At 31.7% G+C, this 144,179-nt stretch overlaps 5 protein-coding genes, 2 long non-coding RNA genes, 2 other non-coding genes and 1 pseudogene across 9 annotated transcripts; 6 read left to right on the top strand and 4 right to left on the bottom strand.

Moving 5' to 3' along the window:
• Positions 1 to 5,098: 5,098 nt before the first annotated feature.
• On the bottom strand, positions 5,099 to 5,179 carry TRNAS-GCU (transfer RNA serine (anticodon GCU)). The gene has a single exon. It is a non-coding gene; the product is annotated as a tRNA-Ser (tRNA).
• Positions 5,180 to 7,177: 1,998 nt separating this feature from the next.
• Positions 7,178 to 7,259, bottom strand: TRNAS-GCU (transfer RNA serine (anticodon GCU)). The gene has a single exon. It is a non-coding gene; the product is annotated as a tRNA-Ser (tRNA).
• A 53,222-nt stretch (positions 7,260 to 60,481) lies between these two features.
• On the top strand, positions 60,482 to 66,911 carry LOC120091909 (P-loop nucleoside triphosphate hydrolases superfamily protein with CH (Calponin Homology) domain-containing protein). Its single transcript, XM_090307548.1, has 19 exons — positions 60,482 to 60,953; positions 61,393 to 61,559; positions 61,651 to 61,794; positions 61,891 to 62,130; positions 62,241 to 62,309; positions 62,609 to 62,674; positions 62,746 to 62,829; positions 62,918 to 63,049; positions 63,133 to 63,214; positions 63,313 to 63,408; positions 63,492 to 63,665; positions 63,744 to 63,850; positions 63,947 to 64,127; positions 64,386 to 64,545; positions 64,636 to 64,889; positions 64,981 to 65,144; positions 65,243 to 65,437; positions 65,899 to 66,389; positions 66,494 to 66,911. Exons 1-19 carry the CDS (start codon positions 60,830 to 60,832, stop codon positions 66,627 to 66,629), a joined length of 3,066 nt encoding a protein of 1,021 aa, XP_090163674.1. The 5' UTR covers positions 60,482 to 60,829; the 3' UTR covers positions 66,630 to 66,911.
• Positions 66,912 to 68,736: 1,825 nt separating this feature from the next.
• FUM1 (fumarase 1) lies at positions 68,737 to 74,335 on the top strand. The gene is made up of 17 exons (XM_039047039.2): positions 68,737 to 69,134; positions 69,266 to 69,383; positions 69,517 to 69,666; positions 70,143 to 70,253; positions 70,469 to 70,552; positions 70,898 to 70,996; positions 71,117 to 71,167; positions 71,255 to 71,304; positions 71,418 to 71,499; positions 71,602 to 71,696; positions 71,784 to 71,850; positions 71,940 to 71,990; positions 72,206 to 72,301; positions 72,438 to 72,536; positions 72,651 to 72,680; positions 72,768 to 72,833; positions 74,017 to 74,335. Exons 1-17 carry the CDS (start codon positions 68,986 to 68,988, stop codon positions 74,101 to 74,103), a joined length of 1,485 nt encoding a protein of 494 aa, XP_038902967.1. The 5' UTR covers positions 68,737 to 68,985; the 3' UTR covers positions 74,104 to 74,335.
• Positions 74,336 to 76,818: 2,483 nt separating this feature from the next.
• Positions 76,819 to 79,150, top strand: LOC150032658 (uncharacterized; annotated as a pseudogene).
• Positions 79,151 to 81,891: 2,741 nt separating this feature from the next.
• LOC120092188 (large ribosomal subunit protein eL19z) lies at positions 81,892 to 83,981 on the bottom strand. The gene is made up of 5 exons (XM_039050424.2): positions 83,833 to 83,981; positions 83,341 to 83,463; positions 82,389 to 82,702; positions 82,174 to 82,226; positions 81,892 to 82,092 (listed from the first exon to the last, which is right to left on the bottom strand). Exons 1-5 carry the CDS (start codon positions 83,942 to 83,944, stop codon positions 82,068 to 82,070), a joined length of 627 nt encoding a protein of 208 aa, XP_038906352.1. The 5' UTR covers positions 83,945 to 83,981; the 3' UTR covers positions 81,892 to 82,067.
• Positions 83,982 to 91,531: 7,550 nt separating this feature from the next.
• LOC150032657 (uncharacterized) lies at positions 91,532 to 100,874 on the top strand. Its single transcript, XR_016524851.1, has 3 exons — positions 91,532 to 91,807; positions 92,082 to 92,171; positions 100,381 to 100,874. It is a non-coding gene; the product is annotated as an uncharacterized LOC150032657 (long non-coding RNA).
• Positions 93,411 to 94,042, top strand: LOC120090240 (uncharacterized). Its single transcript, XR_016524852.1, has 3 exons — positions 93,411 to 93,549; positions 93,660 to 93,709; positions 93,909 to 94,042. It is a non-coding gene; the product is annotated as an uncharacterized LOC120090240 (long non-coding RNA).
• Positions 100,875 to 103,682: 2,808 nt separating the features above from the next.
• LOC120090115 (ethylene-responsive transcription factor ERF071) lies at positions 103,683 to 105,154 on the bottom strand. Its single transcript, XM_039047626.2, has 2 exons — positions 104,764 to 105,154; positions 103,683 to 104,682 (listed from the first exon to the last, which is right to left on the bottom strand). Exons 1-2 carry the CDS (start codon positions 104,924 to 104,926, stop codon positions 103,970 to 103,972), a joined length of 876 nt encoding a protein of 291 aa, XP_038903554.1. The 5' UTR covers positions 104,927 to 105,154; the 3' UTR covers positions 103,683 to 103,969.
• A 26,503-nt stretch (positions 105,155 to 131,657) lies between these two features.
• LOC150032656 (uncharacterized) lies at positions 131,658 to 137,494 on the top strand. Its single transcript, XM_090306970.1, is given in 8 exon segments — positions 131,658 to 132,157; positions 132,218 to 132,494; positions 132,558 to 132,883; positions 132,885 to 133,727; positions 133,797 to 135,123; positions 135,126 to 136,288; positions 136,477 to 136,562; positions 137,359 to 137,494. Coding segments are annotated over 8 exon segments (4,641 nt in total). The 5' UTR covers positions 131,658 to 131,674.
• The last annotated feature ends 6,685 nt before the right edge of the window (positions 137,495 to 144,179 follow it).

The following is a 144,179-nucleotide window of genomic DNA, read 5'->3' as shown; positions in this document are numbered from 1 at the left end:
GTATTACGTGTTCATCTTAATCAATCAACAATGCGATAACCCTTCATAGATCGCTCATAAATACAGACGGCCAATAATCGTTATGCCCTTGTAGTTACATCTAACTCCTTAAGTACCACTGATCCCTCTAATGAACATAAGTCATAGTTCTACTATGTCTGAGTCTTTTCTTCCAAAGAGAAGTTGTGGCCACTATGTTCAAGCCCCAAAAACAGCCTTTAAGAGAGCAATCTATCTACTTACCCCTGCTTCGGGGAAGGAGTGAATTCCATCTTGTATAAGGTCCGATCTTATACAAACTTTTTGTATAGGACACCTCCACTCGCATGTCTCCACATGAATGGCTAGGATCTACCATCTGTAGTGGTTTACAACACTTACAAAGCAGGTTGTATCCGTAGTGTCACTAGGATCAGGAATTCCTCCTTAATCCTTATACTACATACCTATTTAGGTTATCACTTAAGGCATGATCCACTTGTATATCTCATATACAGGCTTAAGTTTACATACGATAACCATGGAGCTTTGTTTATTAGATATGAGTAAATGCCATAATGAAATAATACTTATTTTATTCATAAACAATGTGTATAATTACAACAAACGAGACTCTGGGAGAATTAGGACACCAATCCCAACAAGTCATGCTTCCCGAGAGGACTTATTTGGTTAGTTTCGTTTCTAGTAGATGCTAAAGCATCAGAATAAAAGTATGACCCTTTAACCACTGAAGCTTCTAGCTATTTTCCTTTCTGATCCTTCTATTTTTTTCTGATTTTTTTTATTTTTCCATTTTAAGTTGTAACAATCCCTCATTAAGAGTCCTTTTTTTCTTGCAGTTATTACATTTCAGTTTGGTTTTTGGTTTATGCTTTTCACCAAACTGATTTTTAGTCCCTTTAGAATGATTCTACTTGTTTTTGCCCTTGACAAATAACCTTTCTACACTAGGCTATTCCTTTTTTTACTGAATGAAGCTCTAACTCTCTAGTTCTTAATGTTGAAATAATGGCATCAGTGGTAACTGACTCTCTGCCATATTTCAAGGCATTTTTTACCTCCTTATAGATTTCAGATAGAGAGTTCAACAAAACAAAGGCTTCATTCTCATCGCCAATCTTTTCGCCAAGGCTTTTAAACTCAAACACTATCTTTTTAAACTCATCCAGATTGTCTGATAGTGGTTTAGCAGAATTCATCTTAAAAGTGAGGAACTTTTTCCTTAAGAACATCTTGTTGGGGAGATCCTTATGTTGGGTTTTATGTCATAAAACTTGTGGTTGTAAACAATGAAACTGATTCTGAAAATTCAATAAGTTGTTATTGAATATATGAATTGCTTATTTCGTTTTAGAAATAAATTCAATAAATTAAAAGATCCATGACTATTACATGAGTACTTGAACTTTATGTAGAAACATAAAAATGGATCGGGTTCAAGTAAATAGTCAAAATAGTCTATAGTATATGAATAAGATTGGGTGCCTTATTTTGGTAACATTATCGACCCACTCTATAGTTGTTACAAGGAGTTGTAAAGTGCTACAGATGAAGTTATCCTAATTCGTACATGTTATGACATGAGGAGTGGATGCGTCCTGTGCAATAGGTTTGTACAAGATCAAACACGAAATAAGTTACTCTTACTTTATAACTCTGTTTACTATTTAAGACTAACTATTTCAAAGCGATGACCTTGGTAACTTGACCTTAATCCTAAGCTAACTATGAACTTCTGTTTGTTTGGGATTATCCTTAGATTTGTATAGGTGAGGGTTGACTCAACAGCACCGGCTCAATAAACCTCCATTTCAGGGATAAGACCGGGTAGATAGCTGGAGATATAGGGTGCGAGACGGAATTCACTTCTACCCACTTTCAGGGATAGTAGAGAGGTTGTTCCTTTAAGTGTTGACTTCGAGTCTTGAACAAGGGGCCCTACCCTCTCATTGGCCCGAGAGGTACTCGGTTTGTAGATCGGATCACAAACCAATTGTTCATTAAAGGATCATTGGGACTTAAGGAACAAGAGGTAATCTTGGGGGTAAAATAGTCATTTGACCCCGCTGTTATTACGAACAACCTGTGAATGGTTAACTTACTAATCATGGTTATATCGAGTGGACATAATATATCTACAGTGAGGGGAGTGCAACTCTGGGCTTTAGTGGAATGACCCAGTAGTTAACTAATGGGGGTTAATTCGGTGTAAAAAGTTTAGCCAATTAATTTCGGATCATTGGAGCCCATGATCTATAAGTCCAAGAGATCCCCCTACTAGCTCATAAATGGATTAGCCTTAGAGTAGCGTGTTATGTTAATTTGAAACGTTCAAATTAAACTTAAGAAAATTAGTAATTATATGTGATATAATTGCGCGTTTAAATTGAAATTAAACAAAATTGGAGAATCAATTAATATTTAAATATTAAATTCACGAATAGGGATTCATGATGGTGGAATTAGTGTTGAATTAATTTAATATTTGATATTGAATTAATTAGAATTAATTAAAAATTTTAATTATTTATTTATTATTAATTTTATTATAAAATTAATTGTTGAATTAATTTTGTAAAATTAATAAAAAATTCATTTTTGAAAACAAAATTTTATTTTAGAATTCATTTACAAATTCAAAAATTGAAAAAAGATTGAAAATGGAAAAAGTGGGAATTCTCCACTTTCCATTCCAAGTAGCTCACACATTCTCCACCATCTTCATTGATTCAATCTTCCAAGCATGAGGTGCATTTCATGTAGCAATCCTCTTTGCATGATAGTCTTGCAATAAATAGTTGAAGTGGAAATCGAGCATGCAATTGATGCAATATATGAGTTTTTGCTGACAAACTTAAGGTTGAAGAAGGTCTTCTTCCATGGTGTAGCAGTGATCTTCTCCAAACTTCCTTAATCCAAGCTTATTTTGAGTCCTACAACTCAATCTAAGGCACCAAGAGGATAATAGTGAAGGCCTTGAGGTGGTTCTCAAGCAGATTTGGAGGAGATTTGCAGTTGGAATCGAGATTCATGTGGTTCTACAAAGGTATGTTATGAAACCCTCTTATTAGTTTATGAGCATGCTTAATTTAAAGCCAAAATTAATGAATTAGAATGCTTAATGGTTTGTTTAACTTTGCTGCGTGTTTTTTTATTCTAACACCTTAGTTGCGTAGAGACCTTCTAGCTTGACTCACATATTATAGGCCGTGTCTTGATCGATCACCTGTCTCAAGATGCTATCACTGAGATTAAGAACTAAAGTTCCATAGGCAGTGAGTTCCATATCTTTCCTTTCTTGCGTTGTTAACGTAGGTGGCAGAGTTGATGGGTCTAAAAGGGCTTTATGAGCTCTCTGTTGTCCCATAATAGCTTTGATTTTGGCCTTCCACAGACCAAAATCACCCTGTCCATCGAACCTTTCTATCTCAAATCTAGCAACAGCCATCACTAACCTGAAAGAATATTGAGAACGGTTTCCTTTAGTATCTTGATGCTTCAAGAATGCTGGTCTTGATGATCTTCAAATGCTATGATACCAGAAATTATTAGGTTATTCAATCCTTTCTAGGCCTAATTACTCAAGATCAACACTGAGATGATGAAGAAATGGCTGAGAAAGGATCTATTAAATCCTTGATGCTAGATACTTGATATTCGATAAGTTTATGCTCGATACTAGATGAAAATTTCCTTCTATCCTCAACGAGTTTCTGTTCTTTGCTTGATGGAACACGATGAGTGCTGATCGATACTCGATTCTACTCAATGAGTCTTTATCTTTACTCGAAGCAACTCGAAGATGAAAACTCCTGACTCGATGCTACTCAATAGAAGAAAATTGATACGTGATTCAACTCGATACTCTATAATCGATACAATTTGATAACAAGATTGTATTTTCTTAATTTGCAAAAAGATTGATGTCGATCAAAAGAAGAAGATAAAGAGAAGAATAAGAAACACACAGGAATATGTGGTTCGACTAATATGCCTACGTCCATCGGAAGATTCACGTTCTTTCTCACTTGAAAATTGCGTACAGCTTGTTTTATTTACAGAAAATAGAAATTATGTAAAAACTCTTCTTTGTTTTCTGATCAATGGTATTTATAACACATACCAATAGACCGTTACAAGATAAAGTTAGTTATAAACCAAACTAGCTGAATAGGTATTTGAGTCACAATTTCTTCATAAACCACTACAAAATAACATTTTGAATCACAATAAAATTAAACAATTTCGGTTAAGGTGTTTGAAGAAGAGAAGAAGCACGTTCTTCCAATACCTTAAACACAAGGGAGTATGCAAACATATTATGTCAATGCCTCACATGGGAGAAGAAACATCGATTATCTCAAGTGCAACTACCACCACATTCTCAATAAAAGAATAGACTTGCATAAGATTCAACGAGACGATATTAATCAAATTCACCACATTTAGACAATCAGACTGGGCCATGATATGGTGAACATTGAGTAAAGTAAGACTACAGAGGCCAACACAAATTGCCCGCTTCTAGAACTTTTAACACATTGCATCCTGGTCTTGAATATATGACCAGCCAGACAAACACGACCTTAGACTTAAAATATGGTTTATGAACTAAGTAGATATAATTTGGAAAGTTGTCAAAGTAGGCATAACTCAATTGGCATAAAGAGTGTTATTGATCATGAGACCTATGATTCGAATTCTATCCCTCCAACTTTACTAAAAAAAACTACGTTGGAAGCTAGGTCTAGGGACTAATATGTAATTTAATTAACATTTTTAATTAAATAATATTAATTTTTTTTAACCTTTTGATATTTTTAATCATATTTAGCTTTTAATTATCAAATCCATACTATGTAACATTTGAATATTTAAAGGGTATTTTTTAATTAAAAAAATATTAAGTTTGAGTGTATAATATAATAGGTGTTCAAAAATAGAGTAGAGAAAAGAAATGTAACTAAAAATATCATGGTTTAAAGGCTGTTTCTTAGGTGTAGGTGGGGTTTTCAAAAAGGTGTGTCTTCAGAAAATATATATATATATAATAGTAAATATAAATATATGGAAATGAGAGGGGAAAAAGTGAAATCGTCGTCTAAGAGATTTGAACTTTTACGGGGAAACCCCATGTACTTAGCAAGCACACGCCTTACCACTCGGCCAAAGCGACAATTGTTAATAATTGTAAAAATAAATATACGGAAACGAGAGGAGATAAATTTAGTTATAAACTAAACTAGTTGAATAGGTATTTGAGTCACGGTTTCTTCATAAACCACTACAAAATAACATTTTGAATCACAATAAAATTAAACAATTTCGGATAAGATGTTTGAAGAAGAGAAGAATCACGTTCTTCTAATACGTTAAACACAAGGGAGTGTGCAAACATAGTATGTCAATGCCTCACATGGGAAAAGAAACATCGATTATCTCAAGTACAACTACCACCACCTTCTCAATGAAAGAAGAGACTTGCATAAGATCCAATGAGATGATATTAATCAAATTCGCCACCTTTAGACATTCGGACTTGGCCATGATATGGTGAACATTGAGTGAAGTAAGACTATAGAGGCCAACACAAATTGCCCGCACCAAGAACTTTTAACACATTGCATCTTGGTCTTGAATGTATAACTAGCCAGACGAACACAACCTTGGACTTAAAAACATGGTTTATGAACTAAGTAGATATAATTTTGAAAGTTGTCAAAGTAGACATAACTCAATTGACATACAAGAGTGTTATTGATCATGAGACTTGTGGTTCGAATCCTCTCCTTCTAACTTTGCTAAAAAAAACTACATTGGAAGCTAGGTCTAAGGACTAACATGTAATTTAATTAACATTTTTAATTAAACAATATTAATTTTTTTAATTCTTTTGATATTTTTAATCATATTTAGTTTTTAACTATCAAATCCGTACTATGTAATGTTTGACTATTTAGAGGGTTTTTTTAGTAAAAAAATATTAAGTTTGAGTGTACAATGTAATAACCTTTCAAAAATAGAGTGGGAAAAGAACAGGTGTTGATAGGATTTTTAAAAAGACGTGTCGTTAGAATATATATATATATATATATATAATAGTAAATATAAATATATGGAAATGAGAGAGGAAAAAATTAAATCATCACCAAAGAGATTCAAACTCTCGCGGAGAAACTCCACATACTTAGTAGGCACATGCTTTAACCACTCGGTCAAAGCAACTATTGTTAATAATAATAAATATAAATATACGGAAATAAGAGAAGATAAAGTTAGTAATAAACTAAACTAGTTGAATAGGTATTTGAGTCACTGTTTCTTCACAAACCACTACAAAATAACATTTTGAATCACAATAAAATTAAACAATTTCGGTTAAGGTGTTTAAAGAAGAGAAGAAGCACGTTCTTCCAATACCTTAAACACAAGGGAATGTACAAACATAGTATGTCAATACCTTATATGGGAGAAGAAACGTCGATTATTTCAAGTGCAACTACTGCCACCTTCTCAATGAAAGAAGATACTTGCATAAGATCCAACAAGATGATATTAATCAAATTCACCACCTTTAGATAGTCGGACTTGGCCTTGATATGGTGAACATTGATTAAAGTAAAACTAGAGAAGCCAACATAAATTGTTCGCTTCTAAAACTTTTAACACATTGCATCTTTAAATGTGTTCGTGGGGCTGGTTTAAAACCAACTTAAACTTTAAAATATGGTTTATGAACTAAGTAGATTAGTTGTGAAAGTTATCGAAGTAGACATAACTCAATTAGTATACAAGAGTGTTATTGATCATGAGACCTGTGGTTCGAATTCTCTCCCTCTAACTTTGCTAAAAAAAACTACTTTGGAAACTAGGTCTAAAGACTAACATGTAATCTAATTAACATTTGATTAAACAATATTAATTTTTTTTTAACCTTTTGATATTTTAAATCATATTTAGTTTTTATTTATTAAATCCATACTATGTAATGTTTGAATATTTAGAGGGTTTTTTAGTCGGAAATTATTGTGGAGTGTAGAATATAATAGGCTTTCAAAAATAGAGTAGGGAAAAGAACAGGTGTAGATGGGGTTTTAAAAATGAGTGTCTTCAGAAAAAATATATATAAATAGTAAATATAAATTACGGAAATGATAGGGAAAAAAATTGAAACCGTCGCCTGAGAGATTCGAACTCTCGCGGGGAAACCCCATGTACTTAGCAGGCACACGCCTTAACCACTCGGCCAAAGCGACTGTTGTTGACTACAAAACAATTGATTAAATTATATCAGTATTAGTTGAATATTGGGCTATATCTTTTGGTCTTGGGTTGGGCTTAGCTTATCAACTTCTATAATTAAGATCCTTATTCTTTTGGATCATAATTCTCTCTCTTTTTTCTTTCATTTTTTTTTGTATTTTTGTGAGTTTTATCGAGAAGCCTAGCCATTTTCTTTTGGTGGTTTCCTCGTCGAGACAATGTTGTTTTCGTATTTTTATAATAATATGACCGTATTTATTTTGAGTTTAGTTCAACGATAATTGACACAACCTTTTTCTCTGACGGACGAAGGTTCAATCCTCCATCCTACTGTTGTTGTACTAAAATTGTTCTCACTTCCAATCAATGTGATATCATATTTGAATCTCCAACATTTTGAAATAGCTCTATTATTATTTCTATTTTGTATAAATATAGGACATGTTTTGGAATAAATAGGAAATCATTCCAAATAGGTTCATGTTATCACTAGGAAGCTTTGACACTGTTAAAGATTAAACTACACAATATGAAGTTGGTTGAAATTAGAAAATAATACATATAACAAAAGAAACGAAAATAATAGAAAGAATATCAAAATTACAAATTCATCATGAAAAAGTTTGACACGACGATAGGATGTGATGACCACAAATATACATTCTTCTTTAAAAAAAAAATTCTACTATATTGACAAAAGGTCCGTTTTTCTAATTTAAAATAGTCACGTGTATACTTTATAATAAGAATCATGTATAGTTTAAAGTTTATTGTTGATCTTATTAGTGTTTCTAATGTTATGTAGCCTTGGAAAAGCCAGGCACAACATTAAATTTGGGAGAAACAGACATAGCTTAGATTATTATCAACATTGTTGAAAATAAAATCCAAACTGCCAAACCATATAAAAGATAGTATTAATTCAATGGATATACAACAAAATAGACAAACTTAGAATTGATCCAAATTGCATTATCTCAGTTTGAGGAAGTTGAGTGGTCAGAATCAAAAGACTTCAAATCTTAATTAATTAAGAGCTGAGAATTCAGATGAAGAATTCAAAGAACTTAAAACAAAACATTTCTTTTTCTTTGTTAGGAAAAAAGAAATCAAATAATAATTATTAATGTCTAAAAGCCAAAATATTATTTAATTTAGTGAGATGGGGTGTCATCTCCCCAGAATGAAATTGTTTGCCCCCTGAAATAAAGACATTACACAGAATAAAATGGAATCAATTAAAATTATGGATATTTAAAAAAATATATATCAATTTATGCCTATAAATCTCGAAGCTTACGTCAATTAAAACTACTAACTAATAATGATATTAATTTAAACTGAACTTTTCTAAATATATCCATTTATATAATTCTTGAAATTTTGTTATAAGTCTCACTTGATATTTATCCAAATAAAACATAATGGAGTATATAAATTACTACAAAATGTTAAACTTTAATTATTTTTTTTTTTATCATTATTAGTTCGAAATTTTGACACAACTTTCAAAATTTAGAGTTTTAATTCGATATTACCTAAAGAAAAGAACAAAAAGAAAGAAAAACTTTTATTTTTGTTAGTACAATTGGAGACAAAAGATTCAAACCATAGATATCGTGGTTACTAACACATTCGTATACTAATTGAATTATGCTCGGTTTGACAAGAAAATCATCTCTTTCATAACCAAATGGGTGAATCTCAAATTTAGTAAAAAAAATAATTGTATAAAGGTCACTTTATAGAAGCCCAAATGAAAAGTAACTCTAAAATCAAGAGTGAACGGAATTTAGCCTTCTACTGATGTAATCACCATGTAAAATTACTATTTTAACCATTCTTCCTTCTTCCTTCTTCCTTCTTCTTCTTCCTTTTGAAGATTTTTTCTTTTCTTTTTTTCTTCCCCTTTTTTCATTTTTTAGGTGTTTCTTCTTCTTCCTTTTTCCTTCTTTTTTTGAGTTTCTTCTTATTTCTTTGTACTGTATTTTTTCTTCATTCTTCTTATTCTTTCAATTTTGGTTGACTCTTATTTGTTTGTGCTTGTCTTCATCTTCGCTTCTACGTACGTTCGTCTTCGTTTGTGTCTGTGTCTGCATTCGCCTTCTTCTTTCATTGCTACGAGGAGCGAAAGCACGAATCGGAGAGCGCGATGGAGAGCAAGAGCGCGAATTGGGGAGCATGATGGAGAGCGAGAGCGAGAATCAATGAGCGAGAGCGAAAATCAACGAGCGTGAGCGAGAATCAAGGAGCATGATGGAGAATCAAAACAAGAATCAACAAGTGAGAGCGAGAATCGAAGACCGCGATGGAGAGCAAGAGCGAGAATCGGGAAACGCGATAGGGAGCGAGAGTGAGAATCGAGAGCAAGAATGATTTCGAGTGGCAGACCCATACGTGCATTTGGGGTTAATTTGATAATGTAATACCGTAATAAGATAAATAAAAGGTCATTTCTCACTTTTTTTTTTTTTTTAATCTTGGGCCATTCTTCATTTGGATACCTCAAATAAGGTCATCCATCCTTAGGATCCAATTTAGTAAGTGCATTAATGTCCACAAAATGACAACTCATTTGACAAATTTAAAGAGAATAAAAATTTGTGTTGTGCTTTTATCCTTTCAGGTTGGAAGAATAAAGAAGATTTGGTAGAAAAAGGCACATTCTTCAGGGAATATGTGCCAAAAATTTTGAGGAATATTGTTCCACTTTGACATCTAGTAATTGCTTGTGATTGGGTTTTGCATAACTTTTAGAAAAACAAGGGCTACATTAGCAATTTGGTTTATATAGTTTGAATTTCATTTTAATTTGGTTCTTTATGAAAATAGATGCTCTAGACAATCCTTTTAGTTTGGACTTTATTTCAATTTAGCTCAATAGTTTCATAGTAAATCTTACAAATCGTCAACGACATTACAAGTTATTATCATGTTGAAAGTATGCACAATTTTCTATTAACATGTTGACAATCAATATTTCTTATTTTAATTTGTTGATTGTGTTAGATGACTTTAGTAAAAATTTGAGGTTGAAAAAAAAAATTATAGATTTATAGGTGGAAAAAACCAGTTTAAAATAGTTTATCAAGTTTAACAAGTCTTTGGAGCAAAAATATAGAGACTAATATTAATTTACATAAAAATAATTTACCTAAACTTTATATTTGGCAGATTTATTTCTCATAGCTTCAACGTATTCTTGGACTATATGGTATAATTTGTAAGTAATTGTATCACTTGATCATTAGGAATAAATATTCTGTTTTCCAATTTATTATTCTTAAATTTATAAAATTTTAACTTAGTCCCTCTAACATAACAATTTAATTCAAAAGATGATCTTTGAACCTACCACCTTCGAAAAGAAGATTCAGTTTATATAGATAAAATTATAAAAAGAAAAAAAAAAAAAAGAAATTTACCTCTTATAAATTAAATGTTCTATTTAGGAAATTCTAGCTTAAATATATATTTTAGTTATTATGTTTAGGTGTTTTTCAACTATTGTTTAAAATTTTTTACGTTTTAGTCCGTTAAATTTAATAATTCTCAATCTCTTTTGTCAATAAATGTTAATTTGATTAACCATATCGTTATGTATTAATTATTTTTTATGAGACCATATTGTGATTTGATGCTTAATAAATGGGTAGAAATTTGTAGGAAATACAAAGCCACTTAATTTTTTTTAAAAAAATAATAATAAATCCTAGTTTCTCTTCTAATTTTTTTAATAACATTTTTTTCTCTTTTGAAGTGACACATAAATTTTAGCCATAGCACTAAGTATCATATCATCTTTAGGGCCTTTTTAATTTGAAACATTTGGTTATAAAATCTAAATATTTTTAGAATTTTTCCATTTATAAACATTTTCCAAATGCTATCAACAACTAATTTTAACATTTTTACCCATCAATAGAAGAGACTAAATTCATAACTATTAGACAATAGGAACAAAATCGAAAAACTATATACAATTAACAAAAATATTTATTTAATCTCTAATAAGTACGATACTTCAAAAAAATAGAATCTTACTATTTAAGTGTTCATTTCATTTATTAAAATATCTTGAATCTATTATCTCTTTTTGCCTATAGATGTAGTTAACTCACTATTAATGAATTACGTAAATTTTCATGTCGATTTTTCTTTCATCTCTATGTCCTCACACGTGAGGGATACGAGGATGTAAAAAAGGAGATCCTATATGTTTATATTTTTTACTCTTCTTCGATTGTCGATTTTATAACAATAATACAATACAGTAGGTATACTAAATATGCAAAAGATAATTTCACAAAAAAAGAAATTCATAAAAAGGAGAAGGCATAATTAGAGGAGCAAAAGGAGAAGGGGTGTCTTTTTATTTATATAGTTTTTATTTTCATTCCTCTCATGATGTGTTAAAGGAGTGGGATGCTTTCATCATTCCTTGTAAATGCAGGTTGCCCCCACCCCCCACCAATATTCATTTTCTTATTTCTCATCATCTTTTCTCCACTTTTCTCCTCTTCCTCTCCTTTCTTCTCTTTTCTTTCTTTCTTTTTTTTTTTCTCCATTAAGTTCTAAATCAAATTTATTTAATTTCTTTATTAATTAACAATTTATTTTTTCTCAATAAAGAAAGAAACTAACCATTCTTCCGTTTTTTTCATTTTTTTTTTCTTATCCACAACTTTTCTTTTTAAAAAATGAAAATTCTAAATTTTATGGATACAATATACATATATTATTAACGTACCAATGAAGTAAATAAAATTTATTTTAAAAAATATGCATTTCTTTTTTTTTTAGATAATTAATAAGAGAAAAAAATTTGAAGATACAATATATGGCAACTCTAATTATACTTAGTTAACAACTTTGTTGTTTGTTGCATAAGAATAAGAGAAGTTTAATATATTAGTTCTTGATTGGTAACCATTTGGTTTTGAAAATTAAACTATTTCATCCACATTTATTATAAGGATTTACATTTTTCTGAAGTATAATGGTTGAATTCTTAGCCAAATTTCAAAATAAAAACTATTTTTTTTTACTTTTCTATTTATTTAGTTTTTTAAACCATTTGTGAAAAGTAGATAACAAAGAGACATTTAGATATAGAAATGGTATTCATAAACTTAATTTTCAAAATAAAAATAAAAAATAAAATGGCTACTAAATAGGATGTTAATTTTTCTATTTATAAATTATATCTACCCAAATAGTATGTTTTAGATTTGGTTATATTGATTTAAAAAAAAAAAAAAAATTAATTATGTGGTTTAGGTTAGAGAGGAGTAGCTGGAGGAGTGAGTTAGCTTTCCAGATTAGATTAGACCTTCTAATTTCAATATTTTTCTCTAAGTGCCTTTGTTTATTTATTTATTTATTTATTTTTAATTTTCTCTTTGCCAGCAAAAACTTAGAATGATTATAATGATGGGATTGCTTTAACTTTGTCAATTTCAAAATGAAATTGGTGGATTTTTTTTTTAATTGGGAATCCTTAATTTGCAAGGCTAAAGTTAACCTCCAAAAGTTGAATTGATTATCAGATTGATATTATTAAAGATAAGGGTTTGGTAATCTTTTTTTATGTTTGTGGGATCTCTATTTAGCTTTGGCTGAGGAGACATTTCCTTTATCCATGAGGTTGGAAAAAATAGGGGAATCCTATAACAAGTAATTACAAATGGTTTAAGTTGTAGGTTAAATTGCACAAGTATCTCTAGTTTTTTTTTCCTCTTTTACTTCAAAACTATATTTATATTTTTTAAAAATTGTAATATCATCTTTAACCTTTCATAAATATTTTCAAAACTATCTTTTAGATAGAAATATGTTTCGATTTTAGATAAAAATTAGGTCCAAGTACTCATGTATGATCGCAAATTACGTGGTAACTATCGTTCTAGCTCGATAGTAAGAACACGGGGCTCAAGATATCTAAAGAAGGTATGGACCCCTCCCATCATATGGCACGATACAATTGAAAACGTAAGCCCAACCTATACAAACCAACCGAGGGTTTACGTTTTCTTGTTTTTCTTTGTTAAAACCTCTGTAGTCTATCCTCTTTCGAGATATCCCAATTCTAACATTCATTAAGAAGTAGAGATAGGATTTATTATAATATTTATGTGAAAATGATAGAAGGTGCTATAAAAGGAAGAAGCACATCTTACATCTTCACTTAGGAAGTGCTATGAGATAACCTAAAACAAAAATTAATTGGATTCAAACACCACTATACATTTCTAATTCACTTCACATTCTCAATTTCTAACAATTTTCTAAATTTCAAGAATTTTTTTAATAATATATGAAAGATCAAGTGCCATATTTGCAATTTTCTTTAAAAAAAAAAAAAAAGATGAGTAATTTTTTAAAACCAACAATAAATTTTAAGGATATTTTTCTAGTATCTCAAATCTCAAATTTTCATGTTTGCTTTCCTTAAAATTTACATCAAGAATTATCTTTCAATTATCATGGGCATTAATGTTGACATTAAATAATTTAGTTAAAACTAGATGTACCTAACAAGTTTATTTGTTAAGAACATGTATAGTTCAAAATTAAACACATTTAGTATTTTCTATAATAAATGTCAAATTAAAATTAAACTGTAATGTGATTAATAGTTTTGTATTAAACTCCCCACACACGCAAAAACAACATTTAGTTATGTATTAAACTTCAAATTAAAATCTAGATCAGATTTGTCCTAACATGATTAATGAAAAATTAAACTGTAATGTGATTAATAGTTTTATGTGCAAAACTAAAATTATAAAATGAGGACAAAAATTAAATATTCAAAATTATTAGGAAAAAAAAGAATATCTACTAAAGCTATAATAAAAGAAAAGTTACACAAATCTTTCTTGGATTACACTAATTATATGTATTGAGTTCTTGGTCAAATTAAATCGGTCGACATATTTGAGAAGAAATTGAATTATAAAAAAAATTATGGTATGATGTCAACTGCAAAATAATTATATTATTTTATATGGGTGTGGGACGTTTATTACTTTACTATTTGCTAATAGTAATTATCATATCTCAAGAATATTTAAGATTAATACTTTAAAGCAGGAAAAAGAATATTAATACTAATCATATTGTAAAAAGCAACTAGCTGTCCTATTTAATATTTCTTAACAATCTAGTAGTCAATAATTAATCCTCACCAAAAGTTCGATTTATTCCTAATTTTGACCGTAATATTCTTTTAAATATCGAGTTCAACATCTTTTGTGGGTTAATTTTTTTAATCCAACTTTTATTATATAATCAACATGTTAGACATTTTCGTCGATAATTTTATATTTTCATGAGTTGAAATCAAGATAAGAGATGAATAAATCAAGGTAATTATAAAAAATAAACAATAGAAGGTTACAAATCTGAATGTAGAATAAAAAAAGGTATTCTAACTTGTTTTAAAAATCATCAATTTAAATATTTTATTACTTTTTCAGGAATATCATTATGATATTGTATTAATATTTCTATAACATTTTCATAAAATTAAAAGTTTGAAATTTTTGTTGATATCAACATTTTTAACTTGGTGTTGAAAGTGATATACTTTAACAAACATTTCATTAGTTATATATGTAAATGAATACTACAAGAAAATTGACGTAAAGACATATAAATATCGCTAAAAGTTTAACTAAACTAACTAACTGCAACAATATTATTTTAAATCACTTATTGACCCAAAAGACTTAAACTGTTGAATGAAGACAAATTTAATAGGTTTAAGCTTATTATAGTCTCGAAACTTTGAAACTTGTTTTATTTTGACCTCTTAAACTTTTAAAAACGTTTGTTCTAATCTCTAAACTTTTAAAAAGTCTTTATTTTAGCATCTCTTATTAAAATTATATTAATTCTTCAGCAGAAATGAATTTTGAACTAAAATGTATTTTAAATTCTCCCACTTTGCCACCATATTTTAAATTGAAACTATAGATTTTTTAACGTAGCTAACTTATTACATAGCCTAATCATCTAAAAATATAAAACACTTTGCTATTTTGTTAAAAAATTAACAAAATCTTGATATATCAAAGATCAAAATAAACATTTTTTAAAAAATTTATGACTACAACGAACATTTTTAAAAATATAGGAATAAAAAATGTAACATTATTCAAAATTTATGACCAAAATAAGATTTAAATCAATTTAATATCATACAACTAAATTAAAAATCAATTCAAAGTATAATATCAAAGTTGTAATATAATTTAATCATAAAATTTCCCCACAATTTTGCATCTTGATGATATCTCACCATCAATAATCACATGCAAGAAATAAGTGAAATGAAGGAGGCAATATAAAATTCTTGTACCTAGATTTTTTTTTTCTTTTTTCTTTTTTCTTTTTTATGAAATTGATGGTTCCAATGTGATGATGACGCGTGTGATTTTTATTTTTTATTTTTTTATTTTTTCTCTTGATGCTGAAAATGAAGTGGGCTCAACAAAGTGATGAGTTTGCATTGTTCATTTCATGAAGCATAAAGTTAATATAAAGTTTTGAAAATTTAATACAATCATATATTACATATAGATATAGTTATATGAACAGTACAATGCACCACTTCCCTTGGCCTCCCTTCCCATGTGAAGCTTATCTAAAGTTTTTCAAAAACAAAGAAATATCTATTTCATCCACTCATTTCAATTATTACTTTTCTCTCTTTTAGTTTTAATCTTCCTTTAATTAGTATTTCTTAATCATAATACAACTGATTACTCATTAATTCTTTCTTTCTTTAATTTCTCTATCATTTTTTCATTCATTTTATATTTTTTTTTTCTTGGGTCATCTCCACTGACTTTGGATCTATTATTATAGAGAGATCATTTTCACTTTTTTTTTCTTTTTTACTTAAATAGGTATTCATGAATTTGATTTAATTTTTAATTTTTTCCCCCTATTTTTAAGCATGGATGTAAAGGAAAGGTATAAAACCATTCAATATCCAACAATACATGTTGGTTTGACCCCTTTTTAAGGAGTCAAATGTGTTTTTCACGGCGACAATTTGTGATGGCGTATAAATTATTCATTTAAAAAATACTCTTAAAAATTTTAAAAATATTTTCTAATGATATCATCTTTCAATTAACATAAATTTGTATTATCAACTTCAAGGTCAATGGTTCAAATTTCCACCCCATATATATGTATAGACATTTTAGCCTTGCTTATGAATTTTGTAGACATTTGAAAACATTGTTGTCTATATTTTGAATTTTGTAGACATTATGGTATTTCTTGTGAATTTTGGAGACTTGTTTTGTTATAATAGATTTTGGATATCGTTCTTGTGGATTGTGGAATCTTATGTGTTTTTTTATTACTGATTCCAAGCTTTTTTTTAAGGGAACCGATGGAACCGAACCAACACAACCCATTTTTTATGGGTTGGTTTGTTTCGGGTTCATAATTTAACAAGAGTTAGGTTAGGTTAGAAAAATACACAAACCAAACCATAGAGTTGGGTCTAAAATATCCCTAAACCCAATCCAACCCACGAACACCCTTAGTTTAAGGAGCCACCTTTTCCTTTTATTCGTAGATATAGCACAATACAAAATAATTTGCAAATATAGCAAAATTTAAATCTAGCTATTAGTCTATCAGTGATAGCCCACGCTAATAGGAGTCTATCACTTATAGATTTTACTATATTTGTAATTTTTTTAAAAAATATTGATATACAGTTAATTATTATTTCTAAAAAAAAAACTATCATTACGATTACTCTTAATTAAAAGAAAACAAAACGAAACCATTATTTTATAATGTTTAAATGTTGAATTTCTTTAAATATTACTCAATATATTATTATATTTAGTTTTTTTTTAAAAAATCGTAACTTACCATTATACTACGAACATTAAATTTACTCTTGAACATTATATAATATTATGAAAATAAATTATTTAACATTATTAGAAGGGCAGACAGGGCAACCGTAAAAATTAAAAACGAAATACAATTAAGTTTTCTTTATATCGAAGCCAGGGAGGGGAAAACTAAGGCGCGTAGCCACACGTGCTTCAGGTGAAAGTGGTTTATGAAAGCCGGGGCCCATTCGCGTTGATGGGGCCCAAGAAATTAGCTGACAGGCATGGGATTCTGCTTGATCAAGCCAATAAACCAAACACGTAAGCAGTTTGAAGGATGCGTTACCAGTTGTCAGGCTATGATTGGTCTTTCACCAAATAATTTTATACATCGCGGTTACAAAAGTACGTCTCGGAGTTAAATAAATAAATAAATAAGTGAAGCGTGACATGGGCCCACGTAAGACGCTCCATGTGGGGTCCACGGAATCCGAAGCTAGTTAGCTTTAACAACGAACCAAACATTTGAATTTTTTTGGACGTTGAACGGTAACCTCTCTTTCAGCTCAATTGACAATTGTAACCTCCAAATCCCGCTATTTCTTTTTTTCTTATTATTTTTCTTCTTATTTTTTTAATGTAATTTTAGATTGAGTTCATCTTTTTGCCGTTTTAAGTATATATTTTAATTTGAAAAAATTTAATATATGTAGATCAATTAATGTGTGGCATTCATGAATGAACTACAATTATTTCACAATAACTTTTTGTGCATTATTTTTACTTTGAAATTTTCTATTTAATACAATCAAAGAGTTCAAAAGTTATGGAAGTTTAATTGGCTTAGAGATAATATTGATTTGGTATTAAATTTTTAATGAAGAAGTGGTATAATTGGCTCTACACTTTATAATTGCATTAAAAATTTCTCGTATTAATGTAGGTGTTGAAATATCGGTACCTTGCTGAAGAATTATAAAGCTCGATAAAAAGTGTAACTTGTTTTATTTAGTATCCACATATATAGGTGTTGAAATATCGGTACCTCGCTGAAGAATTATAAAGCTCGATAAAAGAGTGTAACTTGTTTTATTCAGTATCCACGTTATTATGATATGAATATGAGTTGACATTGTTAAAGTGAACATGGTTCATTTGACATATAAATATGTTAACAACATATATATATATAGATATAAGAAAAATATTTTAAAATGAGTAAATATTTTTTTTTCATTTTTCATTTTTTTAATCGGAGATTAGCTCAATCTTGTGAGGATGCTTGTTATCTCTGTGAAAAGTTGAGTTGGAAGATCATAAGATGAATAGAAGGTTGTTAACTAAGATGATTAAATTAAGCGTATTCACAATACTCTATGTTGAATACCAACTAAAGTACTTGGATTAAATATTTATCTCATATCTCACCTCGACTTTAGTGAGAAAAAAATATCCCGTAAGATATTATATCAATTATATTATAGGGCATTTGCAACTGTATCGATAGATAGAGAAAGAAGATGGACAAAACTAGAAATATTATAAATTGGAGATGGAATTAGGAAAAGATAATTATAACTTATAAACCATATTATATATACATAAATAATGAAATAATGAAATAATGAAATTCTATAAGATTGATGAGTGAACTATACCACACTTATTTTACAATAATGTTAATGCATTAAATGTTCACTTTCAAACTTATCATTTAATAAAAGAAGTTCAAAACCTATTGGAGTTTGATTTAGAGATAATAAAATTACCTTTCAATAATATAGAAAATTTTAATTAAGAAAAAGTACCATCATCACAGCATTTAATAAAACAGTGAAATTTTGACCTAGACGTTGGAAACTCAAGCTAAATAGAAAATCTATTAGTCAAAAAAGAAAAAAGAAAAAAAAAAATACAGCTTGTTTGAATGTATAATGATGTCATCATGAAATTGGTCTGCGCAAATGTTAGAATTTTTTTTAGAAAAAAAAATCTAAAATTGATTATTTAACAATTAGTCGAAAGTATTATAAATATCACAAATTATGTGTAAAATAGACACTCATTCTTATTGTCAAAAAGTTAAATGTCATTTCTTTTACACTCCATATATATATATAGTCATGTGTCTTATAAATATTCATTCTTAATGTGCATATAATTCATTTCCTACTTGTCAAATTGCGTTATAGTGGCATTTGGTAGATTTGGAAGACACATAATGGGCAATATCCATGAAAATTAGAGAAAGTGGAGATTTTAGATAAATTTTTTATTTCATATTTTATTATTTTATTTATTTATATATTATGTTTAAGTTATTTTAATATTTATTTATTTTATTATGAAAAATTATTACAAATGGTAAAACTGTTGAAAATATTTACAAAATATAAAAAAAATTTAGACCATTGATAGACACTGATCGAAGTCTATCAGTGTCTATCATTGATAGTTCTAACATTTTGTTATATTTTATAAATATTTTGGTTCATTTTTCTATATTTGTAAACAACCCTTTTATTATTATATTATATTATATTATATTGGTATCCTTGTTCCTATTGTGCTCCTCAAGTTCATAATACGTTATCAACACGAGCTCTTATTGTTTTTCCCGCTAAAGGTAGATCATGAAGGTATGTTGGTTTTTCCCTCTTCGATATAATTAATAAATCTAATGTTATTTTGCATATTTAATATCTATTAAATTTCTAATATAAATACGATATTTTATGATAATGCTGTCATGAAAAATCTCACAAAATTAGAACTTGTCGCCCTTGATCTTAACGGTAATAATTATTTGTCATGGGTATTTGATACTGAAATCCACCAAGATACTATGAATCTTGAAGAGACTATTAAAAAAGGAAATACGACATCTAGTCAGGACAAAACAAAAGCTATAGTTTTCTTTTGTCATCATCTCTACAAGGGATTGAAAATGGAGTATCTTACCGTAAAAGATCTCCATATATTGTGGAAAAAATTGAAAGAGATGCATGATCATCAAAAAACAGTTATTCTTTTTAAAGCTCATTATGAGTGGATGAACTTGAGGCTACAAGATTTCAAATTAGTAAGTGATTAACAATTTCGCATGATTTAAAATCAGTTTGAAATTGTTGTTATGTGGTGAGAAAATTACCGATGCTATGTTAGAGAAGACATTTTCTACATTTCATGTCTCGAATATGCTCTTTCAGCAGAAATATCGAGAGAGAGATTTTAAACAATATTCTGAACTAATTTTATGTCTTCTTGTGACCCAACAAAATAACGAATTATCGATGAAAAATCATGAATCTCTACCAATCGGAACAATACCACTCCTTAAAGTGAATGTCGTGAATTTTAATAACAATCATGGCCATGGTCAAGGTTGTGACTATGACAGAGGAAAAAATATATTATTTTCATGGTGGTCATTCTAATCATCCAAATTTTAAAAGAACAACATAAAATAATGATCATAAAGGAAAAGCTCTACAAGATAAAAGTTTAAAAAGTGTTGAAAATAAATGCTTCCAATGTTGAATGACTGGGCATTGGTCATGTATCTGTCGTACATCAAAACACTTAGTTGGTCTCTATCAAGCATCCCTGAAGGAAAAAGAAAAAATGTGGAAGCAAATTTTACATACGAGGATATGACATATTTAACTCATCCCATATGTCAAATTTGGATGATGTGGCGGACTTCTTTGAATCTCCTGAAAAGAAAATCGACAGAATTGATGGAACATCAAGAATATCCTTTGACTTTGAAAATACCTAGATTTAATGTTTTTTTTGTTCATCTCCATGTTTTTTTCTCTCTTAGTAGATATTAACCTTTGTATATTCCAAATGTTATTTTTCTTATTGTAATTATTTTCTTTGAATGAAGAAACCTAGATCATTTTCATATGTTTGGTGAATAAAAAATGAGTAAAGAAGATTTATGTCTGGCAAACAGTATAACTACGCATACAATACTTACAAGTAGAAGATATTTATCTAAATTGACAATGCTGGAAGCAAAAGTCAATACAATATCAGGTTATGCAAACCTAACTAAAGAATTTGAGAAAGAAAATATTATTTTGTCTAGAGGAACAAAATTTACAATTAACAATACATTGTTCTCTGGTCAATCAAAGAGAATTCTACTTAGTTTTAAAATATACGTTGCAATGGTTCTCATATTGAAACTGATAGAAAGAATAATCTGAAGTATCTTTATATCATATCTACTATCTCATATGAAAAACTTATATTGGAAGAGTTGTCTGTTTTATCGTCTGGATCATATTATACTCATATACGAGTAATTGAAACATATTCAAGAATGAACCTGAAGTTCATGAATCCAAACATATTTACAATTTGGTACAACATATTAGGTCATCCATGGTCTATAATGATGAGAAGAATTATTGTGAATTCAAATGGACATCCATTGAAGAGCCAAAAGATTCTTCAATCTAATGAATTATTATGTGATGCTTACTCTCAAGGAAAATTGATAATTAGACTATCACTAGCTAAAGTGGGATTGAATCGCCTGCATTTTTAGAACGAATTCATGGTAATATATGTGGACCTATTAATCCACCAAATAAACCATTTAGATATTTTATAGTATTAATAGACACATCCAGCAAATGCTCACATGTTTGCTTATTATCAAGTCAAAATCTTGCATTTGCAAGATTACTTACTCAAATAATTAATTTAAGAGCACAATTTCCTATTTATACAATTCAGACCATTTGCTTTGATAATGTTAGTGAATTTACATCCCAAGCTTTTGATAATTATTGTGTGTCAATTGAGATAAGTGTTGAATATCCTGTAGCTCATGTTCATACGCAAGATGGCTTAGCAAAATCATTCATAAAACGTTTGTAGTTAATTGCTAAACCATTGCTTATGAGAGCTAAGCTTCCTACACTGTACGCATTAGACCAGTAGTTTATCATAAGTACTCGCGATTACAATTAGCTTATGGTCATGAGCCATTTATTTCCCATATGAGAATTTTTTAATGTGCAATATATGTTCCAATTGCTCTACCACAACTAAAATGAGTCTTTAAAGGAGGTTAGGAATATATATTGGATATGATTTCTCCATCAACTATTAAATATTTGAACCCCCGACGGATGATGTATTTATTGCACAATTTGCTGATTGTCATTTTAATGAAACAAATTTTCCAACATTATGGGGAAGAATTAAAAAGTTGGAAAAAGAAATTAAATGAAATGCATCGTTATTGTCTCATTTAGATCCCCGTACAGATCAATGTGAATTTGAAGTTCAAAAGATACTTCATTTATAAAATATAGTAAATCGGTTATCAAATACATTTATAGATGCAAAGAAAGTAACTAAATCACATATATCAGTTGCAAATGTTTCATAAAAAATTGATATCCTAATACAATAAGTTATCACTAATGAGTCTGGAACACGCCAGAAGTGTGGTAGACCAGTGGGTTCCAAAGATAAAAATCCTCGAAAAAGAAAAATAATAAATAGTTAAAAAGATTTGGTTGAGGATATAAATACCCATGAAGAAATCCTTGACATGACTAATAAGGAAGGTGAAATACTTAAAGATAATAATGAGATTTCAATAAACTATGTCATGACAGGAAAAAGAAGGAATCAGACTCGTGTAGTTATTGACATCATTTTTGCGTATAATGTTGCCCATAATATTATATCTGAAAATAAGTATTCTAAATCAATTTTTTTTGAAGAATTTCGACATAAAAAAGAGACGTATTCTTCGATGATAGATACAATTACATTAAGATATTTAATTAGTCTAATTGTCTATAAAAATCTGGACATGCATCTTATGGTTGTAGACAAATATTTATATGGATCTCTTGAAAATGATATTTATATGAGAATCATAGAATAATTTAAGATACCTGAAACATATAAATCAAATTCCCAGGAATTGTATTCAATAAAATTACAGAGCTCACTATATGGATTGAAATAATTAAGAAAAATGTGGTACAATCACTTGAGTGGATATTTGTTGAAAGAAGAATATCAAAACAATCAAATATGTCCATGTGTTTTTATGAAAAAACCACAGTCAGGATTTTTTATTATAACTGTATGTGTTGATGACTTAAATATAATTGAGTCTTCTGAAGAGCTTTCAAAGGCAATAGAATACCTTAAGAAAGAATTTGAGATGAAAGATCTCGAAAGAACAAAATTTTATCTTAGCTTGCAAATTAAGCATTTAGCAGATGAGATATTTGTTCGTCGGTCAACTTATATAGGAAAAGTTTTGAAAAGGTTTGATATGGACAAAGCACATCCATTGAACATTCCAATGGAAGTTCTTTCACTAGATGCGAAGAAAGATATATTTCGACCTCAAAATGATAATGAAGAACTTCTTAGTTCTGAAGTACCATATCTTAGTGCAATTGGCGCACTTATGTATCTTGTTAATAATACAAGACTAGATATTACATTTTCGGTAAATTTATTAGTGAGATATAGTTCTTCTCCAACAAAAAGGTATTGGAACGAAATTAAGCATATACTCTGTTATCTCTGAGAAACGATTGATATGAGTTTGTTCTATTCGAATAAATCAAATTTTGATTTGGTTGATTATGTAGATTTTGGATATTTATCTGATCCGTACAAAGCTAGATCTCAAACAGGTTATCTATTCACATGTGGAGGAACTGTTGTATCATGGTGGTCCGTGAAACAGACTATAACGGATACTTCCTCAAATCATGCTAAAATTCTTGTAATTTACGAAGCTAGTCGAGAATGTGTATGGCTAAGATCAATAACTCAGTACATTCGTGGAACATGTGGTTTGTCTTCTAGTAAAAATCTTCCAACAATATTATACGAAGACAACACAACATGCATATCCCAAATCAAAGGAGGATATACTAAAGAAAATAGAACAATGTATATTTCACTAAAGCTTTTCTACAACTCATTATCTTGAAGAAAATTATGACATCACTAAACAATAAATTTGTTCAAAGGATAACCTAGCAGACTTATTTACAAAATCATTACCAACCGCAACCTTTGAGAAATTGGTGCACAATATTGGAATGTGGCGACAGAGATCTCAAGTGATGTTTCCATGAGAGGGAGTAAATACACTGTATTCTTTTTAAGAGTATTAGATTATATGAAATATATATCCTTTTTCCTTCATTAGGATTTTTTTCCAATGGTTTTTTTTTTTTCTAGTAAGTCTTTAATGAAGCATATTTCATATATATAATGAGTATCTAAAGGGGAGTATTATAAATATCACAAATTATGTGTAAAATAGATACCCATTCTTAGTGGCAAAAAGTCAAATGTCACTCCCTCTACACTCCATATATACATCCACGTGTCTTGTAAATACTCATTCTTAGTGTTCATGTAATCTATCTTCTACTTACCAAATTGTAAATAGTGGCATTTGGCGGGTTTTGAAAGACACACATTGAGCAAAATCCATGAAAATTGGAGAAAGTGGAGATTTTAGAGAAATTTCTAATTTCTTATTTTGTTAATTTATTTTAATTAGTTTATTTATAAATCATATTTAATTTATTTTAATATTTATTTATTTTATTATTATATTATATTATATTTATTTTAATATTTTATTTTATTAATATCCATGTTCCTGTTGTGATCCTTAAGTTCATAAGAGAGAGTTTATTGTTGGTGGAGTGATTCACAAAAATCACACATTCAAAATTTGTTTTCATTTGACTCATTTATTAGAATTGGTATCAAATTTACCATATATTTAAGAATAATTTTGTTGCCCTAGGTCATTTGTCTCTCTCTCATGAAGGCGCAACCCTAAAGTTTATCGTTATGTCATTTTTTTAGTAATATGGTAATTTAAAATCATTTTTAAAAGTTTGAAATCAAACATCAATATGATAGTATGAAAATTAACTTTATAAAATCAATTATACTAAATCCCTTTTAAAAAAAAGTTACTACTTCAACACCATATTACTTTAAAAATGCACCGACGTTACATAGTGAAGCAAATTCCTACCCAAGATTGTGTTGCACGAAGCTGTTAACAAATAAAATGTATCAATTAGTTATGGCATGTTTGGTTGGAAATTTAGATTTTGTTTTATGTTTTTCAAATTCATTGAGTCCAATAAATATGTGTTTAGCAGAAACCCTAGATTCTATTTCTGAAAACTATTTCTAATTTCTAAATCTACTACTAAACATATCTAAAAGGATGAAACACAACTCTATTTTTATTGAATTTTCAAATCTTTATTTTCAGATTTCCTACAAAACAAGCCCTTAGCTTTTAGAATATATTTGGGTTGCAACAAACTTTATAACAGAGATTCTTTTCTCTTTCATGTATATGAAAGGACAAAACAAGAAATATAGATGATCATCATGATAAATTTAATTGAAGAGTTGTTTAGGGCGTTGGATTGAGTTTTGAAGTATGAAGTTCATATATTTGTGTAATTTATATGTCTGTAGAGTTTATATATTTGTGATTGAGGTGCAAAGTTATTTTTTCTAAGTTAGGAAGTCTGTGTTTAGGGTGTTGAGTTGAGTTTTGATGTCAGGGATAATTAGTGCAACTTTTTCCGACCTAAAGAATCTTTTTATTTTTTTTGTGACTGTTTCTTTTTTAAAATATTTTTATTCAATGATTCTACACATCTTTTTTTTTCCCTTAATTTTTTGTTTAATCCTTCAGTTGCACAAACAACAAAATTATGATATACTTTCATATGAGTGGAATGTATGAGTGTAATATATACAAAAAAGGCAAGTCATCAAGGGTTTAAGGCTTTTTGTGGCATCTTATGTCAAATTTTAGGTTACGGTATATTATGTGTTGGGATTTGTGCCCTAAAACCTCGTAATTAATTAGTTATTTAATTTAATTATTAAATATGTAATACTAAATTATCCTTTATAGCAAAAACCAGGGTTATTAGATGTAATCTTGAACAGTATGTGATTGATATATAAGTGGATCATGTTTAAATAATAACCTAAAGGGTTTATCATATATGGATAATGCTATGTGTCTCATCTCACACTATGGATACAATCCACTTTGTAATTATTACAAACGCTTTGATCCAAATCGTTCTTGTAGAGACATGTGAATGGAGATATTTTATGCAAATAGTTTGTAAATTAGTTAATTAAAGAGACTAATATTTCACAAGATGATCATATGGGACTTTAATAGTGGAGTCCCACCATCTCACTCACCTAAGAGGGACTTGGTTTATGATCGAACCATAAAAAAATTGAAAGAGGAAGAGTGTTAGAGGGTGGGGCCAATGAGAGGATGAGGCCTCGTTGTTAAAATCTCGAAGTCAATATTTAAGTGAACTACTCATGTACTTTCCCTATATGGGAAGAAGCGAATTTCATCTTGTAAAATTACATTTTCAGCTCTCTATTTGATCAATCCCCAAAATGTTAACCATATTGAGTCAATGACTTGGGCCACTCTCAACCATGCAAATCAAAGAAATGAACTCTCACAAGCAAGAGTTCATAACTTACTCAAGATTAAGATCAAGTTACATATGATCATCCTATGAAATATTAATCTCTTTAATTAACGGGTTTACAAAGGGAGAATAAATATTTCACAGTCTAGTCTTATACAAACTCTTTGTATAGGATAGCTCTACTCACATGTCTCCATATGAACGATTTGAATAAAACCATTTGTAACAATTACAAAGTGGCACGAAGCTCTTTAATGCATCTTCAACTCCAAAATGGAGGAAGACACCTTTGTTCGTGAACATGTGTTTAATATGGTGGTCCACTTTAACGTGATGGAGATGAATAGATCATAGATCGATGAGGGCAACCAGGTTAGCATAATCCTGCACTCGTTGCGGATAGCTTCCTACACTTTGTCAATAATGTGATTCTGAACAAAGTGGACTATACCCTTATAACTCTCCTCAACAAGTTGTAGACATTTCAATCTTTGCTGAAAAGTAAGGAGAAGAAGGTTTGTGAGGCAAATTTTTCCTCGTCATCAAAGAAGTTCTATAAGAGTTCGACCTCAAGAACTAAGTCTGCACCTTCTACTTCTAACACTTCCAAGTGGAAGAAAAATAAAGGTGGTAAAGGGAAGGGGAAGTCAACTAATTATTGGGGATGATGCCCTAAACTCTCGTTGGGTTCTGTAGTTTGTAAACACTATATTGAACAAATGCTTGTGATGTAATAATATATGATATTTTCTTCACCGCTGTCTATGAAACATGGGATTTTTTAATTGCTTTACCACAAACCAATAAACTAAGATCTTTGGTTGTCGTTGTAACTTAAGCATGTATGTGGAGACATACAGGTGGATCATGCCTTAAGTGATAACCAAAATGGTCTGTAGTATATGGATATAGGAGGGAAACCTTATCCTAGTGACATTACGAATGCGGCCCGCTTTGTAGATTTTTACAAGTGTTGTGACATGCTACAGATGGTCTAATTCTGATCATTCCTGTGGAAAGCGTCCTATACAAAGGGGTTTGTATAAGACTAGACCACGAAGTGTTTTAGTCTCGTTATATAACGCAGTTCATGACAGAGACTTCACTTCATTAGAATGACTATAGGTAACATGACCTTAATCCTGAGTGAATTGAGAACTTCTGCCTTTGAGGGCGGTCCTTTGATTTGCATGGGTAGCCAAATTGTCGACTTAAACCTACCACTTTGAGAATTCATCTGGAGAGCTGGGAACTCAGCTACACAAGATAGAATTTACTCCTTCCCCGAAGTAGGGGTAAGTAGATAGATTGCTCCCTTAAGGGCTGATTCAAGGGCTTGAACGATGTGGCGCCACACACCTTCTCATGGCCCGAGAGGTGTCCACACATAGTAGGACTATGTTGTATTGTTCATTAGAGAGATCGGTGGTACTTAAGGAGTGAGATGTAACTACAGGGGCAAAACGGTAAATTGGCCCAGCTGACTTACGAGCATCTGTGATGGATTATCGTATTGTTGACTGGCTATATCCAATGGACACAGAAATATATTTGTGGTGAGAAGAATGCAGCTATCGATCTTTAGTGGAGTGTCTGACAGTTAACGGATGGTGGATCTCGTGGCTAAAGAGTTTAGTCAGCTATTCACGTACCGTTGGAGCTTCAAGCCACAGATCCATAAGGTCCCCTTGGTAGCTCAATGGATTCAAGTTGAGAATCAGTTTTTGGGTTAGTTTGAAGTGTTCAGATTAACAAAAGGGAATTTGATTATATATGATATGATTAAACTGGTCAATTATATATGATATAGTTGACATGATGTATGAGATACATTAATTGGAGGAAAATGATATAAATATGATTTATATCTAGTAGAGGAGAAAACGACTATGGTTTAAATGTTTCATATGATGTGATATTAAAACTATAGGTTATAAATATAATATGATAAGTTATTTATTATATTATTTATAATTAAACAATTATGAGATAATTGTCGATAGTTTTTTTCATAACCGTGCGTGAAAGTGGGAGGTTGCATTCAGTTTTCATAACTGAAAGGATAAAATGAAAATTGTTTTCATTTTGTAAATGATCGGATAATCGCTTCACTAAGTTGTATACTGCCCATCATATAGCTAACGAGAGCCTACACGACAGCTCAAGTTTTCCTAAACGATCGTGTACACATGCAGCCTACCTAAATGATCATATAACTTCTACTAAACGATCGCACGCAAGAGCGAGATTACCTAAATGTTCGTCTAAACGATCATACCCGATTATCTAAACGATCATGCACCTTTTTCTAAACGATCAAGCATCCGTCTATATGATAGACACAAAATCTCCCCCACTTGCTTGGTCGTTGAATACGATCGTAGTTTCCTCCTCCCCTCTAACAAATCTAACAGAGCCTACACCTCTTGGATTCTCACTTCGAGAATACCAAGGTCACTGAGTGGTGGTGTCTAAGTTGCTTCTTATTCGTGTAGAAGCTATTCATTTACTGAGTGATGGTGAGTTTTGGTAGACGATTGGCTTGGTGTTGCAGCGACAGCAAGAGGTGTTGTTATGGACGGGAGCGAGAGATAAACAGAAGAAAGGTTCTTCAAAGGTGAGTCTTTCGTTCATTTGTAATTATTTGTTAAAAAGCATGTCGTAATTTGTTAGTAGATGCATAATTTGTTGTATGTTTGTGAATGCTTGTTTTTCTGTCACAAAGAATTTGAAATGATCTTGCTTCCGCTCATAGGTACTCTTTTATAAGAGTTTCTTCAAATGTCATAAGGATACGACACCTAACCTTATCCATATACTATAGACCTTTTAAGTTATTGCTTGAACATCATCCACTTATATGTCAACCATATACTGTTCAAAATTACATATAATAACATTCGATTTTCAACATTATTAGATTTTGTTATGCAAAACAAAATAACAACTTATTTTTGTAAATATCAATAAATGATTTATTACAAAACTACGAGCTTTAAGGCATAAAACCCAACAGTGGGGACATGTTGCTGGTGTTGATTGTTGTCAGAGTTTGTCATCAATAGTAGTCGGTGAGTGGAGTTATTTGAAACATTGAAGGGAGAGAGAGAAAAAGGTGAAGATGAAGTTTTTCAATAACTATGCAAACTTCAATAGTGAACACTGTAAAAGTCGGTAGAGTTGAGTTATTTTGTACCAACTTCACAAATTGGTGGGTCAAACATTGAGTTGAGTTTTTAATGCCTTAAACACCCACTAATGTAGTTGAGAGAGGAGGAGTATTAAAACACTTACTTAGGTTGTATTGTTTCCTTTGTATCACTGATTAATGGAAACCTTGGGGATCTTCACAGGGATGTAAGCTAATAGCCAAACAACTATAATCTTATGCGTTTTTTTCATCTTCTTCCTTTCTTTCATGTCTAATTGCTTTATCGGAAGAGCTTAAGGCTTTGAAGGTGAAATTCTTTTAGTTTCTCAACTTTTTCTCTTAGTTTGCTTGCATGGTTTTTGTGTGAAGTTTGTTAGTTTTTCAACAATTAAGCTATATAATTACACAAATTATATCGCATATAGTTAATCTTTTTTCCCTAAACCGAATTTGAACATTTAAAATTCTCTCATCACCCTAAAGTTTAGTCTAATATGAGCTAGCAGTGGGACTAATGGTCCTACAAATCATGAGTTCCAACGATTTGAGATTAACCAACTAAACTCTTTAACCTAATTAACCAACGTTCGTTAACTACCAGAACACTCTACTAAAATCGAGTAGCTGCACTCTCTTCATTGTAGATATATTTCTGTCCACTTGCTTTAACCATAATTAGTAATTCGATCCTTCACAGATTGTTCATAATTATATCTGGGTTAAAATTACTGTTTTACACCTGTAATTACATCTTGCTCCTTAGTCCCATTAATCCTCTAATGAACAATTAGTTTGTGGTCCAATTACCAAACCGAGTCTCTTTTAGGCCAATGAGAGGGTGAGGTCCCTTGTTCAAGACTCAGAGTCAACACTTAAGAGAATAACTTATCCACTATCCCTAGAATCAAGTAGGAGTGAATTTCATCTTACAGGACTATGTTCCTAACTATCTACCCGATATTACCCTTAAAATGGAAGGCTTATTGAGTTGGCGATGTTGAGCCACTCTTACCCATGCGGATGAAAGGATAATCCCAAATAAACATGAGTTCATGGTTAGCTCATGAGTAAGATCGAGTTATCTAGGTCATCGAATTGAAATCGTCAGTCTTAACAATAAACAGCAATATAAAGTAAAAGTGACTATTTCGTGATCCAGTCTTATGCAAACTCATTGCATAAGATACCCCCGCTCGCATGTCTCTACATGAACGATTCAAGATCACACCGTTTGTACAAAGTGGGTCGCATCTATAGTGTCCTAAGTTAAGGTACCCAACTTATCCCTAACTATAGACCGTTTTGGCTATATACTCGAACTTGATCCACTTTTATGTCTCCACATATAGTTCAAGTATTCATGTTATAGCCAAGGGTTCTTAGTTTATTGGATTTAGGGTTAAAAAGGTTCAATTCACATATTCAATAACAATTTTACTGAATAACCTCAATTAGAACTTTATTTAAAATAGAATATGTTTAATATTTACAAACCACAAGTTTTAGGTTTATGGTTATTTGAAGAAATATTAATTAATTATGTATTAAATATATAGACCTAAAATTTGGTATAAATACCTAGTATTTCTTTCTCTCAACTCACAATATAACACACCAACAATATTCAACATATCTTTCTCTCTTACTTTTTCTTATTAGCTCTTCAGAGCAATTGGCCAAAAGAAGGGTATTTTAGTTGTAAAGCTTTGTGCTCAACCTTTCAGTGTAGAGTGGTTTGAGCTATACAACATTTCAGTTGGATTATTGTATCCTGAAGGAGATAGGCCAGAGAATATTTGTTGTACTGGTGGAGTCTACCATTGAAAAAAAATGAAAAAGTCGGAGATCTCAACAAGCCATTTCGATTTAAGGGAGCAGACTTTAATAGATGGAAAAGAAAAGCGTTGTTCTACCTTAATCTTCTCAAAGTGGTCTATGTCCGCATAGAAAAATAAATAATAAAAAAAATAAAAAAAACCAAAGAAAATTGATAATTAAAGCATGGACCTTGAAGAGTTCATGGGACACAAAGAGAAAATTGATAAGTATGAGAAAGCCAAGTATAAATGTCGTATTATCTTTTAAATTGTCTTACTAATCATTTATGATTATTGCAATACTGCATTCATATTTGCCAAGAAAATATGTAAAGCTCTGCAGAGTAAATATGATACTGAAGAAGCAGGCATGGAAAAATATGCTGCAAGTCACTTATTTCGCTTTCAGATGGTGGATGGAAGGTCAAACGTGGAGCAAACACAAGACTTTAGATGATAGTGGTTGAAGTAGCATATGAAAGGATTAGGATTGGAGACAATCTTATTGTTGCCAGCATAACTAATACCACCATCATGGAGGGAATTTCAAAACAATATGCTTCATAAGTAAAAGAAAATCTCTCTAGAAGTATTAATTACTCGCATTCGTGTAGAGGAAGAAGTAAGAAGGCAAGATGTTTTGATTCAATAAGACAATGAAAATCTCACATGGGCAAACTTAATCTCTTCTAATGATAATTTATCTAATGGTTATATTCCTAAAAATAGTCCTTTAAAGCCAAAGAAGAATCATATGAAAAAGAATAATAAATTTCACATTTCTAATAAGAGAAATCCAAGTCAAGTGAACAAGAACCGAACACATCCTCAACATACCAAACTAATTTTTTTTGTTATTGGCGAAAGTTGGAATATTGCTCGAGTTTGCAGACTTCGAAAACAAGGATCAGTGCCACAGGCCAATGTTATCGAAGATTTGTGGCTATGATAAGCGATATATGTATGGTTCAAAGTGTTGAAGGATGGTGGGTTGACTCTGAAGCCAATAGACATGTCTGTTATGACAAAAATTGGTTCAAAGTTTATACTCCTTTCGAGAGTCTAAAATAATAATGCATGATGATTCTCATACTACCCAAATTTTGGGAAGTGGTGAGGTTGAATTAAAATTCACCTCTGGAAGAGTTTTAACTTTGAAAGATGTACTTTGTACACCCTCAAGAGGAATAATTTAATGTCGAGTTATCTTCTTAATAAAGTTGGCTTTAAATAGACTATAGTATCTGATGAGTATGTGCTAACAAAAAAAAGAAACTTTTGTTAGAAAATGTTATGTCTGTGATGGAATGTTCAAATTGAACATTGAGAATAAATAGAGCATCTACCAATTCAATTTATTTGGTCTCTTATTTAAAGTTTTGACATTCTCATTTATGTCATATAAATAGTAAATATGTGGGGATAGTGAGTAGTCTTGGATTAATTTCAAGCTTAAAAAATAATTTTAAGAAATGTGAAACATGCAATAAAGTTAAGATCACAAAAGAACTTCATAAAAGTGCTGAAAGAAATATTAAATTACTAGACTTAATTCACACGTGAATTTGAAGGAATTTTAACTAAAGGAAGAAATAGATACTTTATTACTTTTATTGATGATTTCTCAAAATATACTATGTTTATTTATTGAAAAATAAAAGTTATGCTTTTGAGAATTTTAAGAAATGTCTCCTCGAAGTTGAAAATCAATTTGATAGAAAAATTAAAAGAATTAGAAGTGATAAAGGTCGAGTATGAATCATTCGAACTCAATTCATATGTTGAATCATGAGAAATAATTCATGAGATTACTCCCCTATATTTACCTACTTCTACTGGAGTAGCAAAGAGAAAAAAATAGAACCTTAATTGGTTTGACGAATGCTATGCTGCTAGAATCAAGTGCATCTTTAATCTTTGGAGTGAAGCGGTTTTGATTGCTTGTTGTGTGTTAAATAGAGTGTCACATAAAAAGACAATGATTACATCTTTTCAATGATGGAAATGGTATAAACCAAATTTGGGATATATAAGAGTTTGGGGATGTTTAGCTTTTGTAAGACTAACAAATCCTAAAAGACCAAAATTAGTATCTAAAGCTACCACTTCTATTTTTCTTGGATATGCAATTAGTAGTACAACATATAGATTTCTTGATATTGAATATAATGCGATTTTTGAATCAAATAATGCCATTTTTCATGAAGAAAATTTTCCTTTCTAGTCAAGAAATAGTGGGAGTCAAAGCAGTGAACAAAATTCTAAGATTGGTTCCTCGACTCCTTGTGATAATAATGACAACAATTCTCCAGTTGAATCAAGGAGGAGTAAGAGAGCTAGAATTGTGGAAGATTTTGGTCCTAATTTTTATGTTTATAATGTTCAAGAAACACCAATTTTTTTGCAAGAAACTTTAACATCTCCATATGCAATTTTCTAGAAAAAATACTGTAAATGATGAGACAGAATCATTAATTTCTAGTAAAACTTGGAAATTAGTTGATTTACCATCAGATTGTAAAACTATTAAGTGTAAATGGGTTTTAAGAAAAAAATTGAAACCAAGTGGTAGTATAGACAAGTATAAAGCTAAACTTGTCGCAAAAATTTAAACAAAAGGAAGATTTAGACTTCTTTGATATCTTTTCTCCAGTTACAAGAACCACATCCATTAGATTGTTAATTGCAATTGTTGCAAATTTTTATATGAATATTCATCAATGTGAAAACATCTTTTCTAAATGGTGATTTAGAAGAAGAAATTTATATGGATCAACTTGAAGGTTTTATAGAGCCTAGGCAAGAGAACAAAGTGTGTAGGCTTACGAAATCCCTATATGGCTTAAAGCAAGCTCCAAAGCAGTGACATATAAATCAAATGAATGTGACAAGTGTATCTATAAATCATAGAAAGATTCTCATGTTATTCTTAACATATATATTGATGATTTACTGCTTTTTGGCTCAAATAATTTTGTTATAAATGAAACAAAAAAGTTATTGAGCAGTAAAAAATTTCAATATGAAAGATCTCGACGAGGCTAATTTTATTCTAGGTATAAAAATAATGAAAAATCCATTAGAGTCACATTATATCAAGGAAATACTCATAAAATATAATTATTTTGATTGTAAACATGTGTTTACTCCATTTTATTCAAGTGTTCACTTATTTCCCATTGAAAATGAAGTGATGTAATTAATCAAAAGGAGTATGCTAGTGTGATTAGTAGACTACGATATGCAACTAATTGTACTAGACCTGATATTGCATATATTGTAGGAGTTCTTAGCAGATTTACAAGTAAGCCAGGTAAAGAGCATTGGCATGCCATCGATCGTGTTATGAAATATTTATTGGGAATGAAAGATCATAACTTACTTTATAAAAAAAAAATATCCTGTTGTTATTGAAGGATTTTCTGATATTGACTAGAATACATTGTCAGGTGATTCTCCATCTACTACAGGCTATATTTTTACCTTAGGGGGTTATGCTATTTATTGAAAGCTTAAAAAACAAACCATTATTGCACACTCTACTATGGAAGCAGAACTTATTGCTTTAGCTTCTGCTAATGAGGAAGAAAGTTGATTAAGAGATTTATTATATGAAATTTCTATTGTGTTTTATGTCCTAAAACTCGTGGTTTGTAAACATTAAAACTAATTCTGAAAATTCAATAAGTTTTTATTGAATATATGAATTGCTTATTTTGTTTTAGAAATAAATCCAATAAACTAAAAAGATACATGACTATTACATGAGTACTTGAACTTTATGTGGAGACATAAAAGTGGATCAAGTTCGGGTAAATAGTCAAAATGATCTATAGTATATGAATAAGGTTGGGTGCCTTATTTTGGTAACACTATCGAATGTAGTCCACTCTGTAGTTGTTACAAGGAGTTATAACGTGCTACAGACAAAGTAATCCTAATTCATACATGTTATGACATGAGGAGTGGGGGCGTCATGTGCAATGAGTTTGTACAAGATCGGACCACGAAATAAGTCACTCTTACTTTATAACATTATTTACTGTTTAAGACTGACTATTTCAAAGCGATGACCTAGGTAACTTGACCTTAATTCTGAGCTAACTATGAACTCCTGTTTATTCAGGACTATCCTTATATTTGCATAGGTAAAGGTTGGCTGAATAGCACCGACTCAATAAACCTCCATTTCAAGGGTAAGACTGGGTAGATAGCTAGGGACATAGGTTACAAGATGCATTCACTCCTACCCGCTTTCAGGGATAGTAGAGAGATTGTTCCCCTAAGTGCTGACTTTGGGTTTTGAACAAGAGGCCCCACCCTCTCACTAGCCTGAGAGGGACTCGATTTATTAATCGGATCACAAACCAATTGTTCATTAGAGGATCAGTGGGACTTAAGAAACAAGAGGTAATCTCGTGGGTAAAACAGCCATTTGACCCAGCCATTATTACGAACAACCTGTGCAGGGTTAACTTACTAGTCATGGTTATATCGAGTGGACATAATATATCTACAGTGAAAAGAGTGCAACTCTGGGCTTTTATGGAGTGACCTAGTAGTTAATGAATGAGGATTAATTCAGTGTAAAGAGTTTAGCCAATTAATCTTGGATTGTTGGAGCCTATGATCTGTAGGTTCACGAGGTCCCCCTACTAGCTCATAAATGGATTAGCCTTAGAGTAGCGTAATAAGTTAATTTGAAATGTTTGAATTGGAATTATATGTGATATAATTACGCGTTTAATTTCCGTAATTAAACGAAATTAGACAATTAATTGATATTTAAATATGATTTAGATATTAAATTCATGAATAGGGATTCATGATGGTGGAATTAGTGTTAAATTAATTTAATATTTAATACTGAATTAATTAGAATTAATTAAATTATTTAATTAATTATTTATTATTAATTTTATTAGAAAATTAATTAATGAATTAATTTTGTAAAATTAATAAAAATTTTAATTTTGAAAATAAAATTGATTTTGGAAATCAATTAGTAAATTAAAAAATTGAAAATGTTTGAAAATGGAAAATCCCAAAAGTGGGATATCTCCACTTTCAAAACCAAGATGCTCACACATATTTCCACCATTGTTTTGAGTCAAATTTCCAAGCATGAGGTGCAATTCATGCAGCAAAGTTTTTTGCATGATAGTCCTGCAATAAATAGAGAAGATTGAAGGGGAAATCGGGCATGCAACTGATGCAACATATAAGTTTTTGCTGAAAAACTTGAAGGTTGAAGAAGGTCTTCTTCCATGGTGCAACAGTGATCTTCTTCTCCAAATTCCCTTTATTCAAGCTTATTTATAGTCCCACAACTCAATCTAAGGCACCAAGAGAATAGTAGGAAAGACCTTTAGGTGGTTCACAAGCAGATTTGGAAGAGATTTACAGCTGGAATTGAGATTCAAGTAGTTTTACAAAGGTATGTTATGAAACCCTCTTATTAGTTTATGGGTATGCTTAATTTAAAGCCAAAATTAATTAATTAGAATGCTTATTGATTCGTTTAACTTCTGTTGCGCATTTTCTGACTCTAACAATTCCAACATGGGAGAAACCAATACCTCTTATCTTGATAAATTGTGATAGCACTGCCACAATTGGTAGAGTAAAAAATCATTTTTATAACGGTAAATTCAAACCTATAAGAAGAAAACACAGTATTGTGACATCTTATTTGAGTAATGGAATCATTACTATGAATTACATTAAATCTAGTGATAATCTTGTATATCCATTAACAAAGGTTTTAACTAGAGAAAAGATATGAAACACATCGAAAGGGATGGGGTTGAAGTCCTTATAATTGTCATGAGACGTATATAAGGATACCCACCTAGTGATCAGAGATCCTGAAAATTAGGTTCAAAGGGAAAAATGAATTATAAGGTGGCCAAGAAATGCACTATCTTTATGTTTTGATCCATCCCTATGATGTAAGTGTATTATCCTATAACGATATGGGGGGTTGAGTTTTTTCAGTAAACTCTTAATAAAATTTGTAGCTCTTATGAGTAGGGTGTGTAATGTTATATGAGCACCTTTGACAAATTTTACCTATACGGGTGTGAGAGTGAGACCACTCTTTATGAGAATATAAGGCCTATTCTCAAATACACTTATGAAATACTAGGATCAGCACAAGGCCTTAAAGTGCTAACCAATAAAGCTCATGTCAACATTTGGATAATTATGTGTGGATAATAAGTTTTATGTTTCCCCTTTAACGTTATAGTTCAAGTCAGAGACGATTATTAATGTTGGAATAGAGATTATTAATTCACTAGTAAAAGTTCAATGCAGAGTCATATCTTTATAATGCATAATTATCTTTCTTTTGGCTAATTCTGTTTTGATACTTATTTTAAATATTAAAATAATGAATGGCGGATTGTTGTTACATTTTTAATATTTTTAATGAGTTTTAAGTTATACTTGAGAAAGTTAGAAAGTTAAAAGTCTATTAGAGATGAAGCTTTAGAATATATTGAGGTGTTTACTGCAATAAATAAAAAAAAGCCATGGAGAATGAAACTGAAGAGGAGGACCGAATCTTGGACTCATGGTATAACTACCAAATGAATTCCAAGAAAAATTGGTTTGTTAAATACAAATCAGAGGAAGGAGATTCAGTTTTCATGGACAATAATCACAATTGTGAGATTATTAGAATAGACTCAGTATTATTGAAGCTTTTAAACTACAAGGAAGTTCCTCTTAGAGGACTAAAACATGTTCTAAAACCAAAGAGAAATTTTATCTCTATGGGGATGCTAGATGATCAAGGTTGTTCTCTTTATAGTGAGAAGAGATGTTTGAGAATAGAAAAATGTGGCAGAATAATACTTAATCGAAAGAAGACAGATAGTTTGTATATTATAAAGAGTGTATGCTTTTTTTTATCCAGAACAGAAATGAACAGGGAATTGAAATTGTGACACCGTAGATTTAGTTCTGAATGAATTACTAAAATAAAAACAAATTCAAGCTTGTGGCACTATAAGACTTAGTTTTTGTGAACATTACATCTATGGAAAGTTCAAGAGGCTTAAATTCTCTAATCGAGGATATACTTCAAGAGCTATTCTTGATTATATGCATGGAGATCCTTTTGGGATCATAAAGAAATCCATCATATGGAGGACTTAAATATTTCTTATCCCTAATAGATGACTAATCAAGAAAAGTCTGGATGTATCTCTTAAAATCTAAAGATCAAACTTTTGAATGCTTTAAAATCTGAAAAATTGAAGTCGAAACTAAAATTGAAAGAGAATTAAGTACCTTAAGGACAAGTAATGGCTTATAATTCCTAGGTAATATTTTTGAATCTCCTTGTGATGAGTTTGGCATAATAGGGCACAAAACAGTGACCTATAATCTCCAACAAAATGGGGTTGCTGAGAGAATGAATAGAACCTTGATAGAAAGAGTAAGATGCATAATCTCAAAGGCTAAAATCTCAAAGAATTTTTGGGTAGAAGCACTAGCTACAACTACCTATACAGTTAATAGAAGTTAATGTGTTTCAATAGACATGAATACTCTTGAAGAAAAATGGTATGGCGTACCTCCTTAATCCCTCAAACTTGAGAACTTTTGGCTACAGTCCCTATGTTCATACAAAGCAAAGTAAAGTGAAGCCGAGAACTTTCAAATGTATGTTCATAGGTTATCCTAAAGGAGAAAAGGTATAAGTTTTGGGATTTTAAAACAAACCGAAGCATCATCAATAGTGATGTTATTTTCCTATGAAGCACAGATACTTCATGTGAGGCAAAGAATTAGTATCAGACACGTATCGGATACCGATACTTCCAGATACTTCTTAGATACGTATCTGACACGCGATTTGACTTATCTATATTTTCAAATACTTTCCAGATACGTATCTGATACGCGATTTGACGTATCTATTTTTATGCGTATTTTTTTAAAGAAAAAAGACAAGTAACTCATCTAATCTTTCTCAATCTAAAATTAGGCAACCTATTTAAAAAGCTCACTACTCGAGTCCAAAACTAAAAGAAAAAATAAATAAATAATGGACCAAACCTTAGACTAGAATCATATATTTTTCATTATCACATTTGAGTTCCCACAAAGTCCACCAAAATATAAACCATTTGGATATCTTCAACAATTCAATGAAGTAGTTATTCGTTTATCTTCATACTTCTCCCTCTAATCTTCTTCTTCTTCTTTGTAATATGAGTCACTTTTTTATTGCATTTTATTAACTATTGTACTTCAACATCTTAGATATTGCTTTTTTTTTTTTGTATTATATTTCAGTGTTTGTATTCTATTTTGTGTTATTGTTATTAACTTGTATGCTAAATTTATCTATATCCTATATTTTTTTGAAGAAAAAATTTATCTTCAATGTATCAGTATCCTTTTTAGAAATATATATATTTAAAAAATGACGTATCCTTAGACGTATCTGTATCTTAATTTTTTAGAAATTGACGAATCGCCATATTCGATCGTATCCGTATCGTGTAATCGTATCTGTGTCAGTGCTTCATAATTGTTTTCAAATAAAATGAACTTTAAATGGAATAAATAAAAAAAAAGATGAAGTAACCTATTGAACAAGAGTTAAATGGATCTTCTAGTAGCTCTGAAATAGAAATCCATTCAAGGTACAAGAATCTAGACAACATTAATGATCATTCCCAAGCTGAATTAGTATCATAGCTCTTATATGAAAGAATAAGAAAGTCAAACAGAGAATGTAATTGAATACTACTTAACTAGAGATAGATAGAGAAATAAGAACTGTAACATCTCCCCCTAAATTTACAAGAGTGAACTGTATTTCTAGTTCATCTATGGACTTCTTTGATGAAAAACATAATAGGTTTGTGAATTTTTAAAAATTATGAATAATTCAACAACATTTTAGTTATGAAACATAAACTCAAAAATTTATTTGATACAAAATCACAAGTCCTAGAGATTATTACACTTTTTTAAAATTTAAAAATCTATTAGACACAAAATTGAAAGTTCAAAGAAATATTATAAACTTTTTAAAGCTCATAGACCTATCTAATACAACTTGAAAGTTTAGGTCTTTTTTTATAACAATTTGGTTTTTGGTTTTTGAAACTTGTGATTGTTTCCTTTTAAGTTTTTTTAAATGTTTTTATCTTTCCTAAGTAAAAAAATTGAATTCTTAGCCAATTTTAAAAGACAAAAACATATTTTTAAAAATGACTTTTCTAGTTTTCAAAACTAGCCTTGATTTTTGAAAACATTGTAGAAAGAGATAAAAAAGCAAGGAAACCTAGAGGTGGAAAGAGTGTTTATAGACTTATAGTATGTTTGGTTTAACTTTTCAAGTGTTTTATTTTGAAAATAAGTCAATTTGAAAAAAACTGAAGTATTTGACAACTACTCAAAATAACTTTTGAAACACTTCTTAAGTGTATTCTAAATCGTTTTTATCAAAAGAATTCAAAATAAACATGTTTTTTTAAAATATATATTTTTTTTAATCAATCCAAACAGACGCTTAATTTTCAAAAATCAAATGATTCTAAAGACTAATACTTATAATTTAACGTAAGCTTAATTTATAACGTTGGTATCATTCCCTGAGTTGAAATAAATTATATATAAAATATTATTAGATTTATTGTCAGCATCACAAATATATAACCTACTCCAAATAACACTTACACCACCACCTGCATGTAAGTTTGAAATACCTTCTCATTTTAATACTTTTAAAATATATGTTTTCTTAATACAATATATATATATATATATATATATATATATATATATATATTTATATATAATATATAATTATATCTTATATTTTTATTTTTATTTTTATATTTTTTTTAGAAAATGACAAAAATATATATAATTACATCTTATATTTGTATTTTTATATTTTTTATAATTGACATTCTATTTCTCAAGTGTTTCTTCAAGATTTTTAAATTAATTCAAAATTTTGAACCACTTCTTATTTATTAAGATTTTTTAAATCACTTTCATCCTCTAAAACATTTAGTAGGTTGTGTGGTACAATTTAGACTCTGTATAGAAATTTCTCATAGAAAAAAAAGAAGGCATTTTTGGAAAAGCCTCTTATAGACAAGGTTCGAAATCTTGTGCCTCGTAGAAAAAACGAAAATTTTCTATATTGAAATTTTGAAGCCATCAAAATCTCAAAATTTCGATCAAATTTTTTACCATATGTATGTTATTGTTCTAATATCTTTTAAATTCACTCCCACTTTGAGTCCAAAGGTAAATAAATATACGCAACTTCCAATCTCATTCTTCCTTTTTCTAAATTAAATTATCCTAAATAAAGGGTCTACCTTAATTTGCAAAGGTATAATGACAAGCTACCTAATATTTACTATAATTAATTCGCTTTCTTCTGGTCCCATTTAAGTTTAGGTGATATATTGATTCAATTAAAGAAAAAGAAAAATCATATTATACGATAGAACTCATTTTTAATATACTTCACTATGTTAGTCGGACAAAGTTCAATTAATGTTTAAAAGCGGGTTTAAAAAATTCTTTAAACTCTTATGTAAGTATCTAAATGTTAGTTTTATAATAATTTAAGTCTTGTTTTATAATTATTTGATTTTTCGTCTTTAATTTTTTTGAAAATTAAACTTAAAAGTACTCATTTCCATCTCTAAAATTCTTATTCGATTATCTTCTTTTTACCAATATTTTAAAAGATAAAGTCAAATTTAGAAAACTTGTTTTTGTTTTTGGAATTTGGCCAAGAAATCAACTCTGGCACTTAAGAAATAGGTAAATTATTATAAGTAATGAAAAAAAAATGGATTTAATTTATCAAATACTAAAAATCAAAAAGAGAAATGGTTACCAAACGTCGTAGTTTTTAAGTTCGGTTGTACAACAATTTAATACTCGGTCACCTATACTTTAAAACTTGCAATAATTTAATCTCAAATCTTAAAAAAGTCTTAATTTTTATTATGTAACAAATTATTTGTAGTTTATAATTATGTTTGATTTATATTTAGTTTATCGAACTAAGATTTTCATTAAATATTAACCATATGTTTTATGATGGACACTAAATTGTTCTATATATATGGAAATTACGAACATAATTGTTAATTGACTAAATCGTTAGCCAATAAATTTCAATGATTAAATTTTTTTTTTCTTTTTTGATATTATGATTAAATTGTTGCTTCCATCAAAATTCAGAATGAAAAATTAGTTTTCTTAACTTACAAGTACATTGAAAGTACTCTTTGTTTGATATTTTTAGAATGCTATATATCAGTATAATAGGTCATATTTGATCAACCAGAATAAAAAAAATACTAATAATACTACATTCACCAAACAAATAAAATTTCCAAACCCTTCAATTAACTCAATCGAATGAGACAACTCCATGCCACAACAACAAATAACTTTGCTTAAAAAAACTAAAATAAAATAAAATATATACCATACAAAGTAACAAGTTTCAACGACCTACCACTACTTTAGTAACATCTAAATTTAGGTTATTTTTCTGCATCAATCATGCGTTTATAGAAAGAAAAAATTATAATAAATTACAAGTAGCGTGCTTAAGTTTTAAAAATTATACCTAATAGATTTTTGAACTTCAAAAGATGTTATTTAAGGAAACATTTGACGTGCAAGTTTGAAACCGTAAGCTTTAAGGTTTATTTGAGAAGGTTTTGTAGTTTGGACAATCAAACGCTTGTGGTTTAAGTGCAGTATATTGAGTTTTTGACAAAATATTATGACAGTTTATCCCAAATCGGTTAAATTAAATAATGGGGATGGACTCCAAGCCTATGAAAAGAGTCCATGCTTTTAGTTTCAACAAGTTGTCCCAGTTAGAAACACTTTAAGCTTAGTGTGTTAACTCTAATTAAATTTATTTTGTATTATCTATTTTGAGAGTGAGAAAAAATATGTGAGTAATCAAAAGTTATGAGAGAGTGCTATTATAATTAGAAGTGGTAGAAGAATTATTCTGTGTGATTATAGCAACTTTTCACCCAATGATTTTTTAAAGGTGTGGAAGATTTTTCCCAACAATTGGTATCAGAGCATTAGATTCGTAGTTTCTTGATTTTTTAAATGTGTTGTATAGTTATAACGTTGTTTGACTTACCACTTCAGAAAAGAATTCTTGAAATGGGCTACAATATTGTGAATAGTGTGGATTAGTTTACTATTTGTTGTTTTGCTAGGAAGAAAATAGGAGATGTCAAATGAGTTCAGTAAAGTTTGATGTCAGAAAATTTGATGGAAGGATCAACTTCAGGTTGTGACAAGTGCAAGTCAAGGATGTGCTGATACAAGCTGGGTTACACAAGGCCTTAAAGAGAAGACCAAATAGTAATACTCTAAAGAGTTAAATGGTGATGGTGGTCCAAAAAAGTCCAGTGGTGATTCCAATAAAGGTTATAAGAAGTCCAGCATGAGTGATGAAGATTAGGAGGAAATTGATTTGAGAATTGCTGGTGCAATCAAACTAAATTTGGCTAAAAATGTTCTTGCAAATGTGCATGGAATTTCAACAGCTAAAGAACTTGGGGAGAAACTTGAAGCAATATATCAGACAAAGAGCATCTCAAATCGATTGTACCTAAAGGAGCAGTTTCACACGTTGCAAATGGTGGAAGGTATAAAAATCGTAGATCATCTAGGTATTCTCAGTGACATTATTTCTAAGCTAGAGGTGATCATAGTGAAGATAGATGATGAAGATAAGACACTCGGACTCATCTAGTTACTTCCTCTTTCTTATGAGCACATGAAGTCATTCTTGATGTACGGAAAGGAAACTTTAGATTTTACGGAGGTTACTAGTAAACTTCTATCAGAGGAAAAAAGACTGAATAGTGAGAGGCAAACATTACAGGATGATTCAGTACTGGTAGTTAGCAACTGGAAGAAGAAGAAAGAGTTCGTGCAAAAAAAAAGGTTTGCTGGGAATTTGGACAGTCTAGACACATGAAAAAGAATTATCCTAATAGAGTTGGTTCGTCAAAAAGCTCTGAGCTGGATGTTAACGTTGTCTTCGTCTTCATGGAAGATGGAAATCTCTTCCTTTGAAGTAAGGCAATATTCATCCTCGTGGTATGTCCGTTTTACCATGAATGTAATGTTAGCAGTTCCACAAGTTTGCACATAGGTATAGACTTGACGGTTATACATGGTGTGTGGTGGTAGTTATATCAATGGCTGAAGGACTTCTAGGTAAGTAAAGTAGGTGGGAGTTGCACCATAAATATCAATAAGGTTTATTGGCATGTGATGAAAAAGTAAAATCTTGGGAGGTGGTATTCCAAGTGGTCTACATTTCATGGTAGAGTAAATTATAGTTCTCTAACTTGAGAATTATGATTGTCAGTGAAGATAATGGATGTAGCAGAAGTTGTAGATTCTTAAAATATCTTGTCCAAGTAGAATTTGTTAAGTTTTTGGTAAAATATTAGAAGTGTAGTTTTTCCTACATCAATTAACGTGAAGAATTGAGATGACTCCAAGCATATAAAAGGAATCAATGTTCTTGGTATCAAGTTGTCCCAATTAGAAACACTTTAAATTTAGCATGCTAACTTTAATTAAATTCCTTTTGTATTCTCTAATTTGAGAGTGGGAAAAAGGTGAAGGAAGTCAAAAGCTTTGAAATAGTGCTATTGTAATTGGGATTTGGAGCAATTTTTCAGACAATGGTTTTTCTAGTCTATGGTTAACTCTAATTAAATTTCTTTTGTATTCTCTAGTTTGAGAGTGGGAAAAAAGGTGTAAGAAGTCAAAAGCTTTGAAATAATGTCATTGTAATTGGGATTGGGAGAGAGAATTATTCTATATGATAATTGAAGCAATTTTTCAGATAATGGTTTTTCTAGTCTATGGTTTTTCTCCGAGTTGGTAGTTTTCCATGTAAATTCATATGTTCTCAATTTTTATTGTTTTCTTTTAATTTCTCAGTTATTTTTCTTTTTTTTTTTTTTTCCATCAATAGAAGTGAAAGGTTTTTCCCAACACGAAGTGAAAGGTTATTCCCAACACAAAATTGGGAAGCCTGAGTTTTTTAAGCCTTTTTCTGGAATGCATATTTTAATACCTAGAGTTTGAAAAAACAGTGAATTCTACAGCGAAAGCGGGGATCGTTCCCAATTTTTAATTTTATACAAAATTGAAATTTACAGAACCAAATTATGCATCAACATAGTTTTACAGCATACTAAGAAGAAGGAGAAAAAGGGTTAGGGTTTCAAGAAAGTTTACCCTTGAAGAACCTTTCTTCATGTAATTCCTCTCCAAAAAGGTCACGAACATCCAATGAATTTCTATCTCCAAAAAAACACAAAAAACCAAAGGAACACCACCAAGCGAAGCCTTCTGTATTTTCTTCAGGGGTTGAGAATCACATGAGGTGTGGACTCTGTATTCTTTTGGGAAGAGGAAAAAAGATTTTAGAGGAGAGAAAAAAAACTTTTTCAAGAAGAGCTTACAGAACAGAGACACATAGAGCCTCTCTATGAAGAAGACGATGAAGATGAATCCCTTCTCAAAACTGCCTCCACTAACCACATTTAACTGAGAGATAATTAAAGGGAGGGAAGTTACCCTCCCTTTAATTTCAAAAAACTAATTTAAATTAAAAGATAATTTAATTTAAATAACGATTATATATATATATAACCTATCGTTTTTATATTGTATCAAATACAATATATTTTATAGTTTTAATTCTCTCAATCATTTGTGGTATTTAATATAAACCACATTTATACTAAATTTAATTATATGAATCCAATTCACATAATTAATATTTGAATCAATTCAAATATTTATTTCCTTTCAAATAAACTTTATATTATAATATATCAAATAAATTATATTAATAATATCACATATAATTAATATAATTAATTACATCACATATAATTAATTATATCACATATAATTAATTCCCTCAATTAATTTAAACAATTCAAATTAATCCAAAATTAATTCTCAATAAACCTATTGAGCTATAAAAGAGACCTTATGGACCTGTAGATTGAAGCTCCAATGATACTTGAATAATTAATTAAATTATTCAATATTCATTAATTGTCGGTCACTCCAGTAAAGACCGACAACTGAACTCTTTGCACTACATATATATATTTATGTGTCCATTGGATATAACCAGTCAATAGTGCGATGACCCTTCACAAATTGCTCATTACAGCTTGACTAAAATTACTGTTTTTTCCCTGTAGTTACATCTAATTCTTTAAGTACCACTGATTCCTCTAATGAACAATAAATCATAGTCCAACTATGACCAAACCCCTCTTGGGTCAAGAGAGGATGTAGCGCCACATTGTTCAAACCTTGCAATCAGCACTTAAGGGAGCAATTTACCTACTTACCCTGACTTTAGGGAATAAGTGAATTCTGTCTTGTATAGTTGTGTTCCTAGCTCTCCAATCAGACGAATCTCCAAAATAGTAGGCTTATTGAGTCAGCGATCTCGCCACTCTCACCCATACGAATTAAGGACCGCCTTCATAGGCAGGATTCACAACTCACTCAGGATTCAAGTCATGTCACCTATGGTCATCCTAGTGAAATGTAAGTCTCTATTATCAACAGTGATATATAATGAAACTAATCATTTCGTGGTTCGGTCTTATACAAACCCCTTTGTATAGAACATCCCCGCTCATATATCTCTATTTGAATGTTCAATATCAGATCATTTATAACATTTTACAACAATTGTAACATCTACAAAGTGAGTCGTATTCGTAGTGTCACCAGGATAAGGTACCCAACCTTATCTATCTACTGCAGACCATTTAAATTATCACTTAAACATGATTCACCTGTATGTCTCTACATACATGTTTAAACTACAGAAGATAACCTTGGATGTTAGTTTATTGGTTTGTGGGTTAGTGCTACTAAATATCGAATAAAACATCTCATATTTTATTAAATAAATAAAATTATTGTACATTATAATACAAACTACAGGACCTATGAGATTTAGGACACCAACCCCAACAGAGTTTAGATAATTGTTTTAGTAACTGTTTTGTGTATATGCTGATTTGGTATATTATGAATAAATTTTTTAAGAGGGTTTTTTTAGTGTGTTTTAAGTTTAAACTTGTATATACCATCATGGCTAAATTGTCACATTCCCTCCCAAATTTCCCTCTTAACCTAAGAAGGGATGTGAAGACAGCAGTTGACAACCTTTTTATGACAATTATTGTCCAATCTGTACTACTAAACCAGTATTCCTAGCATCCTATTCGTAGGTCATTTATGGCATGCAGGAAGGGCTCTCAAAGGTAGGGCATTTCCCATTTTTATGGAAGATGGACAATCAAATATCTGTGACTAATCCCCTTCCCCTTCTTTTTTTTAGAGTTTTTATTGACCTGACCTAATAGAAGTTAAAAATCTTATAGTAATTACATACGTAATCTCATCTATCACTTAACTACATAGGTGCCACCATTTAGAAAATTCATAGTCACGTATTCCCATTTCCATTCAGGTACTGGAAGTAGGTTTAGCAAACCTACAGGCCTCTGACATTTTGGTTTAACTTGCTGACAGACCAAGCATTTGTCTACATAACCTGCTATATCTTTCTTTATTCTAGGCCACCAATAATATTTTTTCAAAGTTCTATACATTTTGATACTACCTGAGTGCATAACATACGTTGAGTTATGAGCCTGTTCTAAAATTTTGTTCTTCAACGCCTCGTCATTAGAAACACACAACCTGTGCTCCTTCATTAAAGTTCCATCATGTCTTATAACATAATTTGTTCTCTGCTGTTTACTCAATTCTTCGACTAACTTCTTGAGGTTGGGGTCTTCTGACTGAGCTCTGATAATATCATCTAGCAAGGTAAGCCTTACCTGAAAATGTACTAATAGCTCAGCTAAGTGGCCTACTGTCAATGTTGCATTAGCACCCCTGAATTCCTGTAATAACCTTCCCCTCAGAGAACCAAGTACATCTCTAAGGTAACTTGGTTTTTTTGCTCAATGCATCGGCTACCATATTTGCTTTATCTGGGTGGTAGTTAATGATGCAATCTTAATCTTAATCTTTAATCAAATCTATCCATCTCCTTTCAAAAAAAAAAAAAAAAAAAAAAAAAACTCTATCCATCTTTTCTATATCACAACTATTGGTACATTCAAATTTTTCAACCTTCTTGGTTATACTAGTCAAGGGGAAAGTTGTCTTTGAATCGCCCTCTACAAACCTCCTGTAGTAGCATGCCAAACCAAGGAAACTACATACCTCTATTACTGAGGTAGGTTATTCCCACTTAACTATAGCTTCTGTCTTTTGGGGATCAACACTAACACCTGCTGCCGACTACGAGCCCCAAGAATACTACCTGGTCAAGCTATAACTCGCATTTACTGAATTTGACATATAACTATTTTTCTTGTATTGTCTGCAATACTATTCTCAAGTGCTCTGCATGTTTTTTCCTGCTATCTGAGTAAATTAGAAAATCATCTATAAAGACAATTACAAACTGGTCTAAATATAGATGAAATGTCCTATTCATCAAATCCATAAACACTAATGGGGCATTCGTTAAACCAAATACATAACCAGAAATTCATAATGCCCATACCTGGTTTTAAAGGTCGTCTTATGAACATGGATGCTCTTTTTAGCTAGTCAAACAGGTAATCAATATGAGATAACAAATATTTATTTTGTATCGTCACTTTATTCAACTGTCTATAATCAATGCACAACCTAAATGTGCCATCTATCTTTTTCACAAATAAGATTGGTGCTCCACAAGGTAATACGCTAGGCCTGATATAACCCTTATCAACTAATTCTTGCAATTGAGTTTTCAACTTCTTCAACTCGACTAGGATCTTCCTATAAGGTGCTTGAGAAATAGGTGTTGTCCTCGAAATTAAGCCTATGGTAAACTCCACCTCTCTATCAAGTGGTAATTCTGATAACTCCTCAGGAAATACATCAATAAACTCTTACACCACAGGGATATCCTCTAGTCCGGTCTTCTTCATCTATAAAATTGTTGTGTGGGTCAAGTACACTGTATAACATTTACTCAACAGCTTCTTGGCCTTTACTGTTGAAATTATACAAGTAGGAAATTTTTTTCTTTCTCCTGCAAACCATACCTTCCCTTTGCTTGGTAATCTGAATGTCACTTCCTTCTTATGACAATCAACAGATGCATGGTATTTAAACAAGAAATCCATTCCTAGAATAGCATCAAACTCTAGCAATTCTAAAAGAATCAAATCAATCACCATGCTCTATCCCTCTATTAAAATCACACAATTTCTATAATAATCATTTACTATCAGTACATCACCAATAGGGGTGGAAAATAACTAACTCTTCAGGCATAGTTTCTAACATCCTAACAATATGCACTGCAAACATGCTGAAAATAAATGAATGGGTTGCCCCTAGATCAAATAATACATGAGCAGATCTATCATGAATAAATACTATACCAGTCACTACATCTAATGCATCTTCGGCCTCCTGCTATGTCATAGCATATACCTTGCCCTACTGACGAGGTCATCCTGTTACACTCTCCTGTTTGGCACCACTAGTGCTCTCATCTCTAACTACATCAACCTAGGGCTGACTCACTATCTATGATCATATCCTCTACTCAATTTGTGCTCTTGAAACTAAATTAGGACACTGTAATGCCTACGTTGTTCACACTGATAGCTGACATTTTACCCCTCATAACACGGTTTTGAATGATGTTTGCCACATCTAGCACACTGAGGTTCTTACTTGTACTGGTGACGGACTCTCCTATCTATCCTGATCTAGACCCTCTAATTGTCTGGCTAGATCTCTGCTTCTTCTCTGTTGACTTCCCATTGTACTGCCCTGAGAAGTTGTTTGCCCACTGAAACAGGGTTTAAAATCTCTTATACCAGACACTCCTGGAATAAATCTCTGCTTATTTCCTCGAGAAACTTCTCTGTCTTGCCTGTCCTTTGTCAAGATCTTCTCTACTCTTATTGCAGTCTCTACTAACTAGGAAAAATTCATCCAGTTATCTGTAGTAGTCACAAGAGTCTGTATCTCCTTTCTTAATCCACTTTTAAAACGTCTATATCTATCTTTCTCATTAGCTATAATCATGGAAGTATACCTGAATAGTTGTGTATACTTCTGTTCATACTCAGCAACTATCATATTACCTTGAACCAGTTTCAGAAACTTGTTCCTTTTTGCCTCACAGTAAGAAATAGGACAGTATTTATCTTTAAATATCCTCTTAAACTCATCCTAGGCCATCATCTTTGACCTGTTTCTTCTAGAGTTTATCACTCTCCACCACTGCTCTACTCTTTTCTGTAGTAGGAATACCGTCAATTTGACCTTACAGTCCTCAGGACATTCTGTTACCTGAAAACATTTCTCTATTTGAATTAACCATGCTTCTACATCTGCTGGGTCAGTGTACCCTCAAATGCAGTGGCACCTAGTGCTTTTATCCTCTCAATGTCATACCTCTTCTCAGGATTTGTCTGTAAATATCCTACACTAGCTATCGGCTTCTGGGCAATCCTGTCAAAGACTCTGTCCTTCATCTGAGGATCAACTCTAACCTGAGAAGTACTAGACTCTCCCTCAGATGTAGCTTCCTGTACTATTGGTTCTCTAATTGGATCTTAATCCCATAATACCATGGGATCATGATCCTCCCGAGCTTACTTTTTAAACCTAACAGAAGGTGTGAGGACGGTAGATGCCACCCTTTTGTGGTACCTACTGCCCATCTCTACTGAACTAACTTTAACTCATCTTAGTCGAAAATAAACTTAACTTCAAGCTCCCATTTAACAGAAATTAAGATTCATACAGTTTAATAGGTTTTTACAAGACACTTGCCCAACCCTAACTTCCTCTCTTGGTGGTACATAGTTCAACCCAAATTTCACTCAACTCTTAACCTAGCAATACCAAACCAAATACGACGAGTAGTGTCTCTTCAAGCTCACAGCATAACTTCTAATGCTCACAACATAACTCCTCATAGCATAGTCTCTCATGTTCACAACATAGTCTCTTCTTTCTCATAGCATAGCTTCCAACATCCTCCATGCATCCAAAATTATCCAAAGTCATCCATATGATGCACCTACTATGCGTCTAACTTGCGATGCTATCAACTATGCTATGACTTTTTACCTATGCTATGACCTACTTCCTCAACTACACTATGAGTCGAACTTAGTCAAGATTCTCTATTTTCTCCTATGCTATGAATCTAATTCTTATTCTCGTAGCATAGTTTGAACACTTAGATAAAATTTTGACTCCAAACCACTATGCCTTCAACAATAAGAAACTTTTCTTCCTCCAAAGCATATCTCTTCCAAGGCTTGAATATAAGTTCTTCTCTCCACCCAAGGAATCCTGTGAAGGCTCGAGTGTTACAAATCCATCCCCCTTAAAAAATTTGTCCTCGAAATTAGATTAAGTTGTTAAAGAACATTTTATTTATTCATAACTAGATATTTACAGGTGATATCTTTAGCTATTTACATTTTGATGTGTGTAAGCATTAACAAAGTATTCACATCTGAGGTGCATTGAGTGTGTCGTAGAGTGGATGCTCATCACATAGGCTAAGAGGGATGTTTCAGTGCCTACATGAGCACCGTGAGAGAAGGCTGCCATTTTCCAGCCAAGTTATAAGGTAAAATGACTAGGTGTAGTTGATGTGATGAGATGGGTTAGGATATGATGAACTTGGTCACAATGCGATGAAATTACTAGTATGTGATGAAGTTAAGTTTATGCGTTAAGCTCAAGAGGGAGCTACTTATACTGGCCAAGGGACCTTTCCTTATTTTAAGACAAACGTAGATAGAAGAGGCTTACAAACTTTTGGATAAATAGCTTAAGACAGTGAGTGACAAGTTTTGATAAATATTTTCTAATGATCAGTTTTGCATATAATTTCCAATGCATAATCGATTCAACATGTAGTTTTAAAACCATGATTTCTATGACGCATGTTTTACTCATCTGTTGGACGCATGACCTATGTTTTCAAATAAATGAAATTTCATATATGAGTTTAGCATGCGATTTCAATAAGTTTATGCCTATGATTTATGCTTAATATTTACAAGGTACTATGTGGTAACATGAAATTTGTGAAGTATGGTTAACTCACATGAGTATTTTGTTATTACATTTTTAATACATTTTAAATGTTTAAATGTCTTGTATAAATCCTACTCCAATGTTGGTATCGAAGGCATGGTAAGGTACTCAAATTTCAGCTACACTATGAGTCCTCGACACTGAAGGTATGGTAAGGTGGTCAAGACCCTATCCAGCTCTACGTGTACGTATGATTCATATTATCGACGTTGATGAGATCAAGTAAAAGGGCTCTCTCTTAGCTAAGGTTATTAGGGATTGAGCAAAAGAGCTCTCCCATATGTTCAGACGTAGGAGTAAAGGTGTTTTACAAGAATAATAATGAGCTTCAATTTAGGGTTTAATATATGATATGCTTTCATGTCTCGAGTTTTAATTCTAAACCCTGAAGTAATCATGTAAATGTTTTATGAGAAGACATGTCGATGTTATTTATGTTAAAGCGTGTTTTATTTTAAATAGTCACTCATTGGGCATTTTAAGGTCATACTTTTAAATGCTTTCTCTCCCCAGGTAGCAGTCGATGTTCCGAAGCTGAGTAGATCTGTCAGTCAATCACTATCAGAATTTTTCAGTAATTTAAAGTTTATGTGGTCCACTTGTCATGTTTTAAACCCTAATTTTGTCTGTACACGTCTTGAGTTTCGGGGGTAGAATTTTAGAGTCAAAAGTTGTACTTATAAATGTTTGATATCTAGATGACTGTAATATAATGGATGTGAATTTTTTGAAGGGTAGCACCTGTGTAGTTAAGTGATAGATGAGAGTATATATGTAATTACTCTAAGATTTTTAACTGTTATTAGGTCAACAGGTGCTAGGAATACAAGTTCAGTAGTATAAGTTGGACAGAAGTTGCTATAAGAGGGTGGTTGTCAACTGCTATCTTCATATCCCTTCTTAGGTTAAGAGGGCAATATGGGAGGAGGTGTGACATAACTACTTAAGAGTCGTCATGGTTTATTGATCTTGTTGTGAAGGACAATTGTTCAAATCTTGCTCATGCAGCGTTATAATGAAAAAATAAATTCTCGAAAAAAAAATAAAAGTTATATATTGTAAAATTCTAACCAGTTTCAAATGTAGTAAAAATAAAAATTCAAAATTAAAATAATATATAAATATACATATTGCAAAATTTAAATTCAAATTTCAAAATTCAAAAGAATTTAAATATACATATTGAAAATCTTAAAATTGAAAATTAAAATAATATAAATCTAAATATTAAAAATTTTAAATTTTAAAATTAAACTAATCTATAAATATTGAAAAATTAGTAAAGAAAATAAATAAATATAAAAGAAATATAACAAAGTTAATATAGAAAAAGAAATGAAAATAAAAGGAATAAAAAAAGTGATTTAACTTACCAAGAATCAAACTCACATCTAAGAAGAAGGAAGAGTAGTTTCTCAAATTTGATTAATTTATGAAACTGTTTTCTATAAAACAGAAATGTAACCACGAGAAATTCTTTTGGGTAGTTTCTCAAATTTGATCTCATTTTTAAAAATTTAGAAACAAGAAACGAAAATGATTATCAAAGTAGTCAGTTTCTTAAAATTTGAGAAAGAAAAATAGAAAATAAAAAATGATAACGTTATCAAACAGACTTTTAAGACTAACTTGTGTTGTTCGTAGACCAAACATGAGTTGGATTAATAAGTCGACTTAACTCAACTCAATCCAACCCAATGCCTCAAGCACGTCCTAGAAATTTTCTATCAACCAACCAAAATGTTAGCTTAGCTTCAAAAGATCAAATGTATAACATGAAATGAAATGAAAGATGATAATTAAGATCTTGTTAAGTAACCATTTTGTTTTGAAAAATTAAGTTTATTTCATCTACATTTCTTACAATGATTTGCATCTTTCTCAGATAGAATGGTTGAATTATTAGCCAAATTCCAAAAACAATTTTTTGAAAACTACTCTTTTTAATTCTCAAATTTTGACTTGATTTTTTAAACTATCGATGAAAAGTAAATAACAAATAAAGAAATTTGGAAGAAAAAGTAATATCCATAAACTTAATTCTTTAAAATAAAAATTAAAAGCAAAATGGTTAGTAAAGAGGATAACTTAATTTGGTTCTTAATTATTTTTTAGTTATTTTACTTTCGTTGGAAATTGTTTTCAACAACCATTTTCTAATTATGTGCGAGTGAGACCCATGGCCAACCGTTTGCTATTCTTCTTCTCTCTTTTTTTCCTTTTTTTTTTTTCCTAAAGTTACTTTTCTAGTATTCTTTTTTTTTTTTTAAAAAAAAAAGGAAATTACCTTTTTAACCTTTTTTTCATTTGAAGTGAACTAAAGTAACGGTCCTCATTCCTTCGCCACTCCCAAGAGTTTACCGTTTATTTCAAGTTTTGTATATAATATATTTTGTTTGTTTATTTTTAAATTGTTTTTTTCATTTACAAATTGAGGAACGTTGTAGATCAACTCAAGTTGAAATATTATTTTATTTGGGGATAAATTATTTATTAATAATTAGTAGTAGAGGGATTGAAAGAGATGTGAACAATTTTGAATCATATTACGAGGGAATGGAATATATTTGTATTTATCTAATTTTAGTTAATAAAACAAAACAAAATGCTTCATGGTTCTATTCACGATCCTCCATTTCTATAATTATTTTATCTAGAAAAAAAGTTTAAAAGTCCAAAAATTAAACTTGTAATTTAATTTTATATATCAAGTTTGTTTCCATATTATAGATAAATAGTATTGAATTATATAGTATGTTGATATTGATTCTTCAAATCTTCTCCTATGCCATTCAATTATTATCGTCTCACAATACTTTGTTGTAGTTATAGGAAATTTATTGGATTTTAACATCGGTAGTTGGTTTAAATGACAAAATTATTGAAAATATTTTTAAATACAACAAAATATCACTATCTATTAATGATAGACATGAACAAACATCTATCATTGTCTGTGAGAAACATCTAGACAGTAAAATTTTGTTATATTTGTAAATAAGTTGACCAATTTTTCTATATTCGAAAACAACCCTTTTAATATCATAATCACAGTTTCTTTATATATATATATATATATATATATATATATATATATATGAACAAGCGAACTATTTTGCATACACTTCGACTAATCTCATGAAATAACTCAATCTATTATTTAACATTTGGGTGTCAAAAAAATTTATAAAATATTAAATTTTAAGTATGTGACCATCATAGATCGACCTTGTTCCTTTTAAATTCTTAATTACACTTAAGTCCTTTATTGATTATTGGGTCAATCATAGTAATAAAAGTAAAAATAAATTAAAATATCTAGATAGATGACCATTATCATAAATTTTGATAATTGATCCCTCCAAACTATTGACTTTTATTTGTTTTTACATTTACTCCCACAAAGCATTAGGTCAGCTCATTATAATTTCATCGTTACAAATAAATTATAGGGAGATATCGAAGGAAACATGAAAATATATAGAACAAAAGGTATAGGATTTTTATAATTTGTAAATGAAATTGAAAAATTAATCAGATGTTACATTTGGAAAAATAAAAGGAACCATTATTTGATTCAACACATTTCTAGATACATGTCAAATCAATCGGTCAAACATTCATCCATCTTAAATTCAATTTCTCTTAGTTTTGTTTTGTTTTTTTTTTTCAATTTCAAATTTTGAAGTTTTATTTTTACTTATTTATTTATTAATACAAGTTTCCAACATGCTGAGGGCCTCTTTTTTAACTTCTTCAATAATTTCCAATCAGAAAATGCGACATTTGTTTATAATTAAAAAGCGCAGACTAATGGACAAAAAACCTACCCAACCTTTGAAATTCCAAATTTATATATGTATATATATATTTTTCTTTCCTTTTTTTTAAATAATATTTTTAAACTGTCGTGGCGGGAATTTCTTATTCAAATGGTATACCTTAATTTATTTAAATTTCAATTTAGATATTTAATTTGACTCTGTTACCACGTTGTGTGTGAGTTTTAACTTTATGCTCAAATATTCGAAAAAATATGCCATAAAATCTATGTCACATTAGGGGGAAAAAAATTTAAACAGGTTGAGTAATCATTTTATTTTTTGTTTTTTTTAAAAAATTAATTCTATTTATTATCTACTTTTAATATCATTTAATATATTGATAAAAGCTAATTATTAAGAATCAATAATAATTTTAATTATAAATATTTGAAAATTGAATAATTTATAATTAAAATTAACCGATTAATGTATTTAATAAACTTCATATTAATTATAATCTAATACTTAATCGGTTTATAATTTTAATTAAACAACATAAGGAAACATATTTTAATAAACAATGTATTATATAAAAAAGATAAAAATATGATATGTTAATAAAAAATACTAAAAAAGTTTTATAAACATGATATATTAAAAATGAATGGAGTAATAAAAATTAATTACAATTAATAGTTAAAAATTATAAATAATCAATAATGATTATATGTCTAGGAATATCACATTAAAATTAATCTCATATATAATTAAATTTTTATACTAACTAAATTTAATTAATCATAGTTTATTAATTAAATATATTTAAGATATTTTTAGTTAATTAATTAATTAGCATTAATTTAATAATTTTTTATTGTAAAAATAAGTTAAGTAAATATTTTAATAGGTTATTATTGATTTATCAAAATAAATTTGTACATTAATTTTGTTAAATTAATATTAATTAATTAGTTACCTATATACCTAATAAAATAATATATAAAATGAAAAAATAAATGGGGAAGGGAAAAGGGGAAAAACCATAATTTTGAAAGGGAATAGAAAATCCTTGTTTGTAAGTATCGAAAACTATGAAACATAAGTTTTGTATGTCTATGTTAATTTTCATGCAGAAAACTCTCCAACCAAACGACCCTTATTCTTTTAAATGACATACTTTCTCATTCTCTCAAGTGGCATACTCTCTCATACGCTTGTCCGACATATCTATCTTGAGAATTGACATTTACAATCTAGTCTAAAAAAAGCTTTTTGGTACAATAAATTCTCAATTGTTGCCAAAATGAACATAGCTCAACTGACATAGTATTTGTATTATCAACCTCGAAATCAAAATTTGGATTTCCCACCGCACATATTGAAGAGAAACATCTCAATTGTTGACCATATCAATTTGAGCATAATTCAATGGATAAAGATATCAATTACCATTTTAAAAGTCGATGGTTCAATCTTTCACCTAATAATTGTTGAATTTTAATAAATAAAATTGTTAAAAAGCTACCAAATCTTGAACATATCTCTAATAGTTAGGTCTGGGATTCAAAATTTCACCTCACATAGTTAGAAAAAAAAATAATAATATTCAACAAATTTACTTAAGTCGTTATATACTAAGCTAGTGATGAATTTGGGTGGTTAATCAATTATGTTGTTGGTGTGGACGAATAGTACATAATCCTAAACATTAATTTAAATCCTTTTTCAAACTATTGAAAATGAAATATTGTATTAATAAAATACATGTTTTCCAAATATCCATATGATATTTCGTGTTTTATATGGATATCGATGGAAACATATAAATAGGCTAGGAATATATGTAGTAAAATTATTATCACTATCATCATTAATGTTGACATTGTGCCTCCAAAGTTGCATACAACGAATAAAACATTTGATAAATATAGATTTGTTTGAAAGAGAAAATGATGTTTCGAGTAATACAACTTTATTTCTTTTTCTCAGAGATAATAAGGGTGAGAAAATATGAATTTTAAAAGAAACTTTAAACTAATTGGTTAATTTTGTTTCTTTTTCTTTTTTTTTTTTCATTTAATATATCTCAAATATATTCTAAAGATATACTATTAAAAACATGTGTATTCAGATATCAACAAATTTTTAAACGTTTAAAATATCTTAAAGAAATATTGAATTTTCAATTTATGAAGATATCGATAAACATGCTACTATATCCACACAAAAAAAAAAAAAAAAATCGATAAATAATAATTTAATTATGTAGGTAGATGCTCAAATTACAATCAATCTTCTAATTGAATACTTTCCATTTAAGCATATACCATACATAAAGACTTCCCATTCATTTTTCCCCCTCTAAGCTAGACCTTTGTTAATATAAATGTCATTATCCAAAAGAAGTAAAAAAAAGGAAAAAAAGAATTTGTAGAGTACAGGTCATGTTCTCACCATTTTTTCTCATTATTAATTAGTTTATTAAGCAAACAACTCAAAGGACATTAAAAGTATCCATTTTGCATATTTAGTAGTTTAGTTTAATTACTTCTATGTATATATATATATATATATATATATGTATGGGGTTCAACGTATTTATATATGAACAAATGTCTAGATGTCAATTTTTGAGTAAAATTCACGAGATAACACATTATAATTATCATCTTTAAAATCAATGAGTTTGATCCCTACTATTTTTTGTTACTAAACTAAAAAAACTAAAATCTTGATATATAAAATATATTGTAATCTATTGTCTCCAATATAAGACGGTTTCTAATGTAACATTCAAACTTACAACTTTAAATAAACTATTTTGATATTCTTGAAAAAATAAAAAATAAAATGATTTTTTTTTAAGTTAAAAAGTGTTTCATCATCCCTTCAAAAATGCGATTGAATATTTCAATAATAAGGTTTAAGAACTATTATTATCTATTAATAATATTTTTTAAAAAACTACACAATTACTTAAAAAAATCCAAACATATGTAGAGAGAAATAATTTTAATGTTCTAATTTAATTTTTCATAAGGTTTTGATATCATACGATGAAAAAATATATTAAAATCGGTTAAATTATAGAAATATATGATTGAACTTTCAAAAATTTCATCAATATATTAAAGTTTTTTTTTTCTTTTGAGAAATCCTTTCTTAATAATCTTAAACTTTAAAACACCAAAATTATCCTTAACAACAGTACCTCGTTATTAAAATTCAACCTTATTTTTTAGTTTTAATTTCTAAGATCATGTTTGTAATTTTTTTTTTGTTTTTTTTTTTAAATTAAATCTATAAATACCACTTTCACCTCTAAACTTCTTTATCTGTTATCTATTTTTCATTCATGATTTAAAAAATCAAGTCAAATTTAAAAAAAAAAAAATTATTTTTAGAATTTGACTAAAAATTCAATTATTATACTTTAAAAAAATTATAATTATTATAAAAATGAAGAACAAATAGATCTAATTTTTAAAAACAAAAAACAAAAAACGTAATAGCTTTCAAATGAAGGATAAATTATACGGAGATTTGTGATATACATGCGTAGTCCATTAAAAAAAAGGAGCAATTAATTAATGTATTTGAAATGATCCTACGTGGACAGATCATCCCCATTATTCACGTGACACGTGGCAAAACAATAAATCACCACCTCCAACCTCTTAAATTTCAATTCCCACATAGTTAAAAACAAAAAATGCCGATCCACGCGCTTTAAAGAGCCGTTGGTGGAGGTTAGGTCGCAGGTTCGGTGCTAGGCTCGGTTTTGAGCTTCGAAAAAGCAGAAAGCAGTACAGAGTATTAAAGGCATAAGAATAACAGATAGAGAGAGAGAGAGAGAGGGCTGTACTCTCAGTATCTTTCTTTGTTCGTAGAGAGAGAAAGTGAAAAAGGAAATTGAAAGCAGAAAAAGGAAGAAGCAATGAAGAAGGAGAACTAATAACAAAGAAATATCAACAAACTCCATTACCCATTAACCCCATTTTTCATTACTTACCAACAACAACACCAACAGAGGAAGGAACACTCCATTAATATTCAAACATCTTGGTCATTTTTCTCTTGCAGATCTTTTTAGTTTCCACAAGTACCCCCCAATTCTGATGCGGTTTGGTGCAGTTGGGTCTTGATTTTAGGGGAGAATTTCTTTTCTGGTTTGAAGACGAAGGTGGAATCCATGGAAAGAACGCTGTCGTTTTCAGTGGCATCGGTCGTGGAGGATGTGCTTCAACAGCATGGGAATCGTCTTGGTAATGGTGGAGGAGGACTTGATTTGGAATCTAGAAGAGCTGAGGAAGCTGGTAACTCTGCTTTTTTTCTATTCTTCTTTTTTCCCAAATATTTGGAGTCTTGTGAATCTGATTAATTAGTTTGTCGATCAATTCACTGATGCAGATTTTGGATATACATTCTAACAACAAGAAAATTTTGAGTATCTTGATTACTGCCTTTAGAAATCGATGATAGGGATTTGTGATCCTCTGTTTTTTCATCTACTTGACCGTAATTGTGTTCTGTACTGAGATTTTTTTTTTCTTGATTGTTGAGTACGAGTTCCCTCTCAGGATACCCAATTGCTTCTGAATTTTTGGTGGAACTGTTATTTGGGACAATGTGGGCAATGGTTATTTGAAGGGTTAAACGTGATCTATTGAAGTTTTTTAAGCTTTGGGGTTTATTGGGTTTTTTAGTTGTTTCTTTCTCTGATACTTATTGAGATTTGTTCTTTCTTTAAACTAGCATCCAGAAGAAATGAAGCTGCCGGGTGGCTGAGAAAGATGATCGGGGTTGTTGCAGCTAAAGATTTGCCAGCTGAACCTTCAGAGGAAGAGTTTAGGCTTGGATTGAGAAGTGGGATTATTCTCTGCAATGTCCTCAATAAGATTCAACCAGGAGCGGTTTCTAAGGTGAGCCAAATTCACATTTGGGTTTGTTGTTTTTTTGGCACTGGTTGTATGAAAATCTTATTTATGTTTCTCTCTCAAAAACAATTGTTAGGTGGTTGAAAGCCCTTGTGATTCTGCCCTGATCCCTGATGGAGCTGCGCTCTCAGCATTTCAGTATTTTGAGAACGTGAGGAATTTTCTTGTAGCTATACAAGAAATGGGAGTTCCTACCTTTGAGGCATCTGATCTAGAGCAAGTATGTATGAAGAGAGAGAGAAAAAAGATGATGACTAAGTGGTAGAAAAGGGTTCTTTGATTGACAATTCTTCTTTTTATGATATTTCTTTTTCAGGGAGGGAAATCTGCCAGGGTTGTCAATACTGTTTTGGCTCTTAAATCTTATGGCGAGTGGAAACAGGGTGGAGGCTATGGAGTCTGGAAATTCGGTGGAAATGTAAAACCCACTGCTACTATGTCCACTACCAAGTCCTTTGTGAGGAAAAATTCAGAGCCATTCACAAATTCCTTGTCAAGAACCTCCTCTTTGAATGACAAATCTTTCAATTCTTCCAACATCGAATGGAATAAAACGGTTAGTAATGTGGACCTTTCAACCTTGCGTTCTTTACTTGTTTGTCTCAAGTTTATTTGTTGTAACCTTTTTTAAACTCTGCATTCTTTCTTGTCAATTATTCATTGTAGCAGAATAGTTCTCGCACCTCGCTCATTCGTGCACTTTTGACGGATAAAAGGCCTGAAGAAATCCCAATGGTGATGACTGAATATGTTCTTGCTTTTTGAGTAACTTTGTTTGAGTAGCTTTCTTCATAGAATGTCTTGATGTGCTTGGTGGTAGCCTTAGATCAAGATAAATGGATATTGTTAATGAATTAGAGGCTTTATTCCGAACATGATTCCTTACCTTCCCCCCCTCCCCCCAACAAATACTGGCTATCATCAATGGCAATTGTTCCTGCTGTTATAAGAGCATATGTAGTTGATTGTTCTATTTTGTATAAAATGGACGGTCCATAACTTTTTCTAAACTATGTTCCTCTATCTTCTTGTAGTTTGTGGAATCATTGCTAAGCAAGCTTGTGGATGAAGTTGAGAATCGCTTTTCCAGCCTTGAACTGGTATGTAGATTCAACAATCTTGTTTCATTTGTTGCTTCACATTTTGTTTATGGAACCTATTTTGCAAACAGACAAAAACAACTCCAAAAGATGTAGTTGCGGCTACTTCACAAAGCAACAAGTCGCTCTTGAAATCAGCTTTTGGTGCTAAAAGGGTCTGTTGTTGATCTTCTTTTACTCACACAGCCTACAATTGCGGTATTGCGGAATTGTATGAATTTACCCTTTTCACTATTTATATAGGCAGAGGATCTTAACTCCAAAGTGATGGAAAAGAATGAAATAATCCATGAAAGCAGTATATTTGAGGAGCAATCAAAGAGCTTGCTCCTGAAGCAGCAAGTGATTTTCGATCAGCAGCAAAAGGATGTTCAGGTATGTACCTGTTACATATTCTTACTAATTGTGTTTTATTTATTGATCATCATTTTCATACTAATTTTAAGTTACTATTGTAGGAACTAAAACATGAACTGCACGCTGCAAAAGCTGGAATGCAGTTTATGCAAGTAAAATTTAGTGAAGAGTTTCACAACCTCGGTAGGATTACAAGATATATTTTCCAATAGCAAACTTCACTGGGGAGTAACATAACATTTTGTCTCATTTCAAATTTCTGGCTTCGTTTTTTTATATAGGTATGCATGTACATAGTCTTGCTCATGCTGCATCTGGATATCATAAAGTTCTCGAGGAAAACCGTAAGCTATACAATCAAGTGCAGGATCTCAAGGGTAATCACTGATCATATATGCATGAATTATATGTGCATTTTATGTGGAAGATTATAAATATTTTGATCATTGTGACCGACCAGGTAGCATAAGAGTTTACTGCCGAGTTAGACCCTTTTTGTCTGATCAATCAAATTATTTGAGTGTCGTGGATCACATAGAAGATGGAAATATAACAGTTAATGCCCCCTCAAAGCATGGGAAGGGACAGAGATCCTTCAGCTTCAACAAAGTATTTGGTCCCTCTGCTACACAAGGTTGATGAATTATTCAACTTTGTAGCTGTATAGAATTTTTAACACATATTTTGACAATTTGTTCTCATTCTATTGCAGTGGAGGTCTTTGCCGATATGCAGCCACTCATTCGATCTGTTCTTGATGGATATAATGTTTGTATTTTTGCATATGGGCAAACAGGATCAGGGAAAACTTTTACTATGGTAGGTATTTATTAAGCATTTATACTTTTCCTCGAAAAAGCAAGAGTATCTGAAATTCAGATCTGGGCTCATCTCTCTCATTGTCTACATGTCTAGTCTGGGCCAAAAGAGCTTACAGAGAAGAGTCAAGGAGTAAATTATAGAGCATTGGGAGATTTGTTCCTTATAGCAGATCAAAGAAAGGAGACCTATCGTTATGATGTTTCTGTTCAAATGATTGAGATTTATAATGAGCAAGTCCGGGATCTCCTTGTCACTGACGGAACTAATAAAAGATATCCTTCATAGTTGATCTTGTTTATACTTGAGTTTGTCGTCATAAGTTGCTTTTTTGCATTCTATTGCATTCTGTTCATTGTATAGTTGACAAATTTATCAATTTGCTGCAAGTCATATGGAGATGCACATAAGTAATACTTCTGTTGTATCCATGCCTCAGCTTACAAAATTGATCGTTTGCAGTTCCAGAATCTAGATAAATAATAATGCTTTTATGGGGCTTTCAATCAAATGCTTTCCTTGACTAATTTTACATTAGAAATTCGAAATAGTTCTCAAAATGGACTTAGTGTACCAGATGCTAATCTTGTAAGTGTGTCGTCAACTTTGGATATCATTAATCTAATGAACCTTGGCCAAAGGAATCGTGCTGTAGGGGCAACAGCTCTAAATGACCGTAGTAGCCGTTCCCATAGGTAAATAACTCATATATCTTGTGGTATTGAGAAAATGTATATACGGCTTCACCAGGCACCAGGCTAACTTCAGTTTGAATCATTTTGTAGTTGTTTGACGGTTCACGTTCAAGGAAGAGATTTGACATCTGGAGCGATTCTCCGTGGCTGCATGCATCTTGTAGATTTGGCAGGAAGTGAGAGGGTTGACAAGTCTGAGGTGACTGGAGATAGGCTAAAAGAGGCACAACATATCAATAAGTCTCTTTCTGCTCTAGGTGATGTGATTGCTTCTCTTGCCCAAAAGAATCCCCATGTCCCTTACAGGAATAGCAAATTGACACAACTTCTTCAGGATTCACTTGGTAAGATGAAAGTATACATACTATAGCTATCAATCCACACTCTATCTCTCACAGATTGACTAACAATTTGAATTTATCGATAACTTTCTAGGTGGGCAAGCCAAGACATTGATGTTTGTTCACATTAGCCCAGAACCTGATGCTATTGGAGAGACATTAAGTACACTTAAATTTGCAGAGAGAGTTGCAACAGTCGAACTCGGTGCTGCTCGAGTGAACAAAGATACTTCAGATGTTAAAGAGCTCAAAGAACAGGTTTTGACATTTTGGTCTCATTTGATTAATCTCAAGCATGCTCATCCAAGCTTCTTCTATTAGTATACTCATCAAGTGAGAACTTCACTTAATGTCAGATTGCAAGTTTAAAGGCAGCACTTGCAAGGAAAGAGGGGGCACAACATACTCCACTTCCAGCTTCTGCGAACTCTGAGAAATTCAAGACAAAAGCTAGTGAGCTATCACCTTTCCGGCCTAAAAGTCAGGATGTAGATGTATTGGTTGAACATACAATTCGCCGTCAGCCTATGGGCGATGTAGGCAACATTGAGGTATTTTTTCCTCGAGGCATCTGTTCACAACGATTAATTTAGCTAGTTATGTTTCATTGGATTCTGCAATTCATGAACAAGAGTAAAACTATTCACATGATCTTTCTTCTTCAAAACTGTTTCTTTGCTAATGATTGGCAGGAGAACACTTGTAAATTTTTTCCATTTTATCTCAGTGGAAGTTTGTAGGAAAAAAACACAAAACAATAGGTTCTGCCAATGAGAACCACCTACTGCCAATGAACCACCTACTAGCCAAAACCTCTATGAAAATATATTTCAATGAAAATTTTCCTCAGTGTCGCTTGAAGAGAAATGAAGTATGGTAGTTCAGTGTTGGTGATTATGAATCCACACTTTGATGGATGATTTTTTACTGTTAACTATTTCAGAAGTCTTTTTCCCACGTAAATTTGTCCATTACTCTAACATGAGGTTTTACCTTGACATCAATGCTTCAGCTTCATAATAACTCTGCAATGAGACAGAAGAGGCAGAGCTTTGACATGGATGAGTTGTTGGCCAATTCACCTCCATGGCCACCCGTTAGTACTCCTTGCTTGAACTACAGGGAGGATGATAAAGACACGGCCTCAGGTGAGTGGGTTGACAAAGTAATGGTTAACAAGCAAGACATTAACCAAATCGAGAATCCATTGGGATGCTGGGAAGCAGAAAATGGTCACTTAAATGACGTATTCTATCAGAAATATCTTCAAAACTCCTCCAAACTGTATACAGAACAAGGATACAGTATGTTGACTGGAGCTAACCGATTCAACATGGTTGCCATTGATGATATCGACGATCTCGATGCTGGAACAAGCGACTCTTCTGAGCCAGATTTGCTTTGGCAATTTAACCAGTCTAAACTTACAAGTTTAGGCAGCGGAATCGGGTCGAAAACGAAGAAGCTGAACAATGGAAAGCCAGTAAAGAGCCCAGAATTAAGGTAATCACTATAATTACTAGCTATGCTTCTTCTCTCTATGCATAGTTTTAACTTCAAAGTTTATCTAATGAAATTATGGCTTCTTTTTTAATGAAATTCTGCAGCAAGAACTTCAGTTCTTCAACGGGACCTTCTCCTTCACAGAAGATATCAAATGGGGTTGCCCACCCACTGCACAGAAATGGGAGACAGCCTAATTCTGCTGATAACAAACGCAGAACTGGAAATAGAAAACAATAATTATTTTTCTTATTTTTTTATTCTTTAACAAAGTGAGGGAGTGTTGATTTCCTTTTTTTTTTTCTTTAATTTTTAATTGCTATGCTGAAACGAGAGAAAGGTGTTTTTATACATGTCTTTCCACTTTTTCCCCCTTTCTTAATTGTTGTAATTAATTATTGTAATGGTGAAAAGAAGCAATAATTTCTGTTGCTTTTGTATTTTGGTTTATGACAGAAACTGTGTTAACAGCTCCATAACCTTTCTGCTTTGCCTTATGAATTTAATATTTGTTTGTTTTCACATGTTTTTATGAATAACCATTGAAGTTAGAGATTAATCCACTATGCTAATGTAAAACCATTCTTCTACCACACATTGTCAAAATAAAAAAAAATAAAAATAAAAATGACTCGTCAGTATCTTATACATGTCAGTGTTTGCAGAAAAGGGAATTATAAAAAAAAAAAGTAATAATATAATAAATTGGTATAAAAAATAGACCATTCAAGACAAGTCGAAAAGAGACGGTTGAATCGAAATAATTTATTTTTTTCAACATGAGGAAACTCTTCTAAAGATATAATTTATTTTATTTATTTATTTAAAAGGACGATACCCTAGAAACACATCGTTTAGTAATGACAACAAAACAAATTTCACTCTACTAATAACAAAATAATATATAATTTATTCTTTTTTCAACATGAGCAAACTCTTCTAAAGATCATGTTTGATTCTCTATCCTAACTTATTAGTTAGTATTATATGTTTTATAAATTTGATCATCTTTACTCATGATTTGTTCCAAATCTAAGGGAGCATTTGTAGTAAAGAGTTGTTATTATAGTTGGTTATAATAGTCTATGTTTGGGATGTATATTATTTTAGTTTAGGTTACAATAGTATGTGTTTTATAAACTATTTTAGTTTGAGAATGAAATAGTAAATATTGTAACAAATAATAAAAAATGATGAATGTAAAATAGTAAAAACGTAAATACGGTAGCAAATGGGGATTTTCAAATAGTGTTTACTGTAGCTAATTGAGGTTTTGAAATAGTATTTCATATAGTAAGTGGTGATTATTACAATCTTAAGATATCTCTGCCCCAAATTGCCCCTAAATAATTTCAAATGAGGATTTTCAAATAGTGTTTACAGTAGCTAAATTGAGGTTTTGAAATAGTATTTCATATAGTAAGAGATGATTATTACAATCTTAAAGATAATCTCTATCCCAAACTGCCCCTAAATAACTATCCCAACAAATCATTGGAAAAATTATTAAATGTTTCTGCCACAATATGTAAAAGTTGGCCACATTATTCTAGTTATGTCAAACAATCTCTTTTGCAAAGCCTCCATATAAAACTTCAATTCAAGTAGTAATCTATTCGAGCATACCTTAATAGATAAGAATACATATTACCTTTTTAGTTGAATGTTCAAGATTTGTTTAACTAAAATAAATATGGTTAAATTGCAAGTTTAGTCTCAAACTTTTAATTTTGTGTTTGGTTTTCAAATTTTAAAAACGGTCTAATAAGTATGTAAACTTTTTTCTTTTAATTTTAATTATGTATTTAATAGGTCAATAATTTTTTTTTTAAAAAAATAATAAGTCTTAAAAGCTTATTAGAAAAAATTAAATTCACATATGTATCAAAAACAAAAATGAAAATTTAAAGCTCCATTCAACGTTACCTTTTCTTAAGGCTATTAAACATGTATCTATTAGATCAATTGATTTTTTTTAAAAAAAAAAAACTATGTATCTATCTTATTAGACATTTTTAAAGTTTATGAATTTATTAAGTATAAATAGAATGTTCAAAAAGTTAATACTAAAATTAGCTTAAAGGGGGAAAAATGTTAAAATATCATGAGTTGTTCAATTTTAGTTTTTTATACTTTAAATTCTCTAATTTTAGTCTATATACTTTCATGAAATCTTAAATTTAGTCTAGTTTATTATTTTTTTTTAAAAAAAATTATCTATTAACATTTTTAGTATAAACCAAAATAGTATTAAATAAATAAATAAAAAAAAAAGGTTTGAGTTGGTGTTTTGTTGGGCCGTCTTTAATTGGGCCTAAGAAAGAAAAGTCACATGTAAGGCAGGCGCAGCCATGAAAACCACTTCCACTTTTACTTTTGAATATGTATTTTGTTCGTCCAAATAAATCGCCGTATTCTCTTACAACACCTCCGACATTCTGACGTCACCTGCCATTTCTCCGGCGCCTTATCTCCGTCCGTTCCTCCGTTCGAGGATTCCTCCTTCCAAACCTCCATTCTTAGTCTTCTCTCCTACTTGCCGGATCACTCTCTCATTCTTCTTCCCCAAACTGATATTCGCTTTTAGCTCAAAACAATGGCGGCCGTGTATGTTTTGTCCCGGCGATCTTCCCGTTCCCACCTCTTTGGGATGGCGCGTTATGCTACTACGTCATTGAGATCTTACTCCACCTCTTTTCGCGAGGAAAGAGATACGTTTGGACCTATCAACGTTCCCTCCGATAGGTTCGTCTCTCTGGTTCATCTGGTTTTTGGATTTACTTGACCCATAATTGCTTTGTGTTCCTTTTTTCCCAAAGGAAATTATGATAAATGAAGCGAAATGAGTTTTTATGAACTGTTTTGTTGCATTTTAGATTATGGGGAGCTCAAACGCAGAGATCGTTGCAGAACTTTGAGATCGGAGGCGACCGTGAGCGAATGCCTGAACCTATAATTCGTGCCTTTGGCGTCCTTAAAAAGTGTGCTGCCAAGGTTCATTCGTTTTCAAATTAAGTATAATGTGATGTTTGATTCTTTGTGCTATTGTTGTGTTTTGCAACTGAGATAAATGTGGTATACGGTTTTGAAATGGTTTCTCTTGCTCATCGCGAGTATGTTTTTATAGGTAAACATGGAGTATGGTCTTGATCCAACCATTGGGAAAGCCATAATGCAAGCAGCCCAAGAAGTAGCTGAGGGAAAGTTGAATGATCATTTTCCGCTAGTTGTATGGCAAACTGGAAGTGGCACTCAGAGTAACATGAATGCGAATGAGGTTAGAACAACTCTGTTTTTATTTTGATTATGAAGTGTCGAGAACGATGGATTGCTTATAAAGGATCGTATTGCAATGCAAACATACGTACTTCGCATTTTTTATGATTTTGCATGAATCGTTCTCTAGTTTGCCATACAACTAGAGGTCAATAACGGTTGATTTTAAGATTCTGTAAGATGACAACAGTCCTTTCCTTCCTCCCTTTCCTTCGTTGTGTCAAATTCATGCATTCCTTGAGTATAATCTTTTGTAAAAAAAAAATCCTTCGACTGAATAACTATACATTGCGCTTCATTAATATTTGAAGTGTCTCATAAGTATGTTATGGTCAGATAATAGCCGAACATAGGGGATTCTGTTTAAGTAATCATTTTAGAATGTCTCTTAGGGTATATTTTGTTCGTTGGTAACTTGAATGGTAGATAATACAGACCTCTATTGTACAATTGATGATCATCTTACTTTTGTGGCAGGTCATTGCTAACAGAGCATCTGAGATCCTTGGTCATAAATGTGGTGAGAAGTTTGTTCACCCAAATGACCATGTTAACCGGTCCCAGTCTTCTAATGATACATTCCCAACTGTAAGCTTTAGCTTGCCCAAGTTATTTTGTCTATTGCTATTCTATAACTAACCAATTTTAGCAGTTTTCCATGCCCAAGCTTCTTTTTTGCATAGTAATTTTAATGGTCAAACTTATGCCTTCATTACTTTGATCATGAAACAACTACATTTATTTGTCTCAATTGACTAGTTCTTTTTCTCCTACTTCTGATGTCTACTGTTTTCTTTTCTCAGGTAATGCACATAGCAGCTGCAACAGAAATTAATTCCAGATTCATACCAAAATTGAAAATTTTACATTCATCACTAAACTCAAAGGTTTGATGTTTTGAGAGAGCTATGCTGCTGAAAATTTCAACTTTATTGTTTGCATCATCACATGCTCCAGATGATCTGAGCCCAATTTTTTTTACACAAAACACCATGTTAACCGGTCATGCTTGTTTGATTGCATGGACTAAGCTGTGTAAAAATGGGAAAACATTACAAGATCCACATTGTTTGGATCTGATTATACCATCCTAGGTGCAGCATATTTTAATTGAGTTGTGTGGTAGTAATGTATGTTTATTTACACTCCAGGCTCCTATTTTGCATTCTATTTTCCCTTCACACTTCCATAAGTTTGTAATTCCCTGTATTACTCTCTTATGATCTTAACAGTCCGTTGAATTCAAAGACATAGTAAAGATTGGACGCACTCACACTCAAGATGCGACACCTCTAACTCTTGGACAAGAGTTCAGTGGCTATACCACACAAGTATGCCTTCTTTCTCTTTGTGCTTGTGGAAGTTTAGTTATACTATGTCTAATGAAAAAAAGGAGGGTACATTGAATTGCATTTGGGTAATTTTCTGATTGGTGTGCACTTGGACTGCAGGTGAAGTATGGTATTGATAGAGTCTTGCTTACTCTACCTCGAATGTATCAGGTTGCAAGATGTGTGATTTTCCCAGGTATATTTTGTCTGTTCTTTGGTCTTTTTTTTTGTTTTGACACTTCAGAATTCCATGTGCAGCTCGCCCAAGGTGGAACTGCTGTTGGAACTGGATTGAACACAAAGAAGGGGTACATTTTTTAGTTAGTTTGAATAAGTAAACCAATCTAGTTTTTGGATATTGTGCTTGATGATCAGGTTGAATGTGTTTCTCATTTTGAGATTGGTGCTATCTATTGTTCAGATTTGATGTGAAAATAGCGGCAGCAGTAGCTGAAGAAACAAACTTGCCATTTGTGACAGCTGAAAACAAGTTTGAAGCCTTGGTTAGTCATTGCTTCATCCTATAGTCTTATTACACAATTTGGGGTAGCCATCCTTCACACGTGGAGCCAATTCTATATTCTAAAACTTTTGTTTCTTACTAGGCTGCACATGATGCCTTCGTTGAAACTAGTGGGGCTCTTAACACAGTTGCTACTTCTTTGATGAAGATTGCCAATGACATACGCCTGTTGGGAAGGTTCATATGTATTAGTTTTGTTAATCTTTCTCTTTGTTTTTTTTTTCCCCTCTTTCTAATATTTCCCCCTTCATTTCACGTGTACAGTGGTCCACGTTGTGGTCTTGGTGAACTTATTCTTCCCGAAAACGAGCCAGGCAGTAGTATCATGCCAGTTAATCTCTCTCTCTCTCTTTCTCTCTGTGTATCTGGTGGCCTGTGCATTCTGGGCTTTTGTAACCTAAACAATATTTTTCGTTTCAGGGGAAAGTTAACCCTACTCAATGCGAGGCTCTCACTATGGTCTGCGCTCAGGTAAGTACTATCTAACGTAGTTTATTATGGGGTTCTGTAAGAGGAATTAGTTAGTATAGGTTCAGTCAATGCATCATGCTTGTTTCCTTTTGTTCCCCAAATTTTTTTGGCTGATTTCCGTGAGCCTACGCATACTCAGAATCTAAGGGATTATTTCATGTATATTATTTTGTTATTCTAGAAAGATGATATGGCAATTCTTCTTGTTTATACAGGTGATGGGAAACCACGTGGCAATAACTGTTGGTGGGTCAAATGGTCACTTTGAACTTAATGTATTTAAGCCAATGATAGCTAATGCTCTTTTGCATGTAAGTTCTATCATTATCTCTTCACCGTGACTATGCCTAGAGATTATGTTCAAATAATGATATCAGAAATTAATTGTTCAAATAATAATTTTGGATTCATTGAATTTCATCTCCAATGCTGGCTCTTCATTGGCAGTCATTGAGATTATTAGGGGATGCTTCTGCTTCATTTGAGAAGAACTGTGTGAGGGGAATTCAAGCTAACAGGGAAAGAATTTCGAAATTGCTCCGTGAGGTTAGTTTTCTATTAATACTTGAAAAATACTTTATACTACACTGTTTGCATCGAAGATTTTGACTTGATGATTCTTGTGGTTATCTCTGCGCGTAAAATTTGTTGGCCCTGCAGTCTCTGATGCTTGTCACAGCATTAAATCCTGTAAGTGTTCATCAGCTAGAAAGCTCTCATTTTTCTTAAGCTTGGTACTTTATTTGATAATATATGTCCCTGGCTTATTGTCTCCAGAAAATTGGTTACGACAATGCTGCTGCAGTTGCAAAGAGAGCCCACAAGGAAGGGTCCACTTTGAAGGTATGAATTGTATTTACATTTTAGGTTAAATCAGATTTTTGTCTTTCAGTTTACATATTTTAGTCTGTCATGTCACTAATTTTAAATAGTTCATTTAATTTATAATCATGAGGGATTTATCTTAATATAAGGGACGTGTATATAATTAACGATTTAGAGGGGTTGAGTTTAAATTGTGGTAGCCCACCTATCTAAAATTTAATATCTTATGAGTTGCCTTTTATTTCTAAATGTAGTTGGGGCAAACTGTCTAATCAAGTATGCAACAAGAGCCCACACTCTCACATATATTGAAAAAAAAAAATTCATTTAACTTATACAATGAATAAGATGTCTACATGAACAAGTATTTGAAGTCAAATGTTCTATGTTAGGTGTCGAGTCTTAAGTGATTAAAGGAAAGATAAAAAGGATTGAGTTAGCATTTTGTTGTTAAATTTAGAAATAGGAACAAACCATTAGAAAGTTAAAAAGGACCGAAACTACAACATTTGATAAATGTTTGATTTAGTCCATGAATTTTGAGGTTTTTATTTGTTTGGTTCCTAAACTTTAGGTTATTTTACAGATGTACACAAAATTGAAAATTGAAAATTAAAAATTGAAAATATAGGATTTCATTAGACATAAAATTCAGCTTATATTGATAGAGAAGTTAATTTTTAAGGTCTCGTTTGGTAACCATTTGATTTTTTGTATTTGTTTTTGAAAATTAAGCATATTTTATCTACATTTCTTACAATGATTTGCATCTTTCTCAAGAACAATGGTTGAATTCTTAGCCAAATTCCAAAACCAAAAACAACTTTTTGAAAGCTACTTTTTTTAGTTCTCAAAATTTGGCTTGGTTTTTTAAACTATGGTGAAAAGTAGATAACAAAGGAAAAAATTTGGAGGTAGAAATAGTGTTCGTAGGCTTAATTTTAAAAAACAAAATAGTTACCAAACGAGGCCTAAAATTTTCGAATTTGTGAAGGACCTATTCGACACAAAATTGAAAGTTGAAGAACTTGTAAGATATTTCTGAATGTTCAAGAACCAAATTAACACAAACCTTAAACTCGAGAAGTAGATTTGTCGGACCAAATAGAATATAGGACAATACATAGAACAAGTGTTCAAACTTAAATCTTATAGCTTTATTGTTGATTTGGAGTGGTTTTGGTATATTATGATTATGCAGGAAGCTGCACTGAAGCTTGGAGTTCTAAGCGATGAAGATTTTGATAAATATGTGGTGCCTGAGAAAATGATTGGTCCATCTGATTGATAGAGCTAAAGCTTCCTTCTTCTGTGTTTGGATCATTGTTTCATCAAAATCATTTTTATAGGTACTCTCATTTTTCTCCAAAAAGGAAGAAGAAATCCATTTTTATGAGGATTGAACTGGATAATAAAAATGACCACAAAGAAGAGTCTCCTGAGGTCATTCCTCTTCTACTTTGAAAATATTGTCTAAAATTTTTCCTACGGGAACTAATTAATAATTTATTTTGGAGACATTTGTTCGTGTACGTCCCTTATTGGATCTCTTTGAAAATTGACCTTTTCACCCCCCACTTGAAATGGAAGAATGTGGCATTCATCCAGGCGGCATTTGAGCCAACTCATTTATTGTCGTAGGGATTCAATGTCGACATTTTCTGGAGAAATATGTAATTACTGTGCACAAAGTTTGAAATTTATCATCCAGTTTTGATGAAAGGCTAACTAAGAAGGAATATTAGTATAGTTCATTTCATAATTAAATTTAATAATTTTTTGTGGTATCCCTCTGTTTATCAAAGAAAATTTTCTATTTGCATCATAATTCATAGCCAAGCACGGATGTAAATCATATTCAAATACCAAAATTATCTATTATATATGATCGGTAAATAATACTTTTTTTTCTTAGGTTAGATTATACAACATATCCCTAAACTTCTCTTTTATGTAAAAAAAATATTCTTGAATTTTCAGAAGTTTCCAAAATACTTTTAACCTTTCAAAATTAGTTCAAAAATACTTTTACTATTAGTTTTTGGTGGAAACTGTTAGTGTTGTGTCAAAAATATCCATGAACTTTTAAAAATTTAAAATCTTAAACTTTTAGAAAAGTTAAAAAAAAAACTCTCCTACTTCACTATTTTTCATCTTTTTTTCTCCCATCCTTTCTTCAATATCTTCTTATTTGAATTAATTGCTCAAAAGATCTATTTTAAAGGTCCAAAATGGCAAATCACCCAGTTTTTGAAAAAAAAAATGTCAAATGCCCATTTATCATGATCACATGAAGTTACAGTATTCTCTTCTTTTTTCCTTTTCATCGGTGTAAGAAATCTTTTTCTGCATGTCGTCTTCTTCTCCTCTAAATATCTTCTTCTCCAGCACAATGAGTCCACGCGAGTATCTCTTATACGACCAACTCCAGTGAGCAAAAAACGAGAGAGAGGAATGATTTTGTGAGTGAGGAAATGAAGAGAGCGAGATGAGCTAGAACGAGGGAGAATGATTTGTGAGTGAAAAAAGAAGAGAGCGAGACAAGCTAGAGTGAGATATAGTGATTTGTGAGTGAAAAAAAGAAGAGAGAACCAGACAAGCGAGAGTGAGGTGATTTGTGAGTGAAAAAAGATGAGATAGTGAGAGCGAGATTACTTTTCCGTATGCGCACGAGTATATTTTGGTAATTTCACCCAAATTTGACGCTAGCAAAGGATCATTTGACTTTTTTTTTTTTTTTTAAAAAAAAGGGTCATTTCACATTTTTTTGCGTAATTTTTGGGTCATCCATCCGACGGACCTCTCTTATTCCCCTTTTTGTTAATCATTTGAAATTTATCTATCTAAAATAAGTAAAAAAAAAATAAAGGAATAAAGGAAACACCAATGAATGTTAGGACTTAATAACAAATTTGTAGGTCAGTAGATGAGTGTGTGTTAATAATCAAATATATTCTTTTATTTGACTATTTATCGTTTTATTTGACTATTTATCGTTTTGGTATAATGGAAGGAGAGATTTTGGTTTTGGAACTTTGTGAGATTTTGGGTATTTTATGTTTTAACTTAAAATTTTGATTGTTAAGAAAATTGGTGTAAGCTTAAAAATTGAAAAACTAAGAAACACATTGATCACCATATTATCACTATGAACATTTATTTATTTATTTATTTTTTAATTTTAAAGTTGTTTTTGCAAGAAGATATTAGCAGTTCTGTTTATATACTAAGAAGGAATTTTTGATTTTTTTTTTTTTTAAAAAGTTAAAGGGTATTTTTGAAACTTATGAAAGTTATGAAACAAAACTTTAACTGTTTCCATCCGAAATTAACAGTACAGTAAGGGTATTTTTTAAAAAAATTTAGAGGCATTTTTTACATAAAATAAAAAGTTCAGGGACATTTTTTACAATTTAATATTTTTTCTAAAAAAGCTCGAGAATCAAAGAATCAAATAGTTTCCAAGTTAACGTGCAGAAAAGAGTGATTGTTATTATGAATATTATAATAATAAATAGATGTTCATTACTTAGTATCTCAAAAGTCATATGTCACCTTTCTTCATGTTGTCTATGTGTCTTGTAATTATTTATGTTTGGTATCCATGTAAGTACACATCCCACTTTGCCTATTTTAGTGACATTTGTTGGATCTGAAAAACACACACATTAGGCAAAGTTCATACAAATTGGAGAAAGTGGAAAATTTTGATAATTTTCTCATTTCTCATTTTTCTTATTTTTTTAATTTTTTTTATATATTATGTTTTATTTATTTTATTATTATATTATATTTATTTTATTACCATCCATGTTCTCGTTGTACTCCTCAAATTCACAACACGTTATCAGCACAAGCTCCTGTTGTTTTTTCCGCTAAAAGTAGGTCCTAAAGGTATGTTGGTTTTTCCTCTTTATTATAATTAATAAGTTTAATGTTATTTTGCATATTTAATATCTATTAAATTTCTAACATAAGTACAATAATTTATGATAGTGTTGCCATGACAAATCTCACAAAATTAGAATTTGTCGCCTTTAATATTAACAACAATAATTATTTTTCATGGATACTTATTGTCGAAATCAACCTGGATGCTATGAATCTTGGGGAGACTATTAAAGAAGAAAATACGACATTCAATCAGGACAAAACAAAAGCTCTGATTTTCCTTTATCATCATATCCACGAATGATTGAAAATGGAGTGTCTTACAATAAAAGATCCCTGTATCTTGTGGAAAAATTTGAAAGAGAGGCATGATCATAAAAAAACAGTTATTCTTCCTAAAGCTCGTTATGAGTGGATGCACTTGAGACTACAAAATTTCAAATCAGTAAGTGATTATAACTCTGCATTATTTAAAATAAGTTCAAAATTGTTATTATACGGAGAGAAAACTACTAATTCTGATATGTTAGAGAAGACATTTTCTACATTTTATGTCTCGAATATGCTCTTGCAACAGCAATATCGAGAGAAAGGTTTAAAAAAGTATTCTGAACTAATTTTATGTCTTCTCATGGCTGAACAAAATAACGAGCTATTGATGAAAAATTATGAATCTCGACCAACTGGAACAACACCATTCCCTGAAGTGAATGCTATAAATATTAATAATCGTAGTCGAGGTCATGGTCGTAGTCATAGTAGAGGAAGAAATAATTATTATTTTCATGGTGGTCGCTCTAATCATTCAAATTTTAAAAGAACCATGCAAAATGATGATCACAAAGGAAAAACTCGATAAGATAAAAGTTCAAAGAGTGTTGAAAATAAATGCTTCTGTTGTAGAATGACTGGGCATTGGTCACGTACCTGTCGTACGTCAAAATACATAGTTGACCTCTATTAAGCCTCCCTCAAGGAAAAAGAGAAAAGTGTGGAAGCGAATTTTACATACTAGGATAATAACATATTTGACTCATCCCACATGACAAATTTGGATGTGGCAGACTTCTTTGAATCTCCTGAAGAGAAGATTAACACAGTTAGTGGAATATCAAGTGTTTCTTTTGACTTTGAGAATATCTAGATGTTGTTTTTTTTTTTAATCTATCTTCATGTTTTTTTTAGTAACTTTGTATATTTTAAGTGTTGTTTTTCCTTATTGTAATTATTTTCTTTTAATGAAGAAATATGGATCATTTTCATATGTTGGGTATTTAAAAAATGAGCAAAGAAAATCTATGTTTGTCACACTGTGCAACTACACATAAACAATTACAAGTAAAAAAATATTTTTTCAAACTAACAATACTGGAAGCAAAAGTCAATATGATATTAGGTTTTGCAAATTTGATCGAAGGTTTTGGAAAAGAAAATATTATTTTGCCTATAAGAACAAAATTTACAATTGACAATGCATTGTTCTCTAATCAATCAAAGAGAAATCTTCTAGTTTTAAAGATATACGTTGCAATGGTTATCATATTAAGACTAATAATAAGAATAATGTGGAATATTTGTATATCATATCCACTTTCTCAAATGAAAACCGTATATTGGAAGAGTTGTCTACTTTATCTTCTGGATTATACTATACTCATATACAAGTAATTGAAACATATGCAACAATGAACATGAAGTTCATGAATCCATAAATATTTGCAATTTGGCATGACTGATTGGGTCATCCAAGATCTATAGTGATGAGAGAATTATTGAGAATTCAAATGGACATCCATTGAAGAACCAAAAGACTCTTGAATCTAATGCATTATAATGTGATGCTTGCTCTCAAGGAAAATTGATAATTAGACCATCACCAGCTAAAGTGGGGACTGAATCACCTGCATTTTTAGAATGAATTCATGGTGATATATGTGAACCTATTAACCCATCAAGTGGACCATTTAGATATTTTATGGTATTAATAAATGCATCTAGTAGATGGCCACACGTGTGCTTATTATCAAATCGAAAACTTGCATTTGCAAGATTATTTAATTAAGTTAAGAGCATAATTTTCTGATTATACAATTAAGACTATTTGTCTTGATAATACAGGAGAATTTATATCCCAAGCTTTTGATGATTATTGTATGTCAATTGGGATAAGTGTTGAACATCTTGTAGCTCATGTTCACACACAAAATAGTTTAGCATAATCATTTATAAAACACGTACAATTAATTGCAAAACCATTACTTATGAGAGCTAAGTTTTCATCTGTATTAGGACATGCTTTTTTGCATGTAGCGTCACTTGTACGCATTAGGCCAGTAGTTTATCATAAGTACTCGTCATTACAATTAACTTATGGTCATGAGCCAAATATTTCCCATATGAGAATTTTTGAATGTGCAGCATATGTTCTAATTGCTCCACCATAACACACTAAGATGGGTCCTCAAAGGAGGTTAAGGGATATGATTCTTCATCGATTATTAAATCTTGAACCCCTGACAGATGATGTATTTACTACACAATTTGCTAATTGTCACTTTAATGAGACAAATTTTTCAACATTAGGGGGAGGAATTAAGAAATTGGAAAAAGAAATTACATGGAATGCATCATTATTGTCTCATTTAGATCCTCGTACGGATCATTGTGAACTTGAAGTTCAGAAAATAATTCATTTGCAAAATATAACAAATCAATTACCATATGCAAAGAAAGTAACTAGGTCACATATACCAGCTGCAAATGTTCCATAAAAAATTGATATCTCAACACAACAAGTTGTCACTAGTGAGTCTGGAACATGCCAGAAGTGTGGTAGAACAACGGATTCCAAAGATAAAAATCCTCGAAAATGAAAATAATTAATAGTGAAAAAGACTTGGTTGGGGATATACATACCCATGAAAAAATCCTCGACATGACTAGTTTCATTAAACTATGTCATGTCAGGAAAAAGAGGAAATCATACTAATGTAATCATTGACAATATTTTTGTGTATAATATTGCACTTGATATTATATTTGAAAATGAGGATTCTAAACCAAAATCTGTTGAAGAATGTCGACATAGAAAATATTGGCTTTAGTGGACAGAAGAAATCGAGACATAATTATATTCACTTTAAAAACATCAGGTTTATATAAAGCAAGACTAGTTGAACGAGGTATTTCAGACCTGGTATTGGTTATGAGAAGACATATTCTCCAGTGGTGGATGCAATTATATAAAAGTCTGGATATGCATGGATGTAGTCACAACATATTTATGTAGATCTCTTGATAATGATATTTATATGAGAATCCCAAAAGAATTTAAGATAACTGAAACATATACATCAAATTCCTGAGAATGGTATTCAATAAAGTTATAGAAATCACTATATGGATTGAAACAATTAGGACGGATGCGAATATTTATTGAAAGAAGAATATCAAAATAATCCAATATGCCTGTGTGTTTTCATAAAGAAATCAAGGATTTGTTATTATAACTATATACATTGATGACTCGAATATAATTGGAACTCCCAAAGAGCCTTCAATAGAATATCTTAAGAAAGAATTTGAAATGAAAGATCTCGAAAAAACAAAATTTTGCCTTGGTTTGCACATTTAGCTGATGAAATATTTATTCATGATATAGTCCTCTTATACTTTGTTATCTCCAGAGAACAATCGATAGATATCCACACAAAGCTGCTAGAAAAATTGGTGCACAACATTAGAATGCGGTGACTCTGAGAACATTAGAATGCGACTCCGAGATCTTAAGTAATGTTTTGATGAGGGGAGTAAATATATTTATTCTTTTAGAACTATTATATTATATGAAATATCTACTATTTTTCCTTCACTATGATTTTTTTCCTAGTAAGATTTTAATGAGACATATTTCATGTATATGTGAACATCTAAGAGGAAGTATTATGAATATTATAATAATAAATAGATTACCAAATTGGATCTAAATCTTTACTATATAGAATTTTGATGATTTGAAATAAATGAACATAATCTAATAATGTATGGTTCATTACTCAACTAATCCTTGTACTTCTCTACACATAAAAAATTTCTAGATTTTCATAGTCAAATTCAAGTAGAATTGTGAGGTAGGCTTTCCTGCTCTCACGGATGGTTTTGCTAGAGAAGTGGCGGTCACACAGAGAAAAAGAAGGAAGAAGGAAATGGAAAAAAGAAGTAAAGAAAAATAAATAAAGATGACTTTGTAAAACCGATGCAAGTAAAAGTTCAAAATTAGTTTTAAAAGTGGGACAAAAATCATTTTGGACATGTAAAACAGATTTTTATAATCAATTTTCTCAGAACTTCCAAAAGGTGGTTTTTTTAAATCACTTCATCACTGGTCTATAATTGATAGTTCGGAAACAGATTCAGCTAGAGTGAGAACTAAAAAGAAAAAGATTATGAAAGCATGATTGACAAATCACTTCCCAACGAATTGTTTAGATAATGATGGTGCCATCGTTACTATTTAGTTGCCTTACAATGAGAAGAGTGCCTAGAGTTTAGTTGCTGGGGTTGAATGAGACAGCAAAACCATCATCATGCAAACAATTTGTCTGGTTTCAGAAGCTTAGGTATGCTTTCAGAGCCCCAAACTGATGAATAAACAGTGAGTCAATGATCTCAAGTAGATAAAAATAAATAAATAAACCTACCAAATTGGTCTCCAACAATCCTACTAGATGGGGGATTATACAGCAAAAGAGCCATTCAAGCTGAAGACAACCCACACACCCATGACTGTTCACAGTTTCTGGGTGGAGTTTTCTCACAAATCAGAGTGGAGTTTTGCTATGAGATTTCGAGGTCATTTTGATCAACAAAATGATTAACCTGAGACTAATCTTCCAATAACATATGGGTACGCTCACTTCAGAACCATTAAACTCATTTGGATCAGTCGATTTGGCCAATAATTATTAGCAAAAATAACGGGTTGAAGAACGGGAGAGACTAGAGAGATCCGAGATCAGAACTCTTTCTTCTATCTCTACCTTCAAAACAAACCAATCGGTGATTGAAGTCAAAGGTCACATTTTTAATGAAAACAAGGTATTCACATTCAGACATCAGATATCTTTCACTCAGAAAAACTCAAGTAAAAAAATGTCTAACAAGGCTTGTGAGAATCTCAAAACAATTTATAAAAATAAAAAGAACCCAAAGATGGAACCATTGATAAATTAGAAAAATTATAGATGGGAGATATCTATTCGTCTGGGATTTTGATAACAAGGAAAATTGTCCAAGACAAGAAAAACAACAAAAGTGGTCAAAACCAGTACAGTAATTGAGAATCTACGATGGATCAGATGTTCACTTCTTTGCTTTTTTTGATACCCTGCAAGAGGAAGAAGGTTGGTTTAATATATAAATCAGTCATCTGATTTTACTTAATTTAAATAAATTCATAAATATTTACTGAGTGGCTTGAGACGCAGCAACTGGGGCGGCGGCTGGTTTTTCTCCAGGTCCCTAAATGACAAGACAAAGTCAATAATCTGACATGGAGTAAAACCGATATTAAAGAAATTCATGAATAAAGCAGAGCATTTGATACGGCAAAGAAATGCCATGTTATCAAACTTATGCGTATTGAGGAACAATGTTGACATAAAGGATGAAGTCATTGAATACCTGGGCCAACCGCTCCTCTCTTCTGGCAATCTTTCTTTCCCTACTGGCTTTGTTCTTTGCTCTTTTCGCCTCAAATTGATCTGATAATGTCTTCTCTCTTGCCTTCTCAGCCTTTGATTTGTGGATGCTCTCCATCAGCACACGTTTGTTCTTGAAAACATTACCCTTCACCTTCATGTACATGTCATGGTACATGTGTTTGTCAATCTTTTTAGACTCCCTATACTTACGGAGTAATCTCCTCAGGACACGCATCCTCCTCATCCAGAGGATCTTGGTGGGCAATCTAGCTTCTCTGGTACCCCTTCGCTTACCTAAATGCAACCGACATAATTAGGGACAAACTCACCATAAGCACTTCACTATAAAAATTAGAGATTGATTCCACACAAGCGCTTCTTGCTTTGTAATGGTAAAATCCCATAAAACATTATGTGGAAAAAATGCATAGATTGCTCAACACTCCATTACCAATTTTTACCAGTTCACACATAATTTAAAATGGAAGTATCTGTTTCCTAAATGAAATGTAGGATTTTAAAGAAAAATGTCAAATCTTTAGAATAAAGATTTAACAGCTACAATATAGAGTCAAATGGAGGGAAACACAGACAAGTGCTTCATCAAAAAGGCAAAAAGGCAAAAAGGCATAGAATTCACCTTGATATCACGGCCCATATCTTCCTATGCAACTAATAACTATACGCTCTTAGTTCTGTTGACTGGTAAAGCATTTCTATTTATATTTATACACTCGTGTCTAATTTCCATGATGCAAGTGTTTTAATGTCTCTTTAGAGAAGTCGAGTTTCACATCTTCAATTTCTCTAAAAAAAAATTATCCTAAAAAAGAAAGCAATTGACACATCGCTCTATAAAGTGCCCATGTCCCGGACATGAGGTAGTCTGTATACTTCACCAATAACACCAGCAAGACTCAAAAGAAAAATACCGTATCCGGAGTGACGTCCCTTCCTCTTAGCCTCCTTCATTCGGCGAGCACGGGAACGAGAGTGAATCTTTGTTGGCTTCCTGATAATGAACCCATCTTTCACCAACTTCCTAATGTTTTGGCCTGCGACCAACATAACACCCCTTCAATCAATCAACCCAAAAATAAAACAGAGTACACATACTAAATGTTTAACCTAGGCTCCCAAAAACAGAAATCAGTATTTATTAGAAAAAGGCATCTACGAAACCATATTCCCGGAATTAAATAATTTCATGAAACCAACAAAGTTCAAATCAAGCAGATCAAAATTAAAAACCCAACCCGACAGTTTAGGGGTAGTTAATCAAATTAAGCAACAATCTCCCTACGACATCTTCCACAAACAAAAGCAACTTAATAAACAAACAGATCAAATACAAACCCAAACCCAAACCGGTCGTAAAAGAAGAAAGGAATCAATCAAACAAAAAAAAAAAAAAAGAAACGTACGAGAATTGGCCATGGAGATTTCATTGACTTCATTAGGATCGAGCCAAACCTTGCCTCTACCGCACTTGAGAACACTAGCGGCAAGCCGCTTCTGAAGCTTGAGTGAAACCATTTCTCTAAACCTCCTTCGTGCTGCTGCAATCCAAGAGAGTCGCGCAACTGATTGTTGCGCTATTTATATACAGACACTGATGCGGCTTTTGCCCTAGGGTTAGGGTTTTTGATTACTGGCCAACTTTTTGGGCTTCACAACGGCCCATTTAAACTATTTTGCGGATCTGAAATTCGGTCATGGGCTTTTAAGTTTTACCAGCTTGTTTTGTTCCAATCACCTAGAGATTCTTACACCAAAAAATTTATGTACAAACTTCATAGATTTTAAATTATTTTCGTTATGTTTTTTGGCTTTTATTTTAGATTAATTTAACCTCTCTACTCTTTTTTCAAAATTTTCATAATATTAAATTATTTTCTTATTAACATCATTTTCGAGTTTCGACTTTCTTTTTGTTATTTATTAGTTTCTATGGATGATCATTTAAAGCAAGATATTTCAAATTAATATTTTCTTCATTTTAAAAGGTTTTATTTTATTTTCCATATTTCAAATTAATATTTTCTTCATTTTAAAAGGTTTTATTTTATTTTCCATATTTCTAACTAAAAATTAATCACTTCTCAATTGAGATCTTACAAGTTTAATATACTGGTTATATAATAAACAAAATGTAAATATACATTGTATATACCATGATTTTTTATTTTTTTTTGTGTGTTTACAAATATATAAAACTACGTCACATATATAATTATCTTATTCATGCACTTATCAAATGCATTCTAGTTTATTTCTATAAACTTCAAATATATATCAAATTTATTGCGTTTTATATATCAAATATACTTTATCTTTTCTTTCGAAACTTCTTGTCAATTATTGTTTTGGTCCTATGAGAGGAACGATTTTCAAACTTTTAGAAAACTTTTTTAAGAGAGATTTTTAGAGAAACTTTCTTTACCTGTATAGGTTTTGAAAAGAAGACCATTTAAGAAAGTTCATAATCCCAAGAAACTTCTCATAGATGTGTCTTTTAGTATTAATTTTATTGTATTTTGTTTAAAAAAATGAATGCTAATGAGTTGAAAAAGTAAATTGGACTATATTTTTGTGTAAAATAATAGTCCTTTAGACTATTCATGTAAATATAAAAATTTAGATAATTATATAATTGTATAATTAGATCTATTTAATTAGGTGGTATAAAAGCCTCTTAGAGTATCTAACATGTTGGAGTAAATTTTAGATATTCTAACTCGAACAATAGTTAAACAGATTTTGAAAAAATAGCTAAAAACATATTAAACAAAATTTTTTATTAGAATTTTTAAATTGGAATGTAACTAAAGTATCATTGGGTAGATTTCTCACTATTTTTAACTCAATTAAAATAAGAAAAATTGCAATCAGTGGCAATTTGAATATGTTATTTTATAAGTGTCACTCATATTTCATATATTATAAATATCGCAAAACTTTAAATCTAGATTTCTAATTATTTTTACTTCCATATTTGCTCTAAACAATCAATTGATAGAAAGAAAAAAGCGGTAATCAAATATACAGGGGACGATTAAGGTGAGTATGAAAAATGGTGTGAAGCAATGCTGGTTGGTGAAAGAGAGATGTTGCGGGAGAGAGGTATGTTGCATGTGAAGAAGAAGAAGTTCAAGTTTTTTTTAAAGTATAATTATGAAGTATATCAACTTATCATTATCAAATTTATTAATAGTATATCGGTCAAGTGTATCAATATTATAAAAGAGTGCATAATAATTATCAAATTTATCAATAGTATATTAGCAAAATGTATTAAATTTATCATCAGTATAAACTAATGAATGATTGACTAATTTATTAACAGTTTATCAGTTAAGTGTATCAAGTTTATCAATTGTATAAACAAGTGCATGATTGACAAGTATATTAAGTATATCTATCAGGTGCAACATTATCAATTATTTTAAATATATCAATCAAGTATATCAAATGTATATTAGTAGTGAGGGAATTTGCGACATTTTACATCTTTTATATATGAGCTAGGTTTCTTTCTTACCATTTTTGCAAACAACACATATGTGAGCTATAGACCTAATTAGTATAACTTGTTTTGCCCTTTTGTTAAGTATCTCTTAAAATGAAGGTTAATTAAATGGAGTATATTAAGGAGAAGAGAAGTAAAAATAATAAAAACAAAAGTAACTGTTTATACGAGGTTTTTGGAGAAATGTGTTTCGTGGAGTTGAACTTGTGTTTATGTAGATTTGATGCAGATGTGGTTCGATCTCTAGTATTTGATCCTCTTATTCTCTCTCAGTTGAATGCGTACATTTGATTTGAAGAAGCAAAGCGCGTGATGTTCTTGAAGTTGAAGTCTTAAAAGATTAGTTGTATCTTCAGAAAACTTGTATCTTCAAGGAGTGTCCAGTCACATGACTTATGAAGTCTTCTGATTGTTGGAAAAAATCTCTTATGCTCTCTAGAGTGCAAAATTTATGGCCCCTTCAAATGAAGGAGAACTTCTAGTTCTTTGGTTTGGCTTTGTGGGCTTGGGTTTGAGTATGGTTGGTACATGGACCTGATCCTTGGGCTCAACTAATTGGATTTAAATCATAGTTGCTGTTTGGGCTAAATTAAGCTTATTTTTTGGTTTGATTGGATTTTAACCCAAATATTAATATTAATTTGATCAAAATAATTGATTTGCTCCAATGGTCAAGACGAGAACATATGACATCATCGGAGTCGACAATTTCAGTTCGAGATATTTGTCAACTTTTAATTAGTCCCAAATTTAATTACTTATTATTTTGTCATTAATTTGATATATGATGTGACAATTTGTCATTGGTCCAAAATTTCTCACTCAACATTAACAAATAGAATTAGATCATAATCCCTGAAATTAATTTAAATTAATTTCCCTCATAATAATTATCTTCAACTAAAAATGTTCATAGATGCTTATAGGAAAGATAGGATCATGAGTGGTGGTTTATAAATTAACACACAAGTAAATATGACACTCTAGATAACTTTTGGTAAGCGTATATATTTGTAATTAAACCTATAACTGCAAATGGTAATGGGTAGGTACAAAATCGAACCCATATATGTATATATACACTCATTTAACATTGATATCAATAACTCCTAATCCATGAGCGTTAAACAATTTTCAGTACAAAATTGAAATGCACTAATAATTATGCTACCTAGATAATTCATAGAGTAACAGTTTAGCATAAAATTTCAACAAACATGATAATAGGAACACAACTCTAGAGTAGCCCTTAAAAGGAGTAAATATGCAAGGTTTCATCTATGATTTGCAGAAAAAAAAAAATCAAAGCACTAATTATAGTAGATTTGTGGTTCCCAAAAACCAAACACGAAAAACTAAAACAATAATCATCTACCTTTCCCTATGTGGGTGGTAAGATTCATCCATGTGCACTTGAATAGCTCCATCTTCTTTCAAATTCTTCAAAACCTCTCACGATTTTCTTTACTCTATTAGAGTTGGTATCTTAAATTTTGTGGTTCTCTTAATTTTGTAATCTGTATACGGATTATTTATTTAATAAAATAATGAGATATTTTATTTGATACTTAGATTACATTAATTTCATCCAATAAACTAAGATTAGATGTTATTTTATGTCACTTAAACATGTATGTGGTTGACATGTAGGTGGATCATGTTAAAATAATAACCTAAATGGTCTGTAGTATATGGATAAGGTTGAGTACTTTAATTTGGAGACACTATGAATACAACCACACTTTGTAATTGTTACAAAAGTTGTAAAATGTTACAAATGATGTGATTCTAATCGTTTATGTAGAGACATACAAGTGGAGGTATCCTATACAAAGAATTTATATAAGATCGAACTACACAATGGTTAGTCTCTCTTTATTACACAGTTAATTGAAGAGATTAACATTTCACAGGATGATCATATGTGACTTGACCTTAATCCTGAGTGAGTTATGAACTTTTTGTCTATGAGGACAGTCCTTTGATTTGTATTGGTGAGAGTGGTCGGATTCGCCGACTCAATAAACCTACCATTTTTGGGAAATTTTCCAAGTAGGGAGCTGGGAACATAGCTACATAAGATGGAACTCACTCCTTCTCGTTTTTAGGGTAAGTAGATGAATTGTTCTTTTATGTACTGATTTCAGGTCTTGAGCAATAAGGCCTCACCCTTTCACTAGTTGAAGAGAGATTAGTTTATAGTTAGACTATAAATCATTTGTTCATTAGAGGGATCAGTGGTACTTAAGAACTTAAATGTAATTACAGAGGGAAAATGATAATTTGACCTAATTGTAATTACGAGTAATTTACGAAGGGTCGACTTACTGTTGATTGGTTATATCCGTGGACACAAAAATATATCTACAATGCGAAGAGTGTAGTTGTGGATATTTAGTAGAGTGACATGCAGTTAATGAATGTTGATTAATTTAATTAATGAGTTTAATTAACTAATCTTGTATCATTGCAACTTCTAATCTGTAGGTCCATTAGGTCACTTTACTAACTCAATAAGGGTAAAGCAAGAATCAATTTATTTTGGATTAATCTGAATTGTTCAAACTAAATAAGGGAATTAATTGTATGAGATACAATTAATATAATGTATGTGGATATATTATAATTTAAAGTTAATTTTGAATAAGATTCAAAATTATACTTGATGAGAGAGATAAATATTTGAATAAGATTCAAATATTAATTATTTGAATGATATTCAAATAAAACTATAGGTTAAAATTAATATGAATAAGATTCATATTAAACTATAGGTTATGTGAGAGAATATTATTTAAATATGATTCAAGTGAAATTAAATATGTGATATTGAATTTGTTAATTAAGTAATATTCAAATACATATATTTTAAATTTGATTTAATATATTTTATTATTATTATTTTTAAATAAGGAAATAATTTCCTTGGGAGTTATCTGTGAAGTAGTGGATGGTGAGTTATAATCCCTCTTTCCAATCACTTCATCTTCACTCATGAAAAGAGAATGAGAAGTTTTTTCATATTGATTCATTCATACACATCAGAGAAAAGGAGAAAGAGTTTATCTCTGCAAAAATTCTTCTTCTCCCTCACACAAAAGCTAACCCAACATATTTGAAAATGAATTGATTCTAATTTTAAGAGTAATCTAACCCATTTAAAAATTGTTATAAAATCGAAAATTAAAAAATACAAAAGAACATAAAAAGAATAGAGAAGATTGATAGACAGATTTATATGGTTCACTAACAATGTGTTAGCTACATTCATGGGGTAGAGGAAGAACAATTTTATTAGAAAGAATGTTACAGAAAATATAAAATCTCATAGAATGCCACACAATGCCACTAATGCCTATAGGGTTAGATAGTTTATATGGTGCACTTTTATAAACCCTAAGTGAAAAAGGAAACTAATTAAATAATTGGATATATATGTATGTATGTATGTATGTATATAAACCAATTCTAATTAGGTTAGGATTCAAGTATTCCCACAAATCTCCACCTTGACTTGAATTCTCTCACTGATAACAGATGTATTAGATGCAACATAAAACACATTGTCATACGTACTCATACTTCTCCCTCATGTCTCAAAGTGTCTCATAATGGAGCACCAAAAATTCAAAAAAATTCAACAAATTACCACCTTGACCTGAATTCTACCTTGACCTGAATTCTCTCGCAGATAACAAATGTACCAAATGTAACATAAAACATCTTATCAAACGTATTCAGACTTCTCCCCCAAACTCAAGAAGGTAGAATGACAAATAACTTGAGTTTGCGAAGAAAAACTTCCAAATCAAATCATCAGATATGGGCTAGAATAAAAAACTCACAGATGTACCAGATGCAACATAAATATATTGTCAAATGTACTCAGACGTCTCCCTTAAACTCAAGGTGGTAGAGTGACGAACAACTTAAGTTTACGAAGAAATTTTTTTGAATCAAATCAACAAATCTAGGCTAGAATCAGAAACTCATAGATGTACCAAATGCAACATAAATATATTGCCAAAAGTACTCAGACTTCTCCCTCAAACCCAAGGTGGTAGAATGACAAACAACTTGAGTTTGTGAAGAAAAACTTGTGAATCAAATTAACAAATATGGGCTGGAATCAAAGATCCTCATGAAGAGACCTAAAATAAAACCTCCGAAGAACAAAACAAGAATTTTTAGGCTTCGAAGATTTATGATTCTAATTCGACTTATGCTTACCAAAATTTCTATGTTCCTTGCTCCATGTTGCAACTAACTTAGATGTCTGACTTTCTGTATTTGAACTTACTTTCTGTATTTGAACTTACTGCATTCTAACGATCCTTTCTCATAAGCAGCACAAACTTTGAATCTTCTAAGGTCAAAGTTTCTTTCTCTTCAATATATAAGTCAACGAAAGCCTCATACGGTGAGGGCAAATACGTCAAAAAAATTAAAGCAGCATCCTTATCATCAACCATAATCTATACGTTTTGCAGATTTAATAAGATTTTATTTAACTAATCAAGATAGTCTTAAAGAGACGTACCTTCTTGTATACGTAAATGATAAAGACAGCTTTTCATAAACAACTTATTGGTTAAAGATTTCATCATGTAAAGATTCTACAACTTCAACCAAACACCAACAATAGTTTCTTCATCTGAGACTTCAATGATGACGTTATCAGCCAAACATAACATGGTCGTCGAATGAGCCTTCTCCTTAAGTGTCTTCCATCCTTCCTCATCCATGACAGTCTTTTTCGACTTACAAGTCAGCGACACCCACAACCCTTGCTACTTTAGTAGGGATTGCATCCTACCATTAACTGAAACTGTTCCTCTCGATGAATTTGTGGATTTTTACGTTCATGCCAGATATCTTTAATTGTCAAACAAATGCAAAATTTTGAAACCCTAACGATTAGGCTCTGATACCAATTTATTATGAATTTGACAATTAAAGAATACAAAAGAAGGTAAAAAGAATAGAGAAGATGGACACTCAAGTTTACGTGGTTCACTAACAATGTGTTAGCTACGTCCATGGGGTAAAGGGAGAACAATTTTATTAGAGAGAATGTTACAAAAAATACAAAATCCCACAGAACACCACACAATGCCACTGATGCTTATAGGGTTAGCGAGTTTATATAGTATACTTCTCTAAACCCTAAGTGGAGAAGAAAACTAGTTAAATAATTAAAAATATATATAAAAAAAAACAATTCTAATTAGGCTTAGGATTCAAGGCATTCCAACAAATCTCTACCTCGACTTGAATTCTCTTACAGATAATAGATGTACCAGATGCAACATAAAACACATTGCCAGATGTACTCAAACTTCTCCCTCATGCCTCAAAGTGTCCCATAAGGAATCATTAACAATTCAAAACATTCAATAAAAATGGTGAGCTGAATTAAATTGGAGTTGGGGTTTTTTTTTTTTTTTTTGGAATAGTTAGATCAAATTTTGTTAAAATTTTCCATGAAAATCTTTGGAGGTTTTTTGAATTTGAATATATCTAAATATTAGTTGTTGGCAATTTAAAAAAAAAAATGTTGTGATAACAAGTATAAGGACCGAATGAAAACACTTGGATGCGTGTTGGACTCTCCCTTCCTTCTACATGCAATAAAGATCTCGTCTGAAGAAGAAGAATTCAGATTTAACTTCATTTCTCTCTTCTCTACGATAAGCTCTTTTCTGTTCTCTCTCTCTCAATGTTCTTGAGTTCTTTCACTGATTTACACATAATCAGCTTCTAATTTCTTAATTGTTGCAGATTGTGAAGTTAATTTGATGAAGAATCAAATATTGAACCAATATGAAGAAGGAATGAAAAGAGAAGGAAACACATAAGGATTTTGAATGGTTAAGCTTATACATTGCCTACATCCATGATGGGAGAGAAAAGATTTTATTTAGAATTATCAAAGTGTTTTTACAGCTTGAATCTCATATAAGTATTATATCTCTTGCATGTCTAATTTATCTCCTATTTATAAGCATGTATTAGTTTGTTAAGAATTCTACCCTAATTGATTTTCACTTTCATATTTAAAATAACATTTCGGTTATTTTCTATAAACTTCTCCTTTGAAATGAAAATTAGTTAAATCTAACTCTCTTTCCTGTCTTGTTTTAGTTCTTCTTTGTGAAGCCAATAAGCTCGAGGCAGTGTATGAACTTCAGTCGAGCTACTAGTTTGGTTAGCATATCGGTAGCATTCTCTGAGGTATATACCTTTAGAACTTCAATTTCTCTTTTTTCTATTTGATCTCCTATAAAGTGAAACTTGATATCGATGTACTTGATTCTGTTGTGGAATGTTTAATTCTTTGAAAAAAGTATGGGGTTTTGACTGTCACATTATATTCTTATTGTTCTTTTGTGTAATTCCATAGTTATTTAGGAGGCCTTTGAGGCATAGGGCTTCTTTGATTGATTTTGACAGAGCTAGTAGAGGGACCTAATGGACCTACAGATCACGAGCTCCAACGATTTGAGATTAATTGGTCAAACTTTTTAAATCGAATTAATCAACATTTTTTAACTTTTTTTTTCAGCAAATATACGAAAGTAAAATCAGAGCAATCATCAATAAAAGTAATAAAATATATTTTACTATTCCTAATCAAGATGCCATAAAATTCACATAAGTTATAATGAATTAAATCTTGAGGCTTAGATACCCTAAGTATAGATTTAAGCAGAGTCTTAGTTATTTTAGCCTAACTACAATACTCACATTTATCAAATTCATTCACGGATAACTTAAGTATCATTTCCAGCCTAATCATGTTACTAATTAATTTCTTATCATGACAAAGTCTAGATGCCAAATATTCAAATAACACAATATATACACAGAAGATTTCGTTTTATTTGTCTAAATTTAATCTGAACATTCCCTCAGTTGCATATCCTTTCCCTGCGAATACATTATTATTAGTAAGGGTATATAAATCTGCCCATATAGTTTGAGTAAATCCAGCCTTATTGAGGAAATAGCCCAAGACCAAGTTCTTTATTATCTTTGGAGTATGCAGGACATCTTTCAATGTGAGGTTCTTCTTAGAGGTAAATTTCAGCTCCATCTCGCCAGTTCCAGCAACTTTCGTTGAATGGTGATCCCCCAATAGAATACTTTTATCCTTAGTTTCAGTATAAGTTTTAAAGAGACTAAGGTCATGACAGACATGGCGGTAGCGCCAGTGTCTATCCATCACCCCTAAGAACCACCAATCAGATTAACTTCTGTGATCATTGCAACTAACAATTCTTCTGTCAGGTTCGCCTAACCAGTAAAACGATGCATGTTCCTACAGTTCCTAGCTATATGTCCAGGTTTATTACAGTTAAAGCAAATGAACTGTATCGTTTCTCCTAAAGGGGGTTTCTGCTTCTACTGTTGGTTCTGGTTGCTAGAACCACGTTTCTAACATTTCCTCTTTGTCCCCTTGGACTTTTGGTCAGGCTTTATCGCAGCAGAGGTGGATCTCCCAGGAACGATATTTACCTTTTCCCTCTGGTTCTGCTTTCGAGCTTCCTCCTCAATTCTTAGTTGGGTGACAAGACTCTCCAAGGAAAACTTCTTGATCTTATGTCTCAAGGTGGTCTTATTCTTCCATAAGGGGGGCAATTTGTCAATAATAACGATAACTTGGAATTGTTCGTCTAAGAGCATACTTTCAGTTATTATTTCATGGGCTATCTTCTGCAGTTCATAGGATTGGGTCTCCACAGATTTTTCATCCGTATCTAAAACTTGAGGTAACGACTGTCGACATATTTTTTTTCGAATTGATCTCCTCGATATCGTACTTCTTCTACAGGGCATCCCAAACTTCATTTGTTGTCTTCATTATGTTGTAGTAATCATACAGATCATCAGTCAAATAATTTAAAATGAAATCTTTTCATAAAATGTCTTTTTCATCTCAATCAGCAACTTCTCCTATTTGTTGTTCAGTGGGATCTTCTTGGATGGCTTATCCATGGTATAAATGTCAGCAACTTTCTTGACCATAAGGAAAAACAACATCTTCTACTTCCATCGTTTGAACTTCGCTCATTCGAACCGGAATGGACGGTTGAGGTTGAATGTCATAATGTTTTATGACTTGTAAGGGCTATCGCAGCGGTGACAGAAGAAAATTGTCTTAAACTTGTTGTTTTTGGCTACCCTCCAATAGTTAAATTTGACAGCAGCGAGTAGTCATGAACAACAGTCGTCAGAAATATGGGACCTGCAAAACAGAAACTTGTTACAGGTTCAGTCGTGGATATCGTTCTCTTTAAAACATTTCGCGACTCTGCCCAAGTGTGCAAGCAGTTCTTCAGAAGTACCACGTCGTCCCCAAGATAAAACAACCCAGAAAACTATCTCCATCGAAAATGTGCAGTACATAATCGAAAAACTCCCACCCTTTAATGCTTGGCAAACTGAAAAACGTAAATGAGGGTAATAGAAGAAATTGAGAGAGAACGTGTTGAAATTGTTGAAGGCTTGCACCTTTTATAGGCCTCGAAGGCCAACTGTAGTGCGAAATTGCAGGGGAAGCAGGTGGAAAGACTGAAACGAGCAACGCACGGGCAAAAAACTGACCGGCTCGCGACACGTGTTGGAGGAGTTGAATGAAGACATTAAAACAACAACAATAATAATAATAATAAAGAAAATAAAGAAAAATATTTTTAATAAATAAAAACAATAATAATCTCACACGCGAGTGCCTCGCCTGACCGGACGGACAGTGGCGACGACGGCGTGTCACGGTTATGCTTGTCTAGGGCGTGTTGCCCATGGCCATATGACCACCTCCACCTCTTTTTACTATGCTTTCATCCTATATATTTCCTTTTGCTAGGTAGTTAGGTTTATATGTACTTTTCTTAGTGAGTGATCGCTCGCCCATTTCCATATACAAGGGTAATGGATGTGTTTTTGTTCAGAATGCATTATATGGGGATAAGACTAACCATCACTTCCCCATACTCGAAGTATTATGTTATAAAGCTGTTATTGTTGCTTATTATTTTCTAGCTTACTACAATCTTTCTCTTCTCCATTCTTACAATCAAACTGTCTGCGAAAACCTTTTCTCCAAACCCGTTTTATAAAACCGTTTTCTCCAAAACGGGGGTGGAGGTTGCAAGAGGCACCCGATGTGCCATTGGCTGTTCGTATTTAAATTGGCTGACTGGTTTGTGAGTGAGAACAAGTGCCGCACAATCGCTAACTGAAGCTTCAAAAAGTGCGATTGTGACAGTTGGTATCAAAGCCAAGTCAGCTCGTAGAGTTGAAAAGTTGTGATCATTTCTGCTACAAAGTAGTTGAGCATGTCCCATGTTGACCGATTGGTCGAGATTGAACAACAAATGCTCTATTTAATAGAAATATCTGATCAGGTTCAGTTTCTAGAGACTCGGTTACAGGAAGTCGTTGACAAGGTCGATGAAATCGATGCGGTGGCTGGCCGTTTAGACAGGATGCCCGTCAAGGAATTATCGACAAAAGTTAGAACCTTAATGGCAAAAACTACGATGGATAGGCCACTTGAGCATGGGGATGGTCGTCGGGCTCTATTGCCGATAGAAGAGCATGTCAAAGAACTAGACAACTTGAAAAAGAGCAATCATTCATATGGTGACCGAGATGTCCGAGGACTTTCGAGCCACCATCGAGGTCGTCCACGCAGAGAATACTGACATTAGTGCAAAAATTAACCTCACCATGAGAGCGGTGGGAAATCAAGCCCTAGTCGGAGGTGCAGCCCAATTCAACAAGGTAAGAGTACCCGAGCCTAAGCCCTTCTGTGGGGCTCGCGATGCAAAGACACTAGAAAATTTTATCTTTGACATGAGTACTTCAAGACAACGACTGAAGAGTCGAAGATCACCCTAATGACGATGCACCTAGCAGAGGATGCCAAGTTATGGTGGAGGTGCCGTTTTAGGGATGTCCAAGAGGGACAGTGTACCATCGACACGTGGGAGAGATTGAAACAAGAGTTGCGTTCTCAATTCTTCCCCGAAAATATTGAGATTTTGGCAAGACGCAAGCCACGGGAATTGAAACATACTAATACTATTAGAGACTACGTGAAACAATTTGCCAGATTGATGTTGGACATAAGAGACATGTCCGAAAAAGACAAAGTTTTCTGTTTTATCAAAGACCTGAAACCGTGGGCGAAAACAAAACTGTATGAGTAAAGAATATAGGATCTCCCAGCCGTATACGTAGCAGCCGAACGGTTATTTGACTTGATTGATGAATCTCAGGAGATAAGGCAACACTCGAGATCCCCTAATAGGGGGAGAAAGAGCAACGGTTCGAGCCCATCAAGAAATAGTGGAGGAGATAAAGACAACAATGGGGATAGTATACCTCTTTACCAGACGACTAGGAATACGTGACAAGGGCAGAATCAGAAGAATTTTCATCAGCCTTTATCCTGTTATATATGTAAGAGTCTACACAAGGTGAGCGAATGTCCGAAACAAGCTGCCTTTAGTACTTTCCAAGCCTCATTAGCTACAGACTTAAAAGGCAAAGCTGTTCAGGTAGAAGACGAGAATGTGTAAGCAGAGAAAGATAGAACCCCAAGGGTTGGGACCCTGAGATATTTAGCTGCCCTCCAAAAAGATGTAGGAGAAGGAAAATGATCTCACGGAGGCGAACTGATGTATATTGATGCTTGGGTCAACCATAGATTGACCAAAAGTACCATAGTTGATTCGGAGGCCACCTATAATTTTATGTCCGAAACAGAAGCCAGACGGCTGAATTTCCATTGGGAAGGATGCGCAGGTAAAATGAAAATAGCGAACTTTGAAGCCTTGCCAATTACAGGAATAGCAAAGAGAACAGTCGTAAAGTTAGGGGATTAGAGTGACCCTGCCGATTTCGTGATCGTTAAGATGGATGACTTTGATGTGATGTTGGGAATGAAGTTCTTGCTTGAGCACAAGGTAATACCGATACCCCTCACCAAGTGTTTAGTGATCACCGGGTCTACGCCCATCGCTGTGCATGTTGAGATCAGATGATCGAAGGGGATAAGTTTTGGGGTTGATGCCCTAAAGTCTCGTGTTCTGTAGTTTGTAAACAGTATGTACGAACGCTTGTGTTGTTAGTATATGATATTTACTTCACATCTTGTAATTTGCTCATTTCATTGTTTTATTTTCTTTACTACAAACCAATAAACATAAAATCCCTGGTTATCTGTATGTGACTCAAACATGTATGTGGTGACATACAAGTGAATCATGTCTTGAGTGATAACCAAAATGGTCTGTAGTATATTGATATAGGAAGGAAACCTTATCTTGGTAACATTACAGATGCAGCCTGCTTTGTGGAATGATCACAAGTGTTGTGACTTGTCACATATGATTTGATTCTAATCATTTGTGTTGGGGACATGCGAGCAGAGACGTCCTATATAAAGAGTTTGTATAAGACCTGACCACGAAGTGTTAACGTCTCATTATATAACACCGTTCACGACGGAGACTTCACTTCACTAGGATGACCATAGGTAATATGAACTCAATCCTGAGTAAGTTGAGAACTCCTGCCATTGAGGGCGGTCCTTTGATTTGCATGGATGCAAGTGGCCAGGTCGCCGATTCAAACCTATCATTTTGGGGATTCGTCTGATTTGGGAGCTGAGAACTCAGCTAACACAAGATGGAATTCACTTCTTCCCCGAGGCAAGGGTAAGTAGATAGATGACTCCCTTAAGAGCTGATTCTGGAGCTTGAACGATGTGATGCCACACACCTTCTCTTGGCCCGAGAGGTGTTCACATATAGTTGGACTATGTTGTATTGTTCATCAGAGGAATCAGTGGTACTTAAGGAGTGAGATGTAACTACAGGGGCAAGACGGTAATTTGGTCCAGTTGTACTTACGAGCATCTGTGAAGGGTCATCGTACTCATGATTGGTTATATCCGATGGACACAAAAATATATTTGTGGTAAGAAGAGTTCAGCTGTTGGTCTTTAGTGGAATGTTTGACAATTAACGGATGGTGGATCTCCTGGCTAAAGAGTTTAGTCAGCTATTCGCGTACTGTTGGAGTTTCGAGCCACAGGTTCATTAGGTCCCCTGGGTAGCTTGGATAAAGTCGAGAACCAGTATTTGGGTTAATTTGAAATGTTCAAATTGACAAGAGGAAGTTCGATTATATATGATATAATTGGCAAATATATGAGATACATTATTTTGGAGGAAATAAGATATAAATATGATTTATATCAAGTAAAGGAGAAAATACTATAGTAGATATGTGATATCAAACTATAGGATATAAATATAATATGATTATATTTATTATTTAATTAATTGATTAATTATATGATAATTAATCCTAATATCATGTTTGGACGTGGGTTAGTGGGCAGCATCGGTTATGGTAACCAATGAGTTAAAATGAAAAAAGTTGATCGGATAGTTTTTCTAAATGATCGTATAGTTTACCAATTTAACTAAACGATCGTACACCTTTTCCTAAACGATCGTTCAGTAAATCCTACATGATTGTGTAACTCCTCTATGCGATAAGCACTTTTGTTATGTGATAGCGTTGTTTTCTCTCCCATTTGCTTATCGCTTACACAACTCGTTTTTCCTTTGTCCTCTACCAAATTCACTAAAGCCCACCCTTTGGGTTTTCACTATGAGAATACCCAAGGCTCATTAGTGGTGGTGTCGTCCCCGTTGCGGCATTCGTGTTTGCGTTGATTGTGCTGCTATAGTCTGTGTTCCCGCTGGGCGTTGGTAGATCTGTTGGAGAGTTCCGCTACGTTGGGGTTCTGAAGTTTGAAGATAGTCTTCAACTAGTATGGAACTCTTTCCCCTTATGTTTTATTGTTCATAGCATGCCGTTAATTAAGTTTTCATTTCATAACTGTATGTGTTATATGTATATTGTTCTATTCCGGTCACTGTGAGATCGGAGCGATCTGAACGCGTTCATGGAGCTCTCAGTATGAGATCCTTCAAGGATGATCTCGACCCTTCAGTTTGAGAAGGACTTTACCCACGAGTCAGTCGAAACTGCAGAAGAGAAACCCCTCAAGTCATTCTGCGTGTCTTGGAGCAGTGCCATGTTGTTGGACCGGACAATTTACACAAGTCCCCGACTCCAAAGAGGAGGAGAAGAAGAAGGAAGCCTAGACACAGAGAGTTCCTACCAGGAAAATTGGTTCAAGTAAATATGTGCCTGAAATAGTTTTGAAGTTAAGGGAAAAGAGAAGATCGCCTCGTGAGTAACTTTAAGGGACTAGTGGAAGTCATCAAAAGGGTTGGGAAAATCTCTTATCAGGTGCAGTTACCATCGTGGGTGGAGATTCATCCTGTCATCTACGTAAGTAGGCTAAAACCCTATCATCCCAACCATGCCGAGGAGAGATGTAGGGTGGTAACCCGTCTGCAGGCCACAACGAAGAGAATGGCAGGAGAAGAAGCCAACGAGAGACTTGTGGGAAAAAGCGACAGAGTAGGAGGACTAGAACCAAGTTGGGAAGAGTTCCTGGAGAAGTGAAGAAGCCTCAAAGACAGAGAAGTTCATTGGGAGCGCATGGAAGGCCTCAAAGGCAGCTGCTCAACAATATGCTGAGTTCGAGCAGGGTTGGTTGACGGGGACGTCAACCAATTGAGTGGGGAGAATGTCACGGTCATGCTTGTCTAGGGCGTGTTGCCCATGGCCGCATGACCGCCTCCACCTCTTTTTACTATGCTTTCATCGTATGTATTTCCTTTTGCTAGGTAGTTAGGTTTATATGTACTTTTCTTAGTGAGTGACCGCTCGCCCATTTCCATATGTAAGGGTAGCGGATGTGTTTTTGTTCAGAATGCACTATATGGGGATAAGACTAACCATCACTTCCCCATACCCAGAGTAGTATGTTATAAAGCTGTTGTTGTTGCTTATTGCTTTTTAGCCTACTACAATCTTTCTCTTTTCTATTCTTTCAATCAAACTGTTTGCAAAAACCTTTTCTCCAAACCCGTTTTCTCCAAAACGGGGGTGGAGGTTGCAAGAGGCACTCGGTGTGCCATTGGTTGTTCGTATTTGAATTGGCTAACTCATTCGTGAGCGGAAACAAGTGCTGCACAATCACTAAGTGAAGCTTTAAAAAGTGTGATTATGACACGGCGCACGTGTGGGATGTCCACCATACCCACATTAGCCTATCTCCTCACTCCCTCTAAAACATGGATACCCCTTGAATCCCAACCCCAAAGTCCAAGATGAAAGTATAAGAAGGAGATTCCCCTTTAAAAAATAGATGGAAGTATAAGAAGAAGACTCCCCTCTAAAAAATAATCAACATGGGATTCTCAACAAAATATTTTTTCCTTTTCTTTTAAAACTTGAATTTTCACCCAATATTTTTGCTTGAATCTATCATATCCTGTGACAGTGTTCGTGGAATGAAGTTGGAGCAGTGTTCGTGGAATGAAGTTGGAGAGCTTGTTGCGTCGTGATCATTGGACACCCTCATTGGTCAGTTGGAAAATGAATTATGGTGCTTCTTAGTTTGAAGAGTTGGGCGCTAGTGGGGTGAGCTGGATTATTCGTGACTCCACTGGATCTTTGGTGGGTGTTGGCTTTTAGAGAATTAACAAAAGGCTGGAAGATTGAGGTGTTGGAAATGAAAGCTATTGAGTTAGGTTTGTTGGCACTGTTATCTAACTTTGGTGGTTCATCCTCTTCTCTTGTGACCGAATCTGACTCCACTGAAGCGATTGCATCTCTGAATTGCATCCATTGTGATATGTAGGAGATTAAAAGTGTATCTTGTAATGTTTTACATATTTCCATTGCCCTGGGGAATGTTCACTTCTCTGAGTGTTCACGTTCTTGTAACTCTTTCGAGCACTGGCTTGTTAAAGCGTATTTTCCCTATTTTGTCTCTCTTTTTTGAGTAATTGTGCTTCTTCCTCCTCTTTGGAAGATTTCGGTTTTTGTTTTTGGGGTGCCAATATGCCCGCTTAGATCTCCTCTGCTATAATTTAGGAGAGTATTTATTGTTAGTTTCTGTTCATTGATATTTTTCTTTTTTATTACTAATATATTAGTGAACCCAAAAAAAAAATGTTTCCTTTGCTTTAAATTTAGGATTATGTGCGTTCATTTTATAAGCATGATATTTTAAGTGTATCGATGATATATCAGTTATAAAATATTAGTGTATCATACATCAATTAGTAAATATTTAAAATAAGACATGAATGTATGTGTTATATATCTAAGATTAATCAATATTTAAAATGTGTATCAATAAGCTAATATATAAAAAACATCAAAGTGTATCAGTAAGTTTATATATTAATATTAAAGTGTGAAAAATATAATGATATACCTAAAAGGGAGTATATCAATAAAACATGTGTTTCATTTTATAAGCATGATATATATTCTAAGTTCATAATAGATATCAAATATAAGACACGAATGTATATCAGACATCTATTAATAAATACTACTTGAAATAAGAATGAGTATATCATCACTATATTTAACAACAATCAATATTCTAAGTGTATCAACATATATCAACATTCAATCAATAACTTATTTTGAAGTAAACATGCGTATAAATAAAACACGCGTGTTTCATTTTATAAGCATGATATTTAACTTCGAGTATATCAACAATATATCACATATAAGACATGAGCATATCATACATCAATCAATAGATACTTCAAGTAAGATTATAGTGTATCAATTGTATATCTAACAACAATCAACATTCCACGTGTATCAACAATATATCTAACTAATATCAACATTCAATCAGTAGCACATTTTGAAGTAAAACAAGTGTGTTTCATTTTATAAACATAATATTCTGAGTGTACTGGTAATATATCAAATATAAGATATGAGTGTATCAGATATTAATCACTAAATTGATTAGCTAAAAATGAGTTTATCAATAATATATCATCTATATATATTCAACATCACGTAGATCACTTAACAAATATACTTGAGATTGAATATATCAGTAATAGAGGGTATTTTAGACTTTTAATTTTTTAATACTTGGGCTTGGGTTGGCTAAAGTTTTGCTAGATTTGTAATAGAACAAAAAGTGAAGGCATGCTTGCAATACTAATTAATTAATTTATTAAATTTATGTAAGATTATCATGCTTACAGATTAAACATAAACATAATTTTTGTTCATAAAATTTTCGTAGAATTTCTATCCACAACTAAATACAATCATCTTTGATTCTCAAACATATTATTTATAAACATATATAAAATCTCAAACCTAAATAGTCTTTCAACAAATAATATAGTTGATTTCCATTGGATTGATTTTCAACCCATTATCTACGGCAAGTAAATGAGCCAAAATTCTAAAAATTTTAAGGCATGTTTAGTGGAGAATTTAAAAACAATAAGTTCAATGAAAACAAAATTATATTTCATATTTTCATATATATGTTTGGTAGCATATTCATAAATTAAATTTTAATTTAGACAATCGTTTAAAATGTGTTTGATACTATATAGTTATAAATGATAAAACTAGTTATAGTTACCACTAATATTTAATTGACAATAAATTATTATCAATTAATTTATGAATATGATTTGTGTAAAAAAATTGTATAAAATTATCGTTTCATTATATTATATAATTTATAATATATTACATGATACATATTATATTTTTAGAAAATAAATTGAATTTATAACGTGACTTATTATATTTTTAAATATTTTATTTTCATTTAATAAAATTCGGTATTTGAAAATTGAAAATTTGAAATTCAGATATAATAAAATTATAAAAATATTGTATTCAGAAACTCAATTAAAAGATGTGGATTATGGAACAAAAAGACTTTAAAAATTAAAAATATAAAAATAAATAAAAAGGGAATGGAATGGCGGTGGGAGGGGAGTGGCAGTACTAAAGTACGACAAGTCGGCAAATCTAGAAAGTAGAAACGTACTAGTTTTGTTTTGACCCATCACCACGAGCGCCCACCGTTTTCTCCTGACCATAGTTTTTTATTCTCTAATTATATTACTTCAACAACTTACCAAACTAAATTCTTGTCTGCCATGCAAATTCAACTTTCTCCCATTTCTACCCCTCTTTTTCCTTTTATTTACAAAACAACCCCCCCTCTCTCTCTCTTGTCCACGTCCACGATCTTCCCTGCCACATCGGACCAACAAAGTTTATTCATCCACCACAGCATGGAAGGATGGAATCTTCTATACATTCATTTAATGCGTCAAAAATGCCTAAATCATAAATTTTCTTTTTCATAGATGAAGGTTTCAATCTCGTATTCCATGTTTATAATTTTATATTCTTTTAATAAAAGATCGAATTCAACATGAGAATAGATTAAATTCCTATTTTGTATAAATAACTTCCCATCCTTTTCTAATCTCTATAAAAAAAAAAAAAAAAAATTTAACTATTTTGGATAAATAATTTTCCTTTTTTCTATTTTTGATAATCTCATCAAATCTATCAACTGTTTAAGTGTTTAATTTTCAATTTTGAAAATAAAGCATATTAGAAAATGGCAATAAACTTAGTACTTTGAAATTTTAATTGTCTTCGCCAAAAGAAAAAAGATCTTTGAACAGGAAGTTCGGAAACTTGAAATTAGAACTTTGGATTGGATTGGATTGGATTAGGATCGGAATCTTGATTAATTTTGAGTTAGATGGAAGGTTATTATTTATAATAATCACATTAAATAAATTTGAATTGAATGAATGTGAATATTTGGCTGGATTGTTACATCTCTTTGATTTGTTCTATACAGAGAGAGCCTGAAATAATTAAGAAACAAAATACAACAACAATTTCATATTAACAAATTGACATCCTTCGAGAATTGAAAATTACACAAAACAGAATCTTAAATTAAACAAGAAACGACAATTTCAAATGGAAGAAACTGTGGGAAACCAGTTCGAGATGGATAAATGGTGTCCAGAATTTTAGAGAATGTTATTAGATCATCACAAATCAGACGACGAGACAGAGCCGTGAAGACCGTCGTCGTCGTCGAAGCTCCAGAGATCGCCCACCACCTGTTCTTCCGCCGGATTCGTCACCGTCGACTGGCCGTCGAGGTACGGAATCTGGTAGAATTTCATGAAGTTCTCGTACGCCATTAACTCCTCGGAAAGCTTCTGCACCTCGTTGTCTTCCTCAGCTGCAGCAACAACGGGGACCTTCTGCTCTGGCTTCTCCTCGACCTCTTTCACACCGAAATCCGGCGGAGAATAGGAATTCTCCGATCCAGAGCCGCATTGTTCCTCAATCGCCGCGGGGATCTGGCTGGCGGTGAAATCACCGATTTGGTTGAGATCGTAGGGGAATTCACCATACTCGGAATTTTCAGGAACAGTGTAGAGATTAGCCCTGAACTGAGGGTGAAATTGAGGATTGACATTCTGGAGATTACAGCGAGAAGCTTGAATGGAATACTCGTCGTCTTCGTTAGGGAAATTAACCTTGGCTTTCTTTCCACGGATCTTCCGAGCTTCTCGATCGTAAGCTCGAGCGGCTTCCTCAGCCGTATTAAAGGTTCCAAGCCAGACACGGATCCCCTTCCGGGGATCACGAATCTCAGCCGCCCATTTTCCCCATGGGCGCTGACGAATTCCTCTGTACAGATTCTTCCTCTGTCTCTTCTTCGGCTTTTCATCTCTCCAAGAAGAAGCCTGATCTGAAACATATCAAATATGGGTTTTAAACAGACTGGGGAATGAAGAACAAAAGGAGAGAGAGTGAGAGAAGAAATGTTTACCGGAAGAAGGGAGGGGGCGCTTGAGGGGAGTTGAATCGCGATCGTAATTGGAAGGAAGTTTGTTGAAATGGAAGAAGGTGGAGTTTGGCCAAATGTCGGAAGCGGAGACGCGTTGACCGTCACGACGAGGGATTAAGTCGGCGATAATGGCACCACCACACATGGCTGAAACAGAGGATTAGGGATTTAGAGAAGCTTTTAGGGTTTATAGAAGAATAAGAATGGGAGAATTGAAGGAGACAGGATGGTGAAAAGAGAAAGGAAGGAGAGGGGGTTTTTGTAGGCGTTGCATTGGTGGAAGACACTTAAGGAGCTTTAGGAAGCTTCTTGCGGCTTCAACCACTTGCCTTTGCTGCTGCCATAGACGCTTCCTTTGTTCAAATGAATGTATGTTTTGACGTCACACATGTCGCTCTCATTTTAAAGTGTTATAAATTTAGTCCAATTTTATTCTAAAATTTTAAAATGTTATATTTACCACTATAGTATAGATTATTTTTTGTGTCTATCATAATGTGTAGATAGATAAATAGTAGTCCATCGCATCTATAGCATAAATATATTCAACAATTTTTCATTTAAAATATTTTTTTAAAAAAGATTATGAAATAAAATTTTAAATTTAATTTTAAAAGTGATAAAAATAGTGACCTTATTTAATTATAACTCTTTTAACCATTTTTAATTTATTTATTATCATAAATTAACTTTATAAGCGGAAAGTAAATATTTAGTAAAAAATTAAGGTTAAAAATGTAAAACTTGAAATATAGGAATCAAATTAAAGCAAAACTCAAATGTTATTGGTAAAATTATCATATTTTAAAACCTAGAAACTAAATTGAAACCAAACTCAAAACTTAATGTCTAATTGTGTAAAATTTTAAAACCTATAAACTAGACTCAAAACCTAAGGACAAAAAATGTACTTTTTCCATTTTTAAAATATATTGACATAAGACAGTAAGGAAAAAATAAGAGCTAGTTCGATAGAAAATTGAAAGTAAACAATTTAAAACAAGATTAATGAAGTGTTGTATTTCAACGTTTAGTAGCGGATTTAGAAATTGGATTATAACTTAAACAATTGTTTAAAATGTGTTTGATACTGATTACTTATAAATCATAAAACTAGTTGAGTACATGTTTGGATTGACTACCTAAAACAGTATTTTTTTTAAAAAATATTTTTATTTAAACTTTTTTTTATAGAAAATAATTAAAAACACTCTGAAAGTATTTCAAAAGCTATTTTTGGTGGTTGGCCAAACACTTTTTTTTTTTTTTTTTCAAAACTGAACATTAGAAAAGTTAAACCAAACATATCCGAAATATTAGTTGACAAAAAACTATTATTAATTAATTTATGAAATTCTTTATGTTAAAAAAATTGTAGAATTATTATTTTATAATATTATATAATTTATAATACATATTTTAAAATTTAAAAAATAAATTGAGTTTATAACCTGACATATTGTATTTCTAATTTTTTTTATCTTAATCTAATATAGTTTTATATTTTAAAATTTAAAATTTGGATACAACGAAAATGAAAAAAAAAATATTTTTTCAAAATGTGCATTAGAATTGAGAGACAATGTTTAAAAATAGAATTTGAATGGTCAATTAAATACATATTTATTAAATAGTGAATTTGAAAATATGAAACAAAATTCGAATGGACGACCAAACAAATCATAGCTCTCTCTATTTTACAACTAGAAATATTTAAATTAGACATTTTTTTTCCACCTAGGCAATTTTTAAATGAGAAATATAAATGTACGAATCCTTTTCTAAAAAATAAATGGGTAAATATTTGATTAACTTGGAAGATAATTGTCTTGTTGACTTGTTTGACGTTTGGACAGTAAAATTATTCTTGTTGCCCAAGTAACTTTTTCGAGTATATCACTTATGATTCTTTTTCGAGTATATCACCCCCACATAGAGTTTGGATGAACTTAAAGAAAAACGTTTTTTTTTCTCCAAAAAATTCATTTTTATTTAAATATATATATATAAATGGATTAAAATATATTAAAAAACTAACTAATTAAATACATTAGAAAAATTATTTTACGTGATTGTTAGACACTTCAATTTTTTCAAAATGACTTATTTTTAAAATTAAACAATTGAAAATGTATTCCAAACACATTCTTAGTACTTAACCGTTGAGATTTGTATAGATATGGTACATGAAGTTTTCAAAATTGTCTAATGGACTAACTATTTTTTACCATCATTTGCATCTTTCTTAAGTACCATGGTTAGATTCTTAGTAAAATTTTAAAAATAAAAACTTTTTTAAGGCTATATATATATATATTTTTTAGTTTTCAAAATGTGACTTGATTTTTTAAACCATCGGTGAAAAGTAGCTAACAAATGAAGAAATCTGAAAGTGAAAATAGTGTTTATAGGTTTAATTTTCAAAAACAAAATAGTCACCAAAAGAGACCTTAGTGTTTTATAGATTCTTTCATTTTCAATTCTATGTCTACTGCAATCCTTAACCCCCTCAATATTTTTTAATATATTTTTTAAAAAAATTATAATTGAAAGAATATTTACTAGACACAAAATTAAAATTTTGGAATTCTATTAGACAGAAAATTCAAATTTATATATTAAAAAATAATTAACTTTTAAAAATTTGAATGTGTTAGTGACCTTATTAAACAAAAAAAATTGAAAATTCAACGACCTAATAAATATTCTTAAAGTTCATGACTAATTAAAAATATAATTGAAAGTTTATTAACCAAATAGATACAATATCAAAGTCGAGAACTAAACTTATAATTTAATCGAAAAATCTTATTGGTCAATTAGTAAGGATCTTTTACTAACTACTATCTATATATATTAACATTAAAATGTAGGAATATAAGAAAGAAAATATTTTTTAATAATGGTCAATTTTCAACTCTTACGTATATATGAATTAAAAAGTGTTAGCCAAAATTAGCATAACTCAACTATCATATAATATGTATTAGAGATAAAAGTTTGGAATTTGAATCCTTACCGCCTATTGCACTAGAAAACGGCTAATTATAGTATTTATAATTAAAAATTGGTATGTAGGTGTTCTTACTCTTGAATTTCAATGTAAGGGAGGAGTTAGCTTGGCTGGCAAGCATTTAGTTGAGCCAATTTGACTTTTTAATTATGAGTTTGTAAAATGTTTTGTAAGCTAATCTACATTCAAAGTTTGAATCAAATTACGCAAGTACAATGCTTCTTCCACTTGGTTATTATAGTGGAGAGTTGCCACTTATTTAATGCATTATTCATTGTATGTAATATATATTATATTAAATTAAATTGGATGAAAAGAGTCTTGATCATTCTCTCGAACATAATTCAATTAGTTAAGTTATATCTTCGACTTATGAAGGTAAGAGTTCAAATTTTCTATTTCTATTACAATTAAATTAAGGAAAAAACAAAACAGTTCAAGAGAACCACCATTCGAATTCGATGATACTAGAAAACTTTTTCATACATATAATAATAAATATTTATTTTATGATGTTATAGAATTTAAAATAAAAAATTATTTGATAAGGATTTTATGTTTTGTTTTAAAATTCGATAACAATTTAAAGGAAAATTCTTATAAAACATAAATATCCCACGCACTTTTGGTTGCCGTAAAGTATAAATATTTTTAGATGTTTTTTTTTATATTTAAAAAGACCTTTAATTTAAAATATATTTTTTAAATCTTAATTCATATAGAAAATTTTAAAAAATGAAAATTCTAGAGAAAGATATTTATTTTTCATTTTAAAAATTAGACTATTATTTGAAGAATCATTATAAGGGTTATTTTAATTTTGATAAATATAATGGAATAAATTAAGTATAAACTAACTGCCATGTGGATGTGTTAGCGACTAAGAGATATGTCGTTGAAATCTTTCTATCCTATAATAAAAAAAAAAAAAAAATCGAGTAAAAACTATGTTATCAAGGAAAGTTCAAAATTTTAGAACTATACGAAAATGGGCCTAAGTCTAAAATCATCTCTCAGTTAAAATGTCGAAATTACAGTAGATATTATTAAAATTATCAAATGATAAATTGAGACAAAACTTAATAATTTTCCAACATTTTATCTTTTTAATATAGTAATGGTATATAGAGATGACAATATTTTTTTCTTAATTTAAAATCTGAGAAACCATGAAATAGTGAAAATGGTTTCCCAAACACATCTACATTTCTTTCTTCAATAAAAGACAACGAGAGGAAATAAGAGACCAATTAACAATATAATTATCAAATTTTCTTTCTTAAAAAAAGAAACAAAAGATAAAAAATAAAGAGTAGGGAGTGAAATCGAATAATAAAAAGAAGGTTACCAAGTAACTTATTAATAACTTATTAAAAGGAATTTGAATGAAGTTGCTTATTTATCTAATCTTAGTTTTTCACGTGATAAATTATTAAATTTTTTTATTTAAATATTTTAAAATTTGTTGTATTTAATTAAAGTATGTTAAAAAAGATGAATGTAATTAGAATCCAATATTATTCTAATCTATTATTAAAATATTTATATTTTTACCCTAAAAGTATATAATTTTATACTATTGGTATGCAATTAGCTTTGTTAAACATAATTAGGGGAAAAAAATGACAAACCGCTCCACTCTAATTATATATTTTATTCATGATAGATAATTTAAAACAAAATTCTAGAATTTTGATAAGAATTAAATACTTTTCCTGTCATCATTATTTACTTGCACTTTTATTTTGATCTTTTTTTTTTAATCTCTCCTTTTGGTTTGTATGCATTAAATTTGAATTAATTCGGTTGATATATTTGAAAATGGATACAATTTCACGGCAAGCTTATCTTCGGTTGATATGTTGGGGATATATATATAATGATATGTGGGAAATGATGAAGTTCAGTTTCTAGAAAATCTAAATATAATAAAGAAATATTGTTTTTTTAAATAAATAAATAAAGTCGATTTTGAAAATATAAAATTCGTTAAGAACTGACGAGTTTTGTAATTAGGAATTCGAATCAACTTAGTGATACGTTGAGAAATGAAGAACTTTTATTAAAATTTTTGACAGAATACAAGTTCTTTTTTCTCTTAAGGTAAAATAACACTCAAAAGATTGGAAAAGACTTCTATTTCTTGATCTATACTAAGCTTTCTTTATATACAGATATGAAGCTTTTCATGCGTTACATTAACAGAACACACTATAATTTACAATGACACGTTATTCTTTACATCATGGGTTGTAGGACACATTATACAAAAGATGACACTTAAAGTCTAAAATTACACCTGTAAAATACATTGACACTTTAAAATTTAAAACGTCACATGTATAACACTTTTTTCTTTATGTGCAATTTGAGAATTTTGTCTTCTACTGATTTGGATCGGCGGATTGGGTTTTAGTGTAAATGTGATGCGTAAAATTTGCAAATTCGTTTTCATCCTCTTCTTCTTGAAGGTTGGATATATTTTCTTCTTGGCTGGTAGTGGATTCAGACGAAATTTATTGAAGGATATCATTGAGTTCTTTTTCATTTGATACTTGTGCCATTGCAACCTAGTCTTGAATTTTTAGTCAAGAATTGTTGACCTTTTTGTAGGTTTGGCTTCATGTTGTGGGGATAAATGGAAAACCATTTTTTCACCATATTTTTTTGAAGCAATAACTATGTTGAATTTGTCCCACAACTTGATTCTGTATGTTCGAAAAAGACGGAAAACTCCATTTGATTATGTGATTGAGTAATTTCAGCAAAAGATCCATGCTAGATGAAAATAATTTAAAAACATAGAATTAAGTCAAAAGAATTTGAGAAAATATTATTTGAAAAGTATTTAAAACTTTCGAGAATTTGGTATGGTATAGAATAGTCTCATTAAGGCCAAATATATCCCACCAATCATTAAACCATAATGAAAAATTTTGAACACGTGTTTTGTCAAACGTTATGAACCAGAAATGATTAAAATTGTTTAACCAAAACATATTGTACCAAGCATTTTGATAATCGATGTGTGAATAAGTTTGTGGAAGAAATTGATGAGAAAATATTTTTTCGGTATAAATACTTTGATTCCATTTGGTTGGAGTTAGAACACAAAAAATCCTAACTTTTGAAAAGGCAAATATGTTAGGATCGTCTTTGTTTCTCTTATGAGTGATTTCAATTGAGTCGGTATCAACAATAATAAATTCATAGAATAAATGAGTTTTTTATGAATGATTTAGAATGAAATGAAAATTTGACAAAAATGTTTTTTGGTTTGTTTCAGGAATAGAGGTACCTAGGAATTCCGATTCAAGAGTTGTAATATATGAAGTTTGGGTTTTATTATGGCAAAAGATAGATGAAAATGGTCGATAATTAAAGATTTTGCTTAAGGGTATAATTTCTGAATTTTGAGAGTTTGAGTTTGTAATGGCTCGGACGTAAGTAGTTGGAGGAGTGGATGACTCCTCAATTTTAATAGGAAAAGAGTTGATTGTCAAGGCAGAAGGCCTTAAAGGGATGAATGATCCCAAAATTTGAAATTTATTTGATAACATTATTGTTTGAGGATTTTCCCCTTTTCAATCCTTCATTGCTTGTGATGATTCTCCTTTGAGAAATTGAAACGTTTGAGAGTACGAGGTTTTGGTTTACAGAGGTGTTGATCGTTGTTGTTGTTCTTGATCACGACAATTCTTTTATTCTTTCTTATAAGTAGAATTCATTCTTTCTTTTCTTTCTCTCTTTCACTCTTTCCTTGAAAAAAATTCTCTCCTGAAGTAATCAGGAAGAGAGTTTGTATTTCTTTTTATAGCTTCAATTTTGAAGTCAAAACAAGAAAGTATTGTTTGCCATCTGGCAAAAATTTGTCAAGAAACTAGATTTTTAATATCTTTTTGTAAAACATTTGTAGCTGCTTTGCAATCAACACGTATTAAAAAGTTTTTGTTGATTAAATCACTTTGAAATTTGTTTGTACATCAAACAGTTGATACAATTTCTTTTTTTATGCTTGAATAATTTTTTTGAGATCCTAGCCAGATACCCAAATGATATCTAACTAGTTGTTCTTGGTTATTGATGGAACTTTTAAGAATGCCACCATATCCTATATCTAATGCATCTGTTTCTACAATGAGTGATGCATGTCAATTGATGATAGATAAACATAGAAGACTCTTGACTAAACCTTTGATGGTTCTAATGATGCATGTATGTTGATGAGTCCATGGAGGGAGAGTTTTCCCAAGTTTTTGATATAAAGGTTCACATGTTTGTCTCAAATTTGGAGTAAAGTCTAATATATAATTTAAACAATTTAAAAATCTTTGTACACTACTACAAAACTGGGCTTTAAATCGACATTATAAGGTTACAATTTCAGTTGAAAACCGATATCAAAGATCGTGTTATAAAAGATCTTTAATGTCGGTTTATTATAGATGACCAAGATTTCAATGCCAATTATCTTCGATGTCAGTTTTCAACCGATATTGAATATCATCTTTAATGTCGGTTTTCACTTACTCTTTACTGATAGTCTTCCATTATTAAATGTCTGCCATGGTTTTGTTATTGAAAAAAAATTTGCTTACACACGTGCAAATCTGTACATGCACAAAATAAAATCCTAATTGCTTTCACAAAACCCAATAAGTCATAAAAGAGGAATTGCATAATAATTTAACTCCAAAACCAAGATCAAATATATTTTTCATCCAAATCAACTCCATATGGTTTAGACAACAAATCCCTACGTATTGACCATGAATTATACATATATATTATACATTAAACAAGTACATGTTAAGTTGCACACAATAATAGAATTCGAAATAAATGAACTACAAAATGGTTAGCACCCTTAAGGGGCAAGTAGATAGATAGCACCCTTAAGGGCTGATTCCAGGGATTGAACGATGTGGCGCCACACACCTTCTCTTGGTCCAAGAGGTGTTCACATATAGTTGGACTATGTTGTATTGTTCATTAGAGGAATCAGTGGTACTTAAGGAGTGAGATGTAACTACAAGGGCAAAACGTAAATTGGTTTAGCTGTACTTACGAGCATCTATGAATGGTCATTGTACTCATGATTGGTTATATCTGATGGACACAGAAATATATCTGTGGTAAGAAGAGTTCAGCTGTTGGTCTTTAGTGGAATGCCTGGCAGTTAATGGATGGTGAATCACGTGGCTAAAGAGTTTAATCAGCTATTCACATATCGTTGAAGCTTCGAGCCACAGGTCCATAAGGTCCCCTTGGTAGCTTGGATAAAGTTGAGAATAAGTTTTTGGGTAAGTTTGAAATGTTCAAATTGACAAGAGGGAGTTCGATTATATATGATATAATTGAACTAGTTAATTATATATTATGTAATTGACTAAATGTATGAGATACATTATTTTGGAGGAAATTAGATATAAATAAGATTTATATCAAGTAGAGAAGAAACTACTATAGTAGATATGTGATATCAAACTATAGGTTAAGAATATAATATGATTATATTCATTATTTATTTAAATAGGCAGTTATGAGATAATTGGCCGAGAATTTCTCATGAATCGTGTGAAAGTGGGAAGATCAATTTTGGTTATTGTAACTGAAGAATAAAATGAAAATTGTTTTCATTTTGTAAAGATTTGAAAATTCGCTCACGGTGTGAAAAATTCACGATTGCTTAACGTTGAGAGCCTATACAATAGCGTCCATTGTCCTAAACGATCGCACACCCACGCACTAAACGATCACACGAGATTTCTAAACAATCGCTTACCTTTCCTAAACAATCGCTTAGTGCGCCGAGCAGATCTAAACGATCGCTTACTATTTGCTAGACGATCCTTTAGCAAAACCTACATGATCGTGTACCTTTTCCTAAACGACAAGCAACAGACTATACGATAATCATCTACTCTCTCCCACTTACTTATTTATACTACACGATCGTCTTTTCCTCTTCCCTCTACCAATTCCATAAAAGTCCACTCTTTGGATTCTCAATCCGATAATACCGAGAACTTTGAGTGGTGGTTTCGTCCTCGGTTGCTGTTTGTTTGTGCGCTGTCGTTCGTGTAGACGATCGTGGTGTTGTTAGACGATTGAGTACTGGGCGATAAGGAGCGTAGAGAAGTCGCTTCCGCTGGACTGAGTTCAAGTGAAGATTGTCTTCAACTGGTATGTTTACTCAGTCTTTTTGTATTTTAATTGTTAAAGCATGCCTATAATTAGTGTTACAATGCATATCTGTGTGTTAGACTGTGTGTGTGGTAATTCGGTCATAATGAAATTGGAAAGATCCTAACCCGCTCATGGATACTCTTGTTTAAGAGTTCCTTCACGGTGGGTGCATATCTGCTCTCTGTTTAATTGTTAAATTGTTTGTGGATGTGCGGATTAATGGAGTTTTCTGGGATGTAACCTTGGTTTGATTAATTCTTTTACATTTTCGGTTAATTGTAAAGACCCCTGCGTTTTTGGACATAATTAATTATTATCAAGTCATAGCCACCTCGGGCTCGCACATTCATAGGATTCAAAAAATATATTTAAGAGTTTATTTTTGTCAAATTAAAATTTTATATTTAGTTCTATTTTGTTAATTATAAAGCTTTGGAAATAATATTTAATTGAATGATATTTTGCATATCAGAATAGGTTGGAAACAAAGCTGAATTCTTATCTTTTGTATAAAAAGGTTGTGGCATTGTATTATCAAACCAGACTCCTTGAAAGTTTATAGAAGTACTTGATTGAGGAGAGTCATCTGTAATAAAAAATCTAGGAAGTTCTATTCTTGAAGATTGAAACTGTATTTCTACACTTTCATCTTCATTTTCAATAATTTGGGTTAATTTTGGATTTTCTATTGATGGTTTAAAAGCATCTTCTAAATTCTATTTGGGATTATGAGTAATTTGATTCCAAGATAACATTTTTGGGGTAAAAGTATTTGAGTATCCATTATTAGCTTCCATTAGAATGGTTTGATCTTGAGGAGAAGTCCTAAGAGCTTTAGGGGATAAATTTGTAATGTATTCGGAGTATTCCTACAATAGATTCAGTTTATGGTTCCCAATCTATATTTAGAATTTTAATATCAAGCATTAAAGATTGAAGTATATTTGGATCCCTTAATGAAACTTAAAAGTTTAGATAACAATTGAAGTAAACTGGTCCTCTTTCTAGATTTAATTCAACTATAGAGAGTATTGAATTTGAAAAGTTTCTATATCTTTTATCACGTATTAGTAATAGAATTGGAGTAATCCTATCATATAAAGAGGCTTTATGGTAATTTGAACTAATCATATATGAAGAAATTTATATTTTTCTTGATGTTGAAGAATTGATTGTCTTGAGAATAAACGAAGAGTTTATGAGAGTTTATTAATTAAGACTAATAGTTTTGTGGTATTGATTCTATAATCTTGAAGAAAGTCAATTTTTTCTATTTGATAAATAGTTTTAACATCTACCTTTGGTATATTCCAATTATGGAGGCCATTTTTTTTCTTCTATTTTTGCTATCTGAAGCTCTTGAATAATGGAGAGTTGAGAATCATTTGTATAATCTTCAATTATGTTTGAGTCATTTGTAATATGGGTTTTAGAGAGTATTTTTCCAATTAACTTAGACATTAAAAATTTAAAGCATAAAATCTTATTAAGATTCTAATTATTTATTGTGATGAATAATCAAGATGCTAAAATTCTACAACACTGGAACACCAAGTTTACCAACTGTCTTACGATACTAATGGCAGGAACATAAAGTTTACCAAAGTGCTATTAAATAGAATTACTTAGCAAAACTTAATTATTATCACAAAGGATACTTAGAATAATATTAAGACAAAGGCTAACAAATCTTTAATGCTAATTTAATTGAACTAATACACTATATTAGTAATGTGTGGCTCTGATACTATTTTGACGTGACATGTGAATAGTAGAGATGGATACATGAATCGTGAGGTGGCATCATAAGATGTGTGGATGTTTGCATGCTTCACACGTGGCATTATGGGAAATGATGAATGTATAGGATAGAACATTATGTAAATGATGAATACGTGGGAAATGATGAAATTAAAGTTTTAGAATAAATATATTAATCTCTCCTTTTGATATCTCTCCTTTTTGTATATTATTTTTATTGTTGTTTCAATTTAAACATTGAGTTAATAATATTGTATCAATTTGAACGTTGAATTTTTGTGAGTGTGTCAATTTATATCATTTATTATGTTTTGTTTGAGAAAACTGTGTGAAACTTATAATTGTATCATTTAAACACCTAACATAAATAGATTAATTTAGACTCTTAATCACTATTTCCGTTGAGAATTGTTCATGCATTTACTCTAATTGTTTATTTTGTAAATTCAACATTTGAAAAAGCCTACAGATGGTTGAGAATCAAGGGCATGAATTATTTTCAAAGGTAATCATAATGAAAGATTTAAATTGATTAGATTGTGAAAATTTAGGAGTCGAATTGATTCAAACCATAAGTTTCACACCATATCGGTCAAACGAAATCTGGATGGTATAAATTGATACATTATGAAAATTCAAAGTTTAAATTGATACTTATTAGTTCAAAAATTTAATTAATACAACCATAAAATTTAGGGTACTAAATTGATATTTCCCCAAATAAATAAGTAAAAAACCATTTTGGCTATATGTACTTTGAAATTCGTTAAATTCTAGATCATATAGTTTCAAAATGCCCAAATTTCATCTTTGTATTTTTCAATAAATATTAAATTTAGTCTATGCTCTTAGTTTATTATTTGTTATTTCAAATGTTGGTTATTTATTAGCATTTTTACTGTAAATTTTAAAACGTATTCACATATTGTATTTTCTTGTGTGAGACTTATTAATATATTTAGCAACTTTTGATACACATTGATTTCTAGAGATTAAATTTAAAATTTATGAAAAGAATATTAGCACTAAAATTTGAAATTTAAAAATATAGAGAATAAAATTAAACAAAATTTCAAAATCAGAGGCCAAAATGGCATGTAAAAGGGGAAAAAAGTTTTTTTTTTTTGGAAAATAAAATTGTTAGAGATCGTCAAAAATTTAAATCGGACTGATATCAAGTATGAGTCCCGTTTGGCAATCATTTGGTTTTTTGTTTTTTGTTTTTGAAAATTAAGCTTATATCATCCATTTTTCTTACCATTATTTGCATCTTTATTAAGTATAGTGGTTGAATTCTTAGCCAAATTCTAAAAATAAAAACAACTTTTTGAAAGCTATTTTTTTTAGTTCTCAAAATTTAGCTTGTTTTTTTTTTTTTCCAGTATTTTTCATTAAATTATCTTGATATATTTTGGAGTTATTTCAATAAATTGGGGATAATTTAGGAGGCAAGATAATTAATTTAAAGATATTTATAAAGAATTGAAATTTTAATTTAATTTAAGAAAAAATTGGATTTATTTACTTGGAGGAAAGTGTGATTTTAAATTGATTAAATATTTAGAAAGATGTAATTGATTTGAGATTAATTTGATAAGAGATTTGGAATTTTTAAATTATTTTGGATAAAGATTTGAAAGTAAAGAAAAGAGAAAGAATTATGATTTTGGAAATTAAAAAGAATTTGAAATTTAAGAAGGGAAAGGGGAAATTGTAATTTTAACTTTTATCCTCTTTAATTTTGGAGTTTAAATCCAAATTAGACAACATAATTAATTTAAATTGAGTTGATAAGAGAAATTTGGATTTAAGTTAAATTAATTATATTATAGAATTTCTAATTTAGTTAGATTGTGAAATTTCTAATTCAATTAGAATATAAATTTCCAAATTAATTAGATTATGGATTTTTTATTTAATTAAATATGGATTTCCTAATTAGATAAAATGTCTTATTCAAAAAGTAAATCTAATTTATTTACTACTTTAATTATTAATTTTCTATGGATTTCCTAATTAGATAAAGTGTCATATTTAAAAAGAAAAGTGAATCTATCTACTGCTTCAAGTCATGGAATCCCAAATAATTAGGATTATTTTTCTTCTATAAATACAACCATCAACCTGTTACTTTCATATCTTTTAGCCGTTCACTATTGTGCATCCGTCGGTCATTGTCGCTCGCCAGGTTTTTATTTGGTGAGTTCTTGATGAGTTTTCTTTGGATTTCTTAATTTATTCTTTAGTACACATTAAATTTTGGACCAAAGTTGATTTGTCATAAAGTTTGGAGCATCAATTCAAGTTCTTTAAAGTAGTTAGTGTGTTGTTCAACAAGCTCCAGAGCATTGTGATGCATATTTTGTGAATATTAAGACTAAGGAACTTGTTGGATTAGTTATAAATGTTGGAAATTAGATTTTAAATCCTAAATTATGGTTTATGTGTAGATTTGAATATTTGAGTGAAGTTTGGAATAAATTTGGAGCACACAAAACGTTTGGTAAGTTATTGAAGAATTTTAGAATGAATTTAAATTGGTTGATATAAAACTTATGTGTTTTGGATGAAATTGAAGGTTGTGTTTTTATGTTAGGAACTTAATTCAACTTTCTATTGGAGATTGATTTCTTGGATTAATTTTGGAATTTCAATCAGAGGTAAGTGACTTTCTACTTATTTGCCTTCAAATTAGTCGCCACTACCATAATGATAGTGATTAGACTGTTTATTTTAGACTAATTGGACTATTTATTTTAGACTGATTGGACTGTTAACTTCATGATATGGATTGATTGGATTGTTTTGATTATGATGTTATGTAACATTGACTGAGAGCATACTGGAATTTATTTTTTCTCTAAGATAAACGACTGTGATTACAACAAAATAGTTATATGTGAACTAATGCATGCTAAATTTATATGATTCTTGCTAACTTTCCTCATTTGGACAGGTGCACACATGTGACTGATTGTGTGCTCCTCTGGGACCACACCATGGCCCCATGGCTGTATATGTGCTGATCGTATACCTTTGGGATACACACCTACGATTGACGTGTGCTCCCTCGAGACTCACCTGCGATTAATTTGTATACCTTCAAGATACACACTATGACTGATACGTTTTTTTTCAGGTTCACGTTTACGACTAATTTGTGTACTTTTGGAATACACACTATGATTGATGTGTGTCCTTTGGGTCACGTTTACGACTAATTTGTGTACCTTTGAGATACATACTATGAGTGATGTGTGTTCCTTTGGGTCATGTTTACGACTAATTTTTGTATCTTTGAGATACACACTATGACTTATGCGTGTTCTTTTGGGATCATGGTTATAATTGATATGTGATCCTTCGGGATCACTATGACTGATATGATGGGTGTATACCGAGCCTAGATAGACTAATTAACAAGTTGCCTAAAGGGCCTAGTAACGAGTCACTTACTGAGTATTTCATACTCACTCTTTCTTCCTTTATGTTTTTCAAGCAATGACAAGTATAGATCGACAAGTGACAGATGGGACCCGTGATAGAGCCATATGGGAATAAGAGAAATTGCTTCCACCTAGTCTATGTTTTTTTATTCATTTGAATGTTTTGAAACTAGAATTTAAAGTTAGACAGAAAATTTAATGTTTTGAATGTTTTCTTTATAAAAGTTTTTAGAGGACCCCGAATAAAGGTTTTATTTATTTGCTCATTTATTGTTTATTGACTTTATGAATTGTTTTGAAAGTTGTCTCTATTGTTTTAACAAGTTTAACTTTAATGGTCAAAATGTTTTGGATGTCAATGTGTAATTATGAGTAACGGTCCTTGTCAAAGTATTCGAAAGGTCTGGTCGTTACAAATTTGGTGGTGGAAGTAGTGCCCATAGACTTAATTTAAAAAAAATAAAATAAAATGATTACCAAACGAGGTTTTAGTAAATTTACGCAATCTTGTTGCAGTTTCTATCTTTGTCATTTCTTGTTTATCCACAACTATAACTACAAAGTATATTTGATAAGGATTTATAGTTTTTTTTTGTTGTTGTAATTAATAGGGGTGTTTAATGATCCGACAACCCAAATAATCCGAACTACCTAACCCAAACTAAGAATTGTATCAATTTAAACCCTAAACTTTCATAAATATATCAAACCTTTAATTTCATTAAGTGTATCCAAATAAAACATAATGAAAGGTTTAAGTTGACATAATTATAAAAGTTTAGAAGGATTTAAGTTGACATAATTATAAAAGTTTAGAGTTCAAATTGATACGCTTATAGAAGGTTAGGGTTTAAATTGATACAACATTCAAAGTTCAAGGTAAATTTGTCCAAAAAAAAATAGGTTAACCCAACTAACCTTGCATATATTTTAATAAAATATATACATATTTCTCTGAGAAGAGATGAATTTGAGACTTTTTTATGTTTTTCTTTTAAAAATGTTTGTTTTTATATAAAGTTTGTAATTAATATTATAGATATTTGGCATGTAAGAATTGAATTTTATGAGATTTTAATTATTAGATAGAATTGAGTTTTGTAAGATTTTAGTTATTAGATTGCGTTGTAGATAAAATTTAAGTATACTAACCTAACCCTGGGTTGGGTTGGATTGTAGATCATGTTTGGGTTATTTGGGTTGTCAATTTGACCAACTCGATTTTTTGGATTAGTCCAAAAATATGCCACAACCCAATCCATGTACATAGTTAATTATCTTTCTATAATTAAAATAAAATTTTTAAACAAATTAAAATAACATTTTTTTGAATAATTAAAATAACATTTAGTATATATAATATACCATGTATATAATATATATTTAAAAATTAAATCATATATTGTATGCATCTTTCAAATGTTTCAGTACAATTAAACCTTGAACTTTGGTAAGTGTATTACGTTACACCCCTCTTTAGATTTTGTTTGATTAGTATCGTATGAAATTTATGATTTTTTTTTTAGAAATTTATTACTTGAAACAATTAAATTCTTAAATTTTTATAAATCAATTAATTTAGACTTTTCATTATGACTACATTTCAAAATGATCCATATATTGATTGCAGACTTCGTGTTGATTTTACAAAATGGACCATTAGAATAAATGTATGAAAGATACTTAAATAAAATTCTAACTAATAGTCTAAATAGATCTATTTATGAAAGTTTAGGAATTTAAATTAATACAATTATTAGTTTAAGTTTTTAAATTGATACAATAAATTGACATTTTCTTATTTATTTATTCTTTTATTATTATAATTATTGGGAAAACTCTAAAATTCCCTTTTGTGATTGGGCCGACTAATTCGTTAATTTTATACTTTTATAAAGTCATTTATACCCTTACTCTCAATCTAAAATGAACATCAATCCTTTTATTTAAAAAGTTTTTTTTTATATTAAAAAAAAAGATTAAAATAATATCCAATGTGACAAAAAGGATCCAATCCTAAGCCGTCTTCAATGTTTATAGACTTTGGTGGTCATATTATGGATGCCACTTCATCAAAATAAAATTATAGATATGGATGTACTAAAAATAAATTATTAAATTAAATTAAATTAAATTAAAGCTCCTACTCACCTATATTTTAATAGGGACTACTAGTCCTAATTATTAGCCCACATTTCTTTTTCTTATATAAATAATTTTTTCTTTTAACTTTTATATCCACTTTCAGCTCCCTCTGTTCTGAATTAAAAATATATTAAAATATTATATTGATTTAAATATCTAAATTAGGGGTGTTCAAAAAACTCAGATGACTCGAAAAAATCGATCAATCCAATCTAACCCGTGTAATTTGGGTTGGGTTATCAACTCATTTGAGTTGGATTGGGTTCAAATAAATGAAAATTTTATGGGTTGAGTTGGTTCATGGATTCATCTAATATAACTCGAACCAACCCAAATTTATTATTAACTTTAAAATATTTTTTTTCTTACCTATAACACAATTATTTATACATATATTGATTTTAATTTTATTTAATTTCAATATTTTTTTGAATAATTCAACCACTCTTAGAAGTAGTTTATTTACACTTTAGAAAGAAAATTTTCACTATATAAATTGAAATTGAGTTGTTAATCTTAATTTATGAAAATAATTAAATTAGATTTTTATATATTTACGTTTTGTTTCTTTTTATAATAAAATTTTAAATAGATGACCCGATTAACTCGAACCAACCCAACTATGATTGGGTTGGATTGAGTTCATTTTTTAATAAAGATTATTTTGGTTGAAAAAATTTACAATCGGAACAATTGGGTTGGGTCTAAAAAGTCTTTCAACCCAACCCAACCCATAGACATCTATAATCTAAATTTATATATATTTTTATAAATAAAATTTAAAATTAGTTAATTTAGCGTTTATTCTTAGCCTTCAATAAACTTTGAAGCATGTTCACGTGTGTTTTTTTCTTAAGAGTGAAAATTATTGATTTTGTTCTTTTATCAATTTCGATAACAACTAACGTTCAACTCATTCTAAGAAATTATTTTAAGATTTAATAAAGAAAAAATATCTTTTTGGTATTGGATCTAGTTTCTATTTAGTCCATAAATTTTAAATGTTGCCTATTTACTTTTTAAATTTTGAATTTGGTTTTAATTTAATCAAAATATTATAATTTTGCCCTTGAAATTTGAATTTTACGTCAATTTGGTCTATACGTTTCAAGATTTACACTTTTAACGTTGGTTTTTCACTAAATATTTACTTTACGTCCTTAGAGTTAACTTATGTTAATAAATTAAAAATGGTTAAAAAAACTATAATTAATTAAATTTTACTATTTTTATCACTTTTATAATTAAATCTAAATAATATCGGCCGCTTTTTTTTTTTTGAAGTCGAAGGATAATTTTAATTATGTCTAAAAAATTTATTCCTATTTTGAAATTTGAAATTTGTTAAAAAAAAAAAAGGACTTTTGAGATATTTTCGGCTAAAACAAGATAGATATTAACAAACGACTAATCTGTAAAAATTCAAAGGCATATATGATATCTTTTCCAACATGGCAACATCATTCCTGTAAATTGATTTGACAATTATTAACTAAAAGTTGGATGTGTAAATGAGTTTAAATATATATCTTTAAATTAAATAACGATCTTAAATCTTCTATATAATTGTGTATAATATTATATATTTGTTTTAATTTTTGAACATCAACAGTTAATTTTTATAATCTATTTTAGTTAAAAAAAAACTTTTTAGAACAATTTCAAAACCAAAAGTAAAAGATGAAATTTTTTAAAATTTATGAGCAAAATCTAAAATATTCTATATATTTTAACCTAATTTTATTTTTATTAATTCAATCACATTAATTAAAAAAATCTAATTGATTTCAACGACATGAATGAATGAAAAATGAAATATCTATCGTTTAGTTGAATATATAACTGACTAAATTATATTTAAGAAGCCTAATACATGACATATCACAAGTAATTACTTCTTTTTATATTGTTAATTAAGTAATGTTTAAACAAATATATTACATTATGAATTAAATTCCATTTTAGTTTATATATTTTTAAAATATTCATTTATTCTTGAATTTTCAATTATTTATAATTTTGTCTTTTGAAAAATTTTAGTCCCCATATATTTAAAAAAAGTTGATCTATTTGTTGTGTTTTTTTTCTGTCACAATTTCAACATTACAACCCCCAAAAGTTACTTAAAACATCATCCAAGTTTTGTATGGAATAATTTTGGTTAGAAATAAAAATTGTATTGGAAATTTACCAATAAAATAAATAAGAACCAAAATAAAAATTAGTTGAGCTAAATGGAAGAAAAGGAAAAGGTAAAAAGACGAATATATCCAAAATAAGTGAGGGTTAAAGAAGTAAAACCAAGGAGACCATTGTATTTGTAAATGGTGGGCACATTACTTGGTTGACTCGGTTTGTCCACAAGTCGTAAAGCTTAGAGTTGGTGGAAGAAGCTTAATTATATTATAATATGTGATTATATCCTTAATTAATTTACCTTTCTAAATTTGACTCTAATTATTCACTTGGACCAGCCTCTTCTCATCCATTTTTATAATTAAAATCTATTATATGCTTAATTATTTGTCCAATCAGAAAATAACTCAATAGATAAAAAAAAAGTAAATTTTACGAGGTGATGGTTCATTTTTTTTTTACTTAACCACTTGAATTATGTTTGACTTGACCATTAAATTTAAATTTAGTTTTTATATTTGAATATTATAATATCTATTTGGTCTAGAGTTCTTTTTTAAAGAAAACCAAACTACTCAAAATCAATTAGAATATAATAAAGATGTTGAATTGGCTACAAGTTCATGTGTACCCAAATTTGACAACTAGACAACAACCATGTAAAAAAATTCAAACGTCGTAAAATAATAATATAGCATGCTTAAGTTTAACTCAATGGATAAGATATCCATTTTCTTTCTTAAAGTTAGAAAGTTTGATATCTCATCAAATTTGTTAATGTACACATGACATTTATACATTCAAAATGAATTTTAACTAAATATGTATGATGTGACAAAAACTTAACAAGCTAAGATATGTCATAGATAGTTAAGGTGTAACAACCACAAGTTTTGTCCTTTCAAAAGTAGCAATAATATTATTTTTTTACTTTTTATAAACGTTTCAAAATTGTTATTACAGTTGAAAATTTAGAATTTTAAATGAAAATTGAAACCTGAAATGATGTGGTTGGTGACTCAAAATGGTTTGTCAATCTAAATCCTCGTTCTAGTCACCACCACACCATTTTATATCCTAATTTTTATTTGAGATTCTAAAATATTTCTATTTATTTTTTTATTTTTTTTATTTTCGAATATTTTTATTTTTTAGACGTTTCTTCTAATCACTACTAATCACTATTTTCATTTGATATTCATCCACTCAAAACATTAGGGATTTAATTGCACACTTGAAATATAGCCCAAAAAGTCAAGAGAACGCTTAGATAATTGGTTTATATAGATCCTTTCTGGTTGTGACCACACATAAAAATGACATTGTCATAAATTGACAAGGTAATATTTCCACTTATTAATCAGAAGTGGCGTATCTTTTGAAATCAGAATAGATTTTCCTTGATATCGAACATAATGCATGAAATGATCCTTGAAGACCCGTAAGATGAGAAGTAATCTGTATAGAACTCGTGCAGACATTTCTGGAACACCTCTAACAGAGGGACAAATAGTCAATTTTGAAAGAACTTATTGTCAACCTCTTTCAGATATGAATCTCGAAAACGTCCAGATCGAAATATGACTTTCAAATTAAGTTCCGAATTAGTGGATGCTGCCAAAGGGCGCCAATGTTTTTTTAGAGAAGTACATCATGTAATAAAAAAAGTGATAGTTTTGAAACATTTATTAAAAATTAAAAGTAAAATTTTACGGACTTATGAAAGTAAAGGAATATTTTTAAACAAGTGACAGACTACATGCCAATTTTTTTTTTTAAAATAATTTTATTAGGCCAACATGTTTACCTCATATTCCAATCCTCACCATTAGCACAGCCTAAATTTAGAAATATACTTCAAAATGATTTTATATATAGCCTAAATTTGGAAATGTACTTAAAAAGGGTTTTATATATAATTTATGAACTAAGGTTGTATTTACCTCGATTGAAAAGTAAACAATCAATAGTAATGTAAAAAGTGAATTCCAGTTGATTACTTTTGTTGTTGTTTATCTGTTTTTCGTAATCATAATGAGATGTGGAGCTCACCTTGAAATTTGTAATCAACTCGTGTAATTTGATTGAGGAATAAAATGTGTTCAATCTGATTGTGGTTAAAAATTACGTGGGATCCACTATATTTATCGTTATTGTTACTATAACACTATGAAAATTATGAATTTGTCACATTTATTGTTACCTTTACCGTTACTGTTATTGTTATTGTTACCGTTAGGGTCAAACAGTAACGATAATAGTAACGATAACAGTAAAATGTGATAGATTCATAATTCTAGGTAAACACGATAAAAAACAATTCAATTGTGTTTGCGATTAAGGTCTATAACGATTCATCCATCAATGAAATCTCATTCTGATTACATCAATTTTCATTATGATTTGGTAAAAATACCCTAAGGCCACGTTTACTCAAGGTGAAATGTACTCCATCAATGAAAATGTAAAAAGTGGGTCTCAATTGATTACGTTTGTTGTTGTTTACCTGTATTCCATAATCGTAATGAATTGTGGAGTCTGCCTCCAAATCTGTAATCAAATAGCACAATCCGATTAAGGAACGAAGAGCACTCAATCTGATGATTGTGCTTGAAAATTACGTGGGATCCACTGGTTTTACCGTTATTATTATCATTACCGTTAAAAATATTGTTACTGTAACCATATGAGAATTATGAATCTATAACATTTACTATTACACTTTACCTTTACCATTACCGTTATCATTACCGCTTAGGGTCGAATGATAATGATAATAGTAAATGTGATAGACTCGTAATTCTAAGTAAATATGATAAAAAATAATCCAATTACGTCTGTGATTTAGGCTTACTACAATTGATCCATCAACGAAATTTCATTACGATTACACAAACTTTCATTACAATTTGATAAACATGGCCTAAATGGTATTCAAAACATGAAAGACTACTTTTATAATTTTAACCTTAAGAAATTTAGCCCATCTATACTTAAAAATAAAAAATAAAAATCTTTAAGGAAAAAAAAAACCACCTTCCCTTTGAAAACGTGTAGTGGTCAACGCTAAATCTTTATAGATTTTTAGAATCAACCAGATTTTTTTGGTCATTGATTTGACATTTTCTAAACTCAATGATGGAAGACTAATTTTTTTCTTCTTACCATTTTTCTTTTACAATAGTTTTTCTTCTTACTTAATTTTAATAATATATATAGAATAGTTGATCTTGTCATTTGACAATTTTTTTTGAAAATTCAAGTCACTTAATATTTTGGATTCAATTTTTTGGATCATATATACAAATTTTTCGAGTATCTTAGACATGTACATATAAATAAAATATGAGAAATGTTTATAAAGATTTGATTTTATTTTAAATATGACGTAATTTTTTTAATAATATGTATATATGTATGTATGTATTATTTTTATTATTAAACTGAAAAGGAAGTATTGTTTATGTCATAAATTAGAGGATAACGTTCAATATTTTAATTTAAAACCTTAATTTGTAGAAGTAATTTTAATGTTCAGCCGCCACCATTTCATTGAGTTTAATGTCATATGCTTGTGTGTGTATATATATTTGGTTTTTTAAATCCAAGTTGCTACTTAGTTAAAAAGAAAAGAAAAAGTTGCTACTTTGCTTAACTTAAGGAGCCGTGATCAATTATAAAACTTATATATATATAATATATATATATATATCTCATTTCCTTCCAGTATTCTATTAATTGTAATTGGATATACATAATGTGAAGACCAACGTAAGGGGTGAGGTATCACTGTAGGTAGCCACAAGTAGCCAATTGAAGGGATCTGCCAAACAAAGAAAATTATACTCTAACATCTCGAGTTGTAGGAAGTTTTAAGTTAACTGTCACAAATTATTGAGTTTTAATTTTCCTAATCTTTAAAATTTGGAATCAAATTGTTACGGTTGAAGAAGTTTTTAATGTGAATTCTTTGAGTAGAGTTTTAAATTAATTGAAAGGAATAATTGAAATATTTGGATAAGAAATTTTAAATTTTTGTGAAATTTGAAAGGAAAAAAAAAAAAAGAAAATTATGGTTTTAAATTTTCACCCTCTTTAATTAGGAGAAGATAATTGGTTTATTTGGAAGTTATTAAATCAAGTATCTAAAAAACAATAATTGTAAATTTGAATTATGTTTAGGCTTGATTCAAGATTCATCTAAGCTAGGAGAAAGATTAATTGCTTGTTGCTTAAATATAATTTTGAGATAAGTAATCTTACTACTGGAACCGTCTTTGTGTTAGGCGATAAATTTAAGATTTATTTTGGGAATTTTAAGACTGTTTACAAGAATACTTTTGATTGTTCTGAGATTGAATGGACAGTTAGAAAAGACATATGAGCATGTGATAATATGTCTGAAGCATGTTAATGTATGAGCATGATTTAGAATTTTATGAGACATATTCAAAGGACGATTGAGCATGACCCTAAATTATGAGTTAAGCGACACTACTAGAATGTCTTAAAGCTAGGCGAAAGTTGGAACATTTGGTGATGTACATATTTATGTGATTTATTATGAAAGTGTGAAGGCTATTTAATGTATTATGAAATTTCAAATGTTTAATTTTGATTGTTTACATGAGATAGTGCATGAAAGTGATGTACTAGAGTTGATCCATTAAAGCTAGATTAAACACGTATGTTGAGGTTATTTAACATGACCTTGATGAGGAGACTTTCGAGAACTCATGATTTTGTGAATGTTATATGTAATATGAAGTTAGATGCAACCTCTTTTCCTTCCAGATTATTTGACTGCATGAAAGTGATGCATGTCTGAGGGCGCTAGTACATGAAAGAGATGTACTAGGGCTAGTGTATATGAAAGTGATACATACTTAGAGGATACTGGGGTGTACGTAAAAGGTACATGCTCAGTGGGTTATGTGTATACATAATCATTTGTACGAAAGAGGTATGCATCCCTACATTCATAGAGAGGATCTGGGGTGTACAAAAAAGGTATACACTCAGTGGATTATATGTATACGAAAGAGGTGTATGCATAACCATGTGTAAGTAAGAGGTACACATTCAATGGGTTATGTGTATACGAAAGAGGTGTATGCATAACCATGTATACAAAAGAGGTACACGTCCCTACATTCATAGAGAGGACTTGGGGTGCACATAAGAGGTGCACTCTAAGGGAAAGGAAAAAGAGTGAGCCATGTAAGGGAAATCTTCAGGTCCCACTAGTAGAGAGTTTCAGTTCATGTTGCATTTATTGGACATAAATATTTTGCTCGACCTCGGTAGTGGGGTTACTTACTGAGTATTTAATACTCATCCTTTCTCATGTTGATGTTTCAGGTAGGAGCAGGCACGCATCGACGAATGACAAATGGAATACATGATCGAGCCACTAGGATAAGTTTTAATACTTTCGCTCATGTTTTAAGAATTGTATTACATTTTTAACTTTCAGTCTTGTTATTTGGAAACTTACTGTTAAGATTTGTTTTTAGACCTATTTATTTTTATTTATGATTTATGGGTATCCCATCGTTTGATTTTTAATATTTGAATTTAATGAAGGTCTTTTAAATTTACCTTATTTATTTAGCATTTATTTCACTATAAAAGGGTGTCGTTTTAAGTTCCATGCATACATGTGTTTAGTAACGACCTAGCTTGAGTCCTAGGGAGTCGGGTCGTTACATATACACTAATACGTATAATGTTTCTCACACAGGCTCCAGCGTTTGAATCATAGATGAAGAACAATAGTGTTAAAGATTTTCTTAATTCTTACCAACTTTGTATGGATAAGTACTATTTTTATCAATTATTCTCCCTTGTGTGAACTTCATAGAAAATTTAATCAAGTAGAAACAATGATAATAATCAAGTACATAGAGTAACCCATTTGATCGTGGAAAAACCTCCTCAAGAGGAAGAGTAAAAATCCATATACTTTTAAAATCTCTATTATAATTGATCATGGATTACAATAGTTCTCCCTAGTCAGACATAACACAATTATTTATACATATATTGATTTTGTCATTTAATTCCAATACTTTTTTGATAATTTATTCTCCAACAACTCTTAAAAGTAGTTTTTTTTTACACTTTAGAAAGAAAATTTTCACTATATAAATTGAAATTGAGTTGTTAATCTTAATTCAATATATGAAAATAATTAAATTAGACTTTTACATATTTACGTTTTTCTTCTTTTTAGAACAAAATTTTAAATAAATGACCCTGTCGAATGAGAAATTTTAGACCAATCACAAGTTGCCATGTCATTTACTAAATTAATGATGAAATTCTAAATCATTAAATTTGGGCTCAATTAGGAGTTGGCATATGTCCTGAATTGAAGTTGAAGACAAATTTCGATGACTCCACGTGGTTTTATCATGACCGTTGAATCAGATAAGATTAATTGGACCCAATTTGATATTATTATTTAGGTCAAAGTCTAACTAAGTCCAAAAATAGGCTGAATTTGACCCAAATTTCAAATCATACCTAAATCCGATTAATTGGGCCCAAAGGCTAGGCCTATGGATCAACCAAGCCCAAGCCCACCTATGAACTCTATAAATAGATAAGCTCTCCTCATTTGAGGGGTTATCAATTCTATACTCTAGAGACCTTATAGGGAATTCTCTATAACCAGAAGACTCTTTGACTTCTGAAGCTGATCACACTTGAAGACTGAAGTCCTTTGAAGATGCAAGCATTCTGAAGACTGAAGTCCTTTGAAGATACAAGCATTCTGAAGACTGAAGTCCTTTGAAGATACAAGCATTTTCTACATTCAGAGAGTCCAGAGAATTCATCATCAAGTAGAAGACTTTCAAGATTCCACTCCTAGAAGATAGAAGACCCTTGAAGACACAAAGAAGACTCTTCCAAGACTTCTGTTTCAAGAACATTCGGTGCTTTTCTTCTTCAAGTCAAGCACATTCACCCAACTGAGAGAGAACCAAAGGATCAAGTATTAGAGATCGAACCACATCGCATCAAATCAACTTCAATACCAACACCAACTCAAGTTCAACTCCACGAAACAAGTTTCTCCAGAAGCCTCGTGTGAACAAATTGGCACGTCCGGTGGGACCATCTCTACCTCCATCTCTCTCTTAGCATCCAAACAAGGCAAATGACACCTAAGAAGATGGCATCCAAGGCTTCCTCCACAAAAGACTCATACATGGGACCTGTCATTCGCAGCCGTTCAAGAAAAGTCATGCAGGAGCAAGAATAGAGCTCCCTCATTGCCTACAATATCTTGAGGCAAATGACGGAATCCCCATAAGGCAGGGTTGTCATCAAGGAAAATCCCCTGTTTGACAACTCTATTTTCGCCTCCAGCAAGCCGAAAAGAGATTCACCGCCAGATGTGATCTCCGTCATGATGGCAGAAGTGACGGCAGAAGCGGCCATGGCAGAAATGGAAAGGAAGATTAACTTTCTGATAAAAGTCGTTGAGGAGCGAGACTATGAGATCGCTGCCCTGAGAGAGAAAATGAAGTCTCGAGAGGCTGCTGAATCCAGCAAAGCACCTACGGTCAAAGCAACTGACAAGGGAAAGACCGTGCTGCAAGAAAATCAAGAGTGACAGTCAGACTCGGTGGCCTCTCTGTCGGTCCAACAACTGCAAGACATGATCATGACCTCCATAAGAGCTCAATATGGAGGGCCGACTTAAACTTCCTTCATGTATTTCAAGCCATACACCCAGAGGATCAACAATCTAAGAATGCCTGTAGGGTACCAACCCCCAAAGTTCCAACAATTCGACGGAAAGGGCAACCCAAAGCAACATATCGCCCACTTCGCAGAAACATACGAGAATGCGGGAATAATGGGAGATCTACTAGTCAAACAGTTCGTCAGAACCCTCAAAGGAAACGCTTTTGACTGGTATACAGACTTAGAGCCTAAGGTGATTGATCGCTTCTACAGCACTAGGCACACCATCAGCATGATGGAGTTGACAAATGCCAAACAACGGAAAGGGGAGTCAGTTGTCGACTATATCAACCAATGGAGAGTTCTGAGTCTGGATTGCAAAGATCGACTCACCGAATTATCTGCTGTAGAAATGTGCATACAGGGTATGCACTAGGAACTTCTCTACATCCTGCAGGGAATAAAGTCCCGTACCTTTGAAGAATTGGCGACCCGTGTCCACGACATGGAGCTAAGTATCGCCAACAAAGGAACAAGGGACTTCCTGAGCCACGAACCGAAGAAAGATAAGAAGGAAGTGAAGTACACCGAGAAAATTGTGAAAGATGCCACAAAGGAATCAATGGTCATTAATACGACCCCGTCGAAGTTCTCCCCGAAAGGAAAAAAGAAGAAGATAGAAAAGAAAGACGAAGGAGGCGAAAGACATCGCCTAACCCTGAAGGAACGACAGGAAAAAATCTACCCGTTCCCCGACTCTGATGTTGTGGATATACTTGACCAACTACTAGAGAACCACCTTATCCAGCTACCAGAATGTAAACGACCGGAACAGGCCGGCAAAGTGGATGATCCCAACTACTGCAAGTATCACAGAGTCATTAGCCACCCAGTTGAAAAATGTTTCGTACTGAAAGAATTAATCCTCAAATTTGCTCGTGAGAGGAAAATAGAGTTGGATCTAGAAGAGATGGTCCAAACGAATCATGTTGCGGTGACGATAGCTCCAAGTGTGGCAGTACTAATCATATATTATGAAGAAAGGGAGAGCTCAGTTCAGTTTGGGACTTTTGAACCTATGATAGTGCGGTTTCAGCAGGAGGTCCAAGCTACAGATCCTCAAAATGGAGGAGAGCGCGCTGACGATGACGATAACGAAGGTTGGATTCTTGTGGTGCGCCGTAAGAAGAGAAGACTGAACTCTACCCAAAAAGAGCTACGCTCTCATATAAACTACAAGAGACGGATCAAGACACAAAAAAGAAAGGGTAGAAAGAAGGCTTGGAGGCCCAAAGATGTTAACGAGAGAGGCGAGGATGTTCCTCGTCCCAGACAATAGACGACGTTAGCAGATTTCCTCCCAAAGAACTTCTGCAATTGGGTTTCAGAGGAGACATTAGAGGTTGTTGCATGTCATGCTGTCAGTGTCAGGGAGGATGAAGATACCGTTCCAGGCCTATTAAAGTGGACAGGAGAACCAAAGAGTTCGTCACCATTCAACATAGATGACCTACTTTCACTCCCGCGAGAAGCTAAGACGACCCTCTTTGAGGCACTGTTAGAATCCAACGCCTCTGGTGCATCGACCTTCGAAACACGTGCTTATGCCTTGTGTTGCATATCCATAGGCTTCTCAGACGAAGATTTGCTACTTGGATCCAAATTGCATAATAGGCCTTTGTATGTCTCTGGATACATTCGAGAACAGAGAGTGGTACATTCGAGAACAGAGAGTGGGTCAAATCCTCATCGACAACGGATCCGCCATCAATATAATGCCTAAGACGACTATGAAACAGTTGGGCATACTCATGGAAGAGCTATCAAACAGCAAATTAGTAATTCAGGGTTTCAATCAAGGCAGCCAAAGGGCGATAGGAATGATACGCTTGGAGCTCCTCATTGGCGATCTGAAGGCCGATGCGCTGTTTCATGTGATAGACTCAAAGACCACCTACAAGTTGCTATTGGGACGCCCTTGGATTCATGGGAATGGTGTGATTACATCGACACTACATCAGTGTTTCAAGTTTTACTAAGACAGGATTAAGAAGGTTGAAGCAGATTCTAATCCGTTTTCTGAGGTCGGGTCTCACTTCGTAGATGCAAAGTTTTACCTAAAGAGTGAGAATTCCGGTGAGACTATGCCGGTAGAGAACTTACTTGTAAAGAAAGCAGGTGGATCACGGTCGAGGTCGCCAATAGACACAGAGAAAAGGGCGGGTAGCAAGGTACAAGTCTCCAACTCTAAAGAGTGTAGAATATCCCTCGACGTTGGAGAAACACCCTTGGTGAGGGGCGAAAAAACCTCAAAACCTCTGATTTTGCGCTATGTCCCTTTGTTGAGACGAAAAAAGAGTGAGTTACCTTTTACGGAATGCTCAAAAGGTTTGCAGATCGGAGACATAGAAATTCTAAAGGAGAGTTTCATCACACCCCTCACGCCGATAACAAAGCAGGAAGTCCACAAGCCGGAGGTGGAAGTGACAGGGTTAAAGCTGCCCGAGAGGCGAACTAAAGACGGATTCGATCCCAAGGCTTACAAGCTATTGCCGAAGGTGGGCTACGACTTCACAGCTCACACTGAGTTCAAGAGTTTGAAGATTTATGAACAACCACGACTCTAGCCAACTCAAAAGAAGCTTTTGCAAGAAGGACACGCTATACCCACGTCGAGGGCGGGACTCGAATATGAGCCGTCAGAGCCAATCTGCATAATCAGAAAGGCGAAGGGGAAAGTGGCCAACAGTAATCATATCACTGTAGAAGAAGTCGATGATACAAGAGAAAAGAAGGGCAAAGATAAAAGAGCCTCAAACTTTGACTGTATTAGACCGTCTGCTGCACGCGCCTTGGTCTTTGAGAGGTTAAGCAGGACAGAAGCAGAAAGGGAAAACCCACTTACTATTCCCAGAGTTACTCGACGTTCAGTTTTTCGAAGGTTGACTTTGCCAAATGAAGGAAATGAGGAAATCATCTGTCAATTGCCGGTGGTAGAGCGACCGTCAGCCTTCGAGAGACTAGGCGCAGTTCTGACGGAGAACGAAGGAAAACCCCACGCTCCTGTTTTTGATCACTTGAAGTACAAGAGGGCTGAAGATCCCGACCAATATGTCCCTAGTAAGACAAAGAAGAAGGCAAAAGCCTGCGCTAATGCCCCCGAAATGACCATAAGAAAAAGGGGGCCGATACCTCAAGCGTCCATCTGGCGACGAATTGACCTTAAAAACAATGAAGCGTCATCAAACCAGAAGCCATCAGGAGAGGCAAGAAGCGATGGAGAAATCCGAAGTACCGTCCCCTCACACATGAAGAGAAAGACCTTCGTTACTCTAAACACAAGTGAGGTCACGCTCAAAGTAAAGGGGCACGACATTGTTTTCACCAATCCTCATAATGGAAATTTAGAGCAGGAGGAAGGCGAAACTTCGTGCCACCACATCACAATCACCGAAGAATCCGAAGAAGGAATGACCGAAGAGGAAGTGAAGGACGCTCCGCAAGGTCTAGAGGACGGTGGTCAATCCACGGTGGATGAGCTAAAAAAGGTGAATCTGGGCCCTATAGAAGAACCGCGTCCGACTTTCATCAGCGCGTCCCTCTTGAAAGAGGAAGAGGACGAGTACATGAGTCTGCTCACCGAATACAGGGATGTTTTCGCCTGGTCATACAAAGAGATGCCGGGACTAGATCCAAAAGTAACAGTCCACCATCTCGCGATCAAACAAGGGTGTCGACCCGTTAAGCAGGCTCAACGACGCTTTCGGCCAGAACTTATCTCTCAGATTGAGGTTAAGGTCAATAAGTTGATTGAGGCCGGGTTCATTCGCAAAGTTAAATATCCAACATGGATAGCCAAAATTGTCCCGATTAGAAAAAAGAATGGACAGCTTCGTGTTTGTGTAGACTTTCGCGACCTAAATAGCGCATACCCGAAAGACGATTTTTCATTGCCATCACAGAGATCATGGTCGATGCGACAACGGGACGTGAGGCCTTATCCTTCATGGATGGATCTTCCGGGTATAACCAGATACGAATGGCCCTCGTAGGCGAGGAAATGACAGCATTTCGAACCACAAAAGGGATATATTGTTACAAGGTAATGCCCTTCGGATTGAAGAACGTCAGCGCTACTTATCAACGTGCCATGCAGAAGGTGTTTGACGATATGTTGCACAAACACGTGGAGTGCTGTGTGGATGACCTTGTGGTCAAGACCAAGCGACGACATGACCATTTGAAAGATCTAAGAACCGTGTTCGATCGCCTGCGAAAGTACCAGTTGAAGATGAACCCCCTCAAATGTGCGTTTGACGTAACTTCGGGAAAGTTTTTGGGCTTCGTTGTGAGACATCGAGGGATAGAGGTAGACCAATCCAAGATCGATGCCATCCAGAAGATGCCAAGGCCAAGGAATCTACATGAGTTGAGAAGTTTGCAGGGACGTCTGGCCTACATCCGGAGGTTTATTTCTAACCTGGCAGGGCGGTGTCAACCCTTTCAAAGACTAATGAGAAAGGGAGAGAAATTCGAATGGGATAAGGCCTGCCAGAATACTTTCGATAGCATAAAGAGGTACCTGATTAGCCCTCCTGTTTTAGGAGCCCCATTAGCGAGCAAGCCGTTGATACTGTACATTGCAACGCAAGAGAGATCACTGAGGGCATTATTGGCACAAGAAAGAGAAAAGGGAAAAGAACGCGCTCTCTATTACTTAAGTAGGACCCTGAATGGAGCCGAGAGCAATTACTCCTCCATAGAGAAGACATGCCTTACACTTCTCTTCGCCATAGATAAGTTGAGGCACTACATGCAGGCCTTCACAGTTCACTTAATTGCGAAAACCGATCCCATCAAGTACGTCTTGTCCAGGCCGATCATCTCGAGACGTTTAGCCAAGTGGGTAATCATGCTTCAACAGTACGACATTATTTATGTACCGCAAAGGGCAGTTAAAGGGAAGGCATTGGCTGATTTCCTGGCAGATCACCCAGTTCCATCGAATTGGGAGTTAAGTGATGAATACTTGCCCGATGATGAAGTTCTCTTCACAGAAACCTCAGGGCCGTGGGTCATGTTCTTTGACGTGCGGCACGAAAAAGTGGTGCGAAGGCAGGTATCGTCCTCATTTCGCCAGAAAAGCGCATGCTGCCTTATAGCTTCGCACTTACCGAGTTATGCTCAAACAACGTCGCTAAATACCAAGCCTTGATAATTGGTCTCCAAATGGCCTTAGAGATTGGAGTAGCTTGTATAGAAATATTCGGTGACTCAAAGTTGATCATCAATCAACTCTTATGCCAGTACGAGGTGAAGCATGACGACTTGAAATCTTACTTCACTTACGCTCGCCAGTTGATGGAGAAGTTCGAAAGCGTGGCGTTGGACATGTCCCGAGGACAGAGAACAAGAAATCGGATGCCTTGGAAAACCTAGCCACTGCCTTAACGGACCTGGATAATGTGCCCCTTAATATATCGCTTTGGCAGAGATAGGTTGTATCTTCGGTTGGGACTACATATGGGGAAGCGAATGTAATATCAGTCTATCTAATCGACGAGGAAGACTGGCGGCAGCCCATCATAAATTACCTTGAGCATGGAAGGTTCCCAGATGACCCTCGTCGTAAAATTGAGGTTCGCAGGAGGCCGCACATTTCATTTACTATAAAGGGGTCTTATACCGTCGATCCTTTGAAGGACTTTTCCTTCGATGGCTCATTAAAGAAGAGTTAGCGAAGGCTTTGGAGGAAGCACACTCAGGCGTATGCGGCGCCCATCAAGCTGGACCAAAGCTACAATTCCAGTTGAAAAGAATGGGTTACTATTGGTCGGGAATGATCCAGGGCTCAATGGATTATGCAAAGAAATATGAAGCTTGTCAATATCACATGAATTTCATTCATCAACTGCCCTATTCTCTACATCCGACTATAGCCTTGTGGCCTTTCGAAGCATGAGGGCTTGATCTGGTCGACCCTATAACACCTAAGTCATCAACAAGGCACTCATACATCATCGCAACCACTGACTACTTCTCAAGATGGGCTGAGGCTATCACACTAAGGGAAGCTAAGAAAGAAAACGTGGTGGATTTTATCCGCACTCATATCATTCATCGGTACGGTATTCCCCATCGAATCGTGACGGATATCGGAAGACAATTCTTCAATTATTTGATGGACAGGTTGTGTGAAAAATTCAAGTTCAAGCAGTACAAGTCATCCATGTGTAACGCCGCTGCAAATGGGTTGGTTGAGGCATTTAACAAGACATTGTGCAACCTACTGAAGAAAATTGTTTCCAAGTCGAAGAGAGATTGACAGGAGAAGATCGATGAAGCGTTGTGGGTTTATCGCACCACTCACCGTACCCCTACAGGAGTCACCTCGTACTCTCTCGTTTATGGGCTAGAAGTTGTCCTTCCTTTGGAAATAGAAATTCCATCGCTAAGAATGGCGGTGCAAGAAGGGCTCTCTATAGAGAACAACATCAAACTACGTGTCCAAGAGTTGGAAGCACTAGATAAAAAACGATTAAAAGCTCAACAAGCGTTGGAATGTTACCAGGCCCGAATGTCTAAAGCCTTCGATAAGCATGTAAAGCGTTGGTCCTTTCAAGTCGTTGATCTAGTGCTCGCCGTAAGGAGACCAATTATCATGACAAGACATATGGGGAATAAGTTTACACTTAAATGGGATGGACCCTACGTCATCAAAGAAGTCTACATAAACGGAGCGTACAAGATAGTTGATCAAGATGGGCTAAGAATTGGCCCAATCAACAGCAGGTTTCTCAAGAAGTTTTACGCTTAATAAATGTAAATTAAAAAAAAATTGTACGAACTACGTTACGACTTGATCCCTGTCATTATAAAGGAACGTAGGCAACTTAAAGAAATTTAAGTTCAGTCGCGAAAAAAAAAATCTTCTTGAACTACATTATGACTTGATCCCTATCATTATGAAGGGTATGTAGGCAGCGTGAAAGAAACTTCAAGTTCAGTCCAGTTAAAAAAAAAACATTATTCTTGAACTACATTATGACTTGATCCCTATCATTATGAAGGGTATGTAGGCAGCTTGAAAGAAACTTCAAGTTCAGTCTAGTTAAAAAAAAAAAAAAAAATCTTCTTGAACTACATTATGACTTGATCCCTATCATTATGAAGGGTATGTACGCAGCTTGAAAGAAAATTCAAGTTCAATCTAGTTAAAAAAAAAAAAAAAAAAAAAAATCTTCTTGAACTACATTATGACTTGATCCCTATCATTATGAAGGGTATGTACGCAGCTTGAAAGAAACTTCAAGTTCAGTCCAGTTAAAAAAAAAAAAAAAAAAGAAAAAACATTCTTCTTGAACTACATTATGACTTGATCCCTATCATTATGAAGGGTATGTAGGCAGCTTGAAAGAAACTAAGTTCAGTACAGTTATCAAAAAAAAAATTGAACTACATCATGATTTGATCCATTTCTTTAAAGGTACGAAGGAAACTTAAAGAAATTTAAGTCTAGTCCATCAGAAGAGGTACGAAAACCAGGCAAATATGATACTATAGGATTGATGTTGATCATCCTCATTAAAGAATGACACTCCAGATTGAAGATGTTAATCCCTGAAGAAGTTTATCCCTCGTAAGGAGCTAACACAGTAAATAAAAGGCACACGCTTGGAATGCACTTTGCTTCCTCTTCAAAATCAAACTCGGATGCTCTTCCATCTTCAAGTTCAGAGGTTTCATTGATGCTTCATCTTCATGCTCAAGTCTGGAGGCTTTTCAATGGCTTCTTCATGCTCAAGTCGCAAAGTCGAGCTTAATGTGAAGATTCATCGATGCTTCGTCAAACTCAAGTGCGGAGGATTTATGGATTCTTTAAGCTCAAATGTGGAGGATTCACCGATTCTTCAAGCTCAAGTGCAGAGGATTCGCCGATGCTTTATCAAACTCAAATGCGGAGGATTTGCCAATGCTATGTTAAACTCAAATGCGAAGATCTCGTCGAAGCTTCTCCATCTTCAAGTTCAGAGGCTTCATCGATGCTGCTCCATCTTCAAGTTCAAGATTAGCGTGCATGACCCCACTTCCATCTTCAAGTTCAAGATTGACGTGCATGGCCCTACTTCCATCTTCAAGTTCAAGATCGGTGTGCATGACTCTGCTTCCATCTTCAAGTTTAAGATTAGTGTGCATGGCTCCGCTCCATCTTCAAGTTCAAGGTCGATGTGCATGGCTCCGTTCCATCTTTAAGCTTAAGATCGGTGTGCATGGCTCGGCTCCATATTCAATGAGTCAGTCTACAAAATCATACGCAGCTTTGCTTCATCTCTAAAGTCTGGTGTGGTTCGCCTCATCTTCAAAGTTGTGGCGTGGCTTTGCTTCATCTCCATACTAATGGCATGACTTCGCTTCATCTCCAAAGTCATGGTGCGGTTTCGTTTCCTCTCCAAAATGTTGGTACAACTTCACCCCTTCTCCAAAGTTGGTGTAGCTTCGCTTCCTCTAAAAAAATGTGTGTGTGGTTCCACCTCATATGCGAGATCAAGTTTGGTTTGCCAAGCTCTACCTCATATGCGAGGACAACTCTGGTCCGTCCGGCTCCACCTTGTATGCGAGATCGACTCTAGCCAATCTGACTCTGCTCAAAAGCTTGAAGGCATATTCTTCTCATCTTCAAAGTTTGATGGCATATCTGCCTCATCCTCAATACTCAATGGTATATTTCCCTTATTTTCAAATTTTGATCAAGGAGTAACATAACAAGGTAGACTTTATCGGGATTCTCCCTAGGGTGAAAGCATGGGAGAGTTGTAAGTCTTGCAGGGTCTCCCCCATGACGTTCAAGATATGCGAACGGTGCTACAAGGTAGACTTTATCGGGATCCTCCCTATGGTGAAAGCATGGAGAGTTGTAAGCCTTGCAGGGCCCTCCCATGACGTTCAAGATATACGAACAGTGCTATAAGGTAGACCTTATCGGGAACTTCCCTAGGGTGAAAGCATGGGAGAGTTGTAAGCCTTGCAAGGCCCCTCCCATGACATTCAGGATATGCAAACGGTGCTACAAGGTAGATATTATCGGGATCCTCCCTAGGGTGAAGCATGGGAGAGTTGTAAGCCTTGCAGGGCCCCTCCCATGACGATGCGAATGGTGCTACAAGGTAGACCTTATCGGGATCCTCCCTAGGGTGAAAGCATGGGAGAGTTGTAAGCCTTGCTAGGCCCCTCCCATGATATTCAGGATATGCAAATGATGCCACAAGGTAGACTTTATGGGGATCCTCCCTAAGGTGAAAGCATGAGAGAGTTGTAAGCCTTGCAAGGCCCCTCCTATGACATTCAGGATATGCAAACGGTGCTACAAGGTAGACCTTATCGGGATCCTCCCTAGGGTGAAAGCATGGGAGAGTTGTAAACCTTGCAAGGCCCCTCCCATGACGATCAGGAAGCATGAACAGACATACAGTAGATAAACCATACCAAGGTCATCCTAAAAAAGACGCGGTTGTACTCCTTTGAGTTGCGCTTTAGCTCCTACAAAAGAGTAAGGGGGACAAATTAGTAAACCTACGCGAAAAAAAAAAGCAAGTAAAGAAAAAAGCAAGAAAAAAAAAGAAAGAAAAAAAAAAGAGAAAGAATACGAAATTTTCTTTAAAAAAAAAAAAAGAAAGAATAAGAGGAAAATGAGAGAAAAGAAAGATTAGAAGAAGAGGAGGGGATGAAGATAATGAAGAGGTTTGGGGTCCTATTTATAGAGGTTCCGTGGTTCCATAACAAATTAAGAAATCTAAATCAAATAAAAGATTTGATTTAAAATATTAGATTTTTTATCAGATTTCCTAATTTGATTCTATCCTAATTTCAAATTAAATTAAATAAATTTCCTATTTGATTTAATCTTATTAGATTTTGTCCTCAAATTTATCTTCAACTAAGATTTAGACATATTCCAAATTTTATCCAAAGTCAAATTTAAATTGTGGATAAAATCATAAATTAAAATCTGACCATATTCCAAATTTTTATCAAAATCAAAATTGTTCAACATTGAGATTAAATTGCAAATAAAATCTCTAATTAAAATTTGGGCATATTCCAAATTTAAATTATTAAACTTTTATGCTCAAGCCAAATTATTTTTAGATAAAATCTCAAATTAAAATTTGGGTATATTCCAAATTTTATCCCACCTAAATCACCAAATCATAATTTTATCCCAAATTATTAAGTCAAATTAAAATTTGGGCATATTCCAAAATTTATCTCAAATCCAAATCATCAGACTTTTATCCTCAAACCAAATTATTAAGGGGATAAAATCTCAAATTAAAATTTTGGCATCTTCCAAATTTTATATCAAATTCATCTAAATTTAGGTTCTAAATCAAGTTGTGGGAAAAATCTAAAATTCATCCAAAATTAAAATTTGGCCATATTCCAAATTCAAGTATCCTATTGAGGAAAAAAAAAATCATCTTTTATTCACATTTGGGCATATCCCAAATTTTATCTTAAATCCAAATCAAATAAATTGGGACAAAGTTCAAAATTTTTCGTAAATTTGGCGATATTCCAAATTTTATCCCAAAAATCAAGTTAAACTTATGTACTAAATTCATAGTTTGACTGACACATCAATTGAGGTCAAATTCAAGAACAAATATATTTGGACTTTGATTCCAACTTTATATTTTTCGAGATTCATCCACTCATGTATGTGCATAAATCTCGAAAGGGGACATTTGTTGAATGAGAAATTTTAGACCAATCACAAGTTGCCACGTCATTTACTATATTAATGATGAAATTCCAAATCATTAAATTTGGGCTCAATTAGGAGTTGACATTTGTACTGAATTGAAGTTAAAGATAAATTTCGATAACGGCACATGGTTTTATCATGACCGTTGAATCAAATAAGATTAATTGGATCCAATTTGATATTATTATTTAAGTCAAAGTTCAACTAAGTCCAAAAATAGGCTAAATTTGACCCAAATGTTAAATTAGGCCTAAATCCGATTAATTGGGCCCAAACGCCAACCTCATGGACCAACCAAGCCCAAGTCTAACTAATTAGGCCCAAAGGCCAGACCCATGGATCAACCAAGCCCAAGCCCACTTGTGAACTCTATAAATAGATAAGCTCTCTTCATTTGGAGGGGTCAGCAATTCTATACTCCAGAAGTCTATAGGGAATAAGTATTTTGAAAACTGAAGTCCTGGTCTAGACTTCTGCTTCAAGAACGTTCGGTGATTTTCTATCAAAGGATCAAGTATTAGAGATCGAACTCGAACCAACCCAATCCAAATATTTCATGGTTGGGTTGGGTTGGGTTCATTTTTTTAATAAAGATTATTTTGGTTGAAAAAATTTACAACCCGAACAATTGAATTAAGTCTAAAAAGTCTTTCAACTCAATCCAACCTAACTCATAAACACCTCTAGCTGAAACACATTATACATAATTGGCTTTCATTTCAATTTTCTATTTAATTATCTCTCACAAGTTTTTACTTAGTCATTAGAGTTGGTTGGTCTAATGATTAGTCGATTCTAGACTTGGCTCCATTCTACTTTCATCTTAGATCTCTTTTTTTTTAGTTTTCTTCTTTTTTTTTTCATTTAGCCTAGTTTGTTATGCTAGTTTATATATTTATATATACTATGCATATACAATATTTTAATTTTAGAAGTTGGAAGACCAAAGAGAGATGTTTTGCCAAAAAAAAAAAAAATGTTTCTAGCTTTTAAGCAAGCTTTCTTAACTATTTACTTTAAGCAGTTAACTTAATGTGAAGCTCTAGTCTTAGTTCCACCTCACCGTAGTTTGAACTCACAAAATAAAGAAATGATGAAAAGAAGGTATGAATTTGTGTTAGCTTCTTCAATTTTGAAATCTCATTCATTCTAATGTGTATTTTGTTCATTAATTCACTTTGTCAACTCAAGCTCAAGGCATTATCATTCACTATAAATTTTCTCTAACGAGCCTACGAACCTGTGTTGCCTTTTTTTTTTTTTTTTTTTTTTTTTTTTTTTTTTTTATATATGTATACATATAATATTTGGAATTGGAAGTATCGGACCTCTAATTTTAATATTAAAAATATAAGCTAGAGTTATACTCATTTCGACAGTATATGATAGTTTTACTCTTGAAACTAATCATCCTTACAATTATTTATACTATATTAAAAGGGAAGAATTTTAACTTCCTTCTTTATCCTTAACTTTTTACATAATTACTCTATTGCCCTCACTCACACCCGTACATGGTATTGTATGTACCTTACATACTTATTTTTTCTGTTTTTTTTATTTAATTTTTCATTCTTTTTAACATTTTATCTTGTTTGCTTCTTCTTCTTCTTCTTCTTTTTTTTTTTTTTTCAAATTGTTATTTTTTTATTGAAAAATTAAAACAAAAAAATTATTCAATCTATAAAATTTCACAATGTTTTAGAAGATAGAAGGTGGTTTCAAATCAATTTTTTTAAAAAATCTTTAGTGTATATCATTATTAAAAGTTATTGACAATTTATTTTTACTCAAAACCATTTAACATTATAAATGATAATATCTTTCTCCATTTTATCTCTTTAATTATTTATATTTCGCTCTATGAAATTACGTTTCAAACATTTTTCAGTAGATCCAACACATAACTAAATAAAACATATATATAATTTTACTCATCTTCTCTTTTATTTTAAATTTCAGGTTAGATATTTCCTATTTAAATTTAACTAAAATTATATTTATTAAAAAATTTATGTTCGCGATCCTCTAACTAGTAAAGGTTAAAAATGGATTTGAATCTTTAAAGTTCAGTCAGTTATATATATATTTTTTCCCGTTTTCTAAATTCTTTTTAAATCTTAATTATTTATATATGTAATTCATGCTCAATTGCAAAGAATAACGAGATCCATTAAATTATTATTGATAATTTATACAATTAATACTTTAGATTATACAAAATGTTTTTAAACATTACGCCTAA

This window comes from Benincasa hispida, chromosome 11 (assembly GCF_027475165.1).
Source record: "Benincasa hispida cultivar pf3 chromosome 11, pf3_genome.v1.1, whole genome shotgun sequence".
NCBI classification, from domain to species: Eukaryota; Viridiplantae; Streptophyta; class Magnoliopsida; order Cucurbitales; family Cucurbitaceae; genus Benincasa; species Benincasa hispida.
Note: the sequence above shows the minus strand (reverse complement) of the source record. Positions and strands in the feature narration are given on the sequence as shown.

Bases quoted from the DNA above. Each gene is read 5' to 3' on its own strand.
- LOC120091909 (XM_090307548.1), top strand. From the start codon at position 60,830: ATGGAAAGAACGCTGTCGTTTTCAGTGGCATCGGTCGTGGAGGATGTG. The intron at 62,310-62,608 runs GTGATGACTGAA...ATCTTCTTGTAG, and splicing joins GGCCTGAAGAAATCCCAATG to TTTGTGGAATCATTGCTAAG. The intron at 64,128-64,385 runs ATCCTTCATAGT...CTAATTTTACAT, and splicing joins TGACGGAACTAATAAAAGAT to TAGAAATTCGAAATAGTTCT.
- FUM1 (XM_039047039.2), top strand. From the start codon at position 68,986: ATGGCGGCCGTGTATGTTTTGTCCCGGCGATCTTCCCGTTCCCACCTC. The intron at 71,168-71,254 runs GTTGCAAGATGT...TTCCATGTGCAG, and splicing joins CTCTACCTCGAATGTATCAG to CTCGCCCAAGGTGGAACTGC. The intron at 72,681-72,767 runs GTAAGTGTTCAT...TATTGTCTCCAG, and splicing joins TTGTCACAGCATTAAATCCT to AAAATTGGTTACGACAATGC.
- LOC120092188 (XM_039050424.2), bottom strand. From the start codon at position 83,944: ATGGTTTCACTCAAGCTTCAGAAGCGGCTTGCCGCTAGTGTTCTCAAG. The intron at 82,703-83,340 runs GTATTTTTCTTT...GGTTGCATTTAG, and splicing joins GGGACGTCACTCCGGATACG to GTAAGCGAAGGGGTACCAGA. The intron at 82,227-82,388 runs GTATTCAATGAC...CTTGTCATTTAG, and splicing joins GAGAGGAGCGGTTGGCCCAG to GGACCTGGAGAAAAACCAGC.
- LOC120090115 (XM_039047626.2), bottom strand. From the start codon at position 104,926: ATGTGTGGTGGTGCCATTATCGCCGACTTAATCCCTCGTCGTGACGGT. The intron at 104,683-104,763 runs GTAAACATTTCT...GATATGTTTCAG, and splicing joins GCGCCCCCTCCCTTCTTCCG to ATCAGGCTTCTTCTTGGAGA.